Here is a 111,743-nt window from a genome sequence, read left to right as displayed (position 1 = left end):
TTAGGATCAAATTCTGTAAAACTCTGCAAAGTTTGAGGCCATGTCTACACTACAAAATTAAGTTGAGCTAACTTACATTGGCATACAGCCACTCCAGTAATTACATCACTTGTGCATGTCTACACTTTGCTCCTTTTGTCGGCAGAGCACATCCTCACCAAGAGCACTTGCATAGATTGTGCTGTCAGTGTGAGGCATTGTGGGATGGCTCTGGAAAGCCAATAATGGTCAATGTAAGCCACACGGTGTCTACACTGACACTGCATCAACCAAACTACATCAATCTTGACTGTATGCTGCTTGTGGAGGTGGAGTATTAAGTCGGCATAGCAGGCAGTTATGTCAGTAGGAGCCAAATTTAAGTGTAGACACTTACATAGTTAAAGCTGCCTTGCGTCAACCTAACTCTGTAGTTTAGACCAGGCCTGAGTTAAGAATCACTAGAAAATCTTGGAGGCTGTAGCAATGGCTTCTGCGTACTCCCCTGATGTGTTTTGGCCAGTGGATCTGTACAGTCATGGACAAGCTCTTCTCTACGGGCCTGATTCAAAGTCCTTTCAAATCAGTGGAAAGATGCCCAGTGACTTTAGTAGGCTTTGGATCAGCCTGTAAATCACTCCTCCATAATTCTGTGGCGCGAGTCCCATGGAGCATTACTCCATGGCATACACAGAGTTCCTCTGTGTGGCTTCTTCGCAGCCTGCACAGTAGAACTATGTGGTGGTTCCACTGCATATAGGAATGTCCACCCCTGTGGATAGCTGACCAGATTTAGGCCATAATGTCCACTGTGCATGTAATAACCCTTTATACAAGTGAACAGGTTAAAAATACAACTCTAGGGATCTATGGATATTTTTAGAAATACATTTAATTACAAGGAACTTAGCAAAGCAAAGCTCGTGTTTTTTTTTGTTTTGGTTTGGTTTTTTTTTTGGATAAAGGCAGCTGTAAATTGTCATCCATATTTTTTCAAAGAGAAATGTAGAAGAGTGTTATAAATACCACATAGATGGGCTAAACTGAAAGAACGTCATTTTACTATTAGTATATTTGTGCTTTTCTATCTCACCATGTAATCCTGCATGTGTATTGCTGGGTTACTTAGGGCATGCGGGGAATTCTGCCAAAGTAGCTTCTTAAATTAATAAGCAGGGCTGAGCAGTGAAAGAACTATTTGTATTTGGCTTTTTATTACCAGAAGCCATACTCCGCTGCTGAAGAATCATTAAACAGCTGATCCAAAGCCATTGAAGTCAATGGAGGTGAGAAGGAGGGTATCTATTGACTTCTCTGGATCAGGCTCCAGGTCCTTGAACAATTACCTTCCAAAGAGGTATTTGTATTATGGTGCCTCTGTCTTAACACTGTGCAGCCAGGTTAATGAAGTCATGGGCATTTTGCAAGATTGGGCTGACTGTAAACTGTGAAGAAACAAGGTAAACACAAAGCAAATTTCGTTCACTTGCCTTTTAAGTATTTCACAAAAAGATGAACTTTTCTCCTCCCACATAATGCTAATAAATTAAAGGATTAATAATTTATTTTATTTCTTTCTCAAATAAGTGAAACTGCCATTCAAAGATATTTATGGAAGTAGTGTGAAAATATTATTCTTAGAAACTGAGGTTTCCTTGGAGCCGGTGAGGGGGTGGATGATGTTAATCCATAAAATCGACCAGTCCAACAATGAAATTTGTAAAGAATTGCAAATTAATTTGATTCACATCTACAAACTCTTGCAAAACCAGGATCCAATTCTGCAACATGCTGAGCTCCCTCAGTTCTGTGAAATCAATGGTTGCAGTTGAAAACACTCAGCACTGGTGCAGCATAAGGCCCACAGAGCTTAAATACTCACATCTCCTTTTAAATTTAAACACAGATACCTAGAATAGGCCAAAGCAGTGGATCAGGATTCTCCATCTGTAGACTCTTGGAAAAATGAAAAGGATAAGCGGGTAAGAGAGTTTCTCCAAATCTATGTCTCTTGTACTAACTCTGACATGTGGAATGGGGGCTGAGGGTGCAGGGAGTAGCTAGAGGCAAATGGAGAAGGTTTTGGAACAATTTTTATTGACACTAGAGCAGCTAGAAGGGTTTGATTCATATAGGATGTTTTGTGAGACATAGTAGGATAAGTGACTATTTAGTCAGATTCTGTTTTTGCAGGGTTTTTTTAAAAACTGCTTTTTGAAACACTGAACATTTTAGTTCAGAGGCTGTTTGTTTAAAAAAAAAAACCAAACTCTCTCTTGCAAGTTTATTCTGTGCAACCTATCAGCTCAGCATCTGTTTACAGATTTAGGGTCAGATTTGCAAACACAGGTCTCTGGTTTTAAACTTGCAAACAGCAGGGGAAAATAAGTGTTTGCACTGGCAACTATTTGTGCGTGCAATTAGTCATTTAGATGTTCAGATACATGCTTTCTGGGTGCAGTCAAGTATTTACAGTAGAAGTGACTGACCTGCATTGTGCCAGGTTAAGGCTGGGCTGCACATTAGGCCCTTAAGCTATAGCATTTAACCATGAACGTAGAAGTCATATTTCAGTGCAGCACATGCAGTGATCTTAATGCTTCAGATAATCTCACAAACTTTCACAGCTTTTTTTTTTTAGGCATGGCTATACAGTCAAACCTTATTACTAAGATGCTGTTGGGACCAGCTAACTTGGTTCATTCTGTTTTGGTCATGTATATTATTTGTTACTAATCAGCAGGGATTCTGTACTTAACTAAAAAATCAAATTTTTTATTAATGTGCATTTCAAAACAAAAAGTTAGTAAGTGAGCTTTGACTGTATTTGTCACAGTTTTCCACAAGACACTGCATTGTGAAATGAAGGATGTGCCTCCACTGTATTTTCTCTTGGGGTGTTCTTTCTTTGGCTATAAATGATGATGATGGGAGGCGGGAATTAAATTTGATGTACAAAGGAGCTAATAGAAAAGGAGTACTTGTGACACCTTAGAGACTAACAAATTTATTTGAGCATAAGCTAATGAATACAGATGACAAAAGATGCAGCACTGCAGCAGGCTAGCCAATTGTTTTGTATAAACTTTGTCATATGATTTCATTTCAAATATTCAGCAGTAAGAATCTTACCAAATAATCATCTTTATGAAGCACTATTTCAGAAGATGCCTAACCTTATAAAGGGAAATTAGATGACATTTTTCTGTTGGGCAATGCTAAAGCAAAACTTGGACCTGAAAGTATTATAATGAGAAACTTTCAGCACACTGAATTTCTAGAATCATTGAATTTAGAGATGGAAAAAGATCTGTTAGATCATCCAGTCCATCTTCTTGCTAATGCTGGAGAATTCTCACAAAGAAGATAAACATAGTCCATGTACAGGGCCCTCTCCTGGACTATTTCTGTACCCAAAATGCCCGTCAACTGTATTGCTGATATTGGATGGGACTTCAGTGGGAGTTTTAGGATCTTGATCCTGCAAAGTCCTGAACACTCATCAGGTTCTGACTAAGCATTCCTGCAAGTTGCTGAGATTGCTTAACTTTCACTAAAGTTAGTGGGAGTCAAGGGTTTTCAACAGCTTGCGGGGTTGAACCCTATGTGGCAAAGGAATGCAGGATCTGATCCCAGTTGCATCCTTTTCCTTCGAGCCAGTATGCAGGGATGTATACACTACTTTGTTTGTTTAAACAGCAGCACATGTGGATTTTCAAGTATTATTTTTCTAGTATCAAGCTAGTGGTTAATATGTATGTTTTGCTGTATTGCCATCAATACTGTAAAAATGTATAATCAGTACAGCTTTAATTCTTGTAAAACTGAAATTGGTTTGTAAAACAATGTACAAATTGTGTTTCATAGACAGAAAAGCTTGTATTACTGAATATGTAATATATGTGAAATGAATATATCAGTCTATTTTTGCCATGGAAATAAATATTTAAAGCAATTTTGGATTTTGTTTGAGTTGTACTAAAAAAGCAGTCAGTGAACTTAATTATGATCAGTCTAAATACTTTCCTAACTCCTAGATGTGATGGCAGAAAAACATTCAGTATAATAGATCCCCTTTCCTAAAGTCTGCAGCAGATATTGTAATGTACCTAAAAGAGATGGTAAAACTCTTGCTGTTGAAAATTAAAGATTATCCCCTTTGCAGCAAGAGACTCATGATTTCTGCCCTGCCATTATCACCTCAGTCCCATTTTGCTTTATGCAGTGAGAGTAATATTAAGAATGTTTGTTTGTTTGTTTGTTTATGAATACCAGTAGTTCCCTTCAATGAACAATTAGAAAGGGAGGGATAACATTTGACCTTCCTAGAAAATGTTGTTTTCAGTAGCTCTGAAAGTAATATACACTAGAAACAGAGTGGTGATAATAAAATGCCTTACAGATATGTTTATGGAATATATAACCTTAATAACTTGATATAAAAAGATTGGGATAGAAGGGTCAAGGGTTAATTATGTATGAAATCCCCTGCAGCCAACTTGATTAGCCATATCATCATGATTTGTAATTTAAGTAACAGTTAGTTGACAAACTCCAGGAAAATTCTATCTTTACCCATAGATTACGTGCTGTAGCTTTGCAAAAACACAGTGTATCCGTATGGCCGTTCTTGTATATTTCACAGTCATGGTAGCACCTTGTTGTTGCTTCTATTGGCTTAGCTGGCAGACCGAGACTGTTTGTTTTGTTTTTACCTGCAGCATCTGCAGGTTTGGCCAATCGCAGCTCCCCCTGGCCACGGTTTGCTGTTCCAGGCCGATGGGGGCTGCAGGAAGCAGGGGCCAGTACATCCCTCAGCGCACACTGCTTCCCGCAGCCCGTTGGCCTGGCACAGTGAACAATGGCCAGTGGGAGCTGCGATCTGCTGAAGCTGCGGATGCTGCAGGTAAACAAACTGTCTCGGTCCGCCAGCTAAGCCAACAGAAGCAACAACGAGGTGTTACCATGACTGTGGAAATATAAAAGAATGGCCATACTGGGCCAGACCAATCGTCCATCCAGCCCAGTATCCTGTCTTCTGATAATGACCAATGCCAGCTATAAAGTGGATATAAATTATGTTTCCCAGTTATATCATCTCACTATGCCGCCCCACTGCACCCATCTAACCAATAGGCAGCCTTTGTCACCTTAACACATTCATGAACCTGCTCAGCGCTGAATAAGCAGTTTAACTACAATGGTCCACCATAGAAACACAGAGGCGAAGGGGCCTGATCCAACCAGAGGTTAAATAAATGGACGCTTCCCCACTAACCCAAAGAAAGGAAGGCAAACAACTTCTGTGCCTTTTCGCGAATTGTTTGCTTCTCTCATGCACTGTGTACAGGGCATTTTCCATAACTTAGTTGTTGGGCTGTAGCATCAGTTTGTTGTGGAAATGTCCTGGAAGCCTGATATGTGGTCACCGATGTAAAGCTAGCTTCCAGTCAGTGTACAATGCCAATTCTAACATTTGTTTCTTTTCCTGCAGTTCCCATTCCAAAACATTAGACCCTGTTTAAGCTCTCACTACAATTATTTCTTCCAGTCAACTTAGGGCAACCACATTTTCAAAATACAAAAGTGGGACACATGCAGGAGCCCCGCTCCCTCCCTGGCTCTGTCCCCAGCCCCTCCTCTTCCCCCTGAGGCCCTGCCCCCGGTCAGGCAAGAAGCTGGAGTTGGGCTGTGGTAAGGAGGAGTCTGGGCCACTCTTGGGAGCCCCGGACCCTCCAGCTGCCCTTGGCAGGAAGCCTGAGAACAGCCCCAGCCTGTGTCCCCACCCCCAGGAGCATGCTGCACAGTGGTCTGGGCTCCCGTGGCAGCTCTTACTATTGCCCAGCTCCAGCTTCTGGCCTGGCCGGGGTGGAGCCTCATGGGGAAGAGGAAGAGCAGGAGGCAGGGCCTTGTTGTGAGGGGGGCTAAGGCCCCTCTCAACCCCCGCTCCTGGAAAAAGGCTGGCGCTGCCCCTGAGCCTCAGGCAGATTTGGAGTGACGCCACAGGGAATCTGGGCCAAATGCTGTCCTGGAGTCATTCAGCCCAGGAGCAGGACTTGAACTCTGCATTTTGGGACTGTCCACCCAATTCGGAACAGGCGGTCACCCTAAGTCAAATGTGTTGGGCATTATACAAACTCAAAAGGTAGCCCAGGGCTATTTTCACAAACAGGACTTAGGCCTAATGCCACAGCCCCGAGTTACGCATCCAGGCTCTCCAGACAATGTCAGGGAGAGTCACGTGCCTAAGAAAGGGGTCCTTCCAAGCCAGCATGCTGAGCAGGGTGCTGCCTAAGCTAGCCAGGAGTGAAATGCTCAGGAAAGGGGTGGAGCTCAGATTCACAAAGGAACTTAGACACCTAACTCACATGGATCTAGGCCTTAGGCACCTCCCTGTGGCTTGGAAGTCAGAAGGCCTATTTCCACTAAGGATCTTCAGCCATCAACCCTCACCTGGAGTTAGGGTTGATCCGGCTTAGGTGCCTTTCTCACACCTAGGGAAACACCCTACCCCTTTATAGCCAATTGGTGAGCGCAAGTGGGAGACCTGCTTTCAGATCTTTGCACTGCCTGATTTGGAGTAAGGACTTGAACTCAGCTCTCCCACATCCTAACTGAGGGCCCTCACACCCAGCCTATTGTGTATTCTAGGGTGAGTGGCTCAAGCTCTCCTGTTGGGTCTGTTCCACTTTGTATGCATAATTAAATATTCATTGAGATGGAGGGAATGGCTCCCTGTGTAGGGTTTCATGAGCCATGGCATGAAAGGGTAAGCGGGGTCTCCAGGGATTACAATGGGCATTTTGACTTCCCCTGTGGTGATCTTCTGGTTTGGGAAGAAAGTCCAAACTTGCAGCTTCCTGAACAGTCCTGTGTTCCGAAAGATGTGTGCATCATGCACCTTTCCAGACCAGGCTGCATTAATGTCCATAAAACACCCATGGTGATCTACAAGCCCCTGGAGAACCATAGAGAAATACCCCTTCCGATTGATGTACTCAGAGGCTAGGTGATCTGGTGTCAGAATTGGAATATGCATCCCATCTATTGCCCCTCCACAGTTAGAGAAACCCATTTGTGCAAAGCCAGCCACAATGTCACCCACGTTGCCCAGAGTCACAACTCTTCTGAGCAGGATGTGATTAATGGCCCTGTAGACTTGCATCAACAGTATTCCAACGGTCGACTTTCCAACTCCAAACTGGTTAGCGACCGATTGGTAGCTGTCTGGAGTTGCCAGCATCCAGATTGCAATAGCCACCCGCTTCTTCACCGGTAGGGCAGCTCTCAATCTCATGTCCTGCCACTGCAGGGTGGGGACAAGCTCAGAACACAGTCCCATGAAAGTGGCTTTCCTCATCCGAAAGTTCTGCAGCCACTGCTCGTCATCCCAGACTTGCATGATTTTATGATTCCACCACTCAGTGCTTGTTTCCCAAGCCCAAAAGTGGCATTCCACTGTGGTGAGCATGTCCGTGAATGCTATAAGCAATCTCGTGTCATATGCATTATGTGAGTCGACATCATCGTTGGACTCCTCGCTGTCGGTTTGTAGCTTAAGGAGTAACTCGTGCTGGCAAGACCCATCAGAATATTCCTCACAAGTTCAGGATCCGTTACCAGAGACCAAAAGGGAAGACAGAGCATGCAGTATAAAAAACATTGAAAGATGGTGCCAAATGTGGACAGAAGCACAGGGATTGCTGGGGTGCAAAGTGATGCATCACAGGGCATTGGGACAGGACCCAGAATGTCCCGCACTGCACCACCCTCTTCCCACAAGTCACAGTGCCAGAATGGGAAGAGGTGCTTTGTGGGATAGCTGCCCATAATGCACCACTTCCAATGCCACTGCAAGTGCCGCAAATGTGACCACGTCACTGTGCTTGCAGGTGACAGTGTGAACACATGGCAGCGCTTTCCCTGCTGCGGTCTCCGAGAGCTGGTTTAACTCAAAGCGCTCCACATCTGCAAGTGTAGCCATGCCCTGAGTCTTTTTCCCTGTGAGTCCCTTTATAACCTGTTTTGTGACCACTGAGTATCTTTGGAAATACCACTTTGGAAATTTTCTTCTTGCTCCACTTCCACCCCTCCCAGCAGACAAGTTAGGGAGAACTGTTTCTCCTAGGGTGTAATTACTCTTTTGTTCTCCCCAGGTAAGGCCGATTCAGATGCTAATGGTCCTTAATTAATCCGTTATTGTCTCTAGTATGGTAGGGCTTAAAGGTTGATCAGGAATGATGGATACACAGCGACAGAGAGGCATTCATGACACAGCAATTTTCATAGTTAACAACTGCATAATATCATGCATAGGTTCCCCAAATGGTCACAGTGAGTGTGAATGTTGGTGCAAGCAGGGTGCTGTCATGGAAAAGCTGGCTGAAAAGGTGAGTTTTGAATTTAGCTCTAAAGGAAACATGATGATGATGAAGTGATGATCCTAATTTCATGGGACAGTAATTTCCATAATCTCACTCCAGCTTTTATGAAGGTTTTGCATCCTGAAATCATGAGTGACTTTCAGCTGGTTGACAGTTTAATTGTCCCAGTAGCATATAACCACCACAGAAGGCCACAGCTGCAGTAGCTAAGACCAATGTCACATGAGCTTTGAAATGTGGACAATGATGTTGAGCGGGATGCTGTGTTCATAGGTGAACCAGTACAGACAGCAGTATACTGGCATGTAGGTGGCCATTTATCTTGAGATTTCTTTCTCTCTCCATGCTGTGTAGTGGTGAAGAGAAGGAGAAACATTTGAGTCAATGTCCTTATTGGGAGCATTAATAGGAGTTTTGCCTGGGTAAGGACTTCAGACTAGACCTATAGCTTGTCAAGCACTTGGGGATGAAAGGGCACAATATAAATGTAGGAGATTATATGTAGCAGAGCTAAGCAAACCTCTCTTATCCCATTTCTGACTAATCACAACAGCTCCAAAACGGATCTGCATGACAAGACCTCAGACGCCTAAATTTAAACCAAACATCTGTCATCCCAGACATACCAAACCAGTATTATTTACAGCTCTGCTTATTCTACGCATTTAAGGTATCTCCTCTAATGAACAAAATTACTAGGAAAGACTTGGCGGGCTTGCTCATCAGTATGTTAATCTAGGCTACTAAATTCAGATTATTATTTTATTAAAAGCATTTCTAAAGTGACAGTCACATGCCTTTACATACATTTAAACATCAAATCCTTCCAAGAAAAGACCCAGACATGCTTCTCCTGTTCAGAGGCAAAGTAAGAATTTTCACTAAGGTTAAGTGCCTACAAAGAAAGTCTTGTGTGCAGGACCATAAACAAACATCCCCCTCCCTCCCCGCAAAAAAACTATTCTTCCACTGAATATAATTGAAATTTAATCCTGTGTAGACAAATGCTTTAGCACAATACTCCAGTGAGTCAGTTGTCTGCAGAATCTAGTTTGTTTTAGTTAGATTTACTGTGGCTTTTTTGAGCTTCCAGATATCAGTTGCTAATTTCCTGCACTCTGGCAATAGAGAAATATATACATCTGTTCCTTAGTGATTTCATCTCTGAGCCTCCAGAAACAGTGTATGCCCTTATATTGCACAAAATCAGACCTCTCTTGGGGGCGGCAGGTCCCTGTCATTCTAGATTGCTCAGGTAGGTGTAAGTCGCTGAATTTTCAGATAACTCCTTTAGTTCTGAGAAGCACTGACTGATGGACCTATTGAGGCTGAGGGCTCAGGAATCTAGAGATTTTATGCAAATGATGCAGTGCCTTCATTTTCATATTTAATGACTATTCACCTCATTTGCATAACACACTTCTTATTTTTAATAAAGTTGCTGGAATGTTCTGCTCCTCATAGTATCAACTGCTCTGCTACAGTGACAGGGACTACGAGAGCAAGCAGTAAAATAAAAAGCATGACTAGACTTTTTGGTGGTTTTATGCTTCCCTCTCAGTAAAACTTAAACACAAAGTGAGGCTATTAAGCCTTTGGGTTTGTGATTTATTCACTGACAACCCAGTGAGCTCTCTCCTATCCGGTGCTCCAGCAGCCACTAAAGGAGGGGAAGAGTGGGGCCCATATACCACGGTAAAGGGGCTCCAGCAGGGGGACAGGCTGTCTCTGGGTGGGTATTTCAGACTCACCTGCACAGTTTCTCAAGAGTTGAGATTACAGAGGCCGTATCCTGCGTATGCTGTTCCTCCTCCCCACAGTTGTTGATTCCATTGTGAACTCCCTGCTGTTGCACACGGCATGTGAGGGAGTCTATCCCATCATGCATCATGGTCTCTATGCTCTGACAGGTTTCAGAGTAGCAGCCGTGTTAGTCCGTATTCGCAAAAAGAAATTTGTTAGTCTCTAAGGTGCCACAAGTACTCCTTTTCTTTATGCTCTGACAGGAAGTGCGGGAGCTGGGATACAAACCCACACTGCCTAGCCTCAGTGGTCTCCGCCTGGTTGCTCCACCCATAGGTAGCTTGACTTGTTTTTTTCGGTCACGGCCCCTCAAGACACAGGCTGAAGTGTGTGAAGCATAGGCTAAAACACAGCCAGCTAACATGGCTTCAAACGTGCATCCTGAGGGAATTTTTCAAACATCTTAAGCTATCTTGATTGAGCTAACACTTTTGAGAAACACAACCTTTTTGCCTGTCAAAACAAGGCCTCTGATTTAATTAAGGATAGTGTCTTGGTTCCAGGAATTCACCCTCCAAAGCTAGAACAATCCTCTATTAACTGCAGATACATAGTAACATGTTCTCCCCCCCTCCCCCAATTACTCTCTCTAGGCTGCACAGTGCATGCTAGAAACAATACATGATCCAAATAGGCACATCAGTTCCCTGCATGATACAGAGGGGAGAGTGGATTGTACTTTGCAGGTAATCAAGATAAGAATTTAATTAGGAAACATCAGCAAAGTGCAGTTGTGCATTAAAATTAAAACACGCTGTGATTGTAAATGAAGTGTCTTCTTCCCAATCGCAGCTTTTCATTCAGAGTAAAGTGGGAGCTGTTCCATAGCAGAATCAAGCAAATGGGCTATATAATCCATTCAGCAGGTATCAGGTGTACTGATTTGATGCACTGTAGCACGTTAGGAAACAATTTGCATAAAATAGAGAATATGGTGAATGCATAGGTTACCTAACATTTATGTACTGCTGGAGCATGGTCACTGTCTGAAACAAACTCAGCCCTAGTGTCACTGAGTTAGGAGTTCTGCCAAGGATGAATCTGCCTCTCAGTGTATTTGTGCCATCAAGCTGGAAAATGAATGCTCCATATGAATCTATTTGCATGAACGAGGTTATCCTACTTATCCCACAGCACACTGTTAGCACTTAAATAATGAAAAGTAAATAGCCGTGAGGTTAATTTACATTTTGTGTTGGTAGTCTGTAGAGAAACTGGAGAAAATGTACTAAATGGCATTGGTGAGCATTCAACCATAAGTGCTTCTGATTCTACTGATCTTGGAATGATAGAAATGTAAGGCTGGAAGGGACCTCAAGAAGTCATCAACCCCAGCCCCCTGCACTGAGGCAGGACCACATAACCTCAGACTATCCCTGACAGGTGTTTGTCCAACCTGTTCTTAAAAACCTCCAATAACAAGGATTCTACAACTCCCCCCAGAAAGCCTATTCCAGAGTTTAACCATCCTTATAATTTGAAAGATTTTCCTAATATCTAACCTAAATTTGCCTTGCTGTAGATTAAGCCCATTACTGATCTATATTTGCAGACAACTTTGGGGTTGTGTTGTCCCATTCATACATCATTAAATGCCTGGGTTGCTTGTTCTGAAGTTGGCTTTTTGTTGTCAATGTGTGTCACAGGGTGAGCTGTCCCTTGAAGGGAATTGGGGCTCAGCATCACCTATGCCAGGCTTAGCCCTCCTTCCCAGATGGAGGGAATGAATACAAGGGCCACATGATGGGGAGATGTGACTAAGAACATGGGGGATATGAGGGCAGCCTGAGGTGAGCTGGGAAGAGCCTTCATGGAGTACGTCTGTCATAAATATAAAGGGAAGGGTAACCACCTTTCTGTATACAGTGCTATAAAATCCCTCCTGGCCAGAGGCAAAGTCCTTTTACCTGTAAAGGGTTAAGAAGCTCAGGTAACCTGGGTGGCGCCTGACCCAAAATGACCAATGAGGGGACAAGATATTTTCAAATCTGGAGGGGGGGGGAAAGGTGTTGGTCTGTCTGTGTGATACCTTTGCCAGGAACAGATCAAGGATGCAAGCCCTCCAACTCCTATTAAGTTAGTAAGTAATCTAGCTAGAAAATTCGTTAGGTTTTCTTTGTTTTGGTTTGTGAAATTCGCTGTGCTGAAGGAAATGTCTATTCCTGTTTTTGTGTCTTTTTGTAACTTAAAGTTTTGCCTAGAGGGATTCTCTGTGTTTTGAATCTGATTACCCTGTAAGATTATCTTCCATTCTGATCTTACAGAGTTGTTCTCTTATCTTTTTTTGTTTTTCTAATAAAGTTCTGTTTTTTAAGAATCTGACTGGATTTTTTGGGTATTAAAAATCCAAGGCTGGTCTGTGCTCATCTTGTTTATTCTCAAGCTTCCCCAGGAAAGTGGGTGTAAGGACTTGGGGGGATATTTTGGGGAAATAGGAACTCCAAGTGGTCCTTTCCCTGTTGTTTGTCTAAATCACTTGGTGGCAGCATACTGTTCAAAGACAAGGCGAAGTTTGTGCCTTGGGAAAGTTTTTAACCTAAGCTGGTAAAAATAAGCTTAGGGGGTCTTTCATGCGGGTCCCCACATCTGTACCCTAGAGTTCAGAGGGGGAAGGAACCCTGACAATGTCATTAAGCAGTGGGAGAACTGTCAGGAAAAGGCCAGTGAGGAAGCCTAGACTGAGTAACACTCCAGAAGGCCTGAGAGGCCTGCAGGGAGCAGGAGCCACCTAAGATGAAAGCTGAGGCTGGAAGAGGAGTAAGAACATTGTACCAGTGGTGTGAGCCAGCTATGAAGGGTTGTGGGGTTCTAAACTTGATGTTAATAAAACAATTCCTCAAAAGGGAAAGTTAGTGAGAAAAACACCGGCAGTGTAAATGTGAGGCCCTGGGGAAGCAGGGGAAATTGAGGCAGCAGCAGGGCCTGAAGGCAGACTGGGTAAGCCTTGCTACAGTATGTAATTGGCACCTGGGACACGTGCACCCTGCCTCTGGGAAACCAAACAGCCAGTGTATAGCCCTCTGCTATCTGTATCAACTATATTTTTGTACCTGTAAAATGTCGGTAAAGTATGTGCCAGATGTTGTCTCCAAACTTGATCCTTGCTGGACAGTTAGCTGGCTCTGTGAATGTGCTCTGATGGTGACAGGATGACTTGATATCTTACTACAACTAGCTTATTTTCTCATATGTATGCAGGTGTATAGGATGGTATAGTTGGGGGGTGGTCATCTTGTGGTGTGTGATTCATCTTCTGGAACCAGCTTGTTACTATCTCCTGTTAGCACTGCATGGTGCAGTAGCTCTTGCACAGATACTGGAAGGGCAGTCCAACATTCTTTATGGTGTTGAATTCCTGGGATGACTCTGCACAGGATCATGTGTAATGAATCAGTCTCATGCTGCCCTCTGAGAGTATGAGTTCGCATAGTTCAGTGGGTTGCCTAGCTGGGGTTTGTTTTGTTTGTCTCAGATACCTCACTACTCAATTATTCTAGCCCTTACTTACCATTCTCAAGGGCTCATGTCACATCCACCATCCTTCCAGCTGAGGACTGGATAAGACTCACTCTGCTGGAGGCTATGCACATGATTCTGTAAACAGTAAGCGAGATCGCTGCTCAGAAATGCGAGTCATGCCTATTCCATAGGGACTGGGTGTTCAGCCCCTCCAACATTCTTATCCCACTCTGGTCTGGGAGTGGGCAAGAGAATGGCTCGGGGTATACAGCCTGAGGGCTAGCTCCACAAAGAGGACTTAGATGGTAAATGTTGCAATGCTGTGTTCAGGCATCCTGCCACCTAATGGAATTCACTGGCCCGAGTTATGCACCCAGGAGAGTTAGATGCCTAGGAATAGGATCCAGAAAACCCAGCTTGCTCAGCAGTGAGTAGCCAGTAGGAAATGCTGAGGAAAGGGGTGAGTCCCAAGCCTTGCCCCTCAAAGGGACTTACGAGCCAAGCCCCATGCAGGATTCACAGCTGTGAACTCTCTCCTGGTGTTACAATGCCAGGCCAACCCTTTCTTCCCAAAACAGGCAGAACCTCTGCCTTATAATGTTTAGCTCAGTGGTTAGCCTGCTCACCCAGGATGTGGGCGTCCCAGCTCCAATTCCCCACTCTGCCTGATGTGGAGCAGGGATTTCAACCTGCCTCTGAGGAGGGTGCCTTCACCACTGGGCTATGGGCTATCTCCTGTTGAAGCTGTTTTACTTCGTATCACTGATTTAAATAGTCATGTGGGGAGGCAGAGCTAAGTAAGGGTGGGTGTGACTATAGCCCGGTGGTTAGGGAATGCTCCTGGGATGCAGGAGACCCCTGTTCAAATTCTCCTTCCACTGGCTGCTTATGTATGAAAAGTAGAATTGCTTCAGTGGGAGAGAGCAACAGAGCCACACTCTAGGCCAGGGATCTCAAACTTGAATCATCAGGAGAGCCACATGAGGACTAGTACATTGGCCCGAAGGCCGCATCACTGACATCCTCCACCCCACCCCACCCCTGCCCTGCCCCCATTCCAACCCCTTCCCCAAATTCCCACCTCTGCCCCGCCTCTTCTCCACCTCCTCCCCTGAGCACGTGGCTCCCCACTTCTCCCCTTCCCTTCTGGAAAGTGCTAAGCGCCTGGAGGTAGGCAGAGGAGCGGGGATGTGGCACACTGTGGGGAGAGGGAGCGGGGGTATGGGGAGTTGGCAGGCTGCAGAAAATAACTTGGGGGGGCACAGGGTGCTTGGCGGGCTGCAGAACATAACTCCAGGAGGGTGGGGGGGCACAGGAAATAACCCCGCGGGCCGCATGTTTGAGACCCCTGCTCTAGGCTATCTCATAACCGTTTCCAGAGCTGTGGGTTCAGAGCCATTATCTACCGCAGGCACATGGAGGATTTGACACAGTATCGCCCACATCCTGGATCAGAGAGCTAACCACCAGGCTAACAGTTATAAAGCATCTTGTATGGGGCCTGATCTGTTAGGTGACCCTTAAGCATACCTATTTGATTGGGCGCCACCAATGAGATAGGTGGGGAATACCTCATCTGAATATCCTGCAAGGGCTTAGGAATGGGCTAGGCACCAAGGCCCCTGAACTTTGGTGGAAGAGCACATGCCCAACATGGAACGTTAAGGTTCTTAGTGGATTTTATCAGTGGAAACTTAGGCATGGAGGGAATTTAGGTACCTACATAGTTAGGCAGCAGCAGAGCAGGGGTTTTGAAGATCTACATTTTAGATTTAGGAGCCTGAAGTGATTTAGGCTGGTTTGCAAGAGACTCAGGACTAGATCCACATAGGGATTTAGATGCTCAAGTGCCTGCATAAATGATGGTGGTAAGTATAACTGTCTTCTGCAAATTGCTGATGGGCTCATCAGACACTCCTTCTGTTCCTAGTTGAAAGTTACACTGAGACTACCTGAGAGAGTAAGGGTTGCACGAGCAGGCCCTTCGTTTTCAGTACCGAAGACAGAGTCCAGCAGCTTAGGTAGTTTTCTACATATAAAAAACCCCTTGTCTACAGTAAACCAAAATATTTTTAGCTCTAGTTTCCTTCCTCTCTGTGAACCATCCTAATCCCTGATCAAGGGGCTGGCTGACACTGAGGCCTTCCTAGCTTTTCATTGAGCAGGTCCAGTTTTAGATGAGCTCAGAGCTGCTTGGCAGATTCATTAGTGGCCATCATGCAAGCGATGACTGGTATTCTCCCCTTTTCCCACCCACTCCGGAGATACATTACCCAGTGACATGTTTGGCTTCCGCTGGCCCAAGACCTATGCATGGGTATTTGAAATTGGACCTCTTGGCTAGTAGTGATGTGACCTGTTGCAACAGCTGCTGCAGTGGTTTGTTTTACTAGTTGCCTGTTCATGTGTAATTACTATCACTGTTATCTGGAGAGGAAACTGATCATTGCTGAATGGAGCAGATTTCAATTTTGCGGATGAGGGTTCTACAGAAGAAAACTGAAAGATCTGACTCTTTGTGTATTTGTTTGTTTTTAATCCCTACTTGCTAAACCCCTTAGCCTTTTCCCCTAACCCGTATCTACTTGTGTGCCCTTCCTTAGATTGTGAGCTGCTGGAGTGGTGTCAGTCCCTTCTTGAATGTCTAAAACACCCTCCACACTGAGTCAGACTATAACCAAATGAGAAAGGTCTGAAGTTCATAAAGACAGCATTAAATAATAGTTCTCAGCACAGAACCCATTATTCAAAATGTAAGAATATCCCCCTGCTTGAGAATTTAATTTTTCCAACAACAGATCTGTTCCCTGAACCATTCTGTTAATTATGGTTTAATGGTAGCATTTTTCTCAAAGCTGTTTGCAGAGGTGGGTAAATATTAACCCTATTTTACAGCTGGAGAAAGGAAGGGAAAAATACACAACTACAAAATGGGGAGTAACTGGTTAGGTGGTAGTACTGCAGAGAAGGAGCTGGAGGTTATAGTGTGTCACAAATTGAATACGAGTCAACAGTGTGATGCAGTTGCCATAAAGGCTAGTATTCTGGAGTGTTGTGAAGGGAATGACAGCAGTGCCATCTAACAGTCAGGCCGGGGGTGGCATGTTGTCTTCCTCCTAGGCTTCCCTGTCTCACTATAGTTCTGCCATGTGAGGGGGGTCTGTCCTTTCAGCGACTCAGCCCTCTGGCCAGGTCACACATTCAAGTCCACCCCTTTCAGGGTACACAATGAGTCCAATAATGTAGAAATTTTCAGAAGTCGTCAAGGGCTTCAGGACTTCTCCCCTGGGTTGGGGTTATAGGGTCCGGACTCTTGCACCTTCAGGATCTTCCCCGATTAGGTTCCCCACCAAGGAACAGACTTCTGTCATTGTCCCCTCTTTAGGAGTTGGTAGGGGAGCCTGGGCCCATCCTCTCCACCAGGTTCCAACCAGGGCCCAAGGGTAGGCAGCTGAGATTCGCACCTTGGGGTGCTACGCAGCTGCCTCCCTGGATCACTTTCCACTGGGTAAATTAAAGAACTGAACACAAACCAAAGTCTCTGACCTTCCAAAGTCATCAGTCCCCCCTTTACAGGCTTGGTCAGGTCAGCATCACAGCCTCAGGCTACAAGAGTTTCTGGGATGCACCTTCCGAAGAGCAGAGGTCTGCTCCCTTCCACTACCTGACACCTTCTGAGCTGCTCTGCTTCCCCTTTAAGCTCTGCCTCCATCTGGTGCAGACTTTGGGGGTGCGGCTCAGAGAAGTATCTTTGGCCCAGAGCTGCTCCTTAACCCCTTGTTCTCCAATGTGAGGTTTGTACACACCATCACAGATGTATTAACAGGACAGTTACAACGCTTCTCGGTGGCATTTTGGCGGGTGGTTCTCTGGTGGCTGCGCTCGGCAGCGGCATTTCGGCGGCGCGGTGTCCTGCGGGCGCACACAACTGCCCCAGCAGGTGCCATTGCTCCCGCGGGCACCAAGTTGGGGACCCCTGGTTTAGGACAATGGTGTCCAAACTTTTCCTGTCATGCCACCCCTTACCAGTAATGGAATCTGTCTGTGCCTCTCCCTCCATTACAGTGCGGTTGGCTCAGCAGAGGAGCTTGCGCTGCAGGTGGAGCTGGGGACAGAACTGGGGATGGGGGAGGAGCTGGGGCTAGAGGTGGAGCTTGCCTGGGGGCAGAGCTGGGCTGGAGGCAGAGCAGGGGGCTGGGGACGGAGCTGGGCTGGGGGCAGAGCAGGGGGCGGGGTGTAGCTGTGGCTGAGGACGGAGCTGGGCTGGAGGCAGAGCAGGGGGCGGAGTGTAGCTGTGACTGGGGACGGAGCTGGGTTGGGGGCAGAGCAGGGGACGGGATGGAGCTGGGCTGGGGGCAGAGCAGGGGGCGGAGTGGAGCTTTGGCTGGGGTCGGAGCTGGGCTGGGAGCGGAGCAGAGTGGAGCTGGGACTGGATGCAGAGCTGGGCTGGGGGCAGAGCAGGGCTGAATGGCGCTCCTTCCCCACTCCCATGGGGGGCTTGCCTGGGCCCCACTGTGTCTAGGGGTACCTGGTCCTGCTTCACTGCAAGGGGCTGGACTTCTCAAGGTCCCTTCCAGCCCTACAGTTCTATGAAACAGAGATACAGAAAGATTGTGAATTGTCCAAAGCCACAGAGCCAACTAGCAGCAAATTTGGGAATACAAAATCTCTTGAGGCCCAGATCTGAATTCTGTCCCCTGGGCCACGCTACCATTGTGTGGGTTAGATATTTATTATAAACTACATTTGGAGGATATTGGGCCTAGTTTTCCCTCACATTAGGACACCTCTTTAGTGCTCCAAGCAGTGTAAAAGGAATAAGTTACATTTACTCTTACTTTCATGCCCCTTTACAGAGCTGGTATCAACAAGAAACAGCACCCCTATAAATTACTAGATATAGAGTCTGTTTCTCCACTTGCCCTGTATGGTCATCAGCATCTAGGCAAAGTGCTATCTTTTTGGCTAGGTAGCATTTTACCCCCATTCTGGACAGGTGTAAATGGTGCAAGAACAGTAGAGAATCAGGGTTATTTATTAATGCTGGTTATCATGAACCCAAATAAGTTACTGTCTTATGCAGGACTAATAAGTAGAAACATTTTGTATCATTAGGGAAAGTGTTTTCAAGGTGATAATATTTGACATTAAGCAAAATCTCCAGTTATAACTAAGTAACAGCCACTGGTGCAGTAGTTGTAAGTGCAATTTGAAATAAGGATGAACACTTCTCTGACACAGACTCTTATTGACTAGAAATGTACTGAGTGTAAGTCAGGACACAGCATTTACAATTTTAATGATAGAGGTTGTGACTGTCTCATAATATTTTGGTTTAATGCTACTTCTGGCAAAACTTGAATATTATGCAAGAGAAAAATGATACTGTGGTACTAAGGCAGTACAGAAGAACATGGACAGACCAAAAACCAAGCTTGCACTATTGATAAATCTTATCAATGAGGTGGCCTTTGCTACATTAATTTCTGAAAATTGCAGCCACACAAGTAACTGCACCCATTGGAGCTGAAGTTAGCAGTTGTAGCTAGTTCCTTATTTTGCAAAATTGTTTGGGAAAGACAGTTAATCAGAAAATGGAGGGAAGGAAACAGGTAGAGTTGTGTAGATGAGCTCTAACCACCTAACCTTGTTTCTGGAAGAAGGAGATTAAGAGATAAAACCAAGAAAAGAACAGGTACACTGGAACAGGTGGCCTTTTCCAGTTCCTAAAGTTTCTTATAATTAATCATAACCTATGTTTAGCCTCTTCAGTTGTGCTGTTCTACTACAGCAAAGACAATTACTTATTTCTCACAGATAGTTCAGGATGAACTGGATCAGGAAGATGAATGTCAGTAATTTAAGGGGAAAAGTAGCAAGTTGTGACTTATCCATATGTATTCTCAGGCCCAATCTATTTAGGTAAATGTTGAACCAACTAATTATACACTTAAAAATACTGAAGTGTAAGATAGTTTAAGATACCAGGACGATGTCAAGCAACCCACAGTGCTTCCCTCTGGTATTAACCCCTCTTTTAAAGGTGGTACTGCTAGGCTAGGCTGGACACCTTGGTGCAGCTACAGCATGAAGCTTGCTCAGCCACTGTTCAGGCTGTAGTTGTACTATGGATAAACAAAGAACTTCAATCTCTCAGTTTGTCAGTGCAGTACGTTTCATGTGTATAAATACATATTTAAATAAAAACCTGCCCTCTCTACATTTTCTACATGATGCCTGATGTTTTAGCCAAACACTCCTAATCATGAATTAAAGCCCAACTCTTGTCAATTTATTAAAACAAAAATATACGCAGCACTTTATATCAAGGCTTTCCATGCAGGAAACGGAGCTGTACATTTTAGTGTTGTGCAGTTTGACAATTGTTGCAAAATCTCCACCCTCCTAAAATATCAACTGAGTCATGAACATCCAGATTAAAACAGTGTACCAAAAAAGCCAGCCAACTACAGCAGTTACCAAAAGATATCCTTTCTTAACCTCCTGCCATCTTGCTGGCTAAGTGAAAACTGAGGGTTGCTATTACGGGAGAAGTCCCACTGCTTTCTACAGCAGGTAAAGACAGGGTAGAAAAAAATCTGGCAATTAACACAGGAAAGAAGGGAGTGAAAGGAGGAGGGAGCACCCCCTAGCAGCCAGTGACTGGCACAGAGAAATGCTCATGTTTCAGACTGTGACTATATGTACATAGGTCATTCCTATGTAACTGGATTTGAAGAGGGGTTCATCTCCTCTTGGGAATTTAGGACAACCTTGAACAATGGACTAGGAGTGCCAAGAAATGCAGAAATCCCCTCCAACATGGATGGAAGAGACTCCATGTTCACTCTGCACATTTCCTGCAGACACTAAACTCTGTGTCTTGTTTTTTGATGCTAATCAATCCGGAATTCTCCCTGCAAAGTGATACTGAAATGTTCAGTTACAGCTTAAGCTATGATCTTAGCTCTTGGTGGCAAAAGCTTATTGTATCACAATTGTGCTTTAAATGCTTCAGTTATTGCACTCATTTATTATAAAAACAAAGATAAATAAATTATTACATCTCTAATAATCCTAAAAATATCTTTCTAATTTTAGCACTTTCAACAGTTATTTCCAAATTAGACACTTAGCTGAAATATATAAAGTCCTTTTTAACCAGTGACATTTGACACACTACAGGTGTATGTTAGTACATGGATCAGTTAAAGCCTGATGAATAATACTTGTACTCCTGTTGGAGAGGCTATAGCAGTGTCTAAAGAGAAAAGTTAAAGGTAAAATGAATGATTCACTAGCATTTATTTAACAAACTTCAGCTCTCTGCAACAGTCTACTGTCCTGTTCTGCAGCTAGTTCTTGTCTACTACTTTACATAGAGGAAATTTGAAGGGCCTCTGCAAAGTTTTCCTCAAGATCATCAAGTTCCTTATTTGATTCAAAGTCACTGTCACACGTGGTTGAGTTCAGTGTTGGCTCAAATGTGTGTGAAATACCTAGGGCTTCTTTAGATTGCACTGAAGAGTAAGGATCTGTTCCAACACTCACCGCTTCAGTTATATTTTTTGAAAAGATATCCTTGTCATGCATCTGCTTTGACGTTTCACTGTGTAAGGGGTGGTTTAGTTTGTCTGTCTCCTTTGATAATAAATCCATGGCTTTTAGGAACTCTTCACTTTTTGTAGTCTTATTTTGTTTCCAATTTTTGCTGGTAAACTGGAGCTGGTCCAAGGTCTCAAATCTTTCCAGATCAAATGGGTCAATCACTTCCATGCTGCCATTGACTCTCTCAGATTTCTCTGTGCTGCAGCCTAGGTCGACTTTGAGGACATCCAGTAGGTGGCGCATTTTGTTCTAGAATTTAAGGGAAGAAATAAGGTTCTTAATCACTTATGGCCCACTGCACAGCTGCCTGCAGTCTTAAGACAGGATCTGTAACAGATTTCATAGTCCAAATAGATGAATGTATTAAGAATTTATTTTCAAATTAGCATGTTCCACGTAGTTACATTTTTGAGGAAATACAGGATGCATGAAATCAAGTAACTTAATTATTCTTATAATTATTCTTAATTATTCTTACTTTGCAGCAAACAATCATCAAGTTGCTGAAATAACTGTTACCCACTGTGTGAAAGTATGCATGATGTGGGTGATCTAGAAAGGTCACAATTCCCACTTGCACTGCTGACAAAGTACCACCACACAATCTCTCATTTAAAAGGTGGATATGTATTGAGGGTTATGGTTACATCTGCAGCATTTTTAAAAGTGCACTTTGGAAAGACCTCTCTGAAGTCATATACATGGACTGAGAACATTACAGACTGTGTTCGGAAAATGAACATACCTCATCCAAACGGTGCTTATTTTGCTCTATGTGACGCTCAAACAATCTCTCCAAAACCCTAAAAATAAATAAATAAGTAAGGCTCAGGCAGATCATAATTTTGAGGAGAGAAAGATACAATGTCCTAAATAAGCCTAGATGAGTAAAGGATCCAAGCTCCAGAGTCTTTATGCATTTACTAAGAGGAAATAATCATATTGCCCTCATTATACTTTGTCACAAAGAGGCCAACATTGTGTCTACATGCTAACAGACATTTGTTCAGAGGGTCAAGCCTTGTCATAGGGCTGAATGAGAACACTAACTGATGTACCCCTTGCTCTGTCTTAGCCAGTCTCAGCTCAGGTAGAGTGAGCGGACGCCACAGGCTGAAACATTCACAATCCCATAACCCCTCGCCATAGTTGCGGCTTGTCAAGGTTCCTTCCCCACTCTGTATTCTAGGGTACAGATGTGGGGACCTGCATGAAAGACCCCCAAGCTTACTCTTACCAGCTTAAGTTAAAAACTTCCCTAAGGTACAAACTTTGCCTTGTCCTTGAACAGTATGCTGCCACCACTGAGTGTTTTAAACAAAGAAAAGGGAAAGAGACCACTTGGAGACGTCTTCTCCCAAAATATCCCCCTAAGCCCTACACCCCCTTTCCTGGGAAAGGCTTGATAATACTCCTCACCAACTGGTACAGGTGAACACAGACCCAAACCTTTGGATCTTAAGAACAATGAAAAATCAGTCAGGTTTTTAAAAGAAGAATTTTAATTAAAGAAGAGGTAAAAGAATCACCTCTGTAAAATCAGGATGGTAAATACCTTACAGGGTAATCAGATTCAAAACATAAAGAATCCCTGTACGCAAAACCTTAAGTTACAAAAAGACACAAAAACAGGAATATACATTCCATCCAGCACAATTTATTTTACAAGCCATTAAACAAAAGAAAATCTAATGCAATTCCTAGCTAGATTACTTACTAACTTAACAGGAGTTGTAAGGCTGCATTCCTGATCTGTTCCCGGCAAAAGCATCACACAGACAGCCCAAACTCTTTGTTCCCCTGCCTCCAGATTTGAAAGAATCTTGGCCCCTCATTGGCCATTTTGGGTCAGGTGCCCGCGGGGTTACATTAGCTTCTTAACCCTTTACAGGTGAAAGGATTTTGCCTCTGGCCAGGAGGGATTTTATAGTGACTGTATACAGAAATGTGGTTACCCTTCCCTTTATATTTATGACACTACTGATGTGCAGAGGTATAAGCATAATCCTATACTCCTAGCAGACCCCCTGTCCCAGACCTGGGGAGGGGGAAGAGACAAAATACAGCTTCAGCAGCTCACTATGGCAAGGGAGAGAAGATCCCTAAGGCCCTCTTTCATGGTCTGTGGGGACGGTGCAGAGAGAACCTCTGGTCCCTTCTTCAGAGACTGGGGAGAAGAAACTGTGAGGAGAGTCAGGAAGGAGATGCTGCTAGGGCACCCCTTTCAGTGCCAGGATTGGTATGGGCTGTGCCCCTCTGCTCCACTTGATTTGAAGTGGGGGGAAGGAGAAAGTGGAGTAGAAGGGTAGAGAATGTGCATGAAGGAAAGAGTAGGGGGATGAGGAAACAGATTGAGAATAGAAAGAAAAAAGAATTAGTGAGAGTGAGGGAAAGAAAGGAGAGACTGGAAACAGGGAAAGAGAAAGAGAATGGGCTGGTTGTTGGGGATGAGAAAAGAGAGACAGAAGGAAGACAATTCAGTGCACAGACAGAATTTAACAGTAAGGGAGAATAAACATTGGAACAACTTTCCAAGGGACATGGTGGATTCTCAATCATTTGATGTCTATAAGATTGGAGATCTTTCTAGAAAATACATTATAGTTGAAACAGAAATTATGGGCTTGATGCAGAAATTACTGGGTGAGGTTCCTTGCTTTGTGTTATATAGGAGGTCAGCCTAGATTATTACAATGGTCCCCTCTGGCCTTAAAATCTATGCATCTCTGATAGGAGAAGAGTGACAAGAGATGGAAGAGGAGAGGAAGAAAGAGAGCAGACTATGAAGATGTGCCAAGATCTACAACAGAAGTAAAAGTAAAGGAGAGAGAATGAAAGCAAAGGGAAGATATGTTTTTAGAACTGTATTTAATAGGAGGTTAAATGCCAAAATCTTATTATAAAAATGTCACCAGGGTCAGAGATACTGCACTCCACACTGCTTACAGAATCCAATCTGTTCTGAGCCCAGTCCCTACAAACCTTAAAACAAAGATATCTAACCTGTTGGAAAATAATCCAAGCTTCAGAATTTCATCTGTTACATCTTCAATGAAACTCAAGTACCGAAGCTCTTCTTCTCTGCACAGAGAACAGAAAATCCAGTCTGAATGTTTAAAAGTAGAGACATCTGTCACACAACAGAGCAAGAAGCTCTACCTGCTAAGGGAAATTACTTAGCAAATACCATGGAGAAAATGGAAATACTTATAGCTCTTGGGACCGATTTAGCTTCTTGTCTTACAGAAGAGGCTGATGGGACACAATTACTTATGCCCCATGTTTAGGGTGAATAAAAATAGGCTCTGTATAAAGTACAATGGTATCTGCAGAAATGTTGCCTTGGCATTTCAGAGCAAAATTGTCAAGCGTTATGTTAACTTCCTGCTCTTGTATAAACTAGTCCAGAGCTCCTGAGGTGGGCAATCCTGCAGGAGGGGTGATAGATCACAACCTGCTTTGTGCTGTGAGATCTGGAAAGGGCCAACACTGCTCAAGAAATGGGTAGTGCTAGCCAGGTAGGGGGTGAAGACATGATACAGCGCAATCCTCTGATTCAACAGCTTTCACAGGGGTTTTAGGGAACTTCAGTTGCTACTCTGTGGTGGGAGGGCAGTGTTTACACTGAAAACCTCCCTTACTTCAGGATAACATTTCCCTGTTCTGCAAAGGCATTGCTGGTGCAGGGAGAGGTAATGTAGTTCTGTTGAGACAACCTAATAATAACGACAAGAACAAGAACACAGTAATATGTTCCCCTTCTATAGCATCTTCCAAGGATTCCAAAGTGCTTTTCAGTCAAGTCCTCTTCAAGATAGGGAAGCATTATCATTCCTTTTATAGATGGGGAAACTAAGATATAGAGAAATTATGTGACTTGCAAGTTAGTGTAACAGCTGGGAATATAATTCCAATCTCTGACTCCAGGGTCTCACAGGTTTCTGGCCAGAAATACTAGGAGAATGCTCTCCTTCATGATCAGTTCTGTTCCTGGATACAAACTGGAAATAACAACAATCAACCAACTTATCCATATGTTTCAGAACTTCAAAAAAAGTTGGGTTCTAAAAAGGAGTGAAGGTGGCGCAGGAGTTCTGACTTTATCTGGACCGGGCTGCCCATCCCTACAAGTACAAGACCAGGAAGAAGATCTGGATTCTATTCCTGGCTTTAGCCCCTCCTGAACCCAGTTGCCACATCTATGAAATGGGGATAAATATCTAGCTCACCAGGGGATTGTAATGCTCATTTCACTAATGTCTGCAAAACACTTTGTGATATTCAGATGGAAGGGTCTATGAAAGTGCAAAATACTATTAAGGCCTCTTTGAATATCCTATTTCTTCAGGGTGCTTTCCTTTTCATTCCTATTGCATGTAAAAGGGGATCTTTGTCCTCAGAAGTTTCTCTGTTCCTGCTATTTGTTCTCCACCTGATGCCTGATTGAACATTACACTTCGGTTGCTCTGGAAGTGTTTGTTGTATATGTGTGTTGTCAATACAAAGAAAAGACCATGGTATCAAGGGGAAAACTAGTAGCAGGAGCTCTACAGAAACAAAGGTCCCGTCTTCACAGAAATATTCTGAGTAATAAACAAGAACAAGAATAGCAGAATCTAGTCACTTTTCCCCAAAAAAGTTGTAGCTAGTTTTCCTGATTTTTAGATCTGTGGGGGATACTTCACATGCTGTCAAATGGATTTCTTTATTTGTAGCCATGTCAGATCCAGATCAGACTCTGATGTGATAGTTTATTACAGTGCCTCATTTATTGTTCTAACATAAGAATATCAATACTGGGTCAGTCCAATGATCCATCTAGCCCAGCATACTACCTTCTAACAGTGACCAGTGCCAGATGCTTCAGAGTAAATGAAACAGAATATGGCAATTATCGAGCAATCCATCCCGTTGTCCAGTTCCAGCTTCTTGCAGTCAGCGGGTTAGGGTCACCTAGAGCATGGGTTAGTATCCCATACCATCTTGGCTCATAGCTATTGAAGGATCTACCCTCCATGAATTTACCTAATTCTTTTTTGAACCCAGTTATGCTTTCAGCCTTCACAACATCCCCTGGCAACGAGTTTCACAGGTTGACTGCACTGTGTGAAGAAATAATTTCTTATGTTAGTTTTAAACCTGCTGCCTATTAATTTCATTGGGTGACCCCTGGTTCTTGTTTTATGTGAAGGGGGTAAATAACATTTCCTTATTCATTTTCTCTACACCACTCATGACTTTATAGCCCTCTATCATATCCCCCTGTATTGCCTCTTTTCTAAAATGAACAGTCCCATTCTTTTTAATCTCTCCTCATATGGAAGCTGTTCCATAGCCCTAATAATTTTTGTTGCCCTTCTTTTTACCTTTTCCAATTCTAAAATATCTTTTTTGAGATGGGACGACCAGAATTACATGCAGTGTTCAAGGTGTGGGTTTACCATGGATTTATAAAGTGGATTATGATATTTTTCTGTCTTGTCTTTGTCCCTTTCCTAATGGTTCCTAACATTCTGTTAACTTTTTTGACTGCAGCTGCACAGCTAAGCAGATGAATTCAGAAAACTATCCATGATTACTGCAAGGTCTCTTTTCTGACTGGAAACAGCTAATTTAGACCCCACCATTTTGTATGTATAATTAGAATTATGTTTTCCAATGTGCATTACTTTGCACTTAATATTGATTTAATTTGCCATTTTGTCACCCAGTTTATGAGATCCCTTTGTAACTCTTCACAGTCAGCTTTGGTCTTAACTACCTTGAGTAATTCTGTATCATTTGCAAATTTTGCCACTTAACTGGTACCCCCTTTCCACATCATTTATGAACATGTTGAACAGCACTGATCCCAGTACAAATCCCTGGAGGACCCTGCTATTTATCTCCCTCCATTGTGAAATCTGACAATTTATTCCTGGCCTTTGTTTCCTATCTTTTAACCAGTTACTGATCCATGAAAGGACCTTCCATCTTATCCCATGGCTGCTTGCTTCAAGAGCCTTTGACGTGGGATCTGTCAAAGGCTTTCTGAATGTCTAATTATGCTGTATCAACTGGATCACCCTTGTTCACATGCTTGCTCAAAGAATTCTAATAGACTGTTGTGGCATGATTTCCTTTTGACTCTTCCCCAACATATCATGTTCATCTATATTTCTCATAATTCTGTTCTTTACTATAGTTTCAATTAATTTGCTTGGCATTGAAATTAGGCTTACTGGCCCGTACTTGTTAGGATCATCTTTGGAGCCTTTTAAAAAATCAGCATTACATTAGCTATCCTCCAGTCATCTAGTACAGTGACTGATTCAAGCAATAGGCTATAAACCATTGTCAGTAGTTCAGCAATTTCTTACTGGAGTTCCTTCAGAACTCTGGGTTAATACCATCTAGCCTTGATGACTTATTACTATTTAATTTATCAATATGTTCCAAAACACCCTCTACTGACACCTTAAGTCTAGAACAGTTCCTCAGATCTGTCACTTAAAAGAATGGTTCAGGTGTGGAAATCTCCCTCATATCCTCTGCAGTGAAGACAGATGCAAAGAATTCATTTAGCTTCTCTGCAATGGTCTTATCTTCCCTCAGTGATCCTTCAGCATCCTGATCATCTAGTGGCCCCACTGATTGTTTGGCAGGCTTCCTGCTCCTGATGTACTTAAACATTTTTTTGCAGTTAGTTTTTTGTCTTTTGCTATTTGCTCTTCAAATTCTTTCTTGGCCTGCCTAATTATACTTCCATATTTGACTTGCTAGAGTTTATGCTCCTTTCTATTTTCCTCAGTAGGATTTGACTTCCAATTTTTAAAGGATGCCTTTCTGCCTCTAGATGCCTTTTAATGAAACTTAAATTTATATTTGTAAAAACTTAAAAGGAACTTTAAATTTGTTTCCATTTTACTGTTTCACCCAGTAAAAGACAGAAGAAAAAATATACTTACTCAGCCTGGATTTTTCTCATTGCTGAGGATTCCATAGAATACATGGATGTCGCGCTAATCAGAAAAATAGATATTAAAAAAAATAGCATTAGGCAATTTCCTAGAAACCTCCAATTCCCTGCATTTCACTCTCTTTCTGGAGCAACCCACAATCATGAGATGCCCTCACCCCAAAGCGTCTGCCAAAGAACACTGAACCCCTGTGGTAATAATTGGGTTAGCTATACCAGTGAGAGTTATGGGAATGTCACTAACAGCCTTTATCCATTTCATCTCTATAGAAAACAATCCCCTGTTCCAGTGGCAAACTCCACGTCTTAACTTCAAGGCAGACGAGAGCTTCCTTCAGGAGTATTATTACTCCATCAAAACTCTAATATTGGGACAGTCAGAACACTTACTTCAATGATGGAAGGTATTGTTGAGGTATCCCTCATACTGAAAAGAAAGTCCCAATATTACACATGAGCCTGGGTCTCCATCATGGCAGTACAGCATCCTATAATCCATTTAGTGCTTCTAGTAGAACATTTAATATGGTGCATGTAACTCTTACTCATGCAAATAATCACACTGTACTCCCATATCATCTTGGCACACAAAGGAGACTATTATTTAATTTCTTGTCATATAAATATCTCCATGACTTCTTCCATACCACTATATATGGAGCTGAGCAACTAATTGATTTTTTTGGTTTGATAGATACAGAAAAACCCGAACAAACTTTTGTTTTGGGTCAAACTAAACATTTAATTCGACCCAAAACAACATTCTCCCATTGTTTTGTTTCATTAAGTTTTCAGGTGTTTTCTACCCTTTAAAAAAATCTCTAAAGAATATAGCTAAATTTCTAAACCAATTTGCAAATAGTTTATTCACTGATAAATGCATTTTCAGTCAAACAAAACTATGTGCCACCCTCCCCCCCAAAAAAATTTCAGCCAGCCCTAGCCCCATATGCTTGGAATACTGTCCCAGAGACTGCCCACCAATCCACCACTCTTGCCTCTTTTAAATCTCTACTAGAGACACATACACTTCTACCAAGAAGTGAGATACCTATCATATTAAATTATAGGCTCGAAGTTCATCAAGAAGTGTACACAAATTAACGGAGTCTCTGCATGATCTTATTTATGTGACTCTACCTAACCCTACCCAGTGCCCTCTTGTTTGCATATCCTCATAACTTATCTTGTGTCTAAATTCTAGACTGCAAACATTTGGAAGCACAGAGCTTATCTATGTGTTCTATGAGGTTCCTAATGCACCTGTATACAGGTGGTGTATACATAATGATAATTTGAGATGGCTCAAAAGATCAGTTCCATCTTAATGCCCTCTTTCTGAACTTGAAAACTAGATCAATTTCTGTTTTGTCTTTCAGGTAGAAACTTAGACATGAACCAGAAAGGCCATTTAGCATTGTAAGATTTACAATATTTCCTAGATTTCCAGTGGAAAATATTTCAGAAGTAGAGCTTTGATTGACTCACTGATTTATAGTTTGCCTATCACTGGCTCTTACGTTACAGAAAACATCACACACTAAATCTATGTTATCCTGATGTTTTACCCAGTGAGACTATATCTGCTATAGCAATATAGTGTGAACTGAATACAAAACACACTTGTGCTTTGTCTTCAGATGAGACTTAGTATTTATTTTTAGCCTCTATGGCAGACAACAGGTGGATTATCAAGAATAATTAGCGATGGGCTCAGCTGGCAGTGTGGATGTTTAGGGTAGAGAGTGGGGTAGGCTGTGGTAACAGGACACATAAAAGCACTCTCATAGGAGGCAGTCTTCTATCTTGGGCATAGTTAGCATTAAAACGTAGCTGAAGCTGAAGCACAGGTGGGAGGGATGGGATTGTAAAAAAGGGAGGAGAAAAGATAGTCATGAACAAAAGGTGAAAACCTGGGTACCATCATCAGTCCAACTTAATATCACCAGTTACTGCTACATGGAGATAAGAACCTATTCAGTATATGGCCTTGCTTCATGGGTAATTTAGATGATTAGATATTGGGGATCTTTTTTCCCTTGAAAGGTACTTATTCATGCAAGACTATGGCAATGCATCAATAACACCATCACCACCAACCTAACAAAATAAATAGCTTGTAAATTCTGATCTTAGTTCTAGTGTGTCTAAGAAGTTATTAGCTGTGTTGACTCTGTCATACTCACTCCTGGCTAATGGAAACTCTTGCTAAAATAAGCACAGGAAATTTGGATGCAAGAACACAGTGATCTACATATTAAGAGATGCTACAGTATATAAAGTCTTCTTCACTTATTTCACGTGTATCTCACTTTATTGGCTTCATGTTGGAATTTTATCAAAAGGAAAATGTGAATATTGCTACCTGATCTATGCACAAAGTCATTAATCTCAAAAACTTGCTATAAAACAGGGCTCACAGACAGAAATGGCAATGATGGCCAATGAACCTAATAACTAGTGTAAGGCAAGCAATAAAGAATGTTTGAAATATTTCCTTCTGCAAATCAGGCACCTTGGCAAGGAGTACTGAAAAGCATCCATCCTTCCCTCAGACTCATCTGGAGCAGATGTGACTTCAGCCTACAAACACAGAGATAACATCTTTATTATTGGTGCAACACTACATAGCAAAATAAGGATCAGAACATGGTTAGTCAGTAGCATAGGGGGACAGGAGGTTTGTGCCAAGCACATAGTCATTAGGAAATTCCAGCTTACAAGACCCGGGGGAGAATTTTGTTAAAATTTTATCATCTGCATGTGATTCAGCTAATCTATTAACATTAGTTTTAAAACTAATGTTCTTAATAATCTTTTGGTATAATATTATAAGCATACAGCATCTTTTATTCAAGGATCTCAGAGTACTTACAAATATTAATAAAACCTCACAACACCTTTCTGAGATCAATATTAACAGTACATTAAGGCACCTGGAGGTTAATGGCCTAATTTGAACATAGGCTAAACACCTAACTCTCCAGCTGAAGCCAAGGTAGCTGTGGGTACTCACCTCCTCTGAAAATCAGGCCAAAATGACTTATCTAACCACACAAGATGTGTCACTGGTAGAGGTGGGAGTAAAATCTAGCCCTGCTGAGTTCCATTGCACTAGCCTCCAGACCATCCCCTCTCACTTCAGGCACTCACACAAACAGAGAGATGGTAAAGTTGTCTACTGCCTGCATTTTAAATGACAACACTCAGAAAAGGCCATTAATGCTCCATTACTGACAGTCACTCTTTCAACAACAAAAAAAAAAAAAAAAAAAAAGGTTGATGTGACAGATGTTGCCATATGAATACATAGTACTCAGCTGGACTGGAAGGGAGCTACCTAATTATTAAAGCTTTGTCTGAACCAATTTCTACCCAGTTCAGATGCAGCCACTCTGTCATTTTCAAGAAGGTATAAAGCAGCAAATATCCCCCAAGCATAAACAGAACTATTTGCTTCATTCATAATCTGAGATGTTAAGGGTCCAATCCTATGACCCTTAGTCAGAAGTCTCTACTCATGTGAGTAGTTCTATTAACATTGACAGGATTATTGGTTTAAGGAATAAGTGTCTGTGTACAGGCTATAGGATGAGGTCCAAAATTTGGAAGCTATTTGAAGAATAGCTACCAAATAGTTCCAGGACATATTCTTCAACACAAAAATGAGCAGAAAGGAAAAATGTTAAGACAAAATATCTTCAGAGCTGAAGCCTTATCATCACAAATCAATAGTGCGCATTCAAAAATTACTGAAAATGCTCCTCTGATAGGCATTTCTGTTCTATTGCAATTATTGTCACAAGCTACATATTTCATCTGAAAAATATTAGCTGAGGGACAGAATCTGCCTCCCTTGATCATGCTGAGCAGTACCTTACTCCTCAAAGTCCTACTGAAATCAATGGCACTACTTGTAAAGTAAGATACTATTCAACATGAGTAAGGGCAGCAGAGCCTAACAAAGAGATTTTAGTATAGTATACGCAAAAAGGTAGCCAGCCAGTCAGGCAGCAGCACAGACAGCTGCAGCAGCACAGGAGCCAGCAAACAGAGCTCTAAACAGGGGAGTTTGAGTGGGAGTTCTGTTGGAAAAGAAGGTAGTTGTACTTGGTTTTGTATTTTTAGCATGTGTGTGTGTAGGGGCTTTGTGCTGGGAGAGCAGCTGAGCCCTGATTAGGGGGTGGGGCTTCTGACTAGAGGTCCTATAAAGGTAGCCAGCCAGTCAGGCAGCAGCACAGGAATTAGCAAACAGAGCTCTGAACAGGAGAGTTTGGAAGGGGACTTTGTATTGTGGTGCTTGTTTGGGGTTTGCTTTTGCTGGGGGAATGGTCTTTTTGGTGTGGCTTGTGTTTCCCAGATTAACAGGATTTAGGTGGGAAGGAGATGACAGATACAGAGGCAGCTGTGGGAGTGACTCCTGTAGTGGAAGACACATTGAGGATGACTGGATGTGGAAGCTGTGGTATGTACATGGTCCTGGAGGGGGGACCTGGTAAGAGTTTTTCCTGCATGAAATGCCATCTGATAGAGCTGATGGAGGAAAAGATGCAGGTGGAAAGTCTCATTGAGTTTAGGAAGGGGTTTGAGCAGATGATGGAGCAAAGATATGAGGTATCTGAAGGGAAAAGCTCAGACTCACAGATGGAAGCAAGGCTGGGGAATTTTGAGGGGAGACTGGGTGAGGAAAGTGGTCAGTGGAAGCATGTGACTAAAAGAACCAGGCAGAGGAAAAGATGGGCTAGTGAAGGAGAAATAGAGCTTAGGAACAGGTTTGCAGAGTTGGAAAATGAAGCAGGGGCTCAGCAGGTACTTGTTGAAGGTGGAAAGGTAAGGAAGAGGAGAAGAGAGGCTAGTCCTATAGGAAAAGCAGAAGAGTCAAGGGAGACTACACCAAATATGAGCCCCAGGAGGATACAGGATGGGTTGAAGAGGATTATAAGGGAAAACAGGAATGGAAAGAACTTGCAGCCAGAGGGAACAGGGGAGAGACTGGAGAATAGCACTGTCACCAGGAAAAGGCAGGTCTATGTGATCGGGGACTCTTTATTGAGAAGAATAGACAGGCCTGTAACTAGAGCTGATCCAGAGAATAGAAGGGTGTGCTGTCTTCCGGGTGCTAAGATCCGGGATGTAGACCTGAGGTTGAAAAGGATCCTAAAGGGAGTAGGAAAGAATCCCCTAATTATCCTTCATGTGGGAACAAATGATACAGCTAGATTTTCACTGGAAAGTATTAAGGGAGACTATGCTAGGCTGGGGAAGACTCTTAAGGAAATTGAGGCTCAGGTGATCTTTAGCGGGATCCTTCCTGTTCCTAAAGGGCAACAAAGGTGTGACAAGATTATGACTGTCAACAGATGGCTTAGGCAGTGGTGCTATAAGGAGGGCTTTGGGATGTATGGCCACTGGGAGGCATTCATGGACAGAGGACAGTTCTCTCGGGATGGACTTCATCTGAGTAGGGAAGGAAATAGACTTCTAGGATCGAGGCTGGCACAACTGATAAAGAGAGCTTTAAACTAGGAATTAGGGGGAGATGTCCAGGAAATCTCCACGCCAGATTTTAGCATTGAGAGGGAAGAAGACGAAGTAAGAAAGGATACAGCCGTGGGTAGGAGAATGTATATAAGGAGCGAGGGTGGTGTGGATACTAGTCTAATAGGTTATACTGGCTGTAGAATGACTGTGCCTAATAGGGTACAAAATGTGAGCGAGGCCAAACAGCAAAAATTAAGATGTTTGTACACCAATGTGAGGAGCCTAGGTAACAAAATGGAGGAACTAGAGCTATTGGTGCAGGAAGTGAAACCAGATATTATAGGGATAACAGAAACGTGGTGGAATAGTAGTCATGACTGGACTACAGGTATTGAAGGGTATGTGCTGTTTAGGAAAGACAGAAACAAAGGTGAAGGTGGTGGAGTAGCATTGTATATCAATGATGAGGTAGAATGTAAAGAAATAAGAAGCGATGCAATGGATAAGACAGAGTCCGTCTGGGCAAAAATTACATTGGGGAAGAAAACTAGTAGAGACGCTCCTACAATAGTGCTTGGGGTGTGCTATAGACCTCCAGGATCTAATTTGGATATGGATAGAGCCCTTTTTAATGTTTTTAATAAAGTAAATACTAATGGATCATGGGAGACTTTAACTTCCTAGATATAGACTGGAGGACCAGTGCTAGTAATAATAATAGGGCTCAGATTTTCCTAGATGTGATAGCTGATGGATTCTTTCATCAAGTAGTTGCTGAGCCAACTAGAGGGGATGCCATTACAGATTTAATTTTGGTGAGTAGCAAGGACCTCATAGAAGAAATGGCTGTAGGGGACAATCTTGGCTCAAGTGATCATGAGCTAATTCAGTTCAAACTAAATGGAAGGATTAACAAAAATAAATCTGCAACTAGAGTTTTTGATTTCAAAAGGGCTGACTTTCAAAAATTAAGGAAATTAGTTAGGGAAGTGGATTGGACTGAAGAATTTATGGATCTAAAGGTAGAGGAGGCCTGGGATTACTTTAAATCAAAGCTGCAGAAGCTATCAGAAGCCTGTATCCCAAGAAAGGGGAAAAAATTCATAGGAAGGAGTTGTAGACCAAGCTGAATGAGCAAGCATCTTAGAGAGGTGATTAAGAAGAAGCAGAAAGCATACAGGGAGTGGAAGATGGGAGGGATCAGCAAGGAATGCTACCTAATTGAGGTCAGAACATGTAGGGATAAAGTGAGACAGGCTAAAAGTCGAGTAGAGTTGGACCTTGCAAAGGGAATTAAAACCAATAGTAAAAGGTTCTATAGCCAAATAAATAAGAAGAAAACTAAGAAGGAAGAAGTGGGGCCGCTTAACACTGAGGATGGAGTGGAGGTTAAAGATAATCTAGGCATGGCCCAATATCTAAACAAATACTTTGCCTCAGTCTTTAATAAGGCTAAAGAGGATCTTAGGGATAATGGTAGCATGACAAATGGGAATGAGGATATGGAGGTAGATATTACCATATCTGAGGTAGAAGCGAAACTGAAACAGCTTAATGGGACTAAATCGGGGGGCCCAGATAATCTTCATCCAAGAATATTAAAGGAATTGGCACCTGAAATTACAAGCCCATTAGCAAGAATTTTTAATGAATCTGAAAACTCAGGAGTAGTACCGAATGATTGGAGAATTACTAATATAGTTCCTATTTTTAAGAGAGGAAAAAAAAGTGATCCGGGTAACTACAGGCCAGTTAGTTTGACATCTGTAGCATGCAAGGTCCTGGAAAAAAATTTGAAGGAGAAATTAGTTAAGGACATTGAAGTCAATGGTAAATGGGACAAAATACAACATGGTTTTACAAAAGGTAGATTGTGCCAAACCAACCTGATCTCCTTTTTTGAAAAAGTAACAGATCTTTTAGATAAAGAAATGCAGTGGATCTAATTTACCTAGATTTCAGTAAGGCATTTGATACCATGCCACATGGGGAATTATTAGTTAAATTGGAGAAGATGGGGATCAATATGAACATCAAAAGGTGGATAAGGAATTGGTTAAAGGGGAGACTGCAACGGGTCCTACTGAAAGGAGAACTGTCAGGTTGGAGGGAGGTTACCAGTGGAGTTCCTCAGGGATCGGTTTTGGGACCAATCTTATTTAATCTTTTTATTACTGACCTTGGCACAAAAAGTGGGAGTGTGCTAATAAAGTTTGCAGATGATACAAAGTTGGGAAGTATTGCCAATTCGGAGAAGGATCAGGATATCATACAGGAGGATCTGGATGACCTTGTAAACTGGAGTAATAGTAATAGGATGAAATTTAATAGTGAGAAGTGTAAGGTTATGCATTTAGGGATTAATAAGAATTTTAGTTATAAATTGGGGACGCATCAATTAGAAGTAACGGAAGAGAAGGACCTTGGAGTATTGGTTGATCATAGGATAACTATGAGCTGCCAATGTGATATGGCTGTGAAAAAAGCTAATGCGGTTTTGGGATGCATCAGGAGAGGCATTTCCAGTAGGGATAAGGAGATTTTAGTACCATTATACAAGGCACTGGTGAGACCTCACCTAGAATACTGTGTGCAGTTCTGGTCTCCCATGTTGAAAAAGGATGAATTCAAACTGGAGCAGGTACAGAGAAGGGCTACTAGGATGATCCGAGGAATGGAAAACTTTTCTTATGAAAGGAGACTTAAGGAGCTTGGCTTGTTTAGCCTAACTAAAAGAAGGTTGAGGGGAGATATGATTGCTCTCTATAAATATATCAGTGGGATAAATACCGGAGAGGGAGAGGAATTATTTCAGCTCAGCACCACTGTGGACACGAACAAATGGGTATAAACTGGCCACCAGGAAGTTTAGGCTTGAAATCAGACGAAGGTTTTTAACCATCAGAGGAGTGAAGTTTTGGAATAGCCTTCCAAGGGAAGCAGTGGGGGCAAAAGATTTATCTGGTTTTAAGATTCTACTCGATAAGTTTATGGAGGAGATGGTATGATGGGATAATGGGATTTTGGTAAGTAATTGATCTTTAAATATTCAGAGTAAATAGAACTAATCCCCTGAGATGGGATATTAGATGGATGGGATCTGAGTTACCCAGGAAAGAATTTTCTGTAGTATCTGGCTGGTGAATCTTGCCCATATGCTCAGGGTTTAGCTGATTGCCATATTTGGGGTCGGGAAGGAATTTTCCTCCAGGGCAGATTGGAGAGGTCCTGGAGGTTTTTCGCCTTCCTCTGTAGCATGGGGCATGGTTGACTTGAGGGAGGCTTCTCTGCTCCTTGAAGTCTTTAAACCATGATTTAAGGACTTCAATAGCTCAGACATAGGTGAGGTTTTTCATAGGAGTGGGTGGGTGAGATTCTGTGGCCTGCGCTGTGCAGGAGGTCAGACTAGATGATCAGAATGGTCCCTTCTGACCTTAGTATCTACAAATCTAAAAAGAAAAGGAGTACTTGTGGCACCTTAGAGACTAAAATTTATTGGAGCATAAGCTTTCATGAGCTACAGCTCACTTCATTGGATGCATTTGGTGGAAATGTAGCTCACGAAAGCTTATGCTCAAATAAATTCCTTAGTCTCTAAGGTGCCACAAGTACTCCTTTTCTTTTTGCGAATACAGACTAACACAGCTGCTACTCTGAAACCTGTCATTAGTATACTATAGTTAGTATAAAAGACAAAACTAAGCACCAACTAATCAAATCATTGTAAAATCTCCTATGAATATCAAGACTATATTTAATAGTGTGGTGCAGCGCTTCTCAAACTTCATCGCACCGCAACCCCCTTCTGACAACCAAATTACTGCAGGACCCCAGAAGGGGGACCGAAGCCTGAGCATGTCCCAGCCCTGCTGCTCTGGGTGGGGCGTGGAGGGACCAAAGATGAAACCCACCCCCAGGCTTCCTGCTGCCCAACAGTACCTGCTGCACATGGCCCAAGCACTCCTGCTCTTCCACATTTAGCCACGCAGCAGCCAAGCAGTCAGGTGCAGCGCTGCCAGGTTCAGGTGCAGAAGATTGCCATGGTTCTGGGACAGCAGATCTGGCCAGAGAGGCAGCTGCAGTGGAACCACCACCGACAGGTCCAGCAGCGTGCCGAACCAGTGCTGGTGACGCCAAGCCAGGGCTATTAGGATTACCTTCGCCCTGTCCTGTTTGATCATCAGGAGGACTCTGTGGATTAACGGCATTGATTGGAAGGAGTACATCAGGGCCCCGACCACGGGGGTAAAAAGTCGTCTGACAGGGAGCCTCTGTCAATCCCTCAAATCAAGCAGAACACATGGCATTTCCTGTTCTGACGAGAAGCAAACAAGTCCACTTGGGCAGTTTCACTCCTTTGGAAGATCATGCTGACCACCTCCAGATGAAGTGACCACTCATGGTGAGACAAGAAGGTTCTGCTGACGCGATCTGCTAATACATTCCAGGTCCCCAGGAGGTGCACAACCACGAAATGAATGGCATGCTGCACACAAGTCCCAGAGCCTTCCTGGCAAAGGGCTGTCGACCTGGCTCCACTTTTTGTTGATATAAAATTTCATGGTGTTGTCTGTCAGGACTTGTACCACTCTGCCCTTCAAGTGGGACTGGAAAGTCTGGCAGGCCAAATGAACCGCTCTGAGCTCCCTGACATTTATGGGGAGAGAGCGATCGTCCTGCAACCAGCACCTTGTGTGCTGAGCTTGCCTAAGTGGGCTTCCCAGCCCAGGTCCAAGGCATCAGAAACCAGGGTCAGCGACTAGGAGAGGGCTGCAAAGGAACCTCCTTCAACACCGATTTGGGGTCCAACCACTATTCCAGTGACAACCGAATGGGGTCTGGCACCCTGACTACAAGGTCTAGATCATGCCTTTTGGGGGTGTAGACTGACACCAACGATGCTTGCAGCGCAGAAGATGGAGCCGGCATGGTAGACCATGTAAGTACAAGCTGCGGCCTAACAACCTCAGGCAGGTGTGGGTGGTGATGATCGGGTGGACCCTTATATGGGAGTTCAAGTCTGATATAGCTTAGAAATGGGCCTCCAGAAGAAATACTCTGGCCTGTGTGGAGTCAAGGACCACCCCATGAATTCTATCCGTTGCAGTGGTACCAGGATCAATTTATTTTCATTTACTAATAGGCCCCCCAGGTCGTGACAGGTAAAATGCACCAGATCAAGACTCCTCTGCACTTCATCCCGTAATCTGCCCTTGATGAGACTATCGTCGATATAAGGATAGATCTGGACCCCTCAACGTCTCAGATAAGCGGCTACTGGGGCCAGGCGTTTTGTGAATACCCACGTAGCTGACAAGGGGCCAAAGGGCAGCATCATAAATTGGAAGGGAATCTGACCCATCATAAAACAGAGGAACTGTCTGTGTCACTGGAAAATGGAAATATGAAAATAAACATCTTTCAAGTTGAGTGTGGCATACCAGTCTCCTGGGTCCAGGGAGGGAATGATGGAGACCAGGGAGACCATGCAGAACTTCTGAGATTTGTTCAGTCGCTGCAGGTCCAGAATGGGTCTTAGGCCCCCTTTTGCTTTTGGGATTAAAAAATAGCAGGAATAAAACCCTTTCACCCTCATTTCCTGAGGGACCTCTTCCATTGCCCCCAACTGCAGGTGGCTGTCAACCTCCTGAGCAAGGAGTTGCCCATGGGAAGTGTTTGCCAGAGGGCATTGGCAATCTTTAGGACCCCATCATGCACCAGAAGCATGACACGTGCAGGGGTTGATGCGGAGAGCACATTAAACAAGGTGTTTGATTGTGCCACCATCTCCTCCACCTCTAGGCCTAAGTTCGTGGCCATCCTTCAGAGCAGAGATTGGTGCTCCTTAAAATCATCCGGTGGGCTAGCATGAGAGGCTAAAAGCAAAAATCTCTGACAAGTGTGCACATGAGCGCACACACACCTACAATGGAAACGACATAAGCAAGCACTCAAAGAAGAAGATGGGGTACAGATCTATCTGATTCAAACAACTGGTATCAATAAAGTCCATACTAAGAGATGGCTCTCAAGATTCCATTTTGGACTACAGCAGGAATTATTTTTTATTTTTGGAGTACCAGAAGCTTCTTTACTACATATTCAGGAACAGAGTGGTTTCTCACAAGTTCTTTTTACTTCCCTAACCTAACAGCATATAAAGGCTCCTTCTTAATATTCAGGTTCGTGTGCCTGTCCAGATCTCAAACATACATTGAAGCACAAGTGCTAAAAATCCTTACAGAATTCATCTCCAAACAAATTCTCCCGTGCATGATTCTTAAGTCACTTTTTCAAGAAAATAATTTTTTTTATTCTTTCCCCCTAAAAGATTCCCCAAAAGCCCAAAGTCCACACTATTTTCTAATGGGCTACTACATTCCAGCTTAGAAACAATACCATTTTTGAGCTATAGTATTTTAAAATAAGTCACTAAAGATCTGGCTCTGGTTTTCAAATCCCCCTCCAAAAGTTCTAGGACTGTATTCCATGTGTACAAAAATTCCATATACTATGTTGTGGACCTATGAGCTATCTATCTGCCTACCTACAATACTGCACCAACTTCAAGTGTACAGTCTCATGTTTAATGATACTGGGCTAAGTGTCTGCATTCTTATCTGTATCTCAATTTCATGTGTGTATATTTACATGTGTGCTTACCTGTAAATGTCACATACTACACATAGATTTTAAAAAAACTAGTTTTTCAGCATCTATTTCAATTTTCCATATTCTTTCTTATCATTCCAGCTCATTCCTTTGGAACTAGTAGCTTGACACACACCCAATCTGTCACCCATCTAGAATATGAAATTTAATTCATTTTTACACTGTAGTGGCAAAGATAAAATATGGGTTCTCTGCATGGTAGAGCATATAGTCAAAACACCTCAGTGATGATAGAGATATTGTTTGTATTACCTGTGTTATGATCTTCTGCAGTAGGGTAGTATCTCTTCTCTCAGGTTCTCTGGCCTCAGATTGAAAACTACACCGTTTAAAAAAAATATTAGATCTCTCAGAATATACATGCCTCATAGTTGAAACAACTGGTTTTTTTATATAGATGGGCAGAGATTTTCAAAGCCACCTACAAGATCTAGACACTTGATTCCCATCAATTTTAAAGGGTATTGGGCATTCAAAACCTTTAGACATCTTTGAAAATCTTTGCTATAGCTTCTACTCTCTTAATGAAACTAAGAGTCAATTTTCAATGATGGCAATATTTAAGGTAATAAAATCATATCCAGATCATCCAAATTAATCTGCTGACTGCATAGCAAAATACTCAGAATAATTGTCTGGGATTGGGAGTGGAGATTACCCAAAAAATTAATATAAAATGCAATGGAGCCATTATGTAACCTACACACAGCAAGTCAATGTTTCAAATATGAAACATAGTAAATTACTACAACTGCAGTCTTCTGAATTCCAAAATACATGGAACAAAATAAGCAAAGACCAATCACCTCCAAGTATAGGGTAGAGTACAGGAGATGCTTGCACTGCTACTGCCTGTGTTTTTAATAAAATGAGGGCTTGAGTGTCCAGTTTGGCCAATATACCACCCTTTGTGAGCATGAAATTAACTGAAATATGTCACAAACTTCAACTGCTAAGGAAAAAAGAATTAAAAATAGAAAGTAACTGACATTCTCAAAAAGGTTTATGAAAGACTTGTGGTAAGAAGCATAAATCAAATGATATTGGGAATCTTAATCTTTGTTTAAATGATCAGACTCAATCAGCAGTGGTTTATGTATTAGAACAAAAGATATTTAATTACAAATGTCTTAATAGAACTATTTAAAATAGCCAAACTTTATCTTTTTCATCTGCTGCAAAAAGGCATATAGAAGAAAGGGGCACAGGTACTTATTTTAAATATACATTAAAATGCCTATTCTCCTCTAGGTATCAATGGAAATTTCATCTAAGTGATCTACCTGTCTATAAAAAGGGACAATCTTTCCCGAATTTTAATGTCTAAAGGTATTTTGGCATTTTATCTGTGATGAAGTATATTTGCCATTAGACCATATTATTTTAGTCACAATCTATATCAAAAGGAAGAGATGACATTAACAGAGGTAAAGGAGGGAGAAAAGCTCACAGTTTCTTGCAAATGTTTTGTTCGATCATTTCATTACATCCCCAGGCAAGCCCTGGTTCCAGATCTGGAACCCTACTTGAATAACCTAGGAAGTTGACAGACGCTGAGCCCTTCCTACTTCAATATTCCCAAGATTTTGGAAAACAATTCTCCTGCTTTAGATTCAAGTGGTTTCAGGGGTGCTGCACTTGCCACTTGCAATCCAATAGTATGGATTTCAGTCCTGATGCTACGGGGTGCTGAGCCACCTGAGCTCCTATTGACTTCAGTGGGAATGGAGCCCATTCAGCATCTTGCATATTGGCCCCACAGTGATTATAGTCTATCCACTATTTCCTCAAAAAATGCACAGAACCTCTCTCATTTAAAGGTGCTCAGAGACTATGCTGATGGACATGGTAAAAACCCTAGGTAGGATAGATAGCTCAGACGAGAGAGGAGTATTAGGGATGCAGGCACTGAGGCGACTAAGGTCCCTAAGCCTATAAGAAATCTACTTTAGAAGGAAAAATCTAACAACAAAAATTCAGCCTATGTGAATATTTTATACAAAATAAAATTGCCTTCTCCTGCATTAACATGTCTACTGCTCCAAGCAGTAGCATGGTGCAAGAAAAAGCAATTTTATCTTGTATAAAATGTTCACACAAACTGTATCTTAAAATATTTCAACTAAAAATAGAATCACATATCTAAAAAAAGAGGCATTAAGAGATATATTCAAGGGGGAAAAGGCATTCTGGGTGAGATTTCAAAAAGGGATGGGGAGTCAATTAGGGAGGCACCACAGTACTCTCTATATAGACTACAGGAGCTGCAGAGGGAAGGCTCATGTGTAAAACTGTGAGAGAACACAGAAAGAAAGCCAGGGTAAAAAACAGCAAGAGCAGGGAGGAGAACAGATACATGAGGAATGAGTGTCCGCTTTCTTGTACCTTGTGTTGGCATTGACATCAGTGCAAAGTGCATGTAAAATACTACCATTTGGATCTGGTAGCATCTGAAATCCAGAATGCATAGCTGTAAATAGTGACACAAATTAAAAGGGAGTAGAGAATCATGTCCACAGTCTGTGATACAGACTGGAGCAGGTCTTTGGAGGGTTCTTTAACACAAGAGACCAAATTCTGCTCTAATTTACACTAGCAATAAATCTGGAAGAATTGTAGTGATTTCAATTAAATTACGCTGGATTTGCACCTGTATAGATGGGAGAAGACATCAATGCCGTATGTAGCTTTATGAAGATCCTGACATGATTAACACTTAAATAACTCTATTTTAAAATTATATTTTAGTCTCTTACCTGCTCAAGTCAGTTTGTGTTTCTGCTTCCACCTGCTGCTTGGGGGGGTCCTTTCTTTTTATTTTAGCAGGAGTGTAATATCTATACTGTGACAGGAAGGATTTAGCATCTGATTTTAAGGTGCGTGGAGTGAATGGTTGATGGCTGACAGTAAAGTGGTCAGAGTGCCTATCTAGGAGATCCCCGCTGTACACTTTGGATTCAGTATCCTGATGCTTGTGAGAAGGACTGATGTTCACAACACTTTCAGCAGAAGAACTGTATGAAACTCCAGAGTATTTTCTTTGTGAACTTGAAGCACTGACACTTGAATTAGAGATGGACGCATTAGATGTTTTCCGAGTATCTTTTCTAGCACATTTTGCAGGGTTGGGAAGATCCAGGCCTTGCCTGTCTGAAGACAATAATGATCTAGACAAATAATTCTGTGCATTTTGTGCATGAGGAGATAGCTGGTCATTGGTTTCTGCTTCAAGTGAACTCTAGAAAAACACAAATGATAATGTTCTGTGAAATGATTGCTTAACTGGTTTCTTTTCAAGAGATTACATGGAGTACATCTAAAGTATGAGGCATAGGAAGAGTGTCAAAGAGCAACAATTTATCTCAGAAAATCAGTGTGAACAATTGGTTTGACCCAAAATAAAGGAAATAGTTAAATATGAAATAATTATAAATTATGAAACTGAACAAAATTTAACAAATTACACTTATTAATATAGTAAAATGTCTGTACACTTCTACTCTGAACAGTGTCAGGGTAAAAACTGCACATCCTTATTCAATAGATTAAAGCCCACAGGGAGCCTGAGACAAAAGTATAGTAATCTTTACTACTATTAGCACTGCAGAACCAACACAGACAGGTAGGGAATAGTGAGTTCAATTCTACTCTTTCTTGTGCATAAAAAACAGAACTGTCTTCAGAATTTCAATCATTTACACCAGTGCAAAAAGCCACTGAAGACAATGATATTGTACAGGTGTAACTGAAGGCCTGGACTGATTTGCAGAACACCTTCATTGCCAAGGATGATGTGTAAGAAAGAAAATCCCTAGCGTAACTCTCAGATCCCAGGTTGAAGTTTGCAGGACTGCCACTAAGAAAGAACATCTGTCTCTGCAGCTCAGGCTGTGGTTTTAACCAAATTGGAGGTGTTTTCTATAAAGATTTTGCATTTCAATAAAGTCAAATGTGTTGGCAAGAAACACCAATGGTGGAATTTTAATCACCTCCAAACAGTGAAGGATTTTAAAGCTCAAAGGTTGTAGGTTGGATACTAACAATTAAATGTGATGCCTTACGATCAGAACATCCATCCAAACGCTGAGGTGCCATATTACATATAGCCTTTGTATAGACTAGAAACTGGACTAGACATGTCCAACCTCTTCAGTCTGAGGGCCAACCATATTTCAAAAAAGTCTAAGGACCACAATCAATGCTTTGGTACTGGTTCTCTGACCTATTCAGCTCCCTCTGTGCTGTACAGAAAGAGAAAGATGAGTAGAAACTACCCACAATTCCCCTGCATGGTATTCCCACACCAGGGGGTATCCTCTCGCAGGTATGTTGCTGGCATAGCCTGCTTCTATTCCCCTCTCCTCATTGTTCCTTGCTGGATTCCTGCTATCCTCAGATGGTGTATTATCCCCAAGGTGACCATTACCAGGTGGTGCAACTTAGAGCCATTTGGGAGCTGCTCTAACTTGGGCTGGGGCACAGAATTAAGGAGCCATAATTGGTTGTTGGTTCTCAGCTTCTCCATTTTATCCCCTCTCCTGGGTTGCCTTAGGTGGCTGCCCAGGTGAGAGGAGCCGTTTTTTGATAGACGCTGCTGTAGGCTCTGGCAGAACCAGTCTTGTTCCTGTCCTGCTCTCCATTGGCCTTCCTTGGCCCAGCAGGGAAAATGGAAAGGGAGCAACCGGAGCTACTCTCTTTTGTCTCCGTGTTATGCAACAGGCAGCCAGCGGGGGCAGCTCATAAGCAGCTGCAGCAGGGAAGGAACAGAAGCTGTTCAGTGCACTCCTAGATTACATTTGATTTGCTCTGGGGCTCCAAGGGAAGCAGTGGGAGGCAGTTGGGGAGATAATATCTCTGTGGCATCCCCTAAAGCAGTGGTTCTCAAAGCCGGTCCGCCGTTTGCTCAGGGAAAGCCCCTGGCAGGCCGGGCCGGTTTGTTTACCTGCTGCGTCCGCAGGTTCTGCCCGTTGTGGCTCCCACTGTCTCCAGGCCAATGAGGGCTGCGGGAAGGGTGGCCAGCACATCACTCGGCCCGTGCTGCTTCCCACAGCCCCCATTGGCCTGGAGCAGTGAACCGCGGCCAGTGGGAGTCGCGATCGGCCGAACCTGCAGACACGGCAGGTAAACAAACTGGCCTGGCCCACCAGGGGCTTTCCCTGAACAAGCAGCAGACCGGCTTTGAGACCCACTGGCCTAAAGTGATGGGGTTTATTCAAACAATTCAGCTTAAAAATATATTTCAATTCATAAGCAAATACAAGTTTTCTTCCTTATACAGTCACCTTCAAAGGCCACAATTTAAGGCCTTACAGGCCACTAGCTGAACTCCGGTGTACTAGACACAAACTCAGGATGACGAATGGTGCTGGGTAAAATGAGATGTAACAGTGCAGAGATGGGTAAACTCTTTCTGTTGCACTGGGATAAGACTAAATACATTGTTTACCCAACCTGCTCCACCAAAGGGCAGGCAGTAAAAATTTGAGTTTCAGGTTGGACATGAAGGATAGAAGGATAGAAAAACTGCTAGTGACTCTGCTAACTGGCAAGAGTTATTTCTAACAGTTTATTAACTCCAAGGCCAAGCTGCAGCTAGGAAACTGACTCAGAAGCTTACAGACAACCACCACTTGTCAAAAATTTAAATATAGAACAATCTGCAATCGGTTAAGTATAAACTATGTGAGAGAGGAGGGCACAACACATACTATATCTACTAAAACTGTTCACTAGGATAGTCTTGAGAGAAAAACATCTCATTTGCATGTAGGTCCATGGGAAAAGCCACAAGGATATGGTGTTAGTCTAGCACATCTCATTATCATACTGTATAAACTATATAATGCAGCACTCAATCTAAAAGAGCAACTTAGAAAACCTGCCAGTTTAGTTCACTTTAAACTGATGAGGCTTCTTAAAATAAGGGATTCATTATTTGTTACACTCAATGGGCCAGCCTGCCTAGCATTCATATAATCAAATGTAAATACAGAAAAGGGGTTTCTGAAGGGCAGAATTTAATTCATTAGGATAATTAGTTACCAGATTTCTTGTGAACTTGAAGTTTAGGTTCAGACAGGTGGAAGTAGAAACCTTTCATATGATCTATATTCAACATATTAATTAGGAATAGGTAGATCAGAAGACACTGGTATATGACTAAAGATGAGGAAGTATATACAGTACTTTACAAGCGATAAAAGAAGGGAGCCAAGGCAGTTGAATTTATGAATAAAATACACTCAGGAATGTGTATGAGTTTAAAATTATCTTAAACATCTAGCTCCTTATACAGATTAATTAAAAATAATATGCAATTCAGTCCATCAGCAGGCTTTCATACAAATGATTACAGATTATCACGTGACAAAGCCTTGATTCTAAGTAATGTCCTACTCACAAATGCCACATGATTAAGGCCACATTTTAGTCACGGGCATTTTTTGTAAAAGTCATGGACAGGTCACAGGCAATAAACAAAAATTCACGGCCCGTGACCTGTCTTGTACTATATACCCCTGACTAAATCTTAGGGGGGCCTCCTGGGGGTGCTGGGGGTGGTGGTCCGGGGGATGCCGCAGGTGCTCCGGGGGGAGCAGCCCAGGACCCCTGCTTGTGCTCGGCGGTGAGGGTTGCGGGGCTGGCAGGCTCCCTACCTGGCTCCGCGTGGCTCCCCAGATGTGGCAACACATCCCTCCCTCAGCTTCTAGGCAGAGGTGCACCCAGGCAGCTCTGCACACTGCCTCTAACCCCACGCGCCAGCTCTGCAGCTGCCAAAGCCCTAACTATTTCTAAAAGTTCCCAACAGTACATTTTTTGCTCTCTTATGTGCACCTAAGCAATGATGGTTTTTCTGAGTTCCAGGAGATGTGCCTTTTTGCTGTATAAATGATGTCGCACTATTTTCTAATAACTGTGCTATTAACTCCTGTGTCACCAATAGCCCATTTTTGCACTCTCAGAACTCCAAGGTGTTTTAAACTAAAATTTCAGGTGACAAACATGCTTTTTGTGGTATTTTGTGGTAATAGCTTTAAAACAAACAAAGAAAACCTCTCTCTAGAAAGACCATCAAAAATAAATCACAGTACACATTGCTCACATATAACATGATATTTCCCTTTGCCTTCATTACACTTTTCTCCAAATTTAATACAAACGTTACTTTTCTAGTGAGAACAACCATTTGAGATATGTTTACATGCTAATAACTAGAGCAAACAGCTTATATATTTACAGTTAGTAGGGATGCAATGCATCCTTCTTTGTGGTGTTTCACATGAACCAACTTAATTGTGCTATAGTAGTAAAATTAAGTGCTGAACTGGTAACTTGCAGTAACAATGCCAAACAAATGCCTGTGTTAGCAAGCAGTATAATAAAGTTTACTACATGATTGTTTGGATATAAAATAATTGCAGCTATAGTTTGGTGCTATGGAAGACAGATAAGACTGGAATGTTTCAGAATCCACCTATATGAATGTTTTGGAGAGCAAATTCCAAACCCTCTAGTATTTACATAAACAACAACTTTGTTTTTGTTGTGCAATGTATATTTGGTGCTCTTATTTTTTAAAATAGCTTAAGGAGTTGCAGCATAAATCAAACTTTAGAAGCACTTGGTACAATATTTGCAATACTCGCACAGCAACAAGAACCTTGTGGACTTTAGAGGGTTTCCTTTAATGAGATTATTTAGGCATTTTGAAAGCTATACTATCAAAATACAGAAGCTGCAATTTTGTATCATTTTGAACGTCTAGTTCTTTTAGCTTGCGACAATCTGAGTTGTCATAGCTACTTACAGATGCCTATGACAAGCAGGGGTGCTGGAACAATTTGTATAGTGAGGGTGCTGAGAGCCATTGAACCAAACTGTAAACCCTGTATATAATGAAAATCACTTAAAGGCAGAGGGTGCGGCAGCATCCCTAGTTCCAGCACTTATGATGGCAGGTCTGACTTGTGCATGACATATCTGAAGAGTAGTTTGCTTGAATAGAGCAGAAAATAAGATCTCGTCTGGTAAATATTAGTATTTTATATAATCTGTGCTCCCATCACCCCTTGTACATACTATCAGTCCATCTAATTACACTCTGATATTTACTTAATGAATGAATAAAATGAGGGAGCAAATTCACACAAACCTGTTTCTGTCATTCAGGGATGGTCAGACTAGAGCCTTAGGGATCTAATTTGTTTACAAGCTGATATTTTAACATTCATAATTTTTCTCATTTTACAAAATACCCTGTAGTGTTGGTATTCATATATATAGTAATATTTTTGACAGTAATCTATTATGCAATTTTCAGATTGTATAGTGTGATATATTCCTGTCTTCAACAAGTAGACATAGGTTAAATTTGTTAACTAGAGATATAACTAAATGTATATGTGAAAATGTATGAATTTGGATTTCTAGCATAAAAAATGTAGTTGACACCATGCAGCCATGAAGGAATTTTCCATTTGTATTTAAGTGGTTGCAATATAAGTATGGGTTTTTATTTTAATACTTTAAATGGTATTTTTGGTTTCCTTAGGAGTTAATTTATTTAATACAGAAAATACTAATTTGAGTATAACATATCTTGAGAATGTTAATAGCAATGTAACAATAAATATTTAGGACAAGACATCTGACTAGGCAATTATAGCTATAAATGCATGCACAGTGCATCTGAAATTAACAATATAGATAAAAACTTAATACCATTTCCTAATACGTATTTCATATGCACAAACAGCTTTCCATATGGTCATAGCTGTCATTTTACAGCTAGATTTTGTGAAATTCAGCAAAGCACATACTACATATTAAGAGCTATCAGCCAGTTTTGTGTGCCATCTCTCTTTTGAAAAAAACCCTGCAACAATAATTGAAAATGGGAAATGTGTTGGACCTGATTCTTTCCTCATTTACATGGCTTTTACACACCGGTGTAATTTCACTGACTTCAATATATTTTCATCCTCTAATAACTTAAGTGGTTGAAGGGATTTATTCTCCAGAAGAAAGAACCGCAGGAATGATGCTGGCATCCAGGTTTGGTTTTTGGCATGGCTGATATCTTGAAAATTTCCTCATCTCAGAACTTGTCAGTCAGAAGCACCCACTAGCAGGGTTGTCTGAGGATCAGCTAAGAAATACCTAGCCTTGCTTGATTCACAGATTTGTCTCATGGTAGGATCAGCCCAGCTATGCATCCTTTATAAAATGAGCTCCAGTTTGATGCCTGTGGGTTTTTTAGATGAGGGCTTACAAACCAAAGTCTGTTCTGCCTTGGCATCAAAGATGCCATGGCACTTGTCACAAGGGCAAGGATTTCTAATGGGATAAAACCTCCCCACCCTTGCTCCCAGTGTTGTATACTACGCTACTGTGCTATCTTCCTGGTTGCTGCTATCTACCCTGGGGATGGTTGCATTTCAGTGGTGCTCTGCGTAGATGGATCGTAGAGTACTTTGGGAGCCTTTTGGAGAAAGGCACCATATAAGTTGTTGTTATGAATGTCATCTGCAGGTGAAATTGAAAGAAGTCAGCACTCCTGAGAGCTTTGGCTGACTTTTAAATGGAGAAACTGATAAGATTTGTAGAAAACCACAAACTAAACCTGCAAGAAAAATGCTATTCCTCTGGGATTTCTCTCTGCTGGAATGGTATTTGGATTCTAATCCACGGCTGCTTTAGAAAAGAAAAGTCACAGGCTTAGGTGTTAATATAACCTTCAGATCCAGGGAGTGGATTTGTCAAACTCAAAAACTGCTATCAAATAACCCTGATTGTACAAAACAAGCCATAAAGCTTCCTGTGTGTTGACGCTCTGCGTAACTACCGTGCAACAACAGTGTGACTCTAGAAACCTTAGAAATGCTGAAATATGCAATTTAACACTACATTTTATTGAACAGAGGGAAACCTTTACACCACCTAGGTGAAGATACACAATGTTACTTTTAGAAACATTAAATTCCATGAAAATTAATAAACCGCTCTGCCCTCCCCAGCTCCTGTCTCCATATACCCTTTTCTGTTGCAGGAAAGTCAATTAAAGTATTTAAAGTAACTGCACTTAAAAAGAAGTAAATGTGCCTCACGCATTGCGCAGAATGGATGGACAAGGGGGAAGAATTAAGATTGTGCGGACAACCACAAATCTTTCAAATCCTAACATTTAAGTGCTTGACTTTTCAACCTAACTTTCATTTACTTAACGAAGTTTTTTTGCATGTACATATACAATTTTAAGTTGAGTACCTCTTTCTACCCAGGTACTTATATTGTGCTCATCACCATAGTGTCTGAATACCTTTCACTCATATGTGCCAGCAATCATTAATGTGTTGCTATGGGGACTGGAGAAGGGGAAATGTTAAGAAATGCATTTGTATAATATTTATAAATACAATGAGGGACTTTTAAAAGGAAACATTTAATTTATCATAGTATTAGGCTCAATCCTGAGCTGTGCTGAGTATGAGGAGAAGTAAAGGTGGCTCTACTCCATATTTATGCTTCCCCTGATCCTTGGCCAACTATGGGACAAAACAGCCCCCAGTGTAATTCAGAGCAGCAAAAGGGTGATCTAAGTCGTGCTGACTACAGCAAGATTTAAAGGACATCTCTGACACATGAAAAGTCAGGCATGTATTCCAGTCCACGCCCTTTGCCAGGTTACCACACTTATCTCCTTTTCTAAGTATAGGGAAATGATTGTAGTATTTCAGACACCTGTGTGTGCCAGCTCTTGGTAAATGGGGTCTTAGCATGTAATACTGTGATGAGGCATTTTTATCATCGTGAGCTAAATGCTTCCTTTTTAAGCGCACTCACTCTTGTAAAAAATAAGATAAGAAATTTGCATGAAGTAACTTCAGAAGTAACAGTTCTGAAACATATTAGTGTAGTAGCTTTTGAGAAACAAAACAGAATAATATACTGTTATAACTGAAGCAATTACAACTAAAGAACTTACTGTATTAATGAATTTAAGTCCTATGCTTAGTTAATTTTTAGTTAAAGTTACACAAAAACAATGCAGCAGTGGGCCATTCTGGTGCAACAAATACTGTATGCATTCACTAACCTGGTTACTCAGTGTATATAACAGGACAAGCTGAATAGATCATTTGAGGTATTGCAAGGTGCTTATCAAGTACAGTAATATTCCACTTGTGCTATGCATCTTTTTAGCACCCGGTGGTGTTCCACATTGCACCAGTATTTCTTACATTTTGATATTTAAATTGATTACCATCATGCCCCATAAGCATCTTGTGACTCAATATTCAAGATTTTGCAGTGGTACTAAAAGCAGAAAATTTAAGATCAGCAGTTTCCCCAGGAATTGGGGACAGCACCAACAGCAGTACAATTATATTGCCTGGTAATAATTCTGTGTTCTATCATATCTTTTAATAGGCATCTGTAGAAGTCGTCTTATGGTTACTAGTTACTTATGTATTCTTATGGCTAAAAAAATACAACCTGAGAAGTTAAGTGACCCTTAGGATGTATTAGGAGTGATCCAATAGATCAACTGGAATAAAACTCTCTAGGTACATCAATAAACATAGTAAAATCAATATACTGTCAGGTAAAAGAAATAATATTTAAATATTGCTTTGGTTTTGGTACAGTTGTGGAAAACGAGTCACACCATCTGTTTGGTTCAAACAGTCTGAGGTCCTTTTTATTTGAATACAAGCATGCAGGGAGAGGGAAACACAGATGGTCACATGCAGGTGCCCCCCGCCCCGGTCTCTCTCTGCCCTGCCCCTATAATACCAGTCTTTATATATATAGTTTTTTATCATTCAAGTCAAATGATACATTTCCATAATTTTTATCACTCAAGATTTGTTACTAAAGCCTTATAAGGAGCCAAAGTAAACAGTATCATAATTAGCACTGTGCTGATGCACTTCGTTATTATCAAGATCTGTGGTTTGCTTGTGGCAGCGTTTTGTCTAGGGGCTTTTGCAGGTTTGGGGGGGTTGCATATAATGGGCAGCTAGGGACTTCAGCTAGGCTAGAGGTTGGCCTAATTAGTGATCTGGGTCAAAATACCACAGCCCAGCATATGCAAATGCTCTTAGCTTAAGCTAAGTCTTACAGGAAGCAGGCCTGTAGGCTTCTTGCGTTACTGCTCTTGCCTATGCTGCATATAGTGCATAGATCTTGTCAGAGTGGGATGGGGTCAGGCCAACAATACTTTCCCCCAGAGTACAGATATATGAAAGCCCAATTAACTACCACTCTCGCTTTCTAGCAGGAGCCCCTCCTGCAGGAACATATTCACTTCTTACTAATGCACTGGTACTTCGATTCACATGCTGATGAAAAATATTTTGTAAATCTTTAAGCAAGCTTTTCCATATTATGATCTAATGTCTGTCATCAGGTCCACGGCTCAGCTGAAAAGCTGTTAATAGCTGTATTTTTTGTTTTGAATCATGCAGAGAAGGAATTCATGGGAATCTCCTAGTGCCAAGTTTTATCTTTTGGGACATCTGCTTCCTGTCTATGTGGAGATTAAAAGATCTCCAGAAAAGGGCCCCAAATAGGTGACATTAAGTATTGTCCAATGTTACCTAAACAGGCAAGTCTGCCACGACCACTTCTAAAATATATTATGATTGCCTATTCATAACTGGAAATCTTCACTCAAACATGCAGTTGGTTGACTCACACACAAATGCTGGCAAGACTGAGATGTTCTTGTTGACAATCATTCTGCAGTCTCCATTCATGTGAGTCAAACATTGATGAAGAGGTACCTACAAGTAATTAGTAGTACTAAGTGACACATACTACTTGAGAGAGCTCTTCTTTAGGGGAGAGGTTAAAACACTGACAAGAAATTACAATGCTCTGACATTCCTAGGTCAAAGCACACACTTAAGACACTTAAAAAAAATATAAACTCAGATCCTGTATTTGATGGGGTGTATAGACCCCACAAAGATGTTGAAGGTGACAGAGAGGCATGGGAGGCAGGGTTAGCTGTGCCCTTCTGGCCTTGTCAATCACATATGATAGGCAGGAGGCCTTTAAAAGGGAGGAAACTGCAGTCAGCAAGGGTGGGAAGGGAAGGAGCGGGACTGCCAAGCAGGAGACTGCTGGCATGATCCCAGGAGCCACAGGGAGAACTTCCATCCAGGAGATCTTCATCCTAACCATATGGGGTGTGCAGTGAACTCCCAGGGAGAGGTTTAAGGAGACCCACAAGGAGTAGGGGCCCCTTGAAGAAGTTAGGAACTAGGGCCAGTGCTGGAGCCAACCAGTGCAAGTAACTGGGTGTGGTCAGGTTTTCCCACCATCTGGGAGACAAACCTAAGGGGACTCCTTTACACCATAAATAAAGTATAATAGGGACTGTGTGTTAGTAACTGTTGCTCAGGATTTTCAGGTAGGAACCTAAGAACAAGAGAGAGATTTAGAAAATAACAGTGAGAGAGGAAAAAATAATGGTGACTAAAAGATGGGATCTCACATCTTTAATTTGCCATATCCCTCCCTTTTTCTAATACAGGTCTGTGCATTCATCCATACCCAAAAGTCTTGTATAAAATTTCAAATATTATTACCCGGCACTCTAATAAAGTCATTACTCAAATTGTCTGCTATAAAATACAGCCATGCAGAAAGAAACCAGCTAATGATCAGTTTTATATATTAGCTGGAAATGTACTGTATTTCTGTGCATGCTTTAAATACAGAATAAATTCTAAAGATATCAAGCATTCTGTGCTGAAGTCAATACAGTGAAAATAATGTATTTTTCCTTAGGTAAAGTTGTCAAAAGCTTTTGTTGCTGGTTAATGCAATTCCGTCCCATACTAGTGAATAACACTTACTAGAGTAATATACTTTATTTCAGCAATTTATTTCTCTTTTTCTTGGAAGAATATTCAATATATCTGATGAAGCTCTTGCTAACAAAATTCAACTTATGAATATAGATAGCAAAGTCTTCACTTATTTCCATTGTTTCGATGGCTTAAGTAGCATATTGGAAATCAGCAAATTCACTTTCTAGTAATAGCAATTGTGTGAACATGTAACTAATGGAATATCTACCCAAATTAGAAATTTTGTGGCATAGGGAAATAAAAGAATCTTCAATTTGCTGCATATGTATAAAATTGAACAGATTTAGCAGCACATATTTCCAAACCTCTGCATAGATATTTATGATAGTTACATTTGTATATATTTTGTACACAGTACAACAGTAACGTAGTAACACAGAAACACCACACAAAAATTACCTTTCTTGGTGAAGATAACCTGTAACTGGTTAATCATCAAAAACCTCACATGGTTTTATTTTGGTGACATCTGCCTAACTTGTTACTGAAAGTGTGGAATGTAATTGGCAGATGCAAATAGGAAAATCTTACTTTTTCTGCAAAAGTGCTATTATCCATTCTATAAATATTTCATTTTCTATATTAACAACACTGAGGGCTCTGAATCCAAATCTCTAACCATTATTCTCGTGAAGCAGTGCTTAACCCTGTGAGAATAGTCTACCACGCAGTTCCTCCCATCACCTAAATCCTGCATGCTAGCGACACTCAGAGGATGGTGTTCAGCTGTCTGAGTGGTTGTGCAGGGGTGCCACTCCTGGGTGCTGAAGAACTGGTCTCAGCTCCAGTCTATGCAGGCCTGGTGCAGAAGGCCAATTCAGGGGTGGGGTGAGATGAGACCCAAGGGTGAGCCAGGGGAGGGGCTATGGATCTGCATTTATGCTGCTCCATTGCCCCCAGTGCTCTGTTAGGGTTGCCAGGCGTCTGGTTTTTGACCAGAATGTCTGTCAAAAAGGGACCCTGGTGGGGCCACTAAAGCTCCAGCTGGCCACAATGGCTGGCTCCGCGTGGCTCCCAGAAGCGGCTGCCATGTCCTGCCAGCTCCTAGGCTCAGGGGTGGCCAGGGACGCTCCATATGCTGCCAATGGGAATCACAGCTAATGGGAGCTGCAGGGGTGGTGCCTGCAGATGGGGGCAGTGCATAGATCCCCCCCTGGCTGCCTCTGTGCCTAGGTTGAGGGACACGGCAGCCACTTCCAGGAGCAGCCTGAGATAAGTGCCGCCTGGAGCCCGCACCCCAAGCCCCTTCCCGTGCCCCAATCCCCTGCCCCAGCCCTGAGCCCCCCCTCCCATGCTCAAATTCCCTCCTGGAGCCCGCACACCCTCCCACACCTCAACCCCCAGCCCCGAGCTCCCTCCCACACTCCGAACCCCTTGGTCCCAGCCCAGAGCCCCCTCTTTCACCCCAAACCCCTCATATCTGGCCCCATCCCAGAGCCCATACCCCCAGCCGGAGCCCTCAGCCCTGCCCCCCGTCTACCTGCCCCAGCCCTGAGCTCCCTCCCGCACCCAAACTGTCTCCTTGAGCCCGCACCCTACACTCCCTCCCACACCCCAACCCCCTTCCCCAGCTCTCAGCCCCCTCCCACTCTCTGAACCCCTTAGCCTCAGCCCAGACCCCCTTCCTGCACCCCAAACCCCTCATACCTGGTCCCATCGCAGAGCCCGTACCCACAGCCAGAACCCTCAGACCCCCCATCCCCCCGCCCCAGCCTGGAGCCCCCTCCTGCACCCTGAACCCCTCATTTTTGGCCAAACCCTGGAGCCTGCACCCCCAACCCAGTACCCATACCGTCTCCCAAACCTCAACCTCCTGTCCCAACCAGGTGTCCCCTCCCGCACCCTGAACCCCTCATTTCTGGCCCTACCCCAGAGCATGCACCCCAGCCCAGAGCCTGTACACCCCACACACCGCAACCCCCTAACCAGCCCAGAGCCCCCTCCCAGACTCTGAACCTCTCAGCCCCACCCCCAGCCCAAAGCTGTCTCCTACACCCCTTCATCCCCGTCCCACCCCAGAGCCTGCATCCCCAGCCAGAGTCCTCAACCCCCTGCCCCAGTCCAGTGAAAATGAGCAAGGCAGTGAGGGTGGGAGAAAGCGAGCAACTGAGGGAGGGGGGATGGAGTGAGTGGGGGCGGGGCCTCTGAGAAGGGGCGGGGCCTCTGAGAAGGGCAGGGCAAGGGTGTTTGGTTTTCTGCAATCAGAAAATTGGCAACCCTATGCTCTGTATAACTGACAAAGAGAAGCCAGGGCTGTTATTCCATCCCACAGACTGGAATGGCAGCTGGGGCGGGGCAGGGGCAAGGGTGCTGTACAATAGCCCTCTGGCCTTGGTGTGTGTGTGAATTTCAACTCTTTAACCTCTGCCTTCAAGGTTTACCCTAAGAAAGAAGGCATTGGGGTGAGGCAGAAGGCCTATTTGGAAAATGCAAGAAAATGACAGCTCAAGAGAAAGCTTGGAGCTAAGGCTTATCTTCATTTTCTTAGAAACACAGGAAAAACCCAAATACTAATAAAAGGGAACAGGGGAGATTTGGGTTGTATGTGTGTTGAGAGCAGCATGGGGACTCTGCTTATTTACACTAACGTTTAAACACAAAGGGCCAAATCCTGAGGTCTTTACTCAGTTTTTATTCAGTCTGAACTTCTTTGGACTCCTGACCAAGGAGCGAGCATGGAGTGAATAAAAACAGAATAAGGACTTTGAAATCTTGGCCCATAATAATTAACTGTTAAATCTTGGTAATTTTGTATGTATAAAAGGAAATATCTACAATTTGAAATAAAATTAAAATATTTACCTTTACAAAAGTGGATGACAGTGGCCTCCTGCTTCCTCTGGAGCTGGCCTGTGAGGCATTTTTTGCTGAGCTCATCTCCTTCTCACACCTGGCAATTTCCTTCTTGAGTTTCTCTCTCCGTTGCTGGTCTGCAACTTAAGAAAGAAAGAACCAAATAAAATTAGTGAGATTTTAAAGGAATGTTACTGAGTCCTTCTCTCTAAATGCATTACCTTGTGTGGCCTTTCATTCAGTCCGAAAAGTAAACTGTTGTCATGTGTTCCAGTTTGAACATACTGTAATCATGAAAAATAACTCCTATTGTCAAAACAGAATATTAAAAATTATGTTGCTTTCTTTAGGGTTAGAAATTTTGAGTTCTACAACTACAAAAAAATACAGTGGAATTGGAAGACCAAGTTCAGCAACATGAGATTCTACTTGAAAATCCGTAACACTGTTCCCATCCATACAGCCTAAGAACCCTTCCAATTTTGATCCTGCTGAACAACAGTATTGACATTTTTGGTGAAAAACAACATCATTTGTAAATGGTAAATCTCGCTAAATTTATATGTACAAAGGGAATTGCAGGACTCAAAAAACTTGGGGTCAAACTCTGGAAAAAAGTAAAAAAGTCCCCAAAATGGGCATACAAATAGTACTGCAAAAGCAGCAAATTATGTCAAGAGCATGAATAGTCTAGGTAGGGTCTGTGTGGATGGGCCATTGCTGGATCAGATAAGCTACTGAACCTTGGCCCAAATGCTTCTCGAGACCAGAAGATTGGCAAAGTATCTATGCCATCCAGATTTGGGGGAGGGAAGGGAAGGAGCCATGGCCTGCTGCTGCAATATGGCCCTTTGCTCTTAATGTTACAAAGCTTTTCATGTGTATTCTAGCTGCATAGTGGAGTGTCAAAAATTCTGAAAGCTAGTGATTCACAAAGCTGCATGCCCCAGTGGAGGCAGCCTGAACCAAAAACACCAACACACTAATTTCCAAATGTCAATAAAGAGGCCCTACAGAAGATACAGATACCTGTAAAATGCATGCAAATGGGACCCAATTTTACCCTTAGCCCCATGGGCACAACTCTCGACTTCATTTGAGTTCAATGCATTTCTCCACTGCATGAACAGTCTGCTTGAAGCAACCCAGAAGACCACCAATTAAACCAATTTCTGCCTTATCTAGCCCATACTTAATTTAGCTCATATTCTGCTAGGCCCCAATCCTATAAAGACTTAACTTTACGCAAGAGTAATCTTGTGACCTTAGTGGGATCAGCACTTTGGTGATGTTCTCAGCTTTTGCAGAAGAACGACAGGAATCTGAGGGCCAGAACTCAGGTCTTAGAGGGTCTTAATTCATCTTTAAAAAGTATTCTTCTGTATGTATTAATCCTACAGATGGTTGTTAATGACTTGGAGAAACAAATATGTATTAGTTTTATTAAACATTTCAGTTCTCCACAAACCCAGGCACTGGTGTTTTTCAGATGTAATGTTCTTGTTCTCATTCCTCAGCCAAATGCCCTTTTCTGTTTCTTTTAATTCTTACAATTGACATGGAAGATGCAAAGCAATTGCTTCAACAGCCGCTAATTGCTGCAGCCTTTTCTGTTAGAGTGCTTTATGTTATACATTAACCTTTATTAGTGAAAATCCATCCTGTGAAGAATGTAAGCAGCTTGATGCTAAATACTACTAAAGTTACATTAAATTAATTAAAAAACTATGTTCATCTTTGCTACACTAAATTCTCATTACATGGCTACTCTAATTTATTGAAGTTGCCGATCGCATGGGTCCTAACTCACAGTAGGTGCACCTGAAAAATAACTAAAGGTCTTAAGAACCCAGACCAGCAGAAGCAGACAGCCTTTGTGTGCCTGATCCAAATAATGTAGGGTATATCTACACTACAAACTTAAGTTGACCTATATTAGGTTGATTTACAGCCACTGCAGTAATTACTGTGGTGGTGCATGTCCACACTACCCTCCTTGGGTTGGTGGTGTGTGTCCTCACCAAGAGCGCTTCCACTGAGCTAACGGGCAGTGTGGGGAGCTGAGAGCATGGTCTCTCCGCTTCGCTAGTAGCTCCCTAACAGTAGTCTGGCTGCCCCTCCCATGCTCTGCTGGGAGGTGGGAAAGCCACCTGGGGCTTCTTGCCCCCCCCCATACCTGCCAGACGCTGTGTTGCCCTAACTACACCGATACAAGCCCTACACCTCTCATGGAGGTGGAGTTATTATGTCCGTGTAGTAGGGCACTTACATCAGTGGGAGAAAGATTGTAGTGTAAATACTGACATATTAGGTCAACATTAGCTGTCTTATGTTGACCTAACTGTGTAGTGTAGACCAACCCTCAGACTATGATAATATACCTGGTGGGTTGGAGGCTGCAAAAATGCATTTTTTTGCCTGCTGCTCAGATACTATTGAGATGAGCATTGTACAAATGCCTAGAGAAAGGGAGACAGATAGAATGACAGGATACTATTAACTACAAATGCAGACTGAAGAAATCAGTTCAGCCTCTACAAGGAGGTTTAGATCTCTCTATGTTTTATAAGTTCAATCAGATATGGCTCAGAAGAAACCTACTTTCCCCCTCCAGCACAAGCCCAGTATTTAAGTGACAGGGAATATTTCACCTTGATTCTTCTTCTGTGTCCATATAATACACATTGGCCTTGATGCTGCAAAGCTTGTGTGTTCCTACTCCCTTACTCACAAATGCTCAGGAGAAGAATAGGTATGTCTGAGAAGAGATGGGCTTAAGCAAAATGTTCATCAATATTAATGAGATTCTTAGTTGTACACTCTTCTTAGGCCTCACTCCTGACACTAGGGAAGAGTATCCGAGCAACTGTGCATCAGTATCAACATTAATGAAGGATCAGAGTCTTCTACTTTCCTTGTCCTATTCATCACTTTTTATCTTGCATTTATATGTTGTAGTAGCATAGACTACTCTGGCACCCCTCTGAGGAGAGGAGGGGTGCTGCTCCTGTCTCAGCATCCAGGGCACAGTTTTCTGCCTGTGCTGTTTATGGCATGTGCCCCCTTACAAAGGGCATGGGAATGATAAAGTCGTCCAAATAAAAAGACAGTATGTTTCAGCAGCCCACAAAGGGAAGAGTCCTGGGCCTTTGGGAAGACAAAAAGAAAAGAACTGGCCACTCTCCTTTCTGAGAGGGCCCTGGAGGCAAAGGCTCTGAAACCATTTCCTCAATCAACAACCAACAACCCCTGCTTCTGGGGGACAGGGTGCTCTGAGTTGCAGTCCTGCTCCTTCAGAATGTCACGCTGGACTAAGCAGGAACCCTCCCTTTTAAGGACCTGCCCATCTCCAGCCTTGACAAGCCTCACCAATGTGCTGGACTGGGACTGACTGTGCACAGAGGAGCTCTTTAACCCTTTCTGACTGGGGTGGGGATCTGCCCCAAGACATGTTTGCAATATTTCACATCTGAGCAGTAAAGGATTGAGCCCACTAAGGGTATCTCAATTAAATAAAATAAATGGACAGATTCTGGGGAAGGACAGTGGAAAGAGACAAAGTGAGTGGCTGAAGTATCTCTGGCTATTCCCAGCTGCCAAAATGATCCCTTGGGGCTATAGGCAGCTAGATGTAAGTTTCTGGGTACTGTAAAAAACTTTCCCCTCACCAGTTGCACAGCTCAGCAAATCCAGAGAATCTGGTTCAAAAGTTGTAAAGTCACATGGGGTGTCACATGGCATCACAGAAATATGCTAGCCAGAATGGTAGAAAATTTTACCCACATACAAATCCTGATTTGTTGTTATGCTACAGCATCTTCAGGCTGGTTTTGCCAGTGCAAAGGAATTGCAAAGCCACCCACCAAGGAATACCCCCTGTGTAGAAGGAATCTAGAGGGCAGTAGGTTGCTGGATGCAAGTTGGGGTAGCCCTGAGGCAACCTCCCAATGGCCCCAGACTAAGGGAGACAAAAAAGTAACATAGATCTACCTTACCCCCCACCTCTTGGGTCCTGCACCAAGCAAAGTGAGAATCAGGTCTGGAAGCTCCATTCTTTGAAGTATGGGTTTACTCAGACAACAAGCAAATCTGTGTAAGGGGCTTGCTCCCATAAGGCACTGAGCACCCATAACTCCTACTGCAACCACTGGAGCTGAAGACACTCACCACCACCACACAGGATCAGACCCCAAGACATGAGCCGATGGTGCAGCTATGACTATGTTAATTACAGCAAGGGACAGACAGGCATTTGGAAGGAAAAGTAGTACTATGGGGGAAAAACTTTATCAGTTAATTGGACAAACTAAGATAAGCTTCCTCACTTCCTTTTGCCCTAGAAATAGTACAGGCCAAATTGGTCCCTGATGTAACCTCAACTAATTTCAATGGGATTATACCAGAGATGAATTTTTCTCTGTGTCCTTGTTGCTGTGCCATGGACTAAATGCCCATCATTATCAGCAGAATAATTCAAACAAAAGGAGATGCATCTTTTAACAGATTTAGTAGGAATGTCTGTTAGATGAACTATAAATAGCCTTAAGTGTACAAAGAATCCCCAAACTAAAGATCAAAAGTCATCCAAAATGTCAACATGTCAAATGTCTAAATCTGCTTGTTTACAAGTTAAAAAAAATCGTTTAATCCACGCTTTAAAAAAAAAGTGAGTAATATCTGAGTATAAAATGCATCTTGCAGTTTTAAATTGCAAGATCTCCAAATCTTAATGGAATCTAGAGATCAATGAGTCTCATCAGTGACTCTGCTCACAATCATTGTCAGGCTTAGTAATGAGATAATGCATCATATTATAAGCAAGGCACGGACAGTTAAATGCACAGTGTGTATGAATAAGTTCCTTAACTTATTCTACCCAGTCTATGAGCCTGTTCTGTTAATTCTGCAGGCAATAAAAAGTGGTGTATGTATGGCTGCAAGCATTTTTAAAGGCTGTATTGTATACTATTCCCCCTTGCCACACACACATACAAATTTTTAAAAGGCTACTGAGCTATGAAATTCTTACTAATCCAATTTAGAAACTACACTACTGACTAGAAAAATGCCTATTACACAAGGTTCAGAGGATACCAAACAAATTTCCCTTCATTATAATTTTATTTTTCTGCAGTGGTTGCTCCCTCTACAGGCTTGACTCTATTTCCATAAACCCAGCACTTCAGCAATATTTCTAGAAACCTGCCTGGAGCTACAAAACATTTCTTGGCTGACTGAAATGAAGATGATAAAACTTGAGCTTAGCCAAGGGTAGTGCATGTCCCAGAGCATAATTTAACACTGAGTAATGCTGTACTTCCCCATGTGAACCAACTATTTATTTGCCAACTCAATTCTGGGCATTATTTTCCCATATGAATTCCTCCAGACCAAGAGCATGCAAAGAAGGCACATCACGTATCTTTCAAAGTGGAGATGCCATCCTCAGTTTGGATGTGCTGGAAGTGGCCATGATTTGTAATATTCAGCACATCATAGGGTGAAGCTAGTTCTGTAAACAAGTGCTGTCTTTCGTAACATCCTTCTCCTTTGCATAGCTCAGTCTCAGTTAACAAAGTCCCAATCACACCACAACTTAGCCATCTAGGGTGAAATCCTGGCCTCACTATCATTTTAAATGAGCCATGATTTCACCCTTGGAGCATTCACTGTTTATTAAAAGGACAGACAATATGAGGTTATGGTTTTCATAATTTTAGGACATGATTCTGCCACCCTTCCTCAATGTTAAGTTGCACCTTACTCTGAGAATAGCCCATTCAATCAATGGGGCTTGTGGAATAAGAGAGTACTCAACAAGAGTAAAGGTGACACAATATTTGTTTAGGAACAGATTCTTCCAGCCTTACTCATGTTGAGTGGAATGTTACTCAGAATAGTCTCATTTAAATCAAAGGGACTACTCAAGAAGCAAGGTACTACTTAGCATGAAGGCAGGTGGCAGAATCTGGCTACAAGTAAAAGGTAGAAGTTAAACACCTGCACAACTGAGGGTAAACAGACTAAGAATCACAGCTGTATTAGTTTCAGAGTAGCAGCCATGTTAGTCTGTATCCGCAAAAAGAAAAGGAGTACTTGTGGCACCTTAGAGACTAACAAATTTATTTGAGCATAAGCTTTCGTGAGCTACAGCTCACTTCATCGGATGCATTCAGTGGAAAATACAAAGGGGAGATTTATATACACAGAGAACACCCATTATTTCATGTTCTCTGTGTATATAAATCTCCCCTTTGTATTTTCCACTGAATGCATCCGATGAAGTGAGCTGTACAATCAGGAAAAGGAATACCTGATTCAGTAAATGTAAAAGGAGAGGTACACTCGTAAGAGCAATATATTTCTATGTGACCAAATCCTGGGGATCATACTCAGCTCTTACTTGGAACTAGTTTATTGCTAGGTCTTTTTACTAGGCATAGTCATATTTACAGTTGCTGTGCAGCCCACTACACGCTCTATGGGCTACACAGCTCCAATGACCGTAGTACCACCTCTTAAAAACCCTCTCTGTGGCAGAAGGAGCCCACACAAAGCACACTTCTGTAGAATGTAAGGGCACAGATCCTCTGTGCATGTTTTCCACATCCGGCTCCACCAACCCACATGGGAAGCATAACTGCAACATCTCCCCTTGGTTATTTGGCTTTTCACTCCTGCAAAAGGCAAAATGCATCCCTCCCACACCCACCCCAAAATAACCAAGTCATCTTATAAGTTTCCTGATTTGCAACGGTTTTACAAAATAATAAATAAGTTTAGCACTGTATCCTGTTTTGAAAAAAAAGGATTCAGTGTTCTTTCCATCTTTTTATAAATACTGTTTGCCAGTAAAGTAATTGAGCCCTTAAGAGGAAAGGCTAATATCAGCTGTTTTTGAGCATTGGTTAGATTTTCTTGTAAGAATGAAGATGTAGGCCCTGTGACTCACAGAGTGGACATTTGTTAACTACAGACTTACTGGTAACAGTCTTGTGTATATTTTACACCTCTGCATTTACCAATCCAGTTTCTTATGGATTAGAGTCAATAATACAAACTTGCTTTGGACTTTTTGGTGCTGCATATGACAGAAAGTGCATTGATCATGTAAGGCGTGGTAGAAAACAAAGAGGTGTTTACTGAATTTATGCCTACATAATGCACTCATTCACACTTTTAAAATAAGGTTTTCTCTTTAAAACAATTTCCATTTCCATGTCTTTCCATCTTAATCTCCCACAGAGTTTCCAGCAGTATAATATCCACGCAATACACAGCACCCACAAGTAATTGCAAAATTGTGGGAGAAAAAATAACAGGCCAAGACTCAGCTGAAAATCTGACCTTTATATGTAAAATGTTGTTTTCTTCAGTGTAGTTTGTGACAATCTTTATTGGGCATTATGTATAAAGTTTAAAAGAGAAGAGTCACAAAAATTATTCAAGGACTGGAAAAAGTGTCTTACTTAAAGAGCTTGATCTGTTTACCTTGTCAAAAAGAAGACGGAGAAGTGACTTGTTTGTGTATATGTACCTTCACAGGGAAAAAATAATAGGTGCTAAAATGATTTTAATCTAGTTGGAGAAAGACATAACAGGAGCCAATTGCCAGAAGTTAATGGCGGTCGAATTCAAACTAGAAATAAGGCATACAGTTTTAAAAGTGAGAGTGATTAACCATTTGGCCAAAATATCAAGGTATGAGGTGGAGTCCCCATCTCTTGAGGTCTTCAAATCAAGACTGGATGCTTTTCTAGAAGATGTGCTTAGTCAAAAAGAAGTTATTGGGATCAATACACGGATGACTGGGTGAAATTCTTGGCTATGGTAATGTAGGTTAGACTAGATGCTCTAATGGTCCTTTTTAGCCTTAATCTACGAAAAATGTATTATGTGGCTTTAAATAAATTTCTTCCTCAGAGGTACTGCCTTTCATAGAGAACAAAAATGTGTATCTACTGCAGAAGCATTTCAAATTGCTAATTCAAATGCAGAGATAGAGATATTTACACATTTGGTTTTCATATTTATAAGCAAGAAATTCAGATGACAAATACACAGGACTATATTTTCAAGAAGATATGTCTGATTTCTGAGCACTATTATCATGTGTGTGCAAACATGCACAGTTTATATGCATAATTCAAGTGTATCTTTTAGGAAAAGATACATATATTATAGTTGGCGCAAACAACACCAGTGATAATTAAGATTGCCTGAGTGTTTCTGTTTAAAGGCCGTATTTCAGTTACTTTTAACCTTTACTTTTTAGTCTGAAATTTTCTGAGTCTGACCTCAGTTGAAGGATTATTTTTAGGAAAGTTTGAGAAAAAATGGTTCTGCCATTTTTGAGTACAATAATAGTAAAAAATATACACAGCTCTTAATGGCTCTAACGAGCCCTCAGGGAGTGACAGAACTTGGAAACTTGGCAGTTGTAGTAAATAAGTTAACCCCTCCCCCCATTCTCACTGTTCTGTTGGCACTATCTGTGTATGTAAGAAAACCCCATGTCATTAAAAAATGCAGGTGTGTCTGGAATGAAGTAGGGCTCCCTTATTGCATAGATTCTTAGAAAGTATGCATGAAAATGAGGCAGGACTCATGGGGATGGTGGAAGGGCCAGTACAGGGAAGATTGTGTGAACTTCCTACACAGCAGCAAAACACGGACAAGTTTGATTTTCCTAGTTTACACAGAGATTTTATGTTTTTCACTACACAAAGATCATAAGTGATAATGCATAAAATGTACGTGTTCACATGTGGAGGTAATGCTGGAAAAAATCAGGCCTAAAAATATAAAAATCCTGATAAGTTCCTAGGTCCAGGCAAGGAAAAGTATCAGTTAGACTGCATCATTATTAGTTTTTTCCCCCCTAAAAATGAGTATGTTTAATCACTTCTAAAAAATGTAACTGCAGGTTCATACTTGATATTCATCCACTATGTGTGCTGGATTTCTGATGGGCAATTTCTGAGAATGCATATTTTTCCTAGCAGGAGATCTACACTCTCAAACACTAGGTTCAGGCTGCACTATCAGTTTGTTCTGTGGAAAAACCTCTAAACATATGGGTTGCAAAAGTTGTTATTATTGGAATCCAGGCATGTGTAGCAGCACCTGTCTTATTTGGCAGGGCTTTCGTCAAGTTTTCTGGCACAATGCTAAAATAATGAGATTTCTAATAGCCACTGATATCGACATGCTTAGGGTAATTCTGCACATAGAAGTTTCATATTTCGAGAAGTTTCACATTTAACAACTATTTTAAGTCAATAGAACTGATCTAATACACATGTGCATGCTTGCTGCTGGCTCAGTTTCATGGCAGCTTGCTTGCTTTGCAGCCAGCAAGGATAGTGGGAAAAGAACTATGGAAACTAAATACACTTTAAGGGCAGACATATTCACTAGTTCGGAGGAAGTGCCAGCTCCAGTATCATGTTAGTGCTTAAGAACCAATGACTGATCCATGGCAACAGCCCAAAGGGAACTATTCACTTGCTATTTTAGCAGGGCAAGAAACACAATTTTGGGGGGGAATTTTCAGCATGATGTGCAGGTATTCTGCTTTGCAACTCTCATTAATGTTAATAGGAGCCATGCTGATAAATCTCAGCACTTCATACTGAAAATCTGCTCTCAATGTGTGCTTTGAGAAGCAATGAGGGGAGAAGAGGACTTCTAAGCAGAACGGTGAGAAAATTCAGCATCTGAAAAGTAATTGAGAAACTTTACAAAAGCTCAATAAAGTGACTGTAAATCCCAGATTATGGCACCAGAAGTAAAATATTTTCACAGTTAAGAAGTAAAAAGTAGTAAGCTTTGGAATATAAAAGGAAAAATTAGTAAATTAATATGTTCCAACATATGGCAATAAACTAACTACTCCATGTCCTAAGGCTCACATGGAAAGGACAATTTATATGAGATTAATTTAAATGATCTTTTTCATATTTTCTTTTTCAATACCCTTCTAGCAATCTCAGTGCTTGTGTGGTTGATTGCTATGACACGGCCGCCTATTTGATATGGGATGGGAAGAAAAGTTCCAGTCCAGTTTGAAAATAAGGTGAAAGAGCAATTTAGTGAGGATTTAGTGTACTGTTTTTACCAAGCAGATGGGCAAATACACTAGCCGCAGCAAAGGTGTAAAGTTTCCATCACACACTGGTAGGAGATTAATTCCAATTCTGTAACCATGACAAAGTTACACAGTCTGAGAGTGGTCTGAGTAAACTGAACAGAAATGGAAATATACTGTACCTAGGCAAGTTCCATTTGAAATATGGGATACACCTACTAGTGCCATTACAATTATCTGTTAAGATTAAGGCTCTGTCCCTGTTTTCAACATGAACTCATATAAACCAGAAACATTTACTATGGCATGAACTGTGTCATATAGGGTCAAAGCTTCAGGAGTGTTTTGTTTGTGAAAATAGAAGGCTCTGAAATAAATGGGCAGAAAGTTCAGAAAGGCCTAAGCACTGAGCAGGTGTTGGAGAATCATCTTTATCCGGGGGGAATTCAAATAAAGGCCTGACCAACGCAGCAAGAGAAGTCACAGAAGTGAACGTTTTTTTTTTTCAAAACCAAAACCAAACTAAACCACCCAAGCACTTTAATCCTCCCTCCTACACCAAGCCAAAGTAATCATGCTTGGTACAGAGAAGCTATTGATGCAGCTGGGGCACCAGGAACAATCCTACATCCCAAGCTGTGATCTGCAGGATAGCTGATATGAAGCTGCTCTTGCAGACTAGAGGCTGTAATAATCCCTTGTAATACTGTTCCAGCCTGTGCTGCACCCTCTGTAGACAGCAGATGATGAATCCAGAGATTGTCATGGACCTTTTGGCCCTGATTTGCTCCTTGCCTAACATCCCTAAAACACATTCCACAGGAACATGTAACAGCCCCCAGTGAAACTGAGCACTGCTGCCCAAAGGGTATGTGAACCATGTATCTTGTCTCCTCACAACACACAGATTTGTCTCAGACTAAGTACAGAGAAGGAGGATCTAGGTTCTGCACTGAGCAGAAAACACATTCCATGTCCTCCTTCCATCCAGAATGACTACTTTAATAAGTTACTTATCATCATCATCTTATCTTCCATTACTAATTACGATACAAGCATGGAAACAGCTACACAAATCATTAGTATGTATCTTGACAAGAATACAATGGAGAAATATGTTTGTTAATTTAACAAGCAGCTGAGGTTTTAGCCTCTTTGACTGATACACTTCTTTGAGTAGTCAGTAAGCTGATGTCTTGAAAGTCACTGAATTTCAGCTTTCACTGTTGTCACAATAACTTTCTCCTTTCTCTTATCACAAACAGTATTTGATATAGAGATATAACTGACAATGGTAATAACTGCAGCTCAGTCTGGGTTGATAGTGACCTATGTTGTTGCCACCTGATGGCTGTATGATTGTTTTTGTGAAACGAGTTGATTGGTCTCAATGCAGTTCCTGATGGGTGTTGACTTCCTCAAAACACCTCTGGAATTGGCACTAATGGGCACTCTTGTTAAAAGTCTTCATAGAGACGCTGAGTGCATCTGGAGACAAAATTTACCTCCCACCCCACATGTGGTGCCATAAGGTCAGAGATGTAATAGATTGGAAGGGAGGTGGGAGAGAGAATATTGCACTGCTCCTGCTTCTGCTGCATCCACCATGGGGAAGAAGACGACTTTAAACTTCAAGGCTGGCAATAACTTGCTAGATGCATTTTACTAGATGCAATTCATTACAGACTGCCACAAAAAAGGGGAATGAGGCATGTTATAGAGTTATGAAGATATGTATGCCTTATTGAGTAACTGTGACCTTTTATTGTTACCCTTGTGCTTCCTCTCTCATTCCCTCCCTTTTCTGTTTATGAGCCTCACTTATATTATGAGGAATTTAGATTGTGTGCCCTTCTGGGTGGGGACTGGGACTTTTCTTGTATTTGTGAGGCCCCTACTTCAAATGTGAATGTTGCCTTATTAATAGCTAGGGCCCCATGTCTGTCATGGAGGTTGCAGAAGTCACGAATCTCTGGGGTGACCGGAGCAGCTGCTGCTCGAGTGGACCCCGGGGTGGCCAGGTGGAGCAACCACGGTCAGCGGCACCTGGCAGCTGATGCTGCTGGCCCCAGGTGCCTTCTCCACCTGCGCCCCCCACCAGCAGCCCCCGTCGCAAGATTTAGTCAGGGGTATTTATGGTATAAGTCATGGACAGGTCACAGGACATGAATTTTTGTTTATTGTCCATGACTTGTCCATGACTTTTACTAAAAATACCCATGATTAAATCATTGCCTTAATAGCAAATAACACCCTAACTTTATAAAACTTTTTAAAGAATTAATATCTCATAGGAAATACTTACATTTGATGCTGTTTAACCTGCTTTTTGGCACTGAACAGTCTACGGCCGCTGAAAACAATAAAAAAAACAGAAGTGCGTTATGCAAGATCCTATTCTTAATATTTGCTATGGTTAGAACAATATATTACCAAAATATCACTAAAGGAAGACTTGTTTAACTAAAGGCTAACAGTTTATATTTTTCATTGTGGTATCCGCTTATGGTGTGTTCAGAACACTGGTTTGTTTTAATGGATTCAATTAAATGTCAAAGAAAAATTCTTGATGCTGAATTTTACAGGAAATGTGCATTTTAATGAACATTCCCTATAAATATAGACTGTACTATTCATTTACAGCCGTGGAAAAGGAAGTGTAATTAAAGTATGGTACTTCCTGTAACTACATCTCCAAAGATATTGCTCCCCAGTGTAATATACTCAATAAAAACATGTTTATTCTGACCTTGAGTTTTAATGGATGACAAAGCCTGAATATTCCTGTCTTTAAAGCATGCCCTAAGAATATGTGCAGTGATGCTAGGGTGACCAGATAGCAAGTGTGAAAAATTGGGACAGCGGTGGGGGGTAATAGGCACCTATATAAGATAAAGCCCCAAATATTGGGAGTGTCCCTATAAAATCGGGACATCTGGTCACCCTAAGTGATGCATGGATGAGAAGCAACACAGGAATTATGACCTTGGAATATGCTAATTATTTATCCAGTACCCTGTCTCTGAGAATGGCTGGAAGAAGGAGGAAAAGTGTAATGCATCTAGTGTTGTGACGATATATCCCGAGAGAGAGGAATTCCTTCCTGAGCTTAACTAGGTCCTGATCCTATAAACATATGTGTGTTTAACTTTAAGCATGTGAGTAATCCCATTGATTTCAACAGAACTACTCAGGTGCTTAAAGTTAAGTATGAGTAAGGCTACAATTTAGTCACGGGTATTTTTAGTAAAAGTCATGGACAGGTCACGGGTAATAAACAAAAAAGCATTGCCCCATGATCTGTCCGTGACTTTTATTAAAAATACCTGTGACTAAATCTTACCTGTGGGGAGGGGAGCACTGCTGAGGACTGCTGTTCCCCCATGGGGGGGAAGGGAGAAGGCAGCATGGGGCCCCACTGCTGCTGCTGGGGGGTGTGGCCCAGGGCCCCCTGCTGCTGGAGGGGGGCCAGCTCGAGGCCCTGCTGCTGCTTGGGGGGGCAGCCTGGGGCCTCGCTGACACTGCCGCTGGTCCCGGACCGCTGCTCCATGGCAGCTCCGGGGACCAGGTGCCTGGGGCTGCCAGAGCAGTTGCCAGTATGGCTGGCCTCAGGGCTTCTTCAGCTACTGGGATGGCCCTGTGGTCAGCCGCATCAATGCTGCATTACTATTTGCAGGATTGGGACCAGTTTATGCCATGAAGCATGGGAGTAGGCTGTGAAATTTAAAACAAACACACACAAAAATCTACTTTTTTTTTATTACTATGCACACAAAATATTTAATAAATTCCCAATGACCCTTGGGTCACTGCCCTAGATTCATCACATTATATTCTATTATGTGACTTTTTAAAAAGTTAGGCAGAGCTTTGCAACCTAATTTTTTTCATGTGATTCTTTAATGAAAGGTTGACTGTAAACACTGCATAAGGACAGCATCACAAGTTTCTAAACTTCAGTAATATTCAATCTTTGGGCATAGTTTTGCCATAATTAAGCAAAATGTACTACATTTTGCACTAAATTTATACAAAAAAGGGAATTAGCTGTTCTATGTAATTTAAATGGAAATGGTATTGCTTCAGAAGGTTGTAGTGGCTGGTATGAAATCTGAATTGTGCTTTGGTGCAAAAAATTTCCAAATACAATACAAGACAGAGATACTTGGGAGTTAACCTCTCCAAACTGGAAGAAGAGATTAAAATGAAAAGGTTGTGCATGTTAAGGAAATCTGTGGAACAGCTTGCATAATGTCTGAGAATGGCAACTCCTCAGATCATAACTGGAGCAGATTGCTTGTGATATTCAAAGTTAAAAACCATTTGGTCAGAAATATGTATTTCAGTTAATATGGATGTTAGAATGGTGCAACTACTGTTTCATCCTATTGCCATATATTATTGTGAGAGCCAGAACTCACAGTAGCAGACAGAAACTTTTCATAATATCACGTACTGTGATCATATGGATGGTGAGAATGAGTGCATATTAAAGCAATGTGACTGATGATAGTATATTTCTGTCAAATATGAATCAGGAGAGGAGAGCGTATTCGGAAGCATGCTGTGAAAATGAATGCCTTGGCAGAGATCCAAAGAAAAGCAAAAGCTATAGCTAAACAACATCAACTCATAGACTGACAATATATTGGCACAGAGAAGCCAAAGAGTCAGTACTCTTCCTCCTATCACATTTTTAGAAAAATAAAATTATAAATAAAGCACACACTGGAGCCTCTGATTCACCTTTCTGTGCTTCCTCTGTGCTTAATAAAGATAGTTATTGGCATTATCTTCTTATTCATACTCTGAGTCTGAGTTTTAGTGATTATTAATAACTGAAGATTAGCAGAATCACTAGCCTGATTTCCTTTGATCATCATCCCACAACAAACAAAAATGGATGAGGCAAGAAAGAGGATAAAGTGTTGGATTCTTAGTTCATAAGGAGCCAATATAAAACTGCACTATTATGAAGAGGCAGTGGTTGACTAGCTTTCCATTATAAGCTCAATTTTATCACAGCTACTCACCCAACCTTATCTTCACCCAAACTAAAACCATCTCCCTGATTCTTCTCATGAATGCTCATTCCTCTGCCAGAGAAGAATTAAGATGTGAGTGGAACCTTTACCCTGAAGTTCCAGACTTCCTAACATTTGCTTTGTGAAAACAGTACTCTAAAGTTTGAATTTACTTCTCTGTAAAGAATGATTCACATTATTATTGCTGTATGAATAACAAAGATTAATAATAGATTATATTAATTTACCAACATCTGGGGAAAATTTTCAAAGTGCTAAAACACTCACATCTTCCTTTCACTAACTGCAATGAGACCCCTTAGTGCTTAGCACCTTTGAAAATCAGGCCTTTTTGGGGTTTCTTTTGTTTGTTTTCAAAAGATGAAATGCTCTACATTTATTCTGATGTAACTAATCTCTGTTTACTGCCACAACGCTATCCTAATTAAGATTTTTTTTTTGGTCTAAGCATATTACTTAGCATCAGCAACAAAACAGAGTGAAATGAAGAGAAATCAAAGTAGTAACTTTCTATCATCATCTGAATGAATAAGAAAACAACATGTTAATGTGAGAAAAACAACCACACACAAAGCTACTGGATGACTTTTCATATTTATTATTAGTGGGAAGCAGCCAACTGACGTCAGTAAGGAACAGAACCAGCAAAAAAAAAACTTTCCACAACCCAATTCTTGTTATAGGTCTATTCTAATGCAAAGTGAAGGAAGGAGCTAAAACTGGGTATAGAAGTTTCATGTTTGGACATTTTTACCTTTGGCTGAAAGGATTTTGTTATAATGAACAGCCATGTGATCCCTGATCAGGTACTGGTTATTTAGTCTCCGGGAGGAGTCAATGCAAAAAGCTATAAAATTAAACACATTTGAATGTTATAAAAAGTAGTGTAAAGATCAATGGTTATTAATTAATTACAGTTCAAACCCAAATACAGTTCCAAACAAGAGCTGCAAAGATGGCAGGCGATGTTACATAATGGAGGCCACAAGAACCAGAGCATGGGCCTGCCCTTGCCTATGGCCTCCCAACGTCACAGGCGACATGCCCTAAGGGGACACTCGTCTTTCCTAACAACTTCAGAATCATGGTACTTTTGGGAAAGGATACCAAGGCTTTCACTCACTCCTTCATTCTAGGATGTCATCTCTCCCTGCTACCTTTTCTCCTTTCCCTGCAGTGTTCGTTTGCACTACAGCCCCAGATCCAGTGGCTAAGCACTCTCATTCCATCTTCTACACAATCATACTGCATCTCTAAACAAACCAAACTGAAATTTGGTGGTCAAAGTGTGCTAATGCTCCCTCCCCTCTCTTTAAAACTGAATAATGTATGTCTGACAGCCTCAAATCCAGGTGTTCCACCCATGAATCCCATGCACTTTGTCTCTCCCACATTAATGGGCTGGTTTGGTAGCATTTTCATAGTTAAAATACTGAGTTGATAAAGTCCCAGTGTTCCACCACTTCCACCACATCCATCCAACCCCAAACTTTTAAAAACGTGTATTCCAAACCAACAACAGAATATATGTTTACATTTCATCAGTATAAATAAATACATTTAAAAACAATATTCAGTTAGTTGTCCCTTCTCTCCATTTACCGGCCAGTCCCCAAGGTGAGGGTCTGAAGGAAAATGTTATCCACATTGTTAGAACTTTTAGAGATATTACCAACTGTTACATGGGAAACAGAGATTCCTAAACTCAGGACACTGTGGGTGAGGGTCTGATATTGTGAAATGTTGACTTTAGTGGGAGTTCAGCACACTCAGCACCTTACATGATCAGATTTGTCCCATGGAGTCCTAAACCATTTTTAATCATTTATTTTTATTTAAACATAATGTTTGTCATTCATGTTTAAGATACCTTAGGACACAAAAATTTTAGATTGGCCAGCGTTCAAGAAGTTCCTATAAACATAGGCACTGTTTTAGCAGGGCATTTAAGCACATGCTTAAATGGTCTACAGACTAGAGGGCACTATTCACAATCTTAAAGTTATTATACATATGCTTAAGTGCTTTGCTCAATGGGAGCCATAGCTTCTTCATCACCTGAATGGAAACAAACTCAGTATCGTATTAGAATACATATTATTCGTTCTATTTGAGCCATCAGCTCATAAGAAATAACACTTAAAGGTAGTATTTTTACCTTTTTAGTTGTAATTTTATGTATTCTAGCCAGCAAAAGCACCAGGACACATAAAACCTACTTGTGACAAGACTAAACGTCCTTTCAGTAAAGCTCATTTGTATATTACTATTATTAAAACCTCAGTAAAAGTTTAAGTCAAAGGTTTTAATGAAATAAACATTTTTTTTAAATCAGAAAATAAACAAGTCCATACAAAGCAACCATGTCAACCCTTTTATCAAATCATACATATTACTTACCATTACTCTGAGTACTTAAATGTCCTTTAAATGGGCTTGCTGGACCATATCTGGGAATGGCTGGGTATTCGCTCACTTAAACAAAAATGTCAAACAATTAGAAGGAAATACATATTTTGACAAATAGGATAAAGCAAAACATGTTTCTTTAAAGCTGCAAAGGTCTGTTTAAATCAGTTATTATGAGAAATTTGAATCTGTGGCACCCAATCAGATTACTGGAAGGGTGGACTTAATTTAATGTTATAATGTGAACATCATTATAGTTCAATGAGCTTCCCATATTAACTAAATACCAAAGTATGATTGTAGAGAGACACGTGGGTGAGGTAAAATCTTTTATTGGACCAACTTTGGTTGATGAGAGAGAGACAAGCTTTCGAAATTACACAGAGCTCTTCTTCAGGTCTGAGAAAGGTACTCAGAGTGTCACAGCTAAATACAAGGTGGCAGAGATTGTTTAGCACAGGGAATGGTCCCTTCAAAGGAATGTTCCCTTGAAATATTTTAACTACTTATGCTAAACAATCTGTGCCACCTTGTATTTAGCTGTGACACTCTGAGGCCTTGTCTACACTGCCACTTTACAGCGCTGCAACTTTCTTGCTCAGGAGTGTGAAAAAACACACCCCTGAGTGCTGCAAGTTTCAGCGCAGTAAAGTGGCAGTGTAGACAGTGCACGAACCCTGGGAGCTACTCCCCTCGTGGGGAAGGTTTCTTCACAGTGCTGGGAGAGCTCTCTCCCAGCGCTGGAGCCGCAACTACACAGCCACATTAAAGCTGCTGTGGCAGTGCTTTAACGTTGCTAGTGAAGACATACCCTGAGTATGTTTCCCAGACCTGGAGAAGAGTCTGTGTGTAAGCTCGAAAGCTTGTCTCTCTCACCAGAAGCTGATCCAATAAAAGATATTACCTCACCCACCTTGTCTCTCTAGTATTGTGGGACCGACATGGCTACAACAACACTGCATACAAAGTATGATTGTGATGTTTTCATAGATTCATAGAGTTTAAACCAGAAGGAATCATTAGCTCACCTAGTCTGATCTCCTGTATATCACAGTCCATTAAATTTCACCCAGTTACGCCTGTATAAGGCCCAATAAAAACTTGTGTTTGGCTAAAGTATAACTTGTTTTAATGTTTTATTGTAAGGACTTTAAATCCATTACATCAAATGACTGATGTATGTATAATCTTTTCAGATGATAGATGCTGATGTAATTTAGCTTCATGCCCATAATTTGCACTGCTAAATTCTGAACACTTTAAGGAAACAATCTGTGCTTTCTCTTCCAATAAGAAACCATTTTGCCAATAAAAGGAGTTTGTTTCAAAGTATGCTGTATAAAAATAACCTGGTATTGCATTGGCTGAGGTCATTAAAAAAAATAATCATTCAACTTCCCAGCAGTTTGATCGACTGGTAGAGATTCCATTTGATATATTTAGATCTAAAACAATCACAGTGCAGCTATTCTATGACAAATGTTGATGTAACTACTCACTCTCGTACCAGTCGTTTGGAGAAATAGGAGAATAAGCATTATAGAATCAACATATTCTGCTCAGAAAATAAATGTCTTAATATTAAATGCAGCAGCCATTGATCACTGGTCAATATTTTATCCCGTTGACAGTCAGTATGATTTTCAAAAGTGCTCTGCACACTGAGCGCACTTGAAAATCCATCTATTGTCTCTTATGTAAATAGGATCTTCAAAATCACCACCTGTGAAACTCCACATTTTTGAAGCAATTTTTAAAAGAAGATATGTGATTGTTATGAGCAATAACATTCTCTGAGCCTTCACTCTAAGTGGCTAACCCCAAGGATTTAAAATATAAAACAAAGAAAAAGAAAAAATCCACAAGACTCTTCTAAAACAAGATTTCTTTCTGGAAGTGAAGGTACCATACCTGCTCCACTTACTATTGACTATCATAATTTGCAGCCAATTTCAAGGAACATATGATCATTGTCAAGGGCTGAACTAGCCCATTCTCTCTCACCTGTAGATGTTAAGAGAGCCTGAAATGGTCACGTGAACGATTGCCTTACAACTGATACATGGCACCACTGTGTGCAAATAAAAACATATGACAAGGTATATGGTCATAAGCAGATGTATACACACCTCAGGTGCTCTGTGAGGTAAGAGGCTGAAAGTAACCAATAAGTGTGGTTATCTCAAACACCTGTACTCTTTGGTCTCCAGTACAACTACACTCCATGCTTTTTACTATATTAATTTAAAAAAATTAAGATATTTGAAAAATTGTGAAGAAAAGAATGATGTCTTTATCTGGGGATATATAGTATTTTTAAAATTTTATTTGTTTAATATTGTGGGGGTTTTTAAATCGCCTAATTCAAGGTCCTTCACATTAGAAGTAGGAATGTAACTTTTACTATTCAGGTTAACACCAAAAACTAACCATCCTTTTCTTCATCTGCATCTTTTTTCCATTCTTCATTACTGCTTCTATCCTCTCTCGTTTCCTGGTTGCTTCTCTTTAACTCCCCTCTTATTCTTTGATTGCTTACCTTTCCTTGCCAGTCCAAATCCCTCACTGCTTCCCTTCCCAGCACATCTGCTCCATGTACAAGCAGAGAAACAAACTGAAACTGCTAAGATAGAGCAACTCTCTGTTATGGCCCCAATCCTGCAAAAACTTACATATCTGCTTAACTTTAACCAGATGAGGTAATCTACTTACATGCTTAAAGTTAAGCACTTGGGTGAGTGTTTTCAGAATTGAGGGCTATATTTGTGGCTTCTGGCACATGGACTGTAACAGCAGAGAAGGTGGGGGAACAAGACAAAATTGGTTTGCATTTGATGATTTCTAAAAACTAGCTATAAACTATAGATCCTTTTTGGTTCTTAAAGGCTGTAGTATTTAAAAGAACTGTTAATACAAATCAAAATAGAAGGGAAAATCTTAAGATATTTTTATGACTTTCTTCTTTTTGATGGGTGTAATGATTTCAATGAGGGCAAATTAGTAAATTTCTTTCTGTGTAGTTTCATTAAATACTATAGATCCTAAATAGACAGTCAACATCCCTGTCAGGAATCTTCTTTTCCTAATGCTCATTTTATAATATAACAACATTTCCAAACCTGGGATGTCTTAACACTAAGTGAATGCATATTTCCATTATACAAGCTGTTTAACAGGCTTTTTACGTATTTCAAAATTAGGCATGTTACGCTTTATAGAAACAAAGCACAAATGCTATAGAAATCTTCTGACTATTCCCTAGGAGCCCTGAATAGAGAAAGGAAGGAGCTATCAAGTCCATTAGCCTAAAGCAACTATCTATTTTGTGATGTACCGCAAAAGCTATTACTCTTGAAAAGGACAGGATGTATCTGTTGCTAATTTTCACATGCAACTAAATAATTTGAGAGGCACATTGTGATCTGGGTTACTACATATTCACATCCTGAATGTCTACTATACACACAGATTATTTGTTCCCTACGATAAATAAAATGGGCCACATCCAGGCTGTTGCCATATCCTATCCGTTCCTCATTTAAAACATCTTTAAAATCTGTCCTTTCTCCTGCACTTAGATCACTATCGCTTGGCCCTACCATAGTCAATTATCTACTTGACTACTGCAGCTCCTTCTCCCTGGCTTCCCTACCTCTGACTTGCCTCTCCTCCAGTACATATCAAATGCCACTAAGTAAAGTCATCTTTCTTGACCAATGATCAGATCAGCTTAACCCGGTTTAAATGAATTCTTCCATTGACTTCCTCTCACCTTTCATACCAGGTTCAAATTTCTCAGCCTCACCAGCAAGGCTCTTTACATTAACACTCTTGCTTTCATCTCTGCACTTGTATCTTTCTAAACATTGCCCCTCTGACTTCAGTAAAGGCTCCTGACCAGTGATGCGCTGCCAAAATCTTAACAACCGGTTCCCTCCTCCCCCCACAAGGGAGTCATTGCCCACCCCCACCCCCCGGGACTCCTGCCCCATCCAACCCCCAGTGTTCCTTGATGCCTGCCCCCGGACCCCTGCCCCATCCACCCCCTCCCGACTGCCCCCAGAACTGGGCAGGAGGGTCTCGTGGGCCACTGTAGTGGGTGCCCACCCCATCCCTAAGAGCCAGAGGAACCTGCCAGGGGGTGAGATGGGGAGTCCCGGCGGTGCTTACCTGGGGCAGCTCCCAGGAAACATCTGGCAGGTCCCTCTGGCTCCTAGGGGCAGGGAAGTGTAGCTGGGGGGGAGCAGGGGGAGCGGCTGCTCCCCTCACTGATCACATCAAAAGTGGCGCCTTAGGTGCTGACTCCGTGGGTGCTCCGGGGCTGGAGCACCCACGGCAGCTCCGCCCCCCCACGCCCAGCTCCAGCTCACCTCGCCTCCACTCCTCCTCCTCCCCTGAACGCTCTGCTTCTCCACGCCCCCGCCCCCCCGGTTTCCCATGAATCAGCTGTTCGGCGGCAAACCTGGGAGGGCTGAGAAGCAGGTGGCAGCTTCCCACTAAGGCTGAGGGTGGCAGAGGTGAGCTGGGGTGGGGAGCGGTTCCCCTGCGCACCCCCCCTCAGGTTACCTGCTGTGGTGCGGGTGGCCCTCCTCACGCCCCCCTGCCCCAGCTCATCTCCGCCTCCCTGGGCCTGAGTGCGAAGCTGCCGCCTGCTTCTCAGCCCGCCCTGGCTTCCCGCATGAATAGCTGATTCGCAGGAAGCCGGAGGGGGGCTGGGGGCACGGAGAAGCAGAGCGGGGCAACGTGTTCAGGGGAGGAGGAGGAGGCGGAGCAGAGGTGAAGTGAGCTGGGTCTGGGCGTGGAGCTGCTGGTGGGTGCTCTGTACCCATCAAATTTTCTCCTTGGGTGCTCCAGGGCTGGAGCACCCATGGAGTCGGCGCCTAAGGCACCACTTTTGGCCGGTTAAATTTAGAAGCCCTTTTAGAACCGGTTGTCCCGCACGGAACAACCGGTTCTAAAAGGGCTTCTAAATTTAACAACTGGTTCTAGTGAACCGGCTCCAGCTCACCACTGCTCCTAACTAGTTATCACCTTTGGTTGAGTCTACACCAATATTTTCCTTCAAATTTTCCACCATTGCACAATCACTGGTGCAGATTCACATCATTGCCACAATCACTGGCTAGCCATCTTGGGATCACTACTGTGGACACCTGGTTACTGGCTTTTTAACTATCATGTCACCTAGATCTGCTCTAAGCAAGCATACTCAATACAGTGGTTAAAATACTGGCAGATAGTCTATACTAGCACTCCCACCATTATTAGCAGTGGTAATATGATGGAAGGAAGTTTAAGGGAAATGCTAGTGTAAATATATTATTTATAGCCTTCTTTCTCTCATCTGCAACCCATCTTCCATGTTGTCCTGATGGCTGGAATAGCTTCCTTTGTCTTGTGTGCCACTCCATTTAAAGGCATCCTTAACACACTCCTTTCACAGTGTCCTCCGATGACAATTTACATTTATAGTTTTAGAACAAATATAAATAGTAAATTTAATTATAATTTTTTTTTAAAAATAAAATCCTAAGTATCCAACAACAAATGTGAAAGTAATAAACTCGAAATCTGCTCTAGCAATCTACCCTTTTCTGTTACTTTTGTGTACTGTTCATGATCTAATTTAGACTTCTATCCTGCAAAGCATGGCTATTTGGACTCAGTCGGACTGTTCACATTTAGTTATGCAGGTATGTCTTTGAAGGATTGGGGCCATAGACTATAAACATCAAGAAACAGGGGACTTGTATTTTAGCTGCTTATGAAGTGGTATGGCACCTGCATAATTCAGAAATCTGGGCCAGAGAGGAGATCATAGAGTCAACAGATTCTCATCCAGAGCTGATCAAATGGAACCTAAGTTCTCCATCACTTTGTAAGTGATGTATAGCTGAGTCTGATAATAGCAGAAAAACACACATTTTATAGCCAGATGTCTCGTTATAAGATCATCTCCAATGTGTATTTCAGATGAGGGAATCCTGGAGAGAACAAAAAGAAAAGGAGTACTTGTGGCACCTTAGAGACTAACAAATTTATTAGAGCATAAGCTTTCGTGAGCTACAGCTCACTTCATCGGATGCATTTGGTGGAAAAAACAGAGGGGAGATTTATATACACACACAGAGAACATGAAACAATGGGTTTATCACACACACTGTAAGGAGCGTGATCACTTAAGATAAGCCATCACCAGCAGCGGGGGAGGGGCGGGAAGGAGAAAAACCTTTCATGGTGACAAGCAAGGTAGGCTATTTCCAGCAGTTAACAAGAATATCTGAGGAACAGTGGGGGGGTGGGGTGGGGTGGGGGGGAGAAATAACATGGGAAAATAGTTTTACTTTGTGTAATGACTCATCCATTCCCAGTCTCTATTCAAGCCTAAGTTAATTTCATCCATTTTGCAAATTAATTCCAATTCAGCAGTCTCTCGTTGGAGTCTGTTTTTGAAGCTTTTTTGTTGAAGGATAGCCACTCTTAGGTCTGTAATCAAGTGACCAGAGAGATTGAAGTGTTCTCCAACTGGTTTTTGAATGTTATAATTCTTGATGTCTGATTTGTGTCCATTCATTCTTTTACGTAGAGACTGTCCAGTTTGGCCAATGTACATGGCAGAGGGGCATTGCTGGCACATGATGGCATATATCACATTGGTAGATGCACAGGTGAAGGAGCCTCTGATAGTGTGGCTGATGTGATTAGGCCCTATGATGGTATCCCCTGAATAGATATGTGGACAGAGTTGGCAACGGGCTTTGTTGCAAGGATAGGTTCCTGGGTTAGTGGTTCTGTTGTATGGTGTGTGGTTGCTGGTGAGCATTTGCTTCAGATTGGGGGGCTGTCTGTAAGCAAGGACTGGCCTGTCTCCCAAGATCTGTGAGAGTGATGGGTCGTCCTTCAGGATAGGTTGTAGATCCTTGATGATGCATTGGAGAGGTTTTAGTTGGGTGCTGAAGGTGATGGCTAGTGGCGTTCTGTTATTTTCTTTGTTGGGCCTGTCCTGTAGTAGGTGACTTCTGGGTACTCTTCTGGCTCTGTCAATCTGTTTCTTCACTTCAGCAGGTGGGTATTGTAGTTGTAGGAATGCATGATAGAGATCTTGTAGGTGTTTGTCTCTGTCTGAGGGGTTGGAGCAAATGCGGTTATATCGTAGAGCTTGGCTGTAGACAATGGATCGTGTGGTATGATCTGGATGAAAGCTAGAGGCATGTAGGTAGGAATAACGGTCAGTAGGTTTCCGATATAGGGTGGTGTTTATGTGACCATCGCTTATTAGCACCGTAGTGTCCAGGAAGTGGATCTCTTGTGTGGACTGGTCCAGGCTGAGGTTGATGGTGGGATGGAAATTGTTGAAATCATGGTGGAATTCCTCAAGGGCTTCTTTTCCATGGGTCCAGATGATAAAGATGTCATCAATGTAGCGCAAGTAGAGTAGGGGCATTAGGGGACGAGAGCTGAGGAAGCATTGTTCTAAGTCAGCCATAAAAATGTTGGCATACTGTGGGGCCATGAGGGTACCCATTGCAGTGCCGCTGATTTGAAGGTATACATTGTCCCCAAATGTGAAATAGTTATGGGTGAGGACAAAGTCACAAAGTTCAGCCACCAGGTTAGCCGTGACATTATCAGGGATATACTCACCAGCAACCACACACCACACAACAGAACCACCAACCCAGGAACCTATCCTTGCAACAAAGCCCGTTGCCAACTCTGTCCACATATCTATTCAGGGGATACCATCATAGGGCCTATTCACATCAGCCACACTATCAGAGGCTCGTTCACCTGCGCATCTACCAATGTGATATATGCCATCATGTGCCAGCAATGCCCCTCTGCCATGTACATTGGCCAAACTGGACAGTCTCTACGTAAAAGAATGAATGGACACAAATCAGACGTCAAGAATTATAACATTCAAAAACCAGTTGGAGAACACTTCAATCTCTCTGGTCACTCGATTACAGACCTAAGAGTAGCTATCCTTCAACAAAAAAGCTTCAAAAACAGACTCCAACGAGAGACTGCTGAATTGGAATTAATTTGCAAAATGGATGAAATTAACTTAGGCTTGAATAGAGACTGGGAATGGATGAGTCATTACACAAAGTAAAACTATTTTCCCATGTTATTTCTCCCCCCCCACCCCACCCCACCACACCCCCCACTGTTCCTCAAATATTCTTGTTAACTGCTGGAAATAGCCTACCTTGCTTGTCACCATGAAAGGTTTTCCTCCTTTCCCCCCCCTGCTGCTGGTGATGGCTTATCTTAAGTGATCACGCTCCTTACAGTGTGTGTGATAAACCCATTGTTTCATGTTCTCTGTGTGTGTATATAAATCTCCCCTCTGTTTTTTCCACCAAATGCATCCGATGAAGTGAGCTGTAGCTCACGAAAGCTTATGCTCTAATAAATTTGTTAGTCTCTAAGGTGCCACAAGTACTCCTTTTCTTTTTGCGAATACAGACTAACACAGCTGCTACTCTGAAACCTGGAGAGAACAGTTCAGGCACCATAAGAGTACCCCTTTGTGCATTCTTGTAACTATAATTTTGATCCAATTCAGTAAATTGTACAGCTTGGGTATGATTTTAAAGGTGTTCACAAACGTGATGTTCCCACCGTCTTCAGCTGGAACTGTGGCTCCTCAGTAGCCCTGAAAATCAGGCACTTTATTTTTCAACATTCATTTACATTACAGCTGTCTGTAAAAGCAGACAATTTTTTCACCAGCAGTTGGCACACTGTTTAACTGTAAAAAGAAAAGAAGTACTTGTGGCACCTTAGAGACTAACAAATTTATTTGAGCATAAGCTTTCGTGAGCTACAGGTCACTTCATCAGATGCATTTGGTGCATTTGGTGGAAAATACAGTGGTGATATTTTCCACCAAATGCATCCGATGAATTGAGCTGTAGCTCACGAAAGCTTATGCTCAAATAAATTTGTTAGTCTCTAAGGTGCCACAAGTACTCCTTTTCTTTTTGCGAATACAGACTAACATGGCTGCTACTCTGAAACCTGTTTAACTGTAACAAGTGAAATATTTGGTGTTACTGTATCAGCCTTTTACTATTAATACATGTTATTTGTAAAAAACAAAACAATGATCTAAATCAGCCGTCCACCAGAGGAAAAACCAAAAGACAGAGTGAAGAGGGAGATATCTTGCAGAGTTTCCTCTGAATCTTTCTCCTGAGGAGGAACAGGGTCTGCCCCAAAGCTCAGGAAATTAACTGAAGACACAAAGCCATCTAATAACAGGCCCTATAGTTCCCCATAGATTCAGGAAGACAACATTATGTCAGTTTACACTCCATTCATATTTCAAGGTTATCTTCACAACCAAAAGACTAGAAATTAAAATGTAAGGCTTATATTTGGGAGCACAAGGGGCAGATTCTTCAGGAAATTCCCTGGTGACAGAATATACATAAGCTTGACAATAGGGCATATTTTCTAGGGGACTTGGATATTCAGGGGGTGAGTAAAGATGACTAGTTCTGGGAAGATGGGAAGGGGAATAAAGATAATAAGACTTGTACCTATCACTTCGAAAAATCTAAATCAGGGGTGGGCAAACTTTTTGGCCTGAGCGCCACATTGGGGTTGCGAACTGTATGGAGGGCCGGGTAGGGAAGGCTGTGCTTCCCCAAACAGCCTGTGCTTTTCTTTCCGTGTAAATATAAATGATTCCATTGTAAACAACTTTGACCACAGATTTAAACTTTTTGCTAACACATATGTAGAACTGAACTGGGAACTGTATAAACCAGTTTTAGCTTTATTTAGGAAATTAGTCAGATTTTAATGTGTCATTTCAGAAAATGATTTTTTCCTCCAATAAGTACATGGATATATATATATATATTTGATACCTAATGCAAATAACTGCAGTAGGAAGCCACATATTTATTCACAAATTTTAGAGATATTGCATTGTTCACCCTGGGTAGTTTACACAAGAGTTTTGTCATATATGCAGCTTCCCAAGGTACAGAATGTAAACAAAATTACATAAGAAACATCAAAAATCAATTAGGTCCTTTAGTACATTGTTAATGCTTGAAATTGCTTCCTTTTGTGAGCCTTGCTTGCTAATGAAGGATACAATGCAGTACAGAAGGGAAAACTGGATGTGAATCATTCACTTTTTTTTTTCTCCAGCCAGTGGCAAGGATGGATATCAATCATGATTTTTTTTGTTTGTTTAAAAAATATTTTGTTTAAATGATTTCTCCATTAAAATGTTTTTTTTTGGTTACCTGTTGCCAGTTCTTACTTTCTTCCCATTTTATAGTCTTAAATTGCTAAGGTGGATATTCCGTGCTTCTTTCTTAATTAATTTCCTAATTGTTAATAGAATTTCAGTTTACATAAAATTTTTAAGAAGATATATAAAACATTAATCTATACTGAAAAAGACAATTCTGTGTCTCATTAACATCCTTACTGTGAGATCAACACAAATTCAAATACAAAACTGATAAGGAAGTAGCAGGGCTATTTTTACAACCAACACCACTTTCTGACAGCCTGAACTTCTGCACATCAAGACAGATGACACACTTTGACAGGGCTATAGTCTTTCTTTGAAGTTTTCAGTTTGAAACCAGTCAGACTTGTATTCCTAAGTCATTTAGTTACCTTTGAAAACCACCTTTTAAAATGCTTAGATATTGGGTTTAGGATGTTAACTTCAGGCTTCTGTTTTGAAAAAGATTTTATGTGTGACACTGTTTTTAAAATAAAAATACAATAGTAGCCCTGATGCTGCGTACACATTTATGCACATGCTTAACTTTAATCATGAGAAGTTCTATTGAAGATAATGCGTCTATTAATATGAGTAAATCTACATATCTACTTAAATATTTGTGGGATTAAGACCTTAATTATCAATATTTTTCTCATATTAAAATAAGATATCATACCAGTAGTGACATTTTAAAAACCAAAATAATTATAATTTAGTTCATTATAAATTGTATTAATAAATTAAGGCCAGAAGAGACAATTATGATCATCGAGTCGGACATCCTGTGTAACACAGGCCATAAAATTTCATCAAATGATTCCTGCATCAAACCCAATTCTTTTTTCAGTTTGAGCATTTCTTTTAGAAACAGACATCCAAATTTGATTTAAAAACTTAGACTGACAGAGAATTCACTACATTCCAAGGTATTTTGTTTCCATGTAGGGTTGTCAGGTGTCCAGTTTATGACAGGAATGCCCAATTAAAAAAGGCGCCTCTGGTTAGCTCCACTGGCTACTAAAAGTTCAGTTGGCAGTGCAACGGGGCTAAGGCAGATTCCCTGCCTGCCCTGGCTCCATGCAGCTCTTGGAGGCAACTGGCATGTCTGGCTCCTAAGTACAGGGGTGGCCACAGGGGCTCCATGTGCTGCCCCGACCCCAAATGCCAGGTCCACAGCTCCCATTGGCCGGGAACCACGGCCAATGGGAGCTGTGGGGGCAGCGACCGTAGGTGTGGGTAGTGCGCAGAGGCCCCTGGCCCCTCTGCCTAGTAGCCGGAATTGGGACATGCCACCGCTTCCGGGAGCTGCGTGAAGCCAGGACAGGCAGGGAGCCTGCCTTAGCCCCGCTGAGCCACCAGGCTGGGAGCCATCTGAGGTAAATACCGCCCAACCAGAGCCCACACCCCACTCCCCCTCCTCCTCCTGTACCCCAATCTCCTGCCCCAGCCCTGAGCCCCCATCCACAACCCAAACCCCTCATCTCCAGCCCCACCCCGGAGCCTGCACCCCAATCCGGAGCCCTCACCTCCTCCTGCACCCCAACCCTTTGCCCCAGCCCGGTGAAAGTGAGTGAGTATGGGGGAAACCGAGCTACGGAGGAAGGGGGGGATGGAGTGAGCTGGGAGCGGGGCCTCAGAGAAGGGATGGGGTGGGCGGGGCCTCAGGGAAGGGGCAGGGCAAGGGTGTTCGGTTTTGTGTGATTAGAAAGTTGGCAATCCTATTTCCATGATTAACTCTACTCTCTGTTTCAGCAGTTTTAAGGCCAGAAGGGACCATAGCAATCATCCTGTCTGATCTCCTGTATAACACAGGTCTGTTAAAAATGTACAATTTATTTCCAGTCTGAAGTTATCTAGATTCAGCATCCAGCCATTGGATTTTCTTATGCCTTTGTCTGCTAGAGTAAAGAGCACTTTATTATCAGAATCTTTTCCCCGGGTACATACTTATATACATCATGATAGACTCCCTCTTAACCTTGTCTTGCACAAATCAAATAGACTGGGCTACTTTAATCTCTTACTGCAAGGCAGATTCTCCAGGCCGCAAATCATTCTCAAAGCTCTTTTCTGCATTATTTCCAAATAGTGGAACCAGAATGGGACACAGTACGAGACATGATATTCCAGTAATGGTCTCATTAATGCCTATGCACTGGTAAATAACACATCCCTACGTCTTTTTGATACTTCCCTGTTTACCTATCCAAAGATTTAATATGCTTCCTTAGCCACCACAGTGCACTCGGAAATAATGTACAGATGATAATCTAAAATGACCCCTACATTCTTTCCTGAATGTCTGATTTCCAAAATACAGTACGGCCCCCTGCCCCCATGTTTGATCCACATTCTTTATTCCAAGATGTATATATGACCTTTCATTTGGCTGTATTAAAATGCAAATTTGTTCAAGAGAGCCCAGTTTACCATGCAATCCAGATCACTCTGCATAACTTGCCTGTCCCCACAATTATTATTTGCCATTCCACTAATTATTATGTCACCTGAAAACTTTACCAGAAATGATTTTATATTTCCTTCCACAACATGGATAAAGATCCTAGTGGAATCCCTCCAGAGACACCCTCGCTGGATGATTCCCATCTACAATTACATTTTGAAATCTAAAGTTGCATTAGCACAGATTATCAAATTATTTTTACAAACTTCATCACGATTTAAGTCATTTTCTTAAAATTTAGTGATTTAAATCCCCCTTCCTGCCACTGAACCTTCTGACACTTCTTCTTTCCTATAACTGCACATTTAGGTCTTTGTTCCTTGGATATGACAGAATTTTTTTAATTGGTTTCTGCAATGCTCCAAAGTGGTCATTATAGCACAGTGCTTTATGGGATACTTCTGACAAGGAACGGGAGCAGGCATATAGACTTGTATACACTCTCCCCATAGACTGTAGGCTAATCCTAGCCATGTGCTAACTGAATGGCTGATAAGGCCCTGTACTTTATGGGAGTGGGAAGGGGAGCAGTGCATCTTTGTTAGTGTTCATTTTGGCAAGTACAGCCACCTTCAATGACTCCCTTCACAACCTTGAAAGATAAATATGGACCCCAGGTCTTCTCCATCCCCCTGATCCATCGTCATCTACCAGCTGTTGAAATCCTTTCCTTCTACCTCCTGTATGAAAGAGAGATTACAGAATTCTAACAGACCAATCCAACCTCTTCTCAAGCATCTTGCACAGGACCTCACAAACCTAGGGCTGAACCTTCACATTCCCGATCCCAAGGTCTTCAATAGAACTACTTGCGTGAATAAAGTGGAAAGAATTTGTCTCGGAGTCTGTTTTTGAGAAGGAATGCTGAAGGGACAGAGTAACGTATATCTGACTGCTACAATAATTAAGGGTCTGTCAGCATTTCAAACTCAGGCCCTATAATAGGATTTATAAATTGCCCACGAAAATCTGTATTGTCCTGAAACTTAGGCCATGTCTACACTTACGAGCTTACAGTGGCACAGCTGTATCAGTACAGCTGTGCCGCTGTAAGAGAGCTCACATAACGCTGAGGGGAGAGAGTTCTTCAGTCGACAAAATAAAACCAGCTCAATGAGTGGCAGTAGCTATGTAGGCATGAGACGCTCTCCCACTGACACAGTGCAATGCACAAGAGCGCTTATGCTGGCAAAATTTATGTTGCTCAGAGAGGATGTTTTTTCACACCCCTGAGAGACAAAAGTTTTGCTAACGTAAGTGGTAGTGTAGACATGGCCTTAATAAGCAAGATGTCAGCCCAGGAGTTTACCACTTCTACTTATATTAGCATGATGATTTCACTTCATCATTTAGAAAAACATGGGGCACATGCATGGAAGAAGTCTGCAAGGTTTTGTGGTCTCCTGAGGGATTATTCAACTCCTACATGCCATTTTGTAGTCATTCACTTTAAGAGTCAGCCAGATGCAATGACAGCTTTGAAAAAGCTCAATTTCATTTGAAAATTAGGTATTAGACTTGTTTGTGGCTGTCATATGGGATGCAAAGTGAAAAGAGCCTGCACCTACTTTTGAAGCTACTTTTGAAGCTATTTTTAAAATCAAAGGCAAAATTGAGCACCTAGTGGTCTTAACTATGATTTTTTCTTTTTATGCAAACTGAATACAAGCATACTGGACCAAATTCTGGTCTCAGTGAAGTCAGTGACAAAACTCCCATTGACTTTGATGTGACAAAGATTTGGTCATTAATCTGACTTTAATGCAGTTAACTTTATAATTTAATATGAGATGAGTGGTGTTTGCCAGATGAGAGTTCTTGTAATTTCCTAGACTTTCTGAATAAAACATATTCAATACCAAAAAAGTTCAATAATATGCATTTAAAATGAAATTTCAATTTGCTGTATTTGAATTTTGCATGTAATCAACTACATTGGATGTAAAACTGGAATGTTATGAAAATGATGTGCTTCCTACAACAGATATCAGTGTCTGCCATATATACCATGGTAACGTTATATAATCCATTAACTAGATAGGTACTATTAATAGGCATGCTGAATTACATGCAGGAAGCTTTTCTTTACATCTACTACTAATGCCCAACAGTGAGCTAGTTCTCTCAGTGCTCCAGGACAAATAACCTACTAACACGTTGCATAAACAATGTAAAATGAACAAACTGAAAGATATTTATGTTTTACAGTTAAAAAAATCCCAAACAAAAAGGAAAATAACACTACCCCAAAAAAACCTAACTGATTGATTGATTGATTAGAAAGTAATATGAAGAATGAAATAACCTGGTGTTAAACCAGAGGTGGGCAAACTATGGCCTGCGTGACCCTCCTGCCTGGCCCCTGTGCTCCTGGCCCCTCTCCCACTGTCCCCCTCCCCTGCAGCCTCAGCTCAACTGCGCCAATGGCACAATGCTCTGGGCAGCAGGGCTGTGAGCTCCTGGGGCAGTGCAGCTGCAGAGCCCAGCCTGACCCAGTGCTCTGTGCTGTGTGGCGTGGCTGCCTGTCGTGATGCCACTGCGCTGCCAGCCACTGGTGCTCCAGGCAGCACGGCAAGGGGCAGGGAGCAGGAGGCGTTGGACAGAGGGCTGGGGAGTTCGGGGGTTGGTCAGGGACCGGGGAGGGGAATGGGGGGGTTCAATGGGGGCAGGGATCCTGGGGGGGGCTGTCAGGAATGAGAGGAGGGGTTGGATGGGGCGGCAAGGGGCAGTCAGGGTTCTGGGGGAGGTCAGGGGACAGGGAGTGGTTGGATGGGATGGGGTCCTGGGGGGGCGGGGGGACAGTCAGGAAGGAGAGGGGTTGGATGGGGCGGCGGGGGGGCAGTTAGGTATGGAGGGTCCAGGGGCGGTCAGGGGACAGAAAGCAGGGGATGTGTGTGGATGGGGCAGGGGTCCCAGGGGGCCGTCAGGGAACAGGAGGGGTTATGGGGCAGGAGTCCTAGGGGACCTGTTATGGGGTGAGAAGCAGGGGGAGTCGGATAGGGGGTGGGTGCTGTGCCACGCCTGGCTGTTCGGGGAGGCACAGCCTCCCCTAACCGGCCCGCCATACAGTTTCAGAAAACTGATGCGGCCCTCAGGCCAAAAAGTTTGCCCACCCCTGTGTTAAACTGACTCAAACAAAAGGACACCGAAAGAGTCTTTTTTTATATGAAATCAGCAAATCTTGAAAAAATTCATTACAATTTTTTTCCTAATTAAAAGCTTCAGTTTGCTGACTGGGGAAGTTATGGATGAAGCACTATTACTCTTGCTTTGCGACAATTGCAGAAACTGCTGGCTGTGTCAATCAGTAGTTTATTTATTAACGGAAACTAAATAGGAAAAAATAAATTAGTTTTCAAGGTAACTGAATATGAATGCCCAGAAAAGTTCAATGGGTAGCTGTGTTCTATGTTTAAAGCAGTGGGTCTAAGCATCTTAGGGTTTGTCTACACTGGCAAGTTTCTGCACCACAAGTTATACTACTTTTATTAAAACGCTGGAATTAATAAATAGCTGTTGCGTGTCCACACTGTACTCCTTGTGATGCTGGAGCGTATCCACATTAGCAGCTCTTACAACGACAAAGACAGCAGTGCATTGTGGTAACTATCCTATTGTGCAACTGGCTGCAGGGTGCTTTGGGAAGGGTTTGCAATGCCTCATGGGGCAGGCACAGTGTTACATGATACAGGTTTCCCAATTCCATTGTCCCATGGGCATCCTACTACATTACCAGCTGCTTTTCAACTGAAGTGTGTGTGTGGGGGGGAGTGTGTGTGTGTATGAAGCGGGGGAGAGAGACAGTGTGTTTTGTGGGACAGAGAGTGTGTCAGCGTGCTGTCTTGTAGGTTCAGACAGCGGCAGGAAATAACCACTACTGAGGCAGGGGGAAACCCCGACATCAGCCCCGGCCTCCCACCCTGGGGACACACACACAGACACACATGCCTCTGTGTTTAACAGCACGAGCATTCCACATTAATGGTTTGCTTTGTGTCCCCGAGCAGATCAGCACAGCGCACAATGGCTGTCAGAAATGGTGCTTTGAAAGAAGAGGGGAGCATGTCTCCAGGGCAGCTGAGTTCAAAACAATGAGCAGAGCAGTCACCTGAGGCATTATGGGACAACTCCAGAGGCCAATTAAAACGCAGAAAGCAAACAAGTGTCTACACTGGCAATAGAGCGCTGGAGCCTCTGTGCAAATAGCCTTACGACTCTCGTCAAGGTGTTTTTTTTCAGCACTGGAACTGAGGAGTTTCTGCGCACAAAGTGGCTTGGCAGGGTGAGTGTAAAAATTGCACATCTGCATCTGCAGATTGAGTGTAAAAAGCTACTTTACTGTGCAGAAACTTGCCAGTGTAGACTAGCCCTTAGGTCTTGTCTACACTAACAAGTTTCTGCGCAGTAAAGCAGCTTTCTACGGTGTGACTCCTGAGGTGTACACACTGCCAAGCCACTGTGCACAGAAACTCACAGTGCTGAAAAAATGAGAGTTGTAAGGCTATTTGCATCAGGGCTACAGCACCGTGGTGCCAGTGTAGACACCCTGGTCGATTACAGTGCTGTGATTGGCCTCTGGGAGGTGTCCCACAATGCCTCTTCTCACCTCTCTGGTCATCGGTTTGAACTCTACTGCCCTGCCCTCAGGTGACCAACCGTGAGCCCCACCCCGTAAATTCCTTTGGAATTTTGAAAGTCCCCTTCCTGTTTGCTCAATGACGCATGCAGAGGTCTCAGTGCATCTTTCCAGGTGACCATGCCTGCTCCACGCACCAGGTGATCCCCCGCTTGCAGCAATGCCGAGCTGCTGGACCTCATCTGCATTTGGGGAGAGGAGGCTGTCCAGTCCCAGCTGCGCTCCAGCTGTAGGAATTTTGATACCTACAGACAGATTTCACAATGTATGACAGAAAGGGGCCAAGACCAGGACACATTGCAGTGCAGGGTCAAAGTGAAGGAGCTCCGGAACACCTACCACAAGGCGCGGGAGGCAAACTGCCGCTCCAGTGCTGCACCCACGAGCTGCCGGTTCTACAAAAAGCTGGATGCAATATGTGGTGGCGACCCCACCTCCACTGCAAAGGCCATTGTGGATACTTCGGTAGCTCATGTGCCAGTCGAGAGTGGACCGAGCCAGGAAGAGGAAATCTTGGAAGAGGATGTGGAGGAGGAGGGGGACCCAGAGCCACAGGACGACTCATAGGTCAGAGATGCATGCAGCCAGGAGCTCTTCTCTACGCCGGAGGAGGCTAGCCAGTCACAGCTGTCGGAGCTTGGCGAAGTGCAAACAGGAGAGAAGGCCCCTGGTAAGTGGCTTTAATTTGGGGAATTGCTGAAGCGAGTTGTTGGGGGCAGGACGGTTGCAGAAATCAGGCTTGTGTCTGTATGATGCCCATACAACTGCATGCCTAGTCTGAGTGGCGGAACAGGGTGCTGATTGACTCCCTCACTTCACGGGAATCTGCCTCAGATATCTCCACAAAACTCTCATGGAGATACTGGGCAATCTGCTGCCACAGGTTCTTTGGCAGAGCTGCTTTGTTTCTTGCCCCATGAAGGGTAACGCTCCCACATCACTCTGCTGTCACCGAGGGGCAGGGGGATGGATACCATTGCTGCACAGAGGAGAGCTGCATAAGGGCCAGGGCGGAAGGTGTAGTCTTGGAGAAGACCCTCCCTTGATTCCCTGCTCACCCTCAGCCCCGAGATTTCTTCCATAATGAACACAGCCTGTGGAAAATGTGGGGACAGGAATGGTTATAAGGCCCCCCCTACAGTGCTGGCTCTCCCCAAGAGCCACATGCCAAGTGTACAGTACAGTCCTGGAACACTGATTTCCCCTGCCCCTGTGGTTACTCACCGTTTTTAGGGTCTTGTGGCTCATGTGTGCTTGCCTGGGGTCAGCCAGTTAGTGACAGATATGTGAATAGTGGCTGTGTTTTAAATCACTGAATCAGTGGTGCGTGTGTTGCAAACAATACTGATTCTGTAAAATGTTGCGTTTTGGATTCACAGATATGACCTTTGGAGCCCAGCCTCCCTCTTTGTTATCGCCGGCTGAACAGCTGCGCAGAATTAGAAAGCGGCCACGAAGAACTAAAGAGGACTTTCTGCGTGATGTCATGATGCACTCTGCAGCCGAAAAACAAGAACTGAAGGAGTGGTGGGACAGTGAGAAGAGGGACCGAAAGGAGAACATGGCATGCTGGAACGAAGCCACAGAGTGGCTCTTAAATATTATGGAGTGCCAAGTGGACACGCTTCAGGCACTACGAGCATTGCAAACCGAGCAGCTCCGCATCCGCCCTCCCCGGCAGCCGCTGTCACAAAACTCTTTCTCATGCGCCCCCACAGACACCATCAATACACTCTTATCAACTTCCTGGCTCCAGTCTGTACCCGCTTCATTCCACTCCTTCCCCATCACAGTCCAGCGCTGCAGACTCTCAATATCCACTGCACTCAGCACCCATCCCTCTGCAGTTTAGCCCTACTGAAGTACAGTACCTGCTGCACAGTACCCCAAAGGACAAGGTTGCATATGATACCTGGACATACACAAATCTTTAACTGTCCCGGGACCCCCACTCCTCCTGGGACCCTTCCTTCCCCCATTCCCCACAGTGCTGATGTGTTTTTCTGTTTCTCTCTCTTCTCTGGTGGTTGTTTTTTAATAAGAGAATTGTTTTGGTTTGAAAGCAATCTTTATTCCAATAATTAAAAGCAAACAGAGCCCTGCAAAGCAAGAGGCAATTTCTTAAACCTTCACAGTGCATCACATGCACCAATCTTAATCATCTCCTAGTATTACAAGCATTGCACTCCCGAGCACAGCAACAAAATATTAGTGGCTTTCATCTTCAAATTGCTGCCTCAAGGCATCCCTGATCCTTATGACCCCGCGCTGCACCCCCTAATAGCCCTAGTCTCTGGCTGTTCAAATTCTGCCTCCAGGAGCTGAGCCTCAGCATTCCAGCCCTGAGTGAAGCTTTCATCCTTCCCTTCACAACTATTATGCAGCGTATAGCATGCAGCTATTAGCATAGGAATATTGTCATCAGCCAGGCCAGCCTCCCATATAGGCAGCACCTGCGGGACTTTAAATGGCTACAAGCACACGCAACAGTCATTCTGCACTTGCTCAGCCTTTTGTTGAACCACTCCTTGCTGCTGTCAAGGTTCCCTGTGTATGGCTTCATAAACCATGGCATTAAGGGGTAGGTAGGGTCTCCCAGGATCACAATGGGCCTTTCTGACTTCCCTATGGTGATCTTCTGATCCGGGAAGAAAGTTCCTGCTTGCAGCTTCTTGAACAGGCCAGTGTTCTGAAAGATGCGTGAATCATGCACCTTTCCGGACCAGCCTGCGTTAATGTCCGTGAAACGTTCACAGTGATCCACAAGCACCTGGAGAACCATAGAGAAATACCCCTTCCAATCAGTGTACTCGGTGGCTAGGTGGTCTGATGCCAGAATTGGAATATGCATGCCATCTATCGCCCCTTCTGCAGTTAGGGCAGCCCATTTGTGCAAAGCCATCCACAATGTCACGCATGTTGCCCAGAGTCATGGTCTTTCGGAGCAGGATGTGATTAATGGCCTTGCACTCTTCCGTCAGTACACGTCCAACAGTCAACTTTCCCACTCTGAGCTATTTAGCAACCGATCAGTAGCAGTCTGGAGTAGCCAGCTTTCACAGTGCAATCGCCATGCGCTTTTCCAACGACAGGGCAGCTCTCATTCTCATGTCCTTGTGCCGCAGGGCTGGAGTGAGCTCATCACACAGTCCCATGAATGCGGCTTTCCTCATGCAGAAGTTCTGCAGTCACTACTCATCATCCCAGATGTGCATGACGATGTGATCCCACCACTCAGTGCTTGTTTCCCGAGCCCAAAAGTGGCATTCCACTGTGGTCAGCACCTCCATGAATTCCACAAGCAATCTCATGTCACAGCTACTACACATGGCGAGATCAATGTCAAACTCCTCTTGCCTTTGTAGTTTAAGGAATAACTCCACTGCCACTCATGACGTGTTAGTCAGAGCGAGCAGCATATTGGTCAACAGTGTGGGATTCATTCCTGCAGACCGAAGAGGCAGTGCGTGCAGTACACAAACCACTGAAAGATGGCGCCAAATGTGGACGGAAGCACAGGCATTGCTGGGATGCGAAGCAGTGCATCACACGGCAATGGGACAGGACCCAGGATGCCTCGGGGCCCCCTCTGCCTTCCCACAACTCTTAGTGGCAGGGGGAGGGATAGCTCAGTGGTTTGAGCATTAGCTTGCTAAACCCAGGGTTGTGAGTTCAATCCCTGAGGGGGCCATTTGGGGCAAAAATTGGGGATTGGTCCTGCTTTGAGCAGGGGGTTGGACTAGATGATCTCCTGAGGTCCCTTCCAACCCTGATATTCTATGATTCTATGATTCTAAGAGGAAGAGGTGCTCTGTGGGATAGCTGCACAGACTGCACCACTCCGAATACTGCTGCAAGCACCGCAAGTGTGAACACGCTATTGCTCAGGCAGCTGACAGTGTGAACACACAACAGTGGTTGCCTTTCAGTGCTCTCTGAACAGCACTGTACCTGCTGGTGCTGTAACTCTGTCAGTGTAGACATACCCTCAGGAACACAAGCATCAGTAAATCGTAATCATTCTTTTTACTGCTCTACAGGACTGTCACTACTACCTCAATGTATAGGAGCACTAAGGGCTGGTCTACAATGAAAACTTACATTGGCACAGCTACGTCTCTCACGGATGTGAGAAAGCCAAACCTCAGAAACGTAGTTATGCTGACCTAACCCCCGATGCAGACAGCGCTAAGTCATCAGGAAGAACCCCTCCCGTCATTGTAGTGAGAGTCTATCCTGTAGCATTTTCAGTTTAGGCACAGCCTAATACAATAGCAGCTTCTTTACACTACAGATCCTACAGTGGCACAGCTACGGCACTGCAGCTTTGCCACTGTAGCATGTAGTGTAGGTCTGATCTACATTAGAAAATTAGGTCAGCATAACTACATCACTCAGGAGTGTGAAAAATCCACACCCTTGAATGACGCAGTTAAGACGATCTAAGTCTCTGTGTAGACAGCACTAGGTCAACGAAAGCATTTTTCTGTCAGCTTTTCAGGTCACGTCTACACTAGCAAGTTTACAGTGGCACAGCTGTACCAATGTAGCTACTGAATACAGACAGGAGAGAGCTCTCCCATCGACCTAATTAAACCACCTCCAATGAGTGGTGGTAGCTATTTCAGCAGGAGATTGGCTCCCGCTGACACAGTGCTGTCCACACCGATGCTTCTGTTGGTGTAACTTACGTTGCTCAAAGGGTTTTTATTTTCACATCCCTGAAACACATAAATTATACGACAAAAGTGCTTGTATAGTCATAGCCTCAGAGAGATGGATTACCAACACCGACAGAAGAACTCTTCCTGTCAGTGTAGGCAATGTCTATACTGAGTGGTGCCGCTGTAGCGTTTTAAGCATAGACAAGCCTGGTGATGCCTGCTACACCAACAGAAAGGTTTTTCCAATCACTTTAATCCACTCTTACCCCCAACCCTCCCCAAGAAGTGGTAGCTAGGTAGACAGAAGATTTCTTCCATCGACCTAGTGGTGTCTGCATCAGGCCTTAGGTTAGCTTAACTATGTTTCCCAGGCATATAAATTTTTCACATCTCTGAGCAATGTAACTAGGTTGACCTAAGTTTTAGGTGTAGACTAGGCCCCGTAGTATACACTAGCATGCTAGTGACTGGCACATTACCTGGAGGCCTGATTCAATGAGGTGCTAAATGTCTGCAATTCAGTAAGAGTAGAGAGTAAAAAGCACTTTACAGGATTCAGTCCTAAATGAGCACTTGCACTGGTTCTCACTGCATCAACACTCCTCCACTGACTTGGATGTACTCTTAACCCACAACAGAGTTGAAGCAGCCCAGGATCACTGCAGTTTAGGAAATGCACATTGTGATAGACCCAGGCCAGTTGGGTACAGCACAGTAGCAGAAAGCAGATATACTGGCCACTGGATTAACAGTTTTCTGTTCCCTGACTGACCAGAGCAAGGGCTGCTCCAAGCTAATGAGAATAACTGACTCCAATTAACCTGCAAAGAATCAGGTGAGGCCATTAAGCTAATGTGACCACCTGACTCTAATTAAGCCCCTCTGATAATATAAAAGGGCTCATTCCACTCAGGCAGAAGGAGCCAGAGGAGAGAAGTGTGGCTGAAGGGCTGGTTAATGAAGACACCCTCGAGTCATTGGTGTGGGAGAGCTGTGGAGAAGAATGTAGGGGAAATGAGGCAACTCTGGCAGTAAAAGGTTGGCTGCCAACAGCTGTTACTGTTGGGGTTCCTGGGCTAGAACCTGGAGAAGAGGGTGGGCCCAGGTTCCCACCACTATAGAAACACCTCCTGAGAGGGGAAAGCAGGCCCCTGTCAGGACAAGAGGCTAAATTGTTTTGGCATGAGGCTGTAGGAGCAACAGAGACTATAGGAATTCTCTCACCAACCTCCACTGTTGGCTTATGATGAAAAGGGCTCAGTAGACTGTACCCCTGGATCTAGAGAGAGAAGGGCTATGTGGAGGGTTGCAGTGAACCTCTCAAGCTAGCATAAACCACCTGGAAGCATGGGACCCATGGGGACAAGGTTGGAGCTCTGCCACAACAGCTGAATAGGAAATGGCAGATATGGTTGATAATTTAGATCCCCAATTCAAAAAGCACTTAAGCACATGTTTAACTTTAGACTTGTCAGGTTTTTTTTTTGTTTCCATTGAAAGATATTGGCTCACCCACCTTGTCTCCCTAGTAGTGTCTTTGAAATTCAATGGAACTACTCATACTTTAATTTTAGCACAAATTTAGGTGCTTTGCTGCATTGGGATTGGATTACTCACATGATTAAATACACTTGTAAGTGTTTTGCTGAATAGAAGCCTAAGGTAGAGTTGCCCCCAAAATGGGAAACTCTCTCCTGACCATGTCTAAAGTATGGCTTTATCTTTCAAACATTTCTTCTAAGCCTCTAACTGCTTTTTTCCCCTGAGACATCACTGATTCATTATTCTTCCACTGCGCTTACTGGCCAATGAACATTTTCAGAAATCAAAATTGCCTCCAAAACTTGGACTAGTCCTAGGATACGATTATCCTGCTCCAGTTTATATCCTGCTCCAGTTTAAAACCTATTTGTTATCAAAGTGTTATACAGAGAAATGCACAAGTGGTCATATTTGAATGTAAATACTTGGAATGCCCTTCCAGCTCAGTTAGATCAGAGCAGTATCTATGCTGAAGGAAGAAATTGAAAGAGCCGGTGTTACTTGTGAATAAATGAAGTATTTTACACTCCCACTGGCAGGAGTAACTCATGGAAATACCACTGCACAGATGGAAGACTAAATCTTACAGACTACTAGTCTCAGTTGAAGCTCTGGACAAGCAGAACCCCACAGAATCCTTTTGGGACCACAGAAAAGATATTTTGAGAATCAATAGTAAGAGATGGAGGAGGATTTGGGAAGCAAGTGAGCCTGTAAGTGGATCTTCTTTATATTGAGTGAGTAATCTGCAGGTAAAACATTTTGAGAATACTTTATAGAGAATGTAATACTAAAAATCTTGGGCACAGATAGTATTTTTCTGCACCAAATTTCATTTTTCTAAGTATTAAAACTCGTATTAAAACTCTGGTTTTGATGGCAAAACAATATCTGCAGAGAACATCTTGTCAGTGTCACCACAGATTTGAAGTGACACCACTGATCTACTGCATGATAATGTAATGTCATCCCTGTTGACTTGAACTTGTATCTCACTATGGCACTTCAGCATGGTGCTGAATAGTGTAGCAGCCATGGTTTAGTACTACCCTCATTATACAATTGTCACAACATGGCTAGGAAATTAGCACATGTTTTAGACATAAAAATATCTTGAGCATTTTAAAAATGGCTAGGGCCTGATCCTGTAAACACAGATGTGTTTAACTTTACTCCTTTTTTTGTTCCATATATGCCAATGGGACTATTCTCGGAAGTAAAGTTACATGTGTGCATTAGTGTTTGCAGGATCAGGTCACAAAGGATTAAATCCATGCAAAAAATTTTTAAATCTCTAAAGCCTTTTATTTCTAAATTAGAACTTGTCCAAAAACCTCAACCAAGAAAACTGAATCAGAATCCAAGTTATATTTTTATTTCCACCATAAACAAAATTGTCAATTTCAAATACCCTGAGTCTGAACCCTGAAAACTGTGGTTATTAGTGAGAAACTCAAGTCTTTATCATTAAACACATGTACATTTATTATTATAAAGCAGATTTTCTAAGGCCCTGATCCTGCAAAGACTTATGTGCATACTTAATTTTATATACTGATGTAGTCCCTTTGCAGTCAACTTAACTAATCACAGTGCATAAAGTTAAGCACACACATAATGCTTCATTTCATTAGCAGCTTGTATGCATTGCAGTCACTAGGGTCTCTGTTTTGCAATCTGATCCATGTGGACCTTTGTGACATTTAAAAAAATTGGAAAATGTGATTGAAAAGGTAAAAAATTGACAAGGGATTCATGGGCAAGTATAGTATTATCTGAAACTACTTTTAACTTCAGTTTTGATACTGACTGGAATTCAAGCTGGCAGACTCCCTTCAACATGCTTCAGCTCCATGAAATCACATTAGGGTGTGGTATGCTGGAGCTCTCTGCCTATGGGGCTGTGCCATGGGATCAGGGTGGAGCAAGGTATACTGGTAGCCTTCTCCCAGGGGGCTGCTCTCTGGGATTAAGGTGGAGTGGTACACTCTGAGCTCTCCTCCAAGGGAGTTGCCCATGGGATCAGGGTTGAGTGATGCATGCTGACAGCTCTCCCCGTATGGGGCTGCCCCCTCGGATTGGATGGACTGATGCATGATGGGAGCTAAGGGAGACAGAGGTACATAGACAAAACTTTCCAAGACACAGCCGTCCCACCCACTGTCTGACAGCCTCTGTGCTATTAAAGAGGATGCTAGTCTTGGGAAAACGTCAAACTGAACTGGAGGGCAACAATCCCTCAGTTGGGACCCTTCTGCAACTGAGGATATCATCTAGCACTGAGTATATTTTTCCAGGGGAGGGGACCGGACCCTAGTTATTGGGAAGAGACAAATAATAGTAATGGGGGATTCAATTATTAGAAATATACATAGTTGGGTTTGTGATCACAGGAAGAACCACATGGTGAATTCCCTGCCAGATGTGAAGGTAGCAGATTTCTCAAGACAGCTAGAGAGACTTGCATGCATTGCTGGGGAAAAGCTGGTGATTGTAGTACATGTAGGTACCAATGACATAAGGAAAGGAAGGAGAGAGATCCTGGAGACCAAATTTAGGCTGTGTGGTAAGAGATTAAAGTCCAGGACCTCCATATCATTCTCTGAAATTCTTCCAGTTCCACGTGCAAGGCCATTCTGACAGGCAGAACTGCAGGTGTCAGCATGTGGATGAGATAATGGTGTAAGGAGGAGCATTTTAGTAACTGGGCAACCTTTTGATAGGGTGACCAAACATCCCATTTTGGCCCGGAGAGTGCCTTTTTTAAGCTCTGTCTCAGCTGTCCCAACTCCTCCCCCTTCCCTCCCCACAGGAAGCATTTGTCCCATTTGCACTTGCTCAGTTGACAAGAGCAAATAGGACAAATGACCACTTTGGTAAAAAAAAGTTGGGTGTGGAGGGGGCGAGCAGAGATGGTGCTGGGTAGGGGAAAGCAGAAGTCCAGCATGTGGACCCCCTACAGGGTTCCAGCGACAGGGCAACAGCCTGGCACAGGGTGGGGGCAGGGTTCCAGCAACTGGCAACAGCAAGGGGGGGCGTCCCATTTTCTCTTTGAAAAATATGGTCACCCTATCTTTTGGGAAAAGAGGAACCTATACAGGAGGATGGGCTCCACCTAAACCAAAACAGAATCAGACTGCTGGCATGTAAAATTAAAAAGGTTGTAAAGAAGTTTTTAAACTTAAGGCTGGGGGAAAGCCGACGAGTGTGGAGGACCAAATGGTTTGGACGGACATCCCTTAGAGAAGGATTTATTTCTGGGGATTCTCTATCCTAATAAAAAGAGGATCGAAGGTGACAAAGAACAGATAGGAAAACAGAAAGGAGCATAAACTCTGGCAAGTTAAGTGTAAAAGTATAATTAGGCAGGCCAAAAAAGAATTTGAAGAGAAACTAGCAAAAGACACAAACTAACAGCAATTTGTTTAAGTACTTCAGATGCAGGAAGCCTGCCAAAAAAAATCAGTGGGGCCACTGGATGATTAAGGTGCTAAAGGAGTACTCAAGGAAGACAAGGTTGTTGCAGAAAAGCTAAATGAAATCTTTGCATCAGTTTTTATTGCAGAGGACATGAGGAAGATTCCCACACCTGAGTCATTCTTTTTAGGTGACAAATCCGAGGAGCTGTCCCAGACTGACGTATCCATACAGGAGGTTTTGCAACAAATTGATAGATTAAACAGTAATAAATCTCCAAGACCAGATGGCATTCACCCAAGAGTTCTGAAGGAACTCAAATATGAAATTGCAGAACTAATTGATACATAACCATCACTTAAATCAGATTCTGTACTAAATGACTGGAGATAGCTAATGTAATGCCATTTTTTTTAAAAAAGTTCCAGAGGCGATCCTGGCAATTACAGACTGGTAAGTCTAACTTCTGAACCAGACAGTGTTTGAAACTGTAGTAAAGAACAGAATTAATAGACACATAAATGAACATGATTTGTTGGAGAAGAGTCCACACAGCTTTTGTAAAAGGAAGTCATGCTTCCCCAACCTACTAGAATTATTGGGGACACACACGTGGACAAGGGTGATTGAGTGGATATAGTGTACGTGGACTTTGAGAATGCGTAACAGTCTTAGGTGAGGGATCTGGTCAAAAGCTAAGTAAGTTGTCATGGGATAAGAGGCAAGGTCCTCTCATGGATTAGTAGCTGGTTAAAAGACAGGAAGCAAAGGGTAGGAATAAACAGTCAGATTTCAAAATGCACGGACATAAATAGCAGGGAGATCTGTACTGGGACCAGTGCTGTTCAACATATTTACAAACGATCTGGAAAAAGGGGTAGCTGTGAGGTGGCAAAATTTGCAGGGAATACAAAACTACTAAAGATAGTGAAGTCCAAAGCAGACTGCAAAGAGGTACAAAGGGATGTCACAGAACTGGGTGCCTGGGGACCAAAATGGCAGATGAAATTCACTGTTGATAAATGCAAAGCAATGCACATTGGAAAACATAATCCCAGTTGTACGTACAAAATGATGGGAGTCTAAATTAGCTGTTACCATGCAAGAAAGAGATGTCATTTTATGGATAGTACTCAAAAACATCCGCTGAATGTGCAGTGGCAACCACCACTTATGAACATTTCCCCTACTACTTGGTAACAGCAACATAGCTGCTACGGAAGAGTAACAGTTGTGACATCACATCCAGGGGCAGAGATTTGGGGGGGGACGACACTTAGAGGCATTACCTCCCCCCAAAAAAACCTTCATCTTTCCACTCCCCTCCCAATTCTGGATCTTCAGCACAGCTCCAGGACACACAACCCCATCCACTTGCCCTGCCTGCATAGAGAAAGCAGATGGGGCAGAGCTCAAGGGCTAGAGTGAGCAGGGGGCCCTGTCCAGCAGGGGGCCAGTACTCACAGGGTGCATCTTTCCACTTCCCTCCTGCCCCTGGCTCTTCAGTGCAGCTTCGGGGGTTGGACTAGATGACCTTCTGGGGTCCCTTCCAACCCTGATATTCTATTCTATGACTCAGAGGCACAGCCCCGTCCACTTGCCCTGCCTGACAGAGCCTGTGTAGAAAGCATATGTAGGGGGCATTTGCGGGGGGAGGGGGGGTCAGGGGAGCAGAAGAAGCGCAGCTGGAAGGTCGTCTCCTCCCTTCCTCAGTATCTGGCTTGCAGGAGGTTGGGGGAGCGTCAGGGACCCCCATGCACTGAGCTATCCCCTCCATCTTGGATGCTGGCGGCAGGGTGTGGGTGTGCTGTTTTGGAGTGGGGGATCCCCCTCTCCAGGGCTCTGATCTATCCCCTTCCCCCTCCCGTGTCAGTGCTAAGAGCCAACCCCTCCCACCCCCACAGACTGTGCATGGTGCCCTCCCCAGCCATACATCCCTCACCAAGATGGAACATGAAGTCTGCAGCAGCTGAGCTCACTCAGCCATTTTGTGAATGGGGGCTCCTCTGCCAAATCCAGGGTTCCCCTGCCAAACTTGGTGTTCCCCACTCCATCCTCACCTTGCCCCAAAGAAAGTGGCTGCCCCTCCCCTTCCAAAACATCCTTTACTCTTCATATGCCTTCGATCAGATGACACTCCCCATAACAGCAACAGATGCTTAGGAGCAACATAAAAAAAGGGCACCAATATGTTGCTACTAATGAGTGTTTACTGTAAACTGAAAATATCATAATGTCACTATATAAATCACACAGTGCTGGTCACCCCCACACAAAAAGATAGATTAGAATAGGAAAAGGTAGAGAGAATGGCAACAAAAATGATTAGGGGTATGGAACAGCTTCATATGAGGAGAGATTATAAAGACTGGGACTGTTCAGCCTGGACAAGAGGCAACTAAAGGGTAGGATATGATAGAGGTATCAGAACAATAAAATTATGAATGGTGTGGAGAAAGTGAATAAGGAAATGCTATTGTTCCCTTCACAAAACACAAGAACCAGGGGTCACCCAATGAAATTAATAGGCAGCAGTTTAAAAAAAAAAAAGGAAGTAAAGCTTCACGCAATACACAGTCAACCTGTCATAATGACAGGTTTCAGAGTAGCAGCCGTGTTAGTCTGTATTCGCAAAAAGAAAAGGAGTACTTGTGGCACCTTAGAGACTAACAAATTTATTAGAGCATAAGCTTTCGTGAGCTACAGCCCACTTCATCGGATGCATTGAGCTGTAGCTCACGAAAGCTTATGCTCTAATAAATTTGTTAGTCTCTAAGGTGCCACAAGTACTCCTTTTCTTTTTACAGTCAACCTGTGGAACTCATTGCCAGGGGATGTTGTGGAGGCCAAAAGTATAACTGGGTTCAAAAAAGAATAAGGCTATGTCTACACTACTGTGGTAAGTCGACCTACATGGTAAGTGGACATAAATAACGTAGCTGGAGTCGACGTACCTTAGGTCGTGCTACTGCGGGGTCTACACCGTGGGGGGGGTCAATGGGAGAAACTCTCCCATCGACTCACCTTACTCTTCTCATCCAGGGTAGAGTACAGGGGTCGACCGGAGAGCAATCTGCTGTCGATTTGGCAGGTCTTCACTAGACCCCCCCCACCCCACCCCACCAAATCGACCGCTGGTGGCTTGATCTCAGAGAGTGGAGCCGGGCTGTAGTGTAGCTGTAGCCTGAGATACATTCATGGAGCCTATTAGCCGAGATGATCAGGGACAGAACCCCGCGCTCTGGGTGTCCCTAAGCCTGTGACTGCCAGAAGCCGGGAGAGGATGACAGGGGATGGATCCCTTGATGAGGGCCCTGTTCCGTTCCTTCCCTCTGGGGCACCTGGCGCTGGGGCGGGGGAGAAGCCAGGCTGCTGGACCAGATGGACCTGGGGGGGGGGGGACACAGAACGGCCGTTCTTACGGGCCACCCCCTGGGAGCCGCTGGAGCGATGCATGCTGGGAGCTCTCCCCCCGTCGGAGCAGGTAGAGCAATGGATGCTGGGAGCGATCGGTCTCCCCCCTCCCCCCAGCCCGTGACGAAGGTGTTGCTGCAGCCGCGGGGGCCCCCGCGCCCTTGGCGAGTCCCTGCAGGGCCCGCCCCGTCCCTCCGCCGGGGGGCGCCGGGCCCCGCGCTACCTGGGCTCCTCCGGCTGCCGCTCTCCATCCTCACTCCCATGGCTCCTGGCCTGGCCCCGGGCTCCGATCCCTGAGCCCCGGCCCGGCCCCCTTCTCTCGGCTCGCCAGTAGCGGCGGCCCCACCCAGCCGGGGCGGGGCCGCTCTGGCCGCATGCAGGGTTGCTATGACCACGGACCCGGTCACGTCGCCGGGAGTATTACGTCCCGAGGCCCGGCAGCCCCGGGGAGGGGGAGGCCAGAGGGGGGCGGGGGAGAGAGAGGCTGGGGCGGAGAAGGGCATGGGGGGAGGGGGCGAGGAAGCGGAGTTGGAGAAGGCGGGGGAGGGGGATGGTGAAGGGAGAGGAGAGGGGGAGGGGGGAGGGGGAATGGCGATGGCGAAGGGAGGGGGGAGGGGGAGGGGGAATGGCGAAGGGAGGGGGGAGAGAGATGGCGAAGGGAGAGGAGAGGGGGAGGGGGAATGGCGAAGGGGGGGGAGGGGGAATGGCGAAGGGAGGGGAGGGGGGATGGCGATGGCGAAGGGAGGGGGGAGAGGGAGGGGGAATGGCGAAGGGAGGGGGGAGAGAGATGGCGAAGGGAGAGGAGAGGGGGAGGGGGAATGGCGAAGGGAGGGGAGAGGGGGATGGCGAAGGGAGAGGAGGGGGAGGGAGGAGGGGGATGGCGAAGGGAGAGGAGAGGGTGAGGGGGATGGCGAAGGGAGGGGAGAGGGGGATGGCGAAGGGAGAGGAGAGGGGGAGGGGGAATGGCGAAGGGAGGGGGAGGGGGATGGCGAAGGGAGAGGAGAGGGTGAGGGGGATGGCGAAGGGAGAGGAGGGGGGAGGGGGATGCGAAAGGAGAGGGCAAGGGGAGGAGGGGGATGGAGAAGGGAGGCAAGGAAGAGGAGTTGGAGAAGGCAGGGGAGGGGAGATGGCAGGAGGAGGGCGATGGAGAAGGCAAGGGAGAGGAAAGGGCAAAGGAGAGGAGATGGCAGGGGGAAATGGAGAAGGGAAAGGAGAGGGCGGGGAAAGGGGGATGGAGAAGGGCGGGGAGAGGAGAGGGCAGGGGGAGGGAGGATGGAGAAGGTGCAGCCTGCACAGACATGACCATGGAGGGGGCTAGTGGCTGGTACAACACCCTTACCAAAGTCCCATCTGGCCCTATTTGGGGCTGCCTCACCCATATCTGGGCTGTAGCTAAGAGCCACAGTAGGCTGTGGCAATGGGTAATTCAGTAGCCAGTGGCCCTATCCAAAGGGTGTAGCTCTGTGTGCACTTGGGGGGGAATGGCGAAGGGAGGGGGGGCTCTTGGCCCTGGGCTGTGTTGCTTCTTTTCAGAGTCATTCCTAGAACAATAACTTTAACACATGAAGGACCACCTCCCACCCATGGTAGTAGAAGTATTATTTAGCATGTTTATTACAGCAGTGAACGAGAACAAACCAAGATGGGGCCCCACTGGGCTAAAAGACTGCTGGTAGAAGGTGCCGCTTTGATGGTCCTGGGGACTGACATCCACTAGACACAGCTCAGGTGCAGCACAGGCAGTGGCAGTGCAAGCTGCACCCTTGCTGCTATTCCAGGGAGCCTCAGGCCTTATCAGGAGCATCATCCTCTAGGGCAGGGGTTCTCAAACTGGGGGTTGGGACCCCTCATGGGGTCACGAGGTTATTACATGGGGGGTCACAAGCTGTCAGCCTCCACCCCAAACCCCGCTTTGCCTCCACCATTTATAATGGTGTTAAATATATAAACAAGTATTTTTAATTTATAAGGGGGATCACACTCAAAGATTTGCTATGTGAAAGGGGTCACAGTACAATAGTTTGAGAAACACTGCTCTAGGGAATGAATAGGTAACTGAATCTTCAGACTCTGAAGGCCCTGTTCTTGCAGTGTCCAACTACCAACAAAGCCTGACTTCAATGAGAGATGAGGATACACAACACTATGCTCTAGTTCAGAGGTCCCCAAACTGGGGGGTGTGTGGAGGAATGTCCAGGGGGCCCTCCACAGCGAAGGGGGGAGGGAGCACCTCCCCAGATCTGCTCCCATTCCACCGCCAGCTGTGTCCCCTGCTCCCAGCCCTGTGCCTGACCCTGTCCCCAGCCTTGGCACAGAGCTGCACCTGGCCCAGCTGCCGACCCCCACCACAGCCCGGCTGTGGCTCCACTCCCGTCAAGGTTGACATCTGCATATGCTATTTAACTTTCAACCCACCCAGAGGAGCGACCAGTTGAGCTAGTTCTGAATTTACAGATATGAGCTGTAAACTACTGGTTTATTAGCTAATACTACAGCAGATGTTTACACATGTGCCAAGGACCTAGGGATCGATTAAAATTCTAGTCCCATAAGTAAGAAGTAACCGACAGGGCATTATTCACTAACTGATCCCCCATCTGTAGAGGGTCATGAAGTTACTCTGAAAAATTCAGGACTATTTAGAGTGATTAATGCTATAATAGCGGTGAGTTTTGCTTCTTCCCTACCTTAATATGTTTCATTAAAATCATTCACATCTGAGCATGAGATGTCAAAGAGACATGGAAGGTAAAGGAATATTCATTACAATGTGATCATTTTGTCTGCAAGTAATTCCTTCCCATCATCCAAAAAGATAATTTAATTATGGGTAAAATATATGGTTTGCTGCCTTTCCTGGCATCCATGGAGAAATGTCTTAATAAACCTGGAACTTCAAACTTATTAAAAAGGAATAAGTTCAAACTTACTACAAAAACAATGAAATAGTATTTACAGGGGCTCTGTTCTTACTCCTAACTCAGACAAAACTCCCATTAATGTATAGGGTCATGGAAATTGCCATGCTGGACTGGACCAATGGTCTATCTAGTCCAATATTCTGTCTGACAGTTGCCAGCATTAAATACTAGAGAGGAAGGAAGAGAACTGCAAAATAATTTGCCTTTAAGCAAAGTTTCTTCCTAACCTCCATCAGTTAGTGGTTGGCTTATGCCTTGAAATATTAATATTTATATCCCATTCAACATTTTTAGCTCCTCTATTTTAACACTAGATATTCTTATTAGCTATATAAACAGCCAATCCTTTTTGGAAACTTGATATCTTGTAGCAATACATTCTCCAGACTAATTGTATATTGTGTAAAAAAATTATTTCCTTTGGTCAATTTTAAATTTGCTGGGAGAAGGTAGAAGAGAAGGGGTACACCTTGGAACCCTTCTGGTCCTGGGATTGTCAGTCAATCAGTCTGTCTATCTAGGTTTTCCTAAAGTGCCTCTCCTCATGGTATCTAAGCACATGTATGAATCATGATGTTACAAGTACCCTGTTTCTTGCCATGGCCAAATCCTCCCTTGAGGTTTGGGGAAGTTCCTTTATGTGTACAGAGCATCAATTTTGTTTTACATGTTATGTTTCTTCTGGCTGTGAGAGCAGCAATCCTCTTGGTTCCTCATTAACCACCCTGAACCTACAGGAGCTCTTACACAGTGGAAAAAGTGAAATGAAAGCTCAGTTACATGTTAAATGGAAAGTGGGATTTTCAAAGGAGCCAAATAGAGTTAGGTGCCCAAATCCCATTGAATTTTAATGGAATTTGGGTGCCTAACTGTGTTAGGCTACTTTGAAAATCCTCGTCTAAACCCTCAAATGATGGAAACAAAGATTGTATTAATATGATTTTATTTCCTGTTATCTAAAATAAAATACTACAGTTATCTTAAATAAGATATGTACTGCTACAGAACATCAAAATAAATTGTCATAACACACAACCTTACTTATATGCCTAAACTAGAACTTGATGCAGATAATACAGAAGATTCTCCCTTCCCTTTTCTTGTGCTTTCTCTCTCTTAACTAGTTTGATATTTTCTGAACGATTCCTTCATCCAGAAAAAAAACCCAATGTTCCCAGCAGTGTAACTGTCAGACAGTAACCAGGCTAATCAGCCTAGCCCAAATGATCCTTCCCTTACAGTCTCTCTCTTTCTGAACCTCTCAATTCTCTCCACCACCTACCGGGTAAAGTCTGAGAATTAAAAAACCCAACTCTAATTGTGTGAGCAAAACATTTCAGGAGTATCACAACTGTTCCCTGATACTAGGCAACCTGTCCCTATCACTTAAAGAATGTAGCTATTTCTATTGTTTTTCTGCTCATCAGCTGCCACGTTACATTAAAGATGCCCTCGGTCTGAAATTCTTGTCCTCCTATGCCAATACACTTCAAAGCTTCCTGCATTTCTCACCAGTTTGACTTGTGCTGAGATGGCCTCATTGCCGCTGTTAAAGTACCTCACACTCCCTTTGCCTCTTGTAAATCTTTTTCCTGTTGGCTTTAAGAGTGGCACATTCTTACCTGCTGGAATATCTCCAAAAGTATAAACATATAATAGTGCACAAATGCACCAGGATGTGCCTACATTTATTGACCAAAAACAAGGCTGACAGAGGGCTGGATCAGTCAGAGTGACTGCTCTAAACAAAAGAAATAGCTCTCTCACTACAAAGGGAGCTGTGATGCAAATGCGTCTGCAATATTTTTCCGTAATTGACAAACAGGGAGCAAAGCATTGAATACCCAGGCACCTTTCCCCAGTAGTGGTTTTTTCCACTCTTTTCAGGACACAGTGCAACAGGTCATGGTGCCATATTGCACTAGGAACATGTTGCAAGTTTCATGGTTGCTGGGCTAGCTGCATCTCTGTCTCCTTTATGGTCTTTGTCTGAGCGCACCCTCTCAGGTGGTAGGCCTTGTGCCTTTACCTTTTTCTGGGGTGGAATTTTGTAATTATTTTATTCATAGATTGGGCCCACAGCTACAACACCCTGTGTATCATGTGGACTTGCCCAGCAAGTCTGACTGAGATTGGACACCTGTGGTTCTTCCCTTTGGTAGTCCGTGATCAGTGGTAAATCTGCAATCAAGCAGCCTTCTTAAAACCCAGACATTGTTTATTTCCACAGCTGAAACAAAGCCTTTAGAGAAAAAATATTTTAAAACCACAGTCTACGCATGTCTATCTTACCTAAGGGTATGTCTACACTGCCCACATTACAGCGTGGCTGCCGCAGTCCTGTGACGTGGGCAGTGTAGTCACGCTTTATCACCAGGGGATAGCTCTCCTGGTGATAAAAAAAAACCCAGAACGAGCAGTGGTAGCTTTATTGCTGGGAGTGTGGCTCCCGGTGGTAAAGTGCTGTCTGTACTGGCACTTTTCAGTGCTATAACTTTTGTTGCTCGGGGGGGGTGCGTGTATGTTTTTTCACACTCCTAAATGACTAAAGTTTTGGTCCTGAAAGTGGCAGTGTAGACACAGCCTAAGGCTTACAATCCCCTGACGGTAACGTAGGCAGGCCTAACTTCTCCGGGCGAACCAAGTGGGATGTCATGTATCTCAGTCTGGCTTCCCCGCAAAACTCCTCTCCCTCTTGAGAGAGAGACCCTTTTAAAATTGCCAAAAATGTTTTGTTCTTCTGCATTCTGAGTGTTGGCTGTTCTGGAAAAAACTAGTTTTGCAGGTTGTTTGGAGAGAGGGTAAAATCTTCAAAGCTCACTGTTCAGGCATTGTCTGTTAACAACCCTCAAGTGGTTGTGGAGGGGTGGCTTATGTTGAGCCATTGTTTTCCCTTTTTGCTTGTTCCAGCCCTTGTTAAACTCAATCAATATATTCATACAGTAAACATGCCAAATAACCAGGTCAACATACAGTATTCACAAACTATTACAGAACAGCTTCAGATCCATCAAAATGTGCATTCCAGGTTGAAAATAAATCTCAGGGTTTATTTGGGTTTATATTCTGATTGCTAATCTCTGGGTTTGGCAACAGTGTCCTTTGACAATCAGGGATCACTCCCACATCAGACTTCCTTGTGTTACCACACTGGATCCATCACTAGTTCCTCAGCAGGCTGATGCTGTCATGGAGCAATCCCTAACTGGTAAACTCAGACCATTAACCTTGCAGTTGACTCTGATACTACTGTCTAGTGAGAAAAACATTCCTCTGATCCGGCAGAGGAAGCAATAGTTTTATAAGTGCATTTAAGCAGTCTGTCCAAATCCTAGGAGTTTGCTGATACCTACTAATGACATTCCATTGTTAGGCAATGGATATCTCTCCTGTTGCTGCTCTGAAGGGAAGAGAAGGGACTGGGACTAAAGTACTTTATTAGTGTCTTTATTCTCTCTGTAAGGTGATATGACCATCTATTGTGCCATAGGCAAATGCTTAGTACTAATAATTAATAATCAGAAATATTAATACACATTAACACAACTATTTTATGTTAAGTGTGATGCAGTATGATTGAAGATGACCATTTATATCATTGTTGCCCCTGCTATTGCACAATTGCATTCAATTTGATACAAACTGTATCATGTAAGGTGTCAATGGAAAACTTACAATCTGTCAAGTATGATTATCTTGGTTAAAAGTTCACCTACCACAGCTGGATGCACTAGAAGTCAGGGATGCTTTGTGGCCCTACATTATGGACTTTCATGATCCAATGGAAAAGGGTGAATAGTACTCTTATGAACGTGCTTGTGGGGGATAGGGAAGGGGTTTATTGATTGTGGGGA

General features: G+C 43.0%; 1 protein-coding gene across 3 annotated transcripts; it reads right to left on the bottom strand.

Annotated features, from left to right (window-relative positions):
• Positions 1–19,901: 19,901 nt before the first annotated feature.
• On the bottom strand, positions 19,902–105,415 carry SPATA7 (spermatogenesis associated 7). 3 transcript variants are annotated; one of them, XM_038407995.2, is made up of 12 exons: positions 105,192–105,412; positions 74,556–74,630; positions 72,910–73,002; positions 69,416–69,463; positions 57,030–57,163; positions 43,101–43,582; positions 40,597–40,663; positions 30,707–30,774; positions 28,181–28,234; positions 24,237–24,314; positions 21,979–22,036; positions 19,902–21,482 (listed from the first exon to the last, which is right to left on the bottom strand). In XM_038407995.2, the coding sequence occupies exons 1-12, from the start codon at positions 105,229–105,231 to the stop codon at positions 21,000–21,002; spliced, it is 1,680 nt and encodes a 559-aa protein (XP_038263923.1). In that variant the 5' UTR covers positions 105,232–105,412; the 3' UTR covers positions 19,902–20,999. The 3 variants fall into 3 exon arrangements, with proteins under 3 accessions (XP_038263923.1, XP_038263925.1, XP_043372003.1); XM_038407997.2 differs by lacking the exon at positions 105,192–105,412 and adding an exon at positions 104,509–104,619; XM_043516068.1 differs by lacking the exon at positions 24,237–24,314 and having other exon boundaries at positions 105,192–105,415.
• Positions 105,416–111,743: the final 6,328 nt, after the last annotated feature.

This window comes from Dermochelys coriacea, chromosome 6 (assembly GCF_009764565.3).
Source record: "Dermochelys coriacea isolate rDerCor1 chromosome 6, rDerCor1.pri.v4, whole genome shotgun sequence".
Taxonomy (NCBI): Eukaryota; Metazoa; Chordata; order Testudines; family Dermochelyidae; genus Dermochelys; species Dermochelys coriacea.
The sequence above is the reverse complement of the archived record's forward strand: the minus strand, read 5'-3'. Positions and strand labels throughout refer to the sequence as shown.

Bases quoted from the DNA above. Each gene is read 5' to 3' on its own strand.
- SPATA7 (XM_038407995.2), bottom strand. From the start codon at position 105,231: ATGGGAGTGAGGATGGAGAGCGGCAGCCGGAGGAGCCCAG. The intron at 69,464-72,909 runs GTAAAAATGTCC...TATTGTTTTCAG, and splicing joins CAAAATCCTTTCAGCCAAAG to CGGCCGTAGACTGTTCAGTG. The intron at 22,037-24,236 runs GTTAGATATCTT...ATTTATTTTTAG, and splicing joins CTTGGATTATTTTCCAACAG to GGTTTTGGAGAGATTGTTTG.